Genomic DNA, 144,179 nt, shown 5'->3' on the forward strand with positions numbered 1-144,179 from the left:
TTCAATAAACCTTCCTTTATCAAGCTAAATTGAGTTAATTGCTGTTGCTTGCAACCAAATTAACTCTACTTCTACCAAGAACTCAAAATAGTCACTACTTACTGAGCACTTATGGGTACCAGGCATTGTGCTAAGAGCTAGACTTAATTATATCTAGTTTCCATTATCATCCTAGGAAATAGGTGTTATTACCACCAGTCCACACATGGTGAAGCTGAGATTCAGAGAAGATTTGGTACATTTTTACCTAACCACAAGGCCTGTGTTTCTAACTATACGTTTGCTAAACAGCTTCCAAATTACATTCTGGTAATTTTAATCTTTAAGAAAGGAAGGAGTGTCAAGACCAACTGGTGCTACAAAACATGCCATGTTTATTCTGCAACCTCACATGCCTCTTGGGCACAGCACCATATACTTCTGAAGATGTACATGTACCAGTTGAAAACACAGAAAACTGAACAGGCCCATCAAGATTTACTCATTAAGGGCTATTCTGACATGTTATCAGAAATCATTTTGGATAGCCTGCTGGAATTGCCAGCTCCCCCAGCTGGTGACTGGGGCACCTACTCCATCTCAGCAGCTCACACCTGGCTGTGGCAATGTGACTGCGCTCTGCAGAGCAACCTCCTGGCTTTGAGTCCTCTACTCCTGCCTTCTTTCTTGGAAAGCCTCCCATCTTGCAAAGAGGCAACCAAAAGTATTCCATATGCTTATTTATTTGGGGACAACTTAGAATTGGTAATGCTTAATTCCTTCTTCTGTTTTTTAATGAAGATTTTGATTCTAGGGGCACCTGGGTGGCTCAGTGGTTGAGCATCTGCCTATGGCTCAGATCATGATCCCAGGGTCCTGGGATTGAGTCCTGCATCAGGCTCCCTGCAGGGAGCCTTCTTCTCCCTCTGCCTATGTCTCTACCTCTCTCTGTGTCTCTCATGAATAAATAAATACAATCTTTAAAAAAAAAAAGAGTTTGACTCTAAGACATCAAGTTGAGCAATAATAATGTGCCCAAGAGTGGAGAAATAGTATGCTATTAACAAGTGCCTTCAAATTAATCTGAGGATATTTCCAACATGGAAATGCACCTCTTAACACCCTTATCTTTTTGGACCCATGCACCTGGCTGTGGAAGAGATTTACACTTGCAAATTTTAAGCTCTAACAGAGTGGTATTTCTGCTTCGACCCAAGCTTCAAGCTGTTCTTTAAAAGAAGAAAAGAAAGAAAAAGAAAAGACTTTGTTGTGTATGGCATTGAGATTTGTTCAGGGCAAGAAAGTGGCATTTGCAGGGATGAAGGAAGAAAGAATATTTAAAGACTAGCCTAAGAAACTGGAAGAGTTTATCATTCATGGGACTTCAGAATAGACGCAGTAGGAAGAAAGACTTTTCTATTTCTGCAAATTTAGTTTGTTGTTATTGTTTTATTTGGTAGGGCTGAGTTTAGACTTGATCAAAAAAGTCTGCAAGTTCCCTCCAGGTGAGAGTAGGGAAGCATAAGAACTACAGGAATAATTACAGCTGTTTATTAAAGATGTACCATATGCCGGGCACTGTGTTAAACTCTCTACTTTGTATTATTTCATTTAGCTTTAATCTCCCCAGCAACCCAGGAGGGAAGTCCTATTATTGTGGTAATTTTGTTTTACAAATGATGAAAATGAGAGGCAGACATACTCAAAGAGTTGCCCAAAGTCACACGGGTAGTAAGTGTCAGAGCTAGGGCATTCTGAGTCCAAAGGCTCCCCTACCAGCCCCTTTGCCATGCTACCACTTCAGAAAAGGCCCCAGATCCCAGAAGTTAGTCCTGACCAATGTCAGGTGACCAGCACTAGAAAGGTGATCCTGGTCTCCACGGTGAAGTACTTCTGTTCTATATTATTCTCTATTCGTCCAAGGACCCCACAGAGTTGGAGTCTTTTACAGCTCAAAAAGACCTGAAAATCAACTCCTTTTCCCCACTCCATTTTACTATGAGGCCATTAAGATGCAGAAAGTCAAACATAACCTGTCCATGGTCAGAAGCAAAAGCATTGTCTCCAAAATCATCCTTTCCTCATTTCCATATTTCTGCTGCTTAGTCCAACACCCTTTACCACTTGGAACTACCTATCACAGCACAGCTACATCCAATGGTACTGTTCTTACGCCCACTCCCTCAGCAAAACTCATCCACCAGCACCCTAACACTATAGGTTTCTGCTAGTTGACCTCTGTTATGTTAAGAAACTGAAAAGAATCTTAGAATGTCAGAGTAGGAAAGTCTTAAACATAATCTCCCCTCTCCCCATTTTAAAGATAGGAAACAGTATCCCAAAGGAAAAAAAGGGATTGATAGTGACCATGAACCTCAAGGAGCATACAGGATAGGAGTACAGGAAGAAAAGATATCAAGACCTCTCATATTAATTTTTGAAATTGAGAAAGAAATTAAGCTTTCCTACTACATAATATACAGGCCAGCACTGGTTCCCTCAGTCTCAGGTGAGGACTCCAATGGGCTCTGAAAGGAGTTACACAGCTCAGAGGAGTCAGAAGTGGGTCTTCTCTCACTTCCTTGGGTTTAGAGTATTACAATGTACTGAAATTTATATAATCCACCATGTCACTAAGGTTGTTCACTGATAATTAAGACTGCTGAATACTGGAATGTTTATACTCCTCTATAATAAGGTAGGAAGTGATCATGAAAATCTTTAGTGCCCCACTGAGATTAGCTGATTATTTTACAGGAAAATACTGAACAGTTGTTGAAATTAAAGTAAAAAAATTTAAATGAAGCTACTCATTTTTATTTGGTTTAAAAAAAATAACTTGTGCTATGGAGAGAGCATTTTGAAAACATGCTGGAAATGCCCCATTTCATATTGCCTCAGTTGTATGCTGAATAAAAACTATTTCTTAACCTGTTTAAAAGTCCTCCAAATTAGTGATTTCAGTGGTTTTAAACCAGTTTTTAAAACAAATCAACTAACTAGAACTTAAGAAGACAGAAATTTACCAACTAATTTCAACCAAAACCTTTATGTAAAGTAGTGGATAGAATTGTAGAATGAACATCATGATTTACAAAGTACATCCAATTACACCTATTGGTGGATCAACACATCTCTGTGCAGTATATTTTTTATTTGGGTAGTAAAAATAGACTTAATTTGGTCGAGAGTTCATAAATATCAAAGTCTTAAGTTTTTTTTAAAGCATAGTGAAGTATTAGTTCAACCACATTGACCTCTCTAAAATATTAATTAATAATTAATAACTATTTTACAGGCTATATTAATAATATTTAACTGAGCGAAAAGATTTTGCTTTTATTTTAAAATATCTCACTTCTTGGGATGCCTGGGTGGCTCAGCAGTTGAGCGTCTGCTTTTGGTTCAGGGTGTGATCCCAGGATCCAGGATCGAGGCCCACATCAGGCTCCCTGCATGGAGCCTGCTTCTCCCTCTGCCTATGTTTCTGCTTCTCTCTGTGTGTGTCTCTCATCAATAAACAAATAAAATCTTTTAAAAAATAAATAAATAAAATATCTCACTTCCATTCTCATGCTTTTAAATTTTCTATTTGCTTTAGATTTTATAATGTGCCAAAAATCTAGTACAGTAGTAGTTGAATGTAATTTTAGAATAAACGTGCATATATTTGAAGTGGGTGCACAACAATATTTTACTGAGAGAGCAACTGGTCAAGTAAGTTTGGGAGCTTCTGGTCTAAAGTATCATGGCGGGGGATGTGAAAACCCAGGGCCCAGAAGCATTCCTGGCCTCCAGTCATCTTTGCCAGAGTCACTGCAGTTCAGCTTCAGATGCCAGGTTCCTGCCATGGCAGCGGGCAGATAAGAATAACTAAGCCATTTGAGTTTCTGAATCCAGAGAAAACCCCAAGGGTCACCCTCCAGCCCTATCTCAAGCCTAACAGGCTACGAGCTCTTAGAAAAGCCTCACAGAGTTTAAAATTTTGTGCTGAGCGTGTTAATCTTTTCCTTGAAAAATCCTCAAAATTTTCCTCCTGCCTGAAGTTCATGGTTCATGGATCTTTTCCCATTTTCCACTGGTTTTCTCTTAGCAAATATAGAATAATCCTTCTGGAAGGCAGTTGGTTAAAGACTTTAAGAGTACATCAGCCCAATGGAATATAGACAGCCATTAAAATAATGAGGAAGGTATATTATTATTGATATGATTAATTATGTCCATGATGTATTATGAAGCAAAAAAAGCATATGTAAGAATATGTACAAAATATATGTGCCTAATAGCTTCCCTCAAAATACACACACATACACACACTTCTAACTATAGTTTTCTCTGAGTGTTGAGTTAAGGGATGATTTATTTTTCTTATTCATCTATATTTTTTGTTACAAATTTGCATCACTTGTGTTAAGGAGGGGGGCTTTATTAACTGCACTGATCCAAATAAACATGCCACTAAGCAGCTCCTAGTAAGGATTTTACTTGCAACAGTAAGAATGACAACTACTACTTACCACAGGATGGTGGTTTTGTTTTAGAAACCCTGTTTAATCCATTATATCCTTCAATCTTTACAATGATAATCCCAAAGCAGCATCTGAAATTATTTCTCTCCTACTTAAAACCCTTTCTAAGCCTATCTACTATTAGAAAAAAAAAGGTCCAATTTGTACCACATTCACATATTATATAATCTGGCCTCATCCTACCACTTCAGCTTCATTTCCTTCTGCTCCTCACCACCATATGTATTCCAACTATCCAGTTTCTGAATTCATCGTATATTTTCCTGACTCTTTTTATGCTTTTCTCTCTAGAATGTCCTTTCTGTATGTTCTGCATTATAAACTCTTGTCAGCTCTTTAAAACTGTGCTCTCTACTGATAAACAGTTATTCAGGCATTCTATTATCTCTATCCCATAGCCCTTTCTTTCATTTTTCTTTTGTAGCCTACTTTTGTGAGGGAACAGCAAACCCAGAATAAGAACCCAGTTTATTCAATTCTGAATTTTTAACAACAAGCACAATTCTTGGCACATAGGAGGTACTCAATGACTAGAAGCTGCCCTGAGGAAAAGAAAAATAACTCTGCACAAAACATAGAGAAGAAAAAGTTAGTTTAAGGTAGTATTCCCAAGAGACCTGGCCAGCTTTGATAAGGGAAATCTTAGTCATGACAAGACAGACCCAAGCTGGAGGGGAAACATCTGGCAGATGCCGTTTGAGCCATCCCAACCAATCAAGACACCTAAAGGTCTCAACCTCTCAGAGAATCTCTGCCCTCTAATTACAAGTCAGAAAACGGATCCATTTCTCCAAAAGTTTGGGAAGCCTAAAGACTTGTTTGGAGCTTTCCGTGGTGCTGAAGCAGTTCAACCATCATTCACCCATTTCCCTTAACTCATTCAATAAGGAATTATTGGTGTCCTTCTGTAAAAGGATTGTTCTAGGCTCTAGATTAGAAGTGCAGTGAGTGGCCAACAAGATAAATAATAGTTCTACATTCCTGGAACTTGCATTCAAGTAGTAGACAAAGATACTAAACACAAAGAAAAAATATATACACCCAGTTCTGGTAAAGGCAATGCAGAGAATTAGAATGAGGTGGCATGATAGATAAGAAGTGGCAACTCCAGACTGGATGGTAAGGAAAGCCTCTCTGAAAAAGTAATATTTATGATAGGGTCTGGAGACAAGAATCTGCCAGCCAAATTAAGTCATTCCAGGAAAACAACCTCGAGGAGAATGAGCTTGGTATATTCAAAGAACAGAAACAAAGCCTGTGTAGCTGCAGCTTAGTGAGTGAGGGAAATAAGACTGAGGAGAAAGGCAGAGTCATAATCAAATATGGTTTTTTATGCTAGGTTAAGAGAGTTCAATTATTTCCATATGTGATTAATCTTGCTAATGAAGACTCTCCAGACAAAGCTTACAAATGGATGAAGGGTTTCAATCTTCCTCTGGACTAATCTTGGACCTTAATCCTTGGAATTAACCAAACTTGTGATTTCTCTAGCTGTGGTTTTGATCCCTAAGATCATACTATCTAAAACTGAGTTTAGCACTGATCAAGCCAAAATTAATACGGGTAAAGAGTACACAGAAATGAGAGAGTAGATAGCTCCCCTAGACTCTCCTGCCTCCCTCCACACTTTTTCTCTAAGTTGTTTTCCCTAATGAAATCCTTGGACATTTAATCCCATCTTAGCTTCTGTTTCTTGGAAGACCTAAACTAATGCAAAAGATTTAGGGTACTGCCAACCAAGCTAGATATTAACAGAATCTCTTGCTCCTGTGAGATTATCTACTTATGGACTTCCTTTCAAGGCAGTAATTTAGCAACCTTGGAGCCATAGGGGAGGACAGCAAAACAGCTGCTCCTAAATGGAAAGAGAAATTGAGAGTGAGAAGTTGAAGAAAGATTCTAACAAATCTTCCATCTATTTCCTCCTATTGCTTACTGTATAAGAGGTACTTTATATTCCTTGTTTAAAACCTTAGTAAGTTCTATTTTAATGTCTTTAAAAATTAGCTCTTCTATAGCTATATTTTCCATAACTCAAAGTGTTTGAACAGAAAGTACTTTCTCATCTAGTCTCTTGAATTGCAATTGGTTGATAAAGGAACTAGTGATTGTGGATTATAAAATATTTGTGCTATAGTTTAAGATATGCACATCTTTTATACATCCTTGATCAAAAGTTATTCTCCCAACAGCCATGTAAATTAAGTGGAACAAGGAATATTGTCCCCACTCCACAAGTGACATTTAAGGATGAAAAATAGCTTCTTAGTAATTTATAGAATATAGAGTACCCAGACTTAGTCTTTTGGCTTGGAGCTCAGGGCTCTTTCTCCAAATCATGCTACCTGTCATACCTGTCATAGATAGCTCATGATGTGAATGCCATTATTCCTTCCTTCCTTCTCTCCTTCTTTCCTTCCTTCCTATCTTATTTTATTTTTTGTTTGGCTTTTTGTTTATTTGCTTCCCCAGCAACCACTCTACTTTCTTCTCATGGAAGCACCTCTCCTCCTTTTTCAGATCATGTCTTCATTATGGGACTAATTCCACCACAGGTGCAAAAGTAAATGTGTAACCCATGATAAGCTAATCATAACACTGAATCCCCTGTGGATAGGTACAGCCACTGAAAGCCACCAGAAATCCTTGCTGACTCCAATGGTGAAAAAGGAATTTTCACATGGGTTGCTAAGCTGGCAGACTGTAAACCATATTACCATGACATGGAAAAAGCCCTAAGTGAAGCAATACAGTAAAAATCAGAGCTGAGAGATAGAGAAACATAAATTCCCAGTGATTTCATTTGATTACCTAGATCCAGCTATGCCTGAAGCCATGTACTCTAGACTTTACAGTTGGGAGTCAATAATTGTCCTTTTAAATATTTAATTGCTTGAACTGTGTTCCAGTCATTTGTCAAAAGTTTGACAAATTGGAACAATATTATATAAGTAAATAGGAGCAAAGTCATCTCATAAAGGAAAAAATAGTAACAGTAAATAGTTTTCATGATTTAGATATACAACGTCTTGTGTCTTCATGCAAACACCCTCACCAATCATTTTTATCTCCCATTGCTATCAGTGAGCTGAGATAGAACTAAAATCAAAAAATTTCAAAAGTATTTTTCCTTGAGCTTCAAAATATCAGTTGGATAATTCTCCCTGGACATATTAACATCTGTACCAGAAAGAATAAAATACAGTGTCTTTAATTCTGTAGGCTCTAGATTTTGGGAGGAAGGGATAGAGGGTCACTGAAGTAAAGAGATGAAAAGTGGGCACAAGGGTATCACTCTCTAAGGTCCTCAGAGGAAAAAGAAGAAAGACTTTAAGTCACTACTGGATAATGTTAGAATTTACAAGTAAAGTCTCCCTCAACACTCTAGTCCCTTTCCTGTTTTTCTCCATAGCATTTATATAATCAACACACAATATGTTTATTTGTTTAATTATTGCCTGTATCCTCACTCAAGAATGTGGACTCCATATGGACAATGACCATGCCTGTCTTGTTCATTACTTTATCCCTAGCTCCTAGAACAATGCTGGTACATACTAACAGGAAATAGTTGAGTATTTGTTTTAAAGTATTGCATTTCTACAACTCTTACTCTATGTACTATAATAACATAAAAAATATTATAGCAATACCAATTGGTGGGTATGTTCAACTATTTAAATAGAGTCCTACATTCATGTAAAAAGTGGAAATGTATAAGCCACATCTCCATTCACCATATAAATTGGAACTATAGCTGGCTAAATCATGAATCATGCAAGCATCACTTTTGCAGCCAAAGAAACTCAAAAGAGGCAAACAAACAGAACTGTGCTATTACATTAACCAGCAGTGACGTGTGGCTATTGAGCACTTGAAACATGGTGAGTCTGAAATGAGGTGTTCTAGAAGTTTTTACTTATAAAACTTAAACAAAACAAAACAAAAAAAACCTGCAGAATTTTAAAGTGTGAGTACAAAAAATAAAGAATGTAAAATATTTCTTTAATAATTTTTACTTTAATCACATGTTGTCATATATTTTATTTCATATATTTGGGTTAAATAAAATATATTTTAAATTAATTTCTCCTGTTTCCTTTTCCTTTATTTAATGTGGCTATCAGAAAACTAAAAATGTGTGTCTCGTATTTCTGGCTCTAACTTATATACCAGAAAATTGAAAGCCTGTGGCTTAAATTTGTGCCTTACCTCCTACTTCTGTTGGACAGATTCCCTATGGGGTGAAAACCCTGCAAATTCAAGCCTGGAAAGTTAAATGATGGACACTGATGTCCCTTTCTGTCTCTGGCTTGACCATTGCAGGAAGCGTTAAAAAACACTGTTATCATAAAAACTTTCTCTTGGCTACATTCTTTTTTCCTTGAGCCAACTGTTTAATGTCTTCACAAGGTGATGCATTTTTCATGCCAAGGATTTCCAGGAGTGGAATCCCTGACAAAGCCAATGCCACAGAGGGTAGCCACAAAGAGCCCTGGGTACATGACAGTTTAGACTCCTTCATTTTGATGTCACTGAGTTTGATATCTATGAAAAATCTCCCACATCAAATTAGCAACATTGAAAAAAAATTGGCTTCTCTCAATCCTTAATACTTTGCCACAATGCAGTTCATAATGTTCTTTCTTCTTGGGAAGCCTGTTTCATTCTTCATTAATTTTAAATGTTTTCTCATCTAGTCATATTAACAAGGAGTCTTTAATGGTGGCTCAACTACTTTTGGTGTCTTTTCATTTCGTCTCTCATCACCCAGAAGGGGATTACATTTGGGTTCACATTGGTCTTCTTTCTAATTCATCAACACTCCCAGAAACAAAGCCTTCTAGTACTGTTTCAATCCTGGTTCTCTAGAGACAACAGTTGGAATGATAGAATGAATCCATCTAAGCTCCCAGGAATACTATCTATATTGTTCAGCTCATTTCTCAAAACCAAAAGAAGCCCAGAGGAACTGCTCTGATTTCCCACAATCCAAGGTTCAGATGCCATCCATGACCCCTTCCCTGCTTTCTCAGGCTATGTCCACTGGCTGGACTTGTTTATAAAAGGCAGAGAGATCAGGTAGTGTGGTTAGTGTGGTTTTCAGACCAAGCATTTCAAAAATCACTGGGGAGCTTGTTAAAACCACAAATCAGCCTACAGTTGGAGAACCAGATGAAAGTATAACCAAATGTCTGGAAAGGAAAACATAGGAAGAAGATTAAGGAAGAAGCAGACAAAAAGAGCAGGCATGAGCTTTCCCAATGGGTGGTATCATTATAACATAAGAGCTGGAGCTCCATTTCCATACCACTTTGTAAATTTTCCCACCTCAAATGTTATTCTTGAGAACACATTGCCCATTGCACAACTCTCATGAGCATATTGTCTCCCAATGTGTCTTTACCAAAGACAGCTGAAGCTTTATGCCAGTGTTTGTGGAAAACACATAAGAGCAGGCTATGTCTATAGATAAGGAGCTATGGGTTCTTGTTCAAAGGAAAGAAAGAAAATAATAAAAGGGGAATAATAAGGACCAAGAATCATAGTCTTGGGTATAAAGACACCTGGGAATAGCAGCCAAGATGAAAATCATAAATATACATATGAATTCAAAGTAAAGAAATAAAAGAAAATAAAAAAGAAACAAGCTTTAGGGAAGAGTATAAAGACACATAGTAAAGGAAAAGAAAAAATATTCATCTCGTAAGAAACTGATATGTTCTTTGGAGTCTAGAGTGGGAATAATAGCTCTGGATGAAAATTTAGAGTCATGAACAGATCTCATCTGAAGCACTGATGCTCCTGTGGACAGGTTCACTCTAAACCCAAGAAAGACAATACCATACCTCATGTAGGGTTGTCCCTCTCAGTGCCTAACGCAAGAGGTTTAGTTTGAGGACCATTAGTCAGGGTTATCCAAGGAAATTTACCTTGAGAGAGAGAGAGATACTTACTAAAAGGAATTGGCTCACATGATTATGGAGGCTGAAATGTCCCAAGATCTGCAGGGAGTGGACAAGCTAGAGACCCAGGAGAGCCAATGGCATAAGTTCCAGTCTGAAGTCCAACAGGCTCAAGAACCGGGAAGGGCTTATGTTTCAGTTTAAATCTGAAGGCAGGATAAAACTGTTGTCTTGACTCAAGGCAGTCAGGCCAAAAAAAGGGCCAGACTTTTGTTCTATTCAGCTCTTTAAATGATTGGATGAGACCCACTCCCAATTCAATGTTAATCTCATCCAGAAACACTCCCAAACACCTTCAAAGATGTGTACAGAATGTTTAACATGTACCTGGGCATCCCATGACCCAGCCAAGTTGACACATAAAATTAAACATCACCAGTACTCTCCCAACCTGTTACAAACACACCTCATAGCAACCTCTACTGCAGCTCCAACTATATATATAGGCCCCAGGATTTAACTTCAGAATAACAGTATCATCAACTTCTACCCAGTAAAAGCTGGTTTTTCTAGAAATACATCCCATGAATTAAATAAGAGGCTTTGAACATCTCATTTAAGTAAATCACAGCTCAATAAAAAAGAAGAAGAAGAAAAGAAGAAGAAGAAGAGGAGGAAGAGGAGGAGGAGGAGGAGGAGGAATGAGGACAATGTTGCTGCCACACTATCTGCAATGCAACTCCCTTGTTTCTACAGCTGTTAGAGCAACTGCAGTCTATGGATAAATGCTCAATTGTAGAGTCTAGAGTCCTGAGCTGAAGAACCACTATGTTAGAAAGGTTTCCCCAAGACCACTCCTAGTTTTGATCATTCACTAGAATGACAAGACTCAGCACATAGCTAATACTTATTACAATAAAAGTTATCATAGGATACAAGGCAAAATGAACAAAGGAAAAAGGCACATGGGGCAAAGTCTAGAGGAAACTAGGAGCAAGCTTCCAATAGTCCTCTCCCAGTGGAGTCACATAGGATTGTGCTTAATTCTTCCAGCATCAAATTATGACATTTATGAAGTGCTATCAGGAAGTTCATTAGGGACTCATAACCCAAAGTTTTTACTGGGGGCTACTCATGTAGACACCCTTTGCCTAACACATTCTGAAATTCCAGATTCCCAGAACAAAAGCAAATGTGTAGCATAAACCACATAATTTGTACAAACAGTTTAGGCACAGGGAGGGAATCATTTATGGAATTATGGAAACCTCTCAAAATCCAATTTTTCAGACACCAGCCAAGGGTCAATTGTGTAAACAGGCCTCTCTAAGGACAGCATTCTTTATTAACCTTTTCCTGCACAGACAGTAAAGAATTGCTGCACTTATCCACGAGGTCCATGATGAGAATGATAATGGAGAAAAGGTAGTTGCTTTGGAAGAGGATATAGGGAAAATGAAACAACCACAGAAGGTTAGATAAAGAGTCAGACTTACTTCTACTATAATATAAGGAGAATGGAGATATGGTGCCCCCAGCACAGAAGCCTGTAGGGGGCTGGAGTGGTACCAATTATTTCAGTGGTTACACAGGAAGATGACGGAACTTCTCAGAGACGGTGGCTACTCTGTCATAACACATGGCCAAAGATCACAAGGTCCTCACTGAGTGACTGAGTATATCCAAAGGTCCTATCGACACCAGTGACCTGCTCCAGCAAAAACATCAAGTCTGAATGTTCAGAATGTTCACTTGTACTACCTGCACTGGGTTGAGCACAAGTGAACCTCACAGCAGGACTAAGGGAGATAGACAAAGTTTGCAGGGTTGTAGCAAGGAGAAGGAATGCAATTACCAAATACTAGCAATTGAATGAACAGATCTTCAGGATGCTACTACTTAATTATTTATTGCACACAAGTTCTATTGATGTTAAATAGGGTAGAATTTGTTATTAGTAGAATTTCTTTGGTTGTAATAAAGTATATTTTGTTATTCAGAAAATAAAATGTAAAACTCACCTCTAATTCAGGAACATTGCAAATATATTTTTGCTTTGTTTGGTCATGAGGTTAGAACTGCAAATATGTATCATATTAGAAGAAAACTCCCCTTAAACCAACAAAATATAAGGGCACTATGGACCAGAGATCTTTCAGCAAGGGGTTGGGGGCAGGGGGCAGATCTCTGGTAATATATCATGGCTCTTGCTTTAGGATTGGGGTTTAGGGTATTTCAACTTTTGATTGTTTTTATCTCTTAAAGTGAGAGCCTGAAAATTCTTGGTATCATCTAAAAATAACTGCAAGGACAAAAGAAAAATCTAAATGCAAAAATGCCTTGGATGGTGCTGATAGCTCTCCATCTCAGAATGAAGAGATTTTCTATGCTTATGCCCAAGTGGTTTTTGCATTTTAGCTAAAGGGACAGTCCCTTTAAACATGTAAATATCTTTCATAATCCAAAAAAGACTTCAGATACCAACCCCAGGGGAAGATTGAAAAGCAAGATGGGCCCATCTGTTAGCTTAATAGCAAAGTGCTGGCGGGGGGGGGTGCATAAACAGTGCCTTCCAAAGAGTCTTATTTCTTCTCTCTGATTCTATTATAGTGATCATTATCTATTAAGAATTTGTTTTCTAAAGTCTAAAAAGTTGAAATCTGAAATTAAGGAGAGCTACCATCTTTGTTAGGTTAGACGGGATCTAGGGAATTGCGAAGAAAAAATGAAATTTCTGCCTCAGTCTATGAATGATAAAAGAGTCTGTCCAGAGATGTAATCATCCAATAAATAGTGCTGTGTCCCACACTCATGGGAAGGATACTCTAAAAGCTTTCATCATTGCAGGCGTCTTGTGTCTTCTTCCATCTTCCTTATCACTAACAAGTGGTAGAAATAGCTGTATTGGGTATTTACCTTTGGGGGAAAATCTTGTTATGTTAAAATGCACTTGATGATCCTATCTATCATAGATCTGAGTGTAGAAACACAAAACACAGAGGAAGGAAACTAGATTGTGTTCCTGCTGAAAAGCAGTGGGTGGGTGCAGAGATACTGATCATGTTATCTTCATCCTTCAGCTTGGCTGGGGGATGACAGTTTTTCCCATCACCCTTTTTGGTTCCCAAACTGTATTAGACATCTTCCTGGCTGTCTGTAATTTCTCCCCCGCACCAGATTTCTGTTCTGCATTAGAGACAAAATGGAGCAAGCCTAGCATATTCTCACACGTTAGAATGATTATGGCTAAAAATCTATTTGATTTCTTACAAAAAATTTTTCAGGGTCAAAATTAGGAAAAATATGGGATACTGTAGTGGTTATATAAGCAGACTCTCCCACACCCCATGATTCTTTGGGGGGTGCTCCAAAGGGATGTGAAAGGAAAACTGGTCCCTACTTTACTCAGGGCAGTTCCACGTATGTGTGTGCATGCATCTGTATGTGTATATGTATTTGTGTGTGTACATATGTATCCCTCATACAATTTTTTAAGACTTGCTTAAAAATACTCCAAAAATTTTGTAAGCCATTTATGGAGACGATGAAGTAGTGGACTAGGAATCAAAAGATGAATTTCCTATGTGGCCTCACACAAGTAACTTCACCTCTCTAAACCGTTTACCCTGATCAGTTAAATAAAAGGGGTAGCCTTTCTGATGTCCAAGGTTTCCTTGAGCTTGGGAAGTTTATACTGCTTTGATAAAGGAGGGAGCACTCAGAGGGAAGGAGTCAAACTGTCATGAGTATAGAGAACTCTCCTCAGAAATAAGAGCAGTCATCAACACCTTCAGAAAAAGTGAATTGCCTTTTCCTATATTATATGAAATGTAATACTCACTGAAATGCTACTCCAAGTTGTGTCTGAATCCCCAGACACTTTCTAAGACTGCTGCAGGGTTAGAGAAAACAGTAGTCCACCCCTTGCATTAAATGTAATGGTTTCCCTGAAGACTCTGCTTCACTTCTGTGCCCCTCCCCCAACATTGCTTTGCCCAACACTTAGTCTACCTATGTGCAAAAAAGTTCCATATCATTCAGGAATATTTCATAGAGACTACGCACTGACATGTAAGATTGATTAGTAACCAAACCTCTAGAAAGATTCAGCCTATTAGGAAATCACAAATGAAGCCAAAGTATTTCAATCCATCAGCCACACTTCCCAGAACCTTTCCCTCTCGAACTCTTTGAGCACATTTGACAATTGTGTGAGATGTTATGCTAGAAATCAAAGTTGAGACATGAGGAGCCCCTAGCCTGCAATTAGGCAGAGAGCACGCACTCATATATAGCACTGAGAATTCTGATAGGTGAGGGCGGGGACATCTTAGACATCACCTCCTTCTTATGGCTAGCAAAATGCCTGGTAAATAAATAGTAGGTACTCGATAAAGACTTGTAGATTGACCAAATAAACCTATGGGAATGTAGAAGGGAGAGAAATCCGTTTTGACTGGGTTGTGTGTAGAGGAGAAAGCAATTGGAGCTATACTACTTATTCATCAGAAGACTCTGATAAGGTATGAAATGCCTAATAGGGTTGGGGTTAGGATCTCCAGATAAAATGCTGGACATCCAGTTAAATGATAATTTCAAACAAACAATGAATAATTTTTTAGCATAAGTATGTCCTAAATACTTCATGGGACATACATAACCAGTTAAATCTAGCAACCTTACTTGGAGGGAGAATAATGAAGGTAAACAGTAGAGAGCTGTGTCCTTAATAAAAGGTACCACTAATCCCAAAGCTCATGTGTTAACATTGTTCCACTTTCCCATACAGTCCCATTTCTGCAGTGTTCCATTAGTACTACAATTATTTTTCCCCTCTTCTGAATATTCTTGTGAAATCCTTGACCAAAATGGATTGAATCCAGATAGGCTATTCCAAGGAAGAAAGCTCAATAGAGTTTGGCTGACAAAGATAGCCTGTTCCATCCAGCCTAAGACTTGGATATAAGACCCCTTCACAGTATCTGCAAAGCTCCCCAGCATCCCCTTAACTACTCCTCAGGCCATGGGCCCCTAAAAGCCATGCTTGTACAATATGACTCTGTCCCCAAGTTACAGATGTTTGACTCTTTTCTTTTGGAAATAGAATTGAGAGATTCTAGAGTAGGCAAGTCTCTTGAATAAAGGAGATACAGATTTAGGAGGTAGGACATGGCTATAAACTAGCATTCCTATGGTCCAAGAAAAAAGAGGAAATTGTTCTTCAGTGTTAATTATAAACTATAGAGAAGAGCAGACAACAAGAAAGGAAAGTAAGTCCAAAGACCTAAAGTCTCATTGTCTTCATTTGAGCTCCTTCCTAGGATCCAGCTGCATCTCTGCCTGTGAGTTCCATGAAAATAACTCACAGTCTTACAGTAAGTTCCCCCTTTTACTTGATTTAGTTCAAGTTCTATTACTGACAGAGTCCTGGCTAACACTGCAATTAATTCATTTTTTAACCTATCTCTTTTCACAAGGGATTTCAGGCATTCATGAATAAAGAATGGATGGTCCTTGTGTTGCTTTTAGCCTTTCTGACAGGTGTGAGGTGCTGTCTCATTGTAGTTTTGATTTTTATTTCTCTAATGATGAGTGATGGTGAGCATCTTTTCATGTGACTACTGGCCATCCGTACGTCTTCTTTGGAAAAATGTCTATTCATGTTTTCTCCCATTTTCAATTGGATCGTTCACTTTTTGTATGTTGAGTTTTATAAGTTCTTTATACATTTTGGATACTAACACTTTATCAGATATGTCACTTGCATAAATCAACAATACAAGATACAACAGGTATTGGCAAGGATGTGGAAAAATTGGAAACCCTTTTCCACTGTTGGTAGAAATGCCAACTGGTGCAGTCACTCTAAAAAACAGTATGAAGTTTACTCAAACACTTCAAAATGTAATTACTCTGGGGCACCTGGGTGGCTCAGCTGATTAAGCATCCAACTCTTGATTTCAGCTCAGGTCATGATTTCAGGTTCATGAGATGGAGCCTTGCATCAGGCTCCCTGCTCAAGGGGGCATCTGCTTTTCTCCCTCTTCATCTTCCTCTACCCCTCCTTCACCCACGTGCATGTGTGCTCTATCTCTCCCTCTCAAAATAAATTTTTAAAAATCTTTAAAAAAAATAGAACTACCCTACAATTCAGCAATTGCACTACTAGGTATTTACCCAAAGAACACAAAAATACTAATTCAAAGGGATACATTCACCCTGATGTTTATAACAGCATTATCTACAATAGCCAAATTATGGAAACAATCCATGCCCATCAACTGATGAATGGATAAAGAAGATGTGATACACACACACATGGACACATAGTGGAATATTACTCAACTACAAAAAAAAGAATGGAATCTTGTCATTTGCAATGATGTGGATGCAGCTAGAGTATAATGCTAAGCGAAATAAGTCAGTCAGAGAAAGACAAATACCATGATTTCATTCCTATGTGGAATTTAAGAAACAAAATAGATGAGCAAAGGGTAAAAAGAGAGAGAGCAAGTCAAGCCAAGAAACGAACTCCACCATAGAGAACCTCTAGTGGTTACCAGAGGGGAAGTGAGTGGAGAGATAGGTGAAATAGGTGATATGGATGAAGGAGTGCACTTGTTATGATGAGAACCAGGTATTGATTGGAGGCGTTGGATCACTATATGATATACCTGAAACTAATATTACACTGTATATTAACTAACTGAAATTTAAATTAAAACTTTAAGAAAAAAAAAAGAATGGATGATCAGATCGGTAGACGGTAGACAGACTGATTTCTTCCTGAGAGGCAGTCTCTGATGGGCAAAGCAGCTGAACCACCCACCCTTTGCTACTAATCCATCTGTTCATTTTAAATTGTATCAGTTGAGCACCTATTCAGTTTCAGGGTCTGTTCTGGGGGCTAGGATAAAATAGTAAGATACCAGAAAGTCTGACCTCCTGGAGCTGTATGTGGGCACACATACACACACAAGGCGGTAGTAATCCAGATTTAGAGGATATGAGGGAGGAAAGGAAGTTCAAACCCGAGATGTATTTCAAAGGAAGAAATGGAAGAAGTTGAACCACTGAATGTATGAAATGAAACAGAAATGAAAAGATGATTTCCATGTCCAAGAGAATGGAGCTGCCACTTTAAATAACAACAACTAAACATTAGGAAAGAGTCAAACTAATCTTCCATTATGCTCCAGTACAACACAATTGTTTCTATCACTATCTCTAAATTATCAGCCTTCCTCTACCTCTCAACAGAGCCATGTTCTTCCCAGATATCAAAAAAGTAATTCAAAAGCTACCTCCTCAGATCTAATTAGAAAATCAGAAAGAGGGCAGCCCCAGTGGCTTAGCGGTTTAGTGCCGCCTTCGGCCCAGGGTGTGATCCTGGAGACCCGGGATCGATTCCATGTCGGGTTCCCTGCATGGAGCCTGCTTCTCCCTCTGCCTGTGTCTCTGCCTCTCTCTCTCTCTCTCTCTCTCTCTCTCTCTCTCTCTCTCTCCATCATGAATAAATAATAAAATAAAATATTTTAAAAAAAGAAAATCAGAAAGAAGAGATTTCTAGGGTTAAAAATTAATAGAATTGATGGTAAAAAAAAATATATGGAGTTCATAGAAAAAGATAAATATCTCAGTATAAATATCCCAGAAGAAAACTGGACCACACATGGACGAGGAAATATATAATAGTCAGTTGGTAAACTAAGTCTCTTGATCCCTGTAAACACCCCTAAATACATACATATATACATACATACATATGGTTATTTTTCACCTATCAGTTGGCAAAAAAAAAAAAACAGTAATATTCAGCATTAGTGATACAGTGAGAAATACACTATGGTGGACAGAAGGGGGAATTCTTAACACTTAATAGAGAACAGATAGGGATCCCTGGGTGGCTCAGCGGTTTAGCGCCTACCTTTGGCCCAGGTCGTGATCCTGGAGTCCCGGGATCGAATCCCGCTCTGTCTGTCTGTCTCTCTCTCTCTCTCTCTCTCTCTTCCCTATCATAAATAAATAAATCTTTAAAAAAAAATAGAGAGGGCAGCCCCCGTGGCGCAGCGGTTTAGCACCGCCTGATGCCTAGGGCATGATCCTGGAGACCCGGGATCGAGTCCCACATCAGGCTGTCTGCATGGTGCCTGATTCTCCCTCTGCCTGTGTGTGTGTGTGTGTGTGTGTGTGTGTGTGTGTGTGTGTCTATGAATAAATAAATAAATAATCTTTAAAAATAAATTTTAAAAATTAAAAAAATAGAGAACAGTTAGACAATACATATCAAAATGTTAAATATGTTCACTCTGTGACCCAGCAATCCCATTTACAATTATTCCTCAGGAAATAGGACAGTGGCACTTAGTTATAACTACAATATATTCATTGTAGCTATGTTTACAATAGGAAAAAAGAGAAACTTTTCAATATATAAGTTACAGATTGGTCAAATATACAAGGTATGTATCTATGCAATGAAATACTGCCCAAATAGTAATGGTGACAAGTCTATATTCCATTTACTAGCATAGGAAAGAAGTCTATAACTTGCTATATAAAACAAAGCCATTACAAAGTAATATCAAAATTGTGGCCCCATTTTTCACATTTTTGACATATGTCCCTATTTATATGCATATATATGATCAGGAGAAAAAAAAGGATGTTTACCACACTGTCAACAGTACTAATCCCTGGATTGGTCAGATTATAATTGACATTTACTATATTCTTTGAATATGTATTTTCATTTTCTGATTTCTTTCAAAGAGAAACATTTTTAACAGAAAAAATAGCTATTAAAAATGATCACTATGGGGATCCCTGGGTGGCGCAGTGGTTTAGTGCCTGCCTTTGGCCCAGGGTGTGATCCTGGAGACCCGGGATCGAATCCCACGTCGGGCTCCCGGTGCATGGAGCCTGCTTCTCCCTCTGCCTGTGTCTCTGCCTCTCTCTCTCTGTGTGACTATCATAAATAAATAAAAATTTAAAAAAATTTAAAAAAAATGATCACTATGTAAAGAGTTCATTCAATACTAAAAAAAACACCATAACTTCAATAGAAATAATTGGCCAAAGGATGTTAGTAAGCAATTTTAAAAAGACGCTTAAATAACATACAAACATATGGAAAATATTCAGCTTTATAAGTTATCAAAGAGATGAAACTTAAAATATTTATACCTTCCAAGTTAGCAAAGTTTTTTTTTTAATTTAGAGTATGCAGTGTAGGCAAGAGGTATTTAAACAAACATGATCAAGCACTGTTAACAGACATGTAAAGTTGTACCACTCTTTTGGAAAGCAATTTTGCAATATTTTCCGAAAATCTTTAATTCTTTAATTTATTCATTCACTTTGATGTAATATTTCTACCTTGGGATATTTTAAACAAATAAATCTAAGTACATATATGGATATATATATATATATATATCCCCACATAAAATGTTTCCCAAATTGTATTTATTATAAATAGAAATTTTAAAGCAAAATAAAAATCTACAAATGAGGGAATGCTTTGGTCTATCTCATCTAATGTCGTGAGACATTAGATACTATATTTATAAAGAGTTATATACAAATTATATATATACATGCAAAAACTATGTAAAAGGAAATAAAGGAAAAGCAAAATTATAACAAATCATCTGGAAATAATAGTAGGACTAATTTTTTTCTTCTTATACTTTTCTGTATTTTCCACATGTTAAACCGTTTCCCACCCCACACACACACACCAGTTTTCTTCTCTAGGTTTGGTAGATTTTCTACTCAGCACTTAAATATTGTTTGCCATTTATAGTCATGCCAGTTTTGTCATATTCTCTTGTCAAAAACCTTCCTTGGTTCCTTACTGGAAGGATATCTGGCTCAGGGGATCCCTGGGTGGCGCAGCGGTTTGGTGCCTGCCTTTGGCCCAGGGCGCGATCCTGGAGACCCGGGATCGAATCCCACGTTGGGCTCCCGGTGCATGGAGCCTGCTTCTCCCTCTGCCTGTATCTCTGCCTCTCTCTCTCTCTCTCTCTCTCTCTCTGTGACTATCGTAAATAAATAAAAATTTAAAAAAATATTAAAAAAAGGATATCTGGCTCAAATGATACATTAGTGTGACTCCCACAGATTCAATAAGCCCCCCTCAATCCTCTGTTCTGCCTCATTTCTTACTCCTCTCCTAAATGATGCCCACATGTTCATTTCTGACCATTGGTCCAGGCTGTCTCCCTGACTGAAAGGCCTCTCACCCATCATCCCTGCTTCTCTAAGAGCTAGCAGTCCTTGTATGGCTTAGAGAAGTCCTACTCCTTCAGAAAGCTTGCCTTGATTGCTCCGGCAGTCCTGATCCCATCCTTCTCTATTTTAGTCTATACTGCTTATATTCACTTTGGCCTTTACCTTGCAGGACTCTCTAGCTAATCAGAACAGCATTTTTCGAGTAGGCTGTTTATTGGCTGGAAGAGCCCACACACTGACAACATATTGAAAATTTCTGAATACTTTCTAAAATAAGTCAGAAATTTAAGCCAAAGAAAAGTGGCCATACAGTGCAGCATCTTCCAGATGACCCCAAATCCCCTAAAGGGGGACCCTGATGTACCCATGTCTTTCTCCACCAAAGCCAGATTCTTCCCTGATCTGAAAAACCTATCTTAGCTATATTAGAACCTTCTTGTAATGGTCTCATATCACCATTCAGAAAGAATTTACTCAAATAATCTGCATAGGAGGGAATGTTTCTAGATGTTAGGCTCTCTGGGTCTTTGAAACAATCTCAGCATCAGTGGGGTCCTATCTTCACCTGCGAGGGAGAAAAGTAAAATCTGTGCTCAAGCCTTCCTGAGAAGTACCCCATGTATTGGGTAATTCACAAGCACAGGGCCTCACCCCCACTGAGACCATAAAGGTAAAGGAACAAGAACTGACGCTTATTGATCACCAGTCACAATCATTGTGATCATCATCCTACTAAGACCCACAAGTTGTAAGCCTTTCATGTGGGCCAAGAACATAGCATATATTTTCCAGCCCTCCCAACAATACTGTGAGGTGGGTACAACACCTCCACTTCTTCAGGTAGAGATGCGGGATCTCAAGGTCAATATCTTACCCAAGTTTCCATACACCAGACACAGAAGCTCTGCCTTCAAAGCCTATGATCTTTCCACAAATCCATGGGCCTCTCTGTAAATCCTTCGTCTCTACTCCTGTGTGTTCAAGACCATCTGAATAGAAAAATCCTTCCATATGTTTAACCTAATTTTCATGCTGCAGCTTCAGGTCCTTTCCTCTTGTTCTGTTCTTGGAGGAACTTGGTCCTGGGCTTTGAAATAATTGCTCTTCTGCAAAGATTGTTAAATCACCCCCTTGACCTCTTGTTTAGGTTGTATCATTCTAGATACAACCTTCCCAGGCCTGATTTTTGGGGGCCATTAATCACTTCCATCCTCTTATCCCTAACTAACATTCTTTGATTCTCTGCAGCCCCCTGACATGTACTCTCCATTTTGAAAGGTACTTAAGAATTCTCTGGGTGGTTTTTTTTTGGGGGGGGAGGGGGAGAGGCATGATGACTGGGGATAGGAAACTTCTCATCTGTTCAAATAGAATGCCTTGTTTCTGCAGTAAAAGAGCTCAGAGGAAAGCTCAGAGAGCTGGGGCCGGGGAAACAATGTATAGAGTGAAAACAGGAGTTCCAATGAAGATGAATCAGATACATGGGATTAAATTTCTCTGAGGCCTTTAATCTTACAGGAAATGTGCTGGATAAGATATATTTGGATTTGATTTATCACATGCAAAATGTTTTCTTCCTTTCAAGAAAATAGGCAAGATGCTGAGTACCCTCTCAGGCCACTCACTGTGAGAATTAGGGGTAATATGGCTTTGGTGGGACCGAAGCAGGAGTTAGGTCAAGACTCAGTGCCTGAGTGAGGCTCCCTGGAGCCAGCATTTTCCAGCCAGATCCCTCCCATAACATCAGGCTGAGAATCAGGATCCCTGGCTCTTTCACTGACAACCCTGGCAAGTCCCTTCATTGCTCTGGGCCTCAGTTTCCTAAATTTAGATCCAACAGCTTCAGAGTATATAACTTTAAGAATCCTATCCAGGTCTCACATTTCATAATTCTCCACTGAATATGAGCAGTGTGCAAAAGGGAGTCCACCAAACACTAACCCTACAGGATGCTGGGTGAAAGGACAGTTCAGTGGCTCCTGGCCCCATAGGTTTGGGAAATGCTGCATATGTGAACTCCTCATTCAAGCCTAACTCAGCTTAACCCAACATTTCCCTCATCTGACACCACAGAACTCTGCTCTATGTACTACCAATGATTCCAGGAGTTGTGTTTTGGGAAACATGTAAAATTCTCTACCTCATCCTCCTCCTCACCATTGGGGTTTTAGCATCACAAGTGCCTCTCCTGCCCAGTCATGTTAGGGCTTGAAGTGTATCACCTAGGAGCTGGAGAATGACTCTTTCCTTGGCTTCTATTTTGGAAAAGCCTAACCTCCCTGAGGTGATGTATTAGTCTGGAGGGCTGCCACAACAAACACCACAGACTGGCCAGTTTAACACAAACTTATTTTCTCAGAGTTCTGGAGCCTCAGAGTTCAAGACCAAGATGCTGTTGGGGCTGGTGAGACCACACCTCGGGACTTGCCGGCAGCCACCCCTTTGCCATGTCCTCTCACGACCTCTTCTCTATGCATACACATCCCTGGTGTTTCCAAAGACACCAGGTCCTATCAGATTAAGACCCCATCCTTGGGACACCTGAGTGGCTCAGCAGTTGAGTGCCTCCCTTCAGCCCAGGGGGTGATCCTGGAGTATCAGGATCCAGTCCCACTTCGGGCTTCCTGCCTGGAGTCTGCTTCTCTCTCTATGTCTCTGCCTCTCTGTGTGTCTCTTATGAATAAATAAATAAAATCTTTAAAAAAAAAGAGAGAGACTCCACCCTTATGATCCATTTAACTTTAATTACCTCCTTAAAGGCCCACCCCCAGATACAGTCACACTGGGGTTTCAACCAGCATATTTATGGAGGGACACAATTCAGTCCATAACAGGAGGATTCCTCTGGATTATTACAGAGTTGAGAGGCGGGTGAGTCTCACAGTTTAAAAAGTAGGAAAGAAAGAGCAAATGTTCTCCAAGGCTGAGTGGATGAAGGACAGAGGTCTATGGGTGCCTCCAGCTCCTTGCTGGGGAATCAAAGGGGCACATCTTAAGAGGCTGTGCACTGTTATTCTGTGTGACTTTCATGGGTCAGCTTGGGACAGAAGGTGCAGAGCCATCTGCCTGCATGGTCACATAGACTTGAACAAGGAAGGTGCCTACCATGACTGTGTAGACACAAGTTTTGAGCCACCCAGCAAGTACACGAGACCTCAAACACTTCCCCATGCTCAGGGACAAGGAAAAGCCCCAGAGATGACTGAAATCGAATTCCTCACCACCCAGAAAAATGAAATCCTGCAGCAGATTCAACTTCTTCTAGAGAAATAAAATAACTATGGCGTGTACCTGTGTTTGGAATCAATTTCCCCCCTGAAGCTCTGATGTTACTAGCTATGGGCAGGTGTATAATCAGGTGGAGCAGAATGGGAGGCAAGGCCATGAAGGGCCAGCCTAGGCCCTAGCGAAAAAGATTCAGGGGGCAGTTCCCAACAAGGAAACTCATTATGTGGGATTTGTACTGATAAGCAATGTAGTTGATTCTGACCCCCTCAGGACAGCCAGCCCCCAGTAATTTACTCTGGTAGCTCTCTCCTTGACTCGGTTGGAGGTTACATTGCTTTCCAGCAATAACAAATTACCACAAACTTGGTGGATGAAAAAAAACAGAAATTTATTCTTTCACAGCTCTGGAGGCCAGAAATCCAAAGTCAAGGTATTGACAGAGCCACACTCCTGCCAGAGGCTCTAGGGGTGGACCTGTTCTTTGTCCTTCAGGCTTGTGGTGGCTGCCAGCTGACCTGCTTGAGACCTCCATCTCCACATCCCCTTCTGTGTGTCTGTCTCAAAACTTCCTGTGCCCCCCTCTTATAACCTTGAAAGGATATGTGTGATTTCATTTAGGAGCCACTGAATAACCCAGGAAAAAATGGATATCTTTTGGGAGGCATTTCAATCTACCACTGGCAGGTCAAGGCCTTGGGAAGCTTGGCCAAGTGTGACCCCATCCCACCAGCGGCCAGCCTCACCACATGGTCCCAATAAGAGGCTTGATGCAGAGTGAGCTCTTGATATTTGTCAAATAAAGAGTTTGTTGGACAAAACCGAATATAATGATAAGTAAAACCATGGGCTAGGGTCACTCTTGAGAGAACTTACCCAGTAGACCCTAAATTTTTTTATTTTTATTGACTTAAGTCACACACAAACACAGAAGGAGGGGCATGCATGGGAAGTATTCCATGGAATAGAACTTCCAGCTTTTTAAATTGCTAAGTGAGGAGAGTGAAAGAGAATGCCATTTACTTTCATTATCATTTCATAAAAGAAAGAACATTTTAACACCAAAAGGAAGGTCACTGCCTCAGAAGAAAGGAGAGTCCTTAAATTAAATAAATCTAGCCTCATTAAAAATTCACTTCACAGTCTTTTTTTTTCCTTTCTCAGTTTGCCACAGACAAATGAACATTCCATCATAGACCTACACAGTTTGCAAATGGACATTTAGAAGAAACTGCAGGAAAAAATTTAGGAAGGGAAAAAGTCATCTAATTCTAAGGATGAAGGAATGAGGATCTGTTGTGTAGAGAGCCTCCCCTCTCCCCCAAATGCCCCAGACAGTGACCTTGCCCTGCTGTGAAATGGGCACTGCGGCCTCCTGCCAGGACCCCTGGAAGTAAACATGGGGAGTCCCTGGGGCTGCCACCTGTGACATTAGACCTGCTGCTATCAGACAGCCTGGACCCCTTCATCCAGCCTTTGCCTGTCAGGCTTTTTCTCTCTTGAGACCAACTCAACCTCTGCCCACTTCTTCCTCTTGCAAATACTGTCCCTTCCACAAGGTCTGTTGCACTCCAATGATGTCCCAAAGACCTCTGCCATGTGAATGCCTGTCACTCATCCTCTGCCAGCCTCACCAGAGGCAAGTCTTGTGCTGTACGTGTACACAGGCTCCTATGCATATGTGTGCCCCTTCAAGAGCCTCTCCTCTCACTAGGGGAACCAGCCCAGAGCAAGGCCAGCAGCATCCACTTCCTAGGGAGGTGCTGTTCAGTAGCTCATAAAGTTTCAGTTCTGCAAGATGAATAGTTCCAGAGACCTGCTCTACAACATTTCACTGATAGTTAACAATACAGTGTGTACTCTTAAAAATTTGTTGAGAGTAGATTTCATGCTATCTGATCTTACCACACTGAAAAAATTAATAATATATATATTTTTTAAATATTTTATTTATTTAGAGAGAGAGCATGAGCAGGGTGAGGGGGAGAGGGAGATGGAGAGAAAGACTCTCAAGCAGACTTCCCACTGAACACAGAGCCAGACCTGGGGCTCAATCTGATGACCCTGAGATCATGACATGAGCCAAAATCAGAGTCAGGTGCTTAACTGACTAATCCACCCAATACATATATTTTTAAAGCTAGACCCTCTGACCCAATAATACCCCTCTAGGAATTCTGAGAAAACATCAGAGATTCATCTGTATTTTGGGTATAAGAATGCACATTCGGGTTAAATGCCACAAGAAAGCCTAGAGAAAACCAAATATCTACATAGTAGGATCTCTTGCAACTATTAAAGACTAGCCTGTAAAAGAATTCTTACTGATATTAAGAAAATAGTCACAGTGGAATAAGTTGAGATATTCATTGGTATTTGTTGTCACTGCATAGAAGAATTGGGGAGAACAGAGACTGTTTTATTTTCCACCCCCATACAAGCCCAGGCTGTGCTCACTGGCCTCAGGGGAGATTTGTGTGGCAAAGCAACCTCCCTTCTGAGTTTTGGTCCTAAATTCTCAATTCACTAGGGTAATTTTCAGGGAAAAGGGAGAAGCTAAAAAAAGGGGGGGGGGAGAAGCTATGAATGGGGAGGGAAAGACGTGAGGGAAGAGAGAGGCATAAAGAAAGTCTGTGGGAATGGTTTGCCCCTCGTCCCTTCCCAGCCTCCACCCCTACCGCACCTCAGGCAGATGGTGGTCCTCAGGGAACCGGTGGCAGCCTACCCCCAAGAGTTCTACCCAAGTTTCAGCCCCTATCTGCCCCATCCTGACAAAGATTACCTTGCCAAACCCAGCACAGAACCTGCAGACGGCCTGCCATCAAGGGACTCCGCATGAGTGGCAGTGAGTCTACATAATGGCACATGCAAAGGCCCTGAGACTAGGCTGTCACTACTTCCAGGCCAGTTCTTTTTTTTTTTTTTTTTTATGATAGCCACACAGAGAGAGAGCTAGAGAGAGAGGCAGAGACATAGGCAGAGGGAGAAGCAGGCTCCATGCACCGGGAGCCCGATGTGGGATTCGATCCCGAGTCTCCAGGATCGCGCCCTGAGCCAAAGGCAGGCGCTAAACCGCTGCGCCACCCAGGGATCCCTTCCAGGCCAGTTCTAGTGAGACCCAAGGGCTGACATGGGGAGCCCATGAGTGAGGCAGAGTGGATGCACAGAGTAAGGAAATAGCTGATTTCTACAGAGCTAATCTGCTTCTTCTTCTATGCCAGATTTGTGGAATAAAACCCATAATGACTGAAGGAACAATGTGAAAGAAAGAGGTCACAACATGGTGTGGTTTATATCACCCCATAAGGAATGCAAAGCCATTCTCATTTTCCAGGTCAGGAAACTGAGGCACAAAGTAGCGGAGTAGCTCCCTGAAGGCCACACCACTAACAAGCAACAGAATGGGGTTTTGAATCTGAGTCATCCAAGTCCAGAGTCCAGAGTGTCCCTCATCTTCCACCATCCCCATTGTCCACGTCCTACCGTGCAAGTGCCCCTTTGTAGAGAAGACACCCAGAAGCAGATGTACTAAAAGCTTCATAGCAGAACCTCGGTAGTAATCACTTTTCTCTACATTCTTGTCCATATTTTCTGCAATTAACACTCATTTCTTTCATAATTAGAAAAAATTAAATTGTATTTAAAACAGAATAGAAAGGCCTCTGTGTTCCCTGAGGTCCTGAGAATCTCCCAACGCTCAGAAGGTTCCCCCAAGAGACAGCAAGTCCTCCTGCAGCACAGCCCCTAGGGGCTAAGGACCCTGCTTCTCCCCCAGCAGGACTGAGTCCAGCTGCCTCTTTGGGGCCCAGGGGAGGGAGCCACGTAGACATAGGGCTTAGCTGAGTAGCCTTCTCCCCACTACCAGAGTCCAAAAGGGAGCCTGGAGGGCAGCTCCTCAGTGCTGTGTTCCCCTCCCCCGCCCCCTGCAGTCTCCTGAGACCCCGACCCCTGAATCCGGTGGCTGGCTGGGTGGACAGCCTCCTGGGTCTGTCAGGCTGCAGAAGAGCCGGCTGTGTGCAGGATCTGCCGTTCCAGACCCAAGGTTAGAAAGCATCCTAGCCCAGAAGAAACCCCCATCCTCCCCCCACTCTGAGTCCAGATTAGAACTGGTGAAGGAGGCTCACACACTACTGACTGAGGACGGTTTATTGAGAGCTCCCTCAAGAGAGAGTACAGAAACTCCCTCTAGGGTCAGAAACAGGTGTAGGTAATGCCCAGTAATTTCAATCATCCCTGGGGACCAGGTCAGCCTCACACCAGAGATGCCTTGGGAGCTCTTGGCTACCCAACCACTCACCCTCTGAGATCTCTATCCTCTGTTGCCTATCCACAGTGGGCTACTTATTCTTGGTTGTCCCAGCTGGGATATCTTTCCAGCTGGTTCCAAAATATTCTCTTTCCCCTTCCCAATGGGTAGTCTGCCTTGAGCACTCCATTCCACAGTTCCAAGAGCACAGGAGCCCTTTCTTGCCTCGGGGCCTTTGCACTTGCTATACCCTCTGCCTGGAGCACTCTTCATAGGACAGGCTGAGCCTTCAGGTCTCAGGATGGAGTCACTACCTCCAGAGCCTTCTGACCACCCTAAGGAACGAGCTAGATCTTGAGTACAGCATTCCTAGGGCAAAGGTCACAAATTCACAAAAACAGAATGAAACTTGCACTGTGTAGGTGGGTGAAAAGCTATGGTGCTGGCTTTGTGGTCTGGATAACCCTATTATGCCAGGCCAGAAAGTGGGTGTGCATCCAAAGGGGGCAGCTGCTGTGCAGCCCCAGTGAGGGTGCTGCCTTTCAGAAATGGAGCCTGTGCTACTGAACTTCTAGTTCTCCAAGAAAAGCCAGAAAACTGAATTTCTACCCAAACTCTTTAGATTGTTTATATCAACTTCCATGTGCTGCCATGGGCACCAACAGATGGCCCAGGTCTCTGCTCTAAGTCCTCGTGGTTGAGCTCCATGCCCTGCAGCCTGAATCCCCCTCCTTGGGCTCATGCCCCTTGCCCAGCTCCTGGTTCCCTACCCCACACCCAAGGTCAGGCCTTACTATTCTCATGCCTGTCCTCAGCTCCACTAGGATACTACTACTCCCTAGGATATGCCTGGTGTCCTGGCTCCGGCCTTGCTGACCCTCTGCCAGAGGGCAATGCTGGAGGCCCCACCCTTGACCCCACAGAAGGAAAGGGTTTGGGCCCTGGCAGGGTTTTTCCAAGGCCGCCACCCCCATGCGAGTGCCCAGCAGCCTCTGTTGCCAAATCACCAGGGAACACAGACAAATGCCACCCCCGCCCCTAGAGTCGGAGAGCTATTTCCCACCACATCCTGTCCTCCCACCCACAATCTGCAAACCAGCATGTGTGCCTCCATTTCACTAATTGCAGGCTGACTGATGGCACCGGGATTATGTTCTGGCTCCCGGGTATCAGCAAGCAGAACCGACACTGGAGCCTCAGACCCATGGGGGTTGGGACTGGGAGCTGACCCCTATTCCAGTTCCTTTACCCTTGTCATCTGGGGCTGATCCTAGCATTTTTCCCCAGCCCTGGAGCTCAGTTCCTAAACTCTCTAGGAAGGGACTTCTGGCCAGAAAAAGGCTGTCAATCTTTGGACCTCATCAGGCCTTTCTTCCACTAATCCAGAGAGAGCTGGCAGAGACTCCAGCTGGGGAGGAGACAGCAGGGAGACAGAGTGACCTTCTCCAGCTGGTCAGTCAAGTGTGGAGATGCCCCATCCTTGGATGCCAGCTTCCAGGATGAAATTGATGTGCAAAAGCAGGGGTTTGTTCGTTAATCAACAGCTGCCAGCGAACATGCTGGCACTGACTGAGCGGTGCCCAGGGGCCAGCTGCTCTGTACATATTAGCTCATTTAATCCTCTCAGCCCCCTGATGAGGTCAACACTACCATTTCCTTTTTCCAAACAAGGAAACTGAAGCACACGGTGATTAAGTAAATTTCCCAAAGTCACATGGCTGATAAGTGGCAGAACTGGTATTGACGTCCAGCCAATGAGACCCCAAAGTTGTAAATGCTGTGCTGTACCTGTCAAGAATCTGCTGTGGCCATCATTGATGTATACTGATTCTGTGGAAACATGCTCACAGTCCATTATTAAGTGAAAAAGAGAGTGGCATGAGAAGCCATAGAGTACAACCCCTTTGGGAATAAAAACACGCTTATGATATGTGGTTGCAGAGGCCAGGACATGAAAAGCCACATCACAATGACGAGGTGGTAAAGGATGGTGGGAACCTCCACTGAAGCCAGGCTACTCCACTCATTGCCCAGGTGACTACTTTCAGCAAGTCACCTATCCCCACAAATACTCAGTTTCCTCACCTGGAAAGGAAACTGAGTATAGTGAGCTTCCTCACTAACCTCACTGATGTGTGAATCAAACACAAAAGATCACCTAGTGTATTGTGTCAGGAAAAGGCAAAACTGTGCAGATGGCAAATAGATTGGGGGTTGCCTGGAGCTGGAGATTAACTATAAATGGGCCCAAGGGATTTTACATGGGCAATGGAAATATTCTAAAAGTGGACTATACCGATCATTGCACAACCCGGTAAATTTAGTAAAAATCTTTGCATTAAAATGATTCATTAATCATTAAAACAAAGGGAGTTTATGGTGTGTAAATTATACCTCAATAAGGTTCTAAAAACCTTAGGTAGAACTGTTGGTACCTGGAGGTGGTTATTGCCATTATCATTGTTAATGGGATTGTTGACAGGCTTATGAAGTGGTGTTTCCAGTGAATTAAAGTGTTTTTGCTTCTCTGTATTTTTTATACTTGTACGATAAATACGTATTTCTTGCATAATAAAAAGAGAAAGGGAAAAACTCAATGCCATTAAATATCATTGAAGAAAAGAATGCTATTATCATGGGGGTGATTTTAATTTTCTTCCTTTGGCTTATTTTCTATTTTGCAACAATGATTACGTAGCGCTTGGATAAAACAGGAGACTGTTGTTTTCATATAGAGCTTATTTTATATTCAACCTTGTAATAAACACCATGAAGCATGCACAGGAACATAAGACGCTGGCCCCTAGGGTCTTTCCATCTGGAGTGGAGGCAGGACAGATAAAGGACCAATCTGGAAAGCTGAAGAACAAGGAGAAAGTCTGAGCTAAGAAGCCAAGTGTTTGCCCCCAGCAGGGCTAGAGGACCCCAAGGATATGGGATGCCTGCTGGCTGAACAACCAGAGAAGAGAGCTTAAGAAGACAAAAAGGAAGAATGGACATTTCCTCCATGAATATTCATTGGGCACCGACTCTATGCCAGACCATGCTAGGAGCTGGGGACTCATGTGTGACAGGACCGCCAGGGTCCCTGCCCCACAGAGCCATTCTCCCTACCACACTAGCCTGCTCTGAGCACAGCACCCACCAACTACCCCGTCCCTGGAGAGGGGAAGGGAAGAGTCCTCCCCCAAAGACTTCCTGCTGCCCAGGCCATCATCCACAGCTGCTCAAGGGCAAGAGTTAGGGCAGGGCCCGAGTTCTGAGAAGATGGATCCTTGTCCCAGAACTGTCACCGATTCCCAACCGTCAATGCCTCTCTTCCAGGCATCAGTTTCTCCACGTATATAAATGAGAGAGTAGTGGTTACACAGTTATATAAATAAGATGATAATAGTCTGTGCACAGCTCTACAGCCAGAAACTTCCAGATTCAAGCGCCTTAGCCTCATAGAACTCCAATTTCCTCTGCTGAGCCAGCAGGTGGAATGATAGCACCTAAGTGGGAGAGGGTTTGGGGTAATGCATAGGAAGCACCTAAGGGACTGCAAGCCTGTACCTTCGCAAATGTACACTGGAGCTGCTGCCCCTGGCTGCCCGCCTACCCCCAGACGATGGTGCTGGGAGATTCTGGATCCCTGGGCGTCCCAGCCTGGGCGATCAGAACCGAAGTAGCAAACAGAACCAGCTCCGCAACTGGAAATCTCACAGCCTAGGATGGCTAGAAGGTGGGAGGGAAAGAGCCTCTAACACGGGCTGAGGGATAGGAAAGATCAGATCGCAGTCCTCTGATAGCTTCCACAGCCCCTTAACCGCAAATACTCAGTCCAGCACCGCCACCTCTTGGTGAGAAAGGAGGTTTTCATGAAAAGGCTGCTTTCTGCCTGGCTGGAGGATCTTGAATCCCAGCTGGCAAAAATGGAGCAGAAGCCTTGGGCGGGGAGGCATGGGGCTGATTTCATTAGAAATATTTGGGTGGAGAGGATTTGAGCTCTGGAACTATGACAGTTGAGTTCAAGTCCCAGCTTTGAGACTTCAGATAAACTGTGTAACCTCCCCTGGCCTCCATTTTCCCTTCTATGTGATGGGAATTATAATATCTCCTTCTAGGGTGATAATACAGGTAAAGGAGACAGCGAGAAATCCATAAAGGTTATTGTTCCCTCTGACCTCTACTCCCACCACACCACACCTCTGGGATTTAGAAAGGGAGGTGAAGTGTAGTGGTTCTAGAACTCTGGTGTGTATCATCATTCCTGAAGGATTGTCAAAAATACAGATGCTCAGGCCCCTCTGATGTTGCTCTGAATCTGCTGTCTGGGACTGTTGGCCTAGAAATCCACATTTTAGCAAACTCTCACATGATCCTTAGGCCACTCTAGATTTTAGAGTCACCAGCATGGTACAAAGAACACAGGTGCAGGGGCTCTGAGTCTGCCAGAGGGTGTGTCCTTTAGCCTCTCTCAGCCTCCAATTCCCCACCCATGAAATGTGGCCTGGAGTCCTGCCTGCAAAGCCTCCTAGGGTAAGAGGGTATGCTTTGGAAACTGATGCCACTGCTGACATGAGAAGCAGGAACAAGCAAAATGGCAGGGAACAGTCCCCTTTGTAGGCTCTGCCCTGGAGAATGAGAGGCCTGGGCAGGGATGAGGCCATGGATTCAGGATGAGAATGGAAACAGGTGACAGGGGAAGAGGAGGAGCAGGGATGACTCCCTCAGGCCCCTCCTTCCAGGAATGGCCAGGCTGCCTGGGGCCTGGGTGTGCAGGGCAGATGAGCCCAACACTCAACCAGAGTGGGATCTCATCTCATCTCAATAACTCACCTCAGTAAGAGAAAGGGCAGAGAGAGAACCCAGCTTTGGGACCCACAGCAGCCACCATACCAGGCTGGTCCTTTCTAAGGAGCCAGTAGGGAGGGGGGGCGAGAGTCCTCGTTATGCCTTAGAGCAGCAGCTCCTGCACTTCCCCAAGGACCTCCCAAGCCACCTCGCTCTCCCCTCCTGGACACCGGTATCCTGCCTAAACTCACAGCCTCCCTGCACTGGGGACAGATGGGATTTCCATTCCACAGATAGTAGAATCAAGGCCCATAGAGAAGAGAGCCCCTTGTCCAGCATCTCTTAGTAAATCCTCACCCGAAGGCTCATTATATCCTCATGACAACTATAGAGTAGTGTAGGGGAGGAAAACTTTTCCCTACCTCCCTTCTCAGTGCTTCGGCTGCTCTAATAATTAAACTGACATAAGACAGATTAACAGCAGAAAAACAAATTTAATTCCATAGGCACAAGAACCCACTGAAAATATAAGACTCAAAGAAGTGACCAAAGTAGGCAGCTTTTATACCTTTTAGATAAAGGAACAATATATTTGTGAAGAATTGGCAAAACTTGGGGCCCCTGGGTGGCTTAATAAGTTAAGCATCCAACTCTTAGTTTGGGCTCAGGTCATGATCTCAGGGTCGTGAGATTAAGTCTCACATTAGGCTCTCCACCTGGCAGGGAGTCTACTTGGGATTCTCTGCCTCTGCCTCTCTATCAAATAAATAAATAAATAAATAAATAAATAAAATCTTAAAAAAAAAAGAACTGGCAAAACAAAGAAGATTGGGCTTGAAGTAGCAAATTAGTGAGAAATTAATGAGGTTTGTTTATACAGCCTTCTCAGCCCTGAATTCCCTATCTCTGGAGGTAAGGATGTCTCTCCTCCTCCTGGTTCAGGGGAGATTTTACTTCGGAGATTTATTTCCTGTTATCAGGGGGACACAGAAAGGTCAAAGTATCCTTCTTGTACTGGCTGTTTCTCAAATAACTTTAATTCAAGATAATCCATATGCAACAGGGGCATGTTTGGGGGTGGTATATTCTGCTCCCCTTCAGTAGGCAGGGCAAGAATTAGTATTTCCCTGACACAGAAGAGTAATCCAGATCAGAGATGACATGTCATTTACTCAAGAACACACAGCAGAATTGAGCCTCAGACCAGGCTCTCCTTATCACCAAGTCACACATCTATATTCCCACTATAGGTAAGAGATTGGGCCAAGTGACCCCTGTGACCCCCTAACTCTACCTTTTATGATTCTTGCAGGTTTATCTCCCTCTGGTTTCCTCAACAAACCAACAACAAAGGCCAGGATGGCCTCCTCTCTGTCTCTAGAACAAATCTTGAGACTTGCCACTTGTCTTCCTCTGGCTCCAACTTCCCTGTACCCTCATCCAATCTCATGGCCACTCCTGCATATTTGTGAAAAGCCCAGCCCAATTCTCATCAGGTCCAGGAAGTCTTCTCTAATCCCTGCCGTGAGAAATAGTATCCATTGGATGTGGAACAGGGCCATGGGGTCAGAAACACTAGCCATTTACGGAGCATGTACGCCAAGCACACATTCTCTTGTTTATCCTGGGCCTCCCAATGGGGCACAGGCTGATGGTATGGCCACCCCACAGACATGGAAGCCAAGTCTCAGACTGCTGGACACAATACACATGAGGGTGTCTGAAAGGCCGTCCGTCATATGGAAGAGAAAGCCTCCAGGGGAAATATGAAAACCTAGTGTGAGGAGGGGGAGCGTTACAGGGAAGCAGGTTTCAGAGCAACATAAAAAAGAATGAGGAATCAAGCAGGGACCAAAAACCCATGAGAACCCATAGTCCAAGACCTTGGGTCCAGAAAACCAGGGAGTGGTCATTTTGCTTGTGGGACAGCAGCTGGCTAACTAATACAGGGCTTCAACAAGCCTCACCTCATGGAATGCAACAATCCCTTGCGACAAACGATGCCACCATTCTATGGGGAAGGAACCAGTGGCTCTAAATCCTAGGGAAACTCACACAGTCCACAGTGGGGCTGGGACCTGAAGCAAGCTGGACTGCAGATTTTGTGTGCCAATACACAGCTGATGGAATATTTACCATATTGCTTAGAAATATTGACATTGAAGTCTCCTTTGGCTTCTGGTCTGGCCCTGCGTCATGGTACCGGACCTGCCACCTTTCTGGATACCACCTGCCTCTCTCAGCTGACTCTGATGTTGCAGGACCCAGTTCTACAAAAATTCATTTGTGATCTTTCAAGTCTCTTTGTTTTTTCAAGAGTTCCATATGACAATAAAACTGCTTCTAGGGCAGCCCGGGTAGCTCAGCGGTTTAGCACCTGCCTTCAGCCCAGGGCGTGATCCTGGAGACCCAGGATGGAGTCCCACGTCAGGCTCCCTGCGTGGAGCCTGCTTCTCCCTCTGCCTGTGTCTCTGCCTCTCTCTCACTCTCTCTCTCTGTGTCTCTCATGAATAAATAAATAAAACCTTAAAAAAATTTTAATAAAAAATAAAATAAAACAAAACTGCTTCTAGAGTGGCTCACTCTTCAGTGGATTCATGATCAGGTGCCAGAACAAGGTCCTGGATAAACAGCAGAGCGGGAAGATGAGGGCTCAGAGAAGGACATGAAGGTCTGTGGGTCCCACCACAGATGTGAGGGGTACAGTGAGCACATGACAAACACAACCCCTGCCCCCTGGACTCCCAAACACAAATGCTTCTCCCTCACAAGTTTGCAGAGGGTTGGCCACAGAGAGGGAAGGCACAGGAGGGCACCTGCCAGCCAGGGTCAGAGGAACCCCAGTGCAGCCATTGCTGCAGGCTCTACCACTCTCCACAGACAGAGAACAGTTGGTGAGGGGTCAGGGCACCTGTCAGGGGCTGATCTGCAGCTGCTGCCCCAAGAGTTCTGCTCACTCTCAGCCATAAGTGCCACCCACCACCTCTTGTCACCCTTCTAAGCCTAGCTCTGGGTGGACCTTCCCCAGGTTGCCTCCCAGCACCCCATCTCACTCCACCCCCAGCTGAAAGTAAGCTGTCCCTCCTCTGCAATCCCACCACCCACTGTCCTATTCCCTTCCCTGTACCCACATGATCTACCCAAACAGACCCCAGACAAGGCAGATTCTGATTCCTAGGACCCCTCCAGGGCCTAGCACCTTGGAGATGCTAGAAACAGTTTCTAAAAGGATGAGTGAGTGAGGCAAGTGAGTGAGGTCAAGCAAGGACCTAGGGTGAAAAGAGCCGGCTGTTCCATGCCCCTGACCCCATAAATGCAGCTCCTTAGTGACAGGGTACCCTAAAGTCCTGGGGGAAGGAGGTGGGTCATGTGGGTCAGCCTATCTTGCCCACCTGAGAAACCACCTGCAGGCAAGGCCACCAAATGCAAATGAAGGGCAGCCAGTTATGTGTCCACAGGAAGCAGTGAAAACACAGCTCTTTGTATCAGTGGTGACACGGTTATCCAGTGGGTTTAGGCAGCATTTCTCAAGTGTCCATGGAAGCCTGATTTGAGAGGCGATTGGTAAGAATAGAATCTGTGGTCAAGGGACACCTGGGTGGCCCAGCAGCTGAGCACCTGCCTTTGGCTCAAGTCGTGATCCTGGGGTCCTGGGATCAGGTCCCGCATAGGGTTTCCCTAAGGGAGCCTGCTTCTCCCTCTGCCTGTGTCTCTGCCTCTCTGTCTGTGTCTCTCATGAATAAATAAAATCTTTTTTTTAAAAAATCTGTGGTCAAATTTGTCTAGTTAATACCTTACATTCTTCTCCTTTGTCTAGACCCACAGTGCACCCCAGCAGGTTGAGGATCTGAGATATCATGCTGCACAGACAACTGTTTAACCTAGTGCTTCCCACACTTGACTTTTTTTTTTTTTTTTAACAAATCCTACTTAGTATCCCAAGGAATTAGCATTCCATAGGATGCACTTAGAAAATGGGATGGTGCCGGTCATGCAGACGCTCTGGCTCAAGGAGGTCGCTTAGGCTGGTCTGAGAGGCCTTCCTTCATTTTTCCTCAGCTCTCCTTCTGCCAAAAAATACCTGGATTTTATAGGTTCACAGCCTTTAGGTAATAGGACAAGATTCCAATGGTGGATGGTTAGGCATTGGCCAGTCCAGGGGGATGGGAAAGAATCTGCCACAAAGTCTCTTTTGCCCTCTGTCTTTGATCAATAGACATGACCTCCAGTAAGTGACAACTTCCCTGTACCCAGGTTCTGTATGTGGCCACGAGGACCAAATGAGCTGCTAGATAATGAGTGCTTAGAATAGTACCTGGAAGACTCGCAAAATCCAAACAGCATTCTATATCACGAAGAGCTCCTGTTATCTGAAGCCATATGATTTCCTTTTCCTCTCACATGGCAAGTTTGTCGGACTTATAATTTAGTATAATAGCCCCTTATGTGACATAATTATGGAGCCATATACACGGAAGGGCAAGAGAGAGACAGTAGGTACTAAGAAAGTTTAGAAAGGAAAGGATCTGTGTGCTGCAGGGTCACTCATTAGGACGGCTTCCCGGAGGAGTGAAACCATGAGCAGGGCTTGGCCTGGGCAGAAGACAGCAGGGACAGTCGCAAGGAGGGAAGAGCATCAAGTGAACACAGGCCTGGAGGTGCCAGGGGCACAGCCAGGGCCTCATTAACTCAGCTCCAGGTGAGCAGGGAGTCCGCTCCGCCGGCCAGAGACCAGCCAACCACTGGGAGCTGGCATCTCTGTTGACATTTGCTGAGGAACAGAGTCATCTCCAGGTCCTGGAGGTAACTAGAAGTGACAGATGGTCTGTTGAGTGGAATGGAGCGTTTGCTTCCCCAGCTTGCAACATGTGCTTCTCAGGCAGGTCTGCGGGCGCCCTCCCCCCTCCCCAAAGCCTCCTCGAGGCTTGGTTGGGAATCAGCACTTGCAAGAAGCAGAGACCCACTGAAGCTCGCTCAAGTGTAAAGGCGGCTGGGGGAAGATTCAGCGGTATCTCAGGGAACAAAGGCAGGGAGGTCAACTGGACCTTGAGAAAAACTGGGCTAATACCCTGTGCCGGGGCAGGGCTGCTGTCTCTGTTTCTCTGACTTTTTCTCTTTGATGATCTCTGTCTCTCTAAATCTAAACATCTCTCTCTCCCTAATCTCTATCCTACTCTCTCCCTCTGTGTCTGTGTGTCTCTGCGTTTATATCCCTCCGTCTCTTTCCATCTCTTTGTGTGTGTTGTGTGTGTGTGTGTGTGTGTGTGTGTGCGCGTGTGTGTTTCCTCTGGCATCTGTGTATGTCTCTCTGTCCTTTGCTCCAATCTCTGAGTCTCTCCTTCCCGCTCCTGACTGCACGACCTCCCACGTCTGGCCTGTTTCTCTCTGTAGGTCATCTTCTCTGCCTGCTCCCCAGCATGCATGGCACACACATCGCCACCCCAACTCTAGAATCAACGTCTTCACCCCAGTGCTTAATAGCATCAGTGAACCTCAGCAACAACTTTCTTTCAAGAGAAAAGTCAACAGGGCCAACTCAAAGGTTAGGTGACTGTTCCTGTCCCATCAGTTCTGGCCAGGGAGTCATGTGATGACACTACAGTGACTTCATCTAAGAATGGGTCTGGGTGGCATTCAGGCTACAATGCAGCTTTTACAGCAGGACAGAGTGACCCGGTGAGAAGAGCACTCAGTAGGCACCATGGGATTGTGCCTCCTACCAGGTCTCATGGAACAGCTGTGTGACCTGCCGCAGGATGCTCCCATCTCCGGGTCTCAAATACCACATCTATAAAATGGATAACGCATTCTGTTCAGAACACTTCTACCCCCTGAATCCTATGGTGTTCTACTTCTAAAACAGGCATAGGACTGCTGGGAATTTACCCCAAAGACACAGATGCAATGAAACGCCGGGACACCTGCACCCCGATGTTTCTAGCAGCCATGTCCACAATAGCCAAACTGTGGAAGGAGCCTCAGTGTCCATCGAAAGATGAATGGATAAAGAAGATGTGGTCTATGTATACAATGGAATATTCCTCAGCCATTAGAAACGACAAATACCCACCATTTGCTTCAACGTGGATGGAACTGGAGGGTATTATGCTGAGTGAAATAAGTCAATCAGAGAACATTTTATGGTCTCATTTATCTGGGGAATATAAAAAATAGTGAAAGGGAATAAAGGGGAAAGGAGAAAAAATGAGTGGGAAATATCAGAAAGGGAGACAGAACGTGAGAGACTCCTAACTCTGGGAAACGAGCTAGGGGTGGTTGAAGGGGAGGTGGGCGGGGGGTGGGGGTGACTGGGTGGCAGGCACTGAGGGGGGCTCTTGATGGGATGAGCACTGGGTGTTATTCTATGTGTTGGCAAATTGAACACCAATAAAAAATAAATTTATAAAAATATAAAACAGGCATAGAGATTGGGAATGAGAGGGAAGAATGTGGGAAGTGTCAAAGGAGCAGATTATGTTTTTAAAGATTTATTTATTTATTCATGATAGACACAGAGAGAGAGAGAGAGAGAGGCAGAGACACAGGAGGAGGGAGAAGCAGGCTCCACGCCGGGAGCCCAACGTGGGACTTGATCCTGGGACTCCAGAATCGCGCCCTGGGCCAGAGGCAGGCACTAAACCGCTGAGCCACCCTGGGATCCCCAAAGGAGATTATTAAGAGAAAATCACATACTTTAAGAAATAATTGCTGGCGGTCACCTGACTGGCTCAGCTGGTTAAACATCTGCCTCCAGCTCAGGCCATGATCCCTTGGTCCTGGGATGCAGCCCAACATGGGGCTTCCTCTCTCAGCAGGGAGTCTGCTTCTCCCTCTCCCTCTGCCCCTCCCCCTGCTTGTGCTTGCTCTCACTCTCTCTCTCAAATAAATAAATAAAACCTTAAAAAAAAAAAAAGAAAGAAAGAAAAAAAGAAACAGTTGGTGGAACTGCCTCCAGGGCAGGGGGTGAGAATGGGGGCTGTCAATCCCAACATAGCAGAAGGGAACCAATAGTTCCTGAAGCTTGCAGAGCCTGCTCTAGATACAGATTCCCAGGCCCACCTCACAGAGTCTGATGCAGCAACTCACCCCAGGTCACTCTGATGCACGTGGTCTCAGAACCACCCCTGCTGCCTTAGGAGGAACATGGCTTTCTAGGAAAGGCAGTGACCCTAAACCTTTGGGCTCATGCAGGAAAGGCCAGCCAAGCTGCTCTGGATGATCCCAACCTTCCTGTCTCACCTCCTGTGTCTCCAATGCTCAGAAATTCAAGCAAAATCAAAACTGCCCTGGGAGCTCAAGCCCAAGCAGGGATGGGTTGCAGCCTCTTCAAGCTGCTTCCCTGGGCCTCATTCATTTACACTAGAGGCCGTAAATCTGATGTCCAAACAAGGGAAGAGAAGATACAAGGGCAAACTGATCCTCCTTTGCCTCCATTTCATCTCCTGGGCATTTAAAGGCTGGATTCTGGGTCAGCAGGAGGGCCTCCATGATATTCTCTCAGACTTGTACTCACTCATTTTCCAGAAATTAGTGGGATGGGCAAGAGGGGGACAGTTCACCTTTAGACTTTGCCAAGAGGCTCCAGATTCCAGAACCAAAAGATTAGAAGAATTGGCCACCCTGGGTCCTCCCCAGGCCAGACTGGCCTCCACATCGACAACTGTCAAATTTCTCCAGATCTCTATGTATCTCCCTCTGTGAGCTGCCTGGATTCCAATCAATATGTGGGAACCTACGTGGCTTGAGGAGGACCCAGACACATCTGGGCTCAAGAATTCACAATGCAGGGATGCCTGGGTGGCTCAGCAGTTGAGCGTCCACCTTCAGCTCAGGGCATGAGTCCCACATCAGTCTCCCCGCATGCAACCTGCTTCTCCCTCTGCCTACATCTCTGCCTCTCTCTGTGTCTCTCATGAATTAATAAATAAAATCTTTAAAAAGGGACATCCCTGGGGATCCCTGGGTGGCTCAACGGTTTGGTGCCTGCCTTTGGCCCAAGGTGCGATCCTGGAGACCAGGGTTCGAGTCCCATGTCGGGCTCCCTGCATGGAGCCTGCTTCTCCCTCTGCCTGTGTCTCTGCCTCTCTCTCTCATAAATAATTTTTTTTTAAATCTTAAAAAAAAAAAAAAAAGGACATCCCCCCGCCGAGTCGGGGCTGGAGTTCAGACCAGGACAGTGTAGGCCATTGTGGCAGCAGATGGACAGCACAGGGTACTTATTAAGCAGATGGCCCTGTCTCAGAAGGAAGGGGAGAAGTGACCAGGTGAGACGGATATGTCGGTGAGAGGGGAGCAGCTGGACAGAGGGAGGCCAGGGAACCTATGTGTGTGGCCTGCAGTGGGTCCTTGCTTCTCCCTAGGCCTACTTTCCCTGTCTGTACTTTGGTGGGGTAAGAGTGTCTCTAATGTCCCGTTGTACTCTGGCATCTGGGGCTTCACCCCCACGGGCTGCCTCCTTGAGTGTCCAGCCAGCCACTAGCAGCAGAAGGCCGACGCAGCCCAGAGACCAGAGCAATTCCTTGGACTTTCAGGTCAGCTCTGGCTGTGCCCCCACCCTGCCCTCAGCCCCCAGAGTGACCAGAAGTTTCCAAGAAGCCTCAAAATTACCCGCTGTCCACAGTGGATAGGAACACTGCAAAAAACCGCAGTGATAAGAACTGACCAGGAGATGGAGCCAAATGCCCGGAAAACCAAAGCAGTTCTATTTCGTGAGTTTTTATTTATTTTATCCTGGGCTACAGGTGCGGAAACTGAACCACAGAGGCGGTAAGAGACGTGCCCAACGTCTCCCATCTGCTCAATGTCAAGGCTGGAAATCAACCCCCCTCTCCTGCCCCTGGGGCCAGCAAGCATCCTTCTATCCCTGCTTATGCCTCGGAATGCCCGTCGAACCAAGTTCATGCTGAGGCCCTAACCTAGTTATAGCTCACCCGGGCGGCGGACCGGGCCGGGGAGCGCCCTGAGGGGGATGCGGGGAACCTTTGAGTGGATGAGGTGGGGGCCTTCATGCGTTTCACGTGTGGATGGATAAACAATATTGTCAAAGACTCCTATCTGAAGCTCTCCTCCCGCCCCATCCACCTCACAGCGAGGCCCACTCTGGGCAAATTCTCAAATTCTCTAGGCCTGGGTCCTCATCAGTGGCTTAGAATGATGGTACTACAGACCCGTTGGGTTGTTGGGAGGATTACAGTAAGTAACTGAGGGCAGCCCGGGGGGGGGGGGGGGGGGCTCAGCGGTTTAGCGCCGCCTTCAGCCCAGGGTGTGGTCCTGGAGTCCTGGGATCGAGTCCCACGTCGGGCTCCTTGCATGGAGCCTGCTTCTCCCTCTGTGTCTCTCATGAATAAATAAATAAAATCTTTTTAAAAAAAAATAATTGAGAAGAACACTGAGCATCATGACTCTGGTATGGTAGGAGCTCAGGAAATATCCAGGTTTCATTCCTGTAAGGACAGTTCTGTCCAAAATGATCTAAACAAAATGACAAAGATGAACATGAAAGGCTTTACTGGTCTAAGTGGACCATTTCTCCTTGTGAGAAATTGTGAGAAATTCCTCCTTCACTCACCTTCTTCCCATCCTTCCAGGGCTCCGGCTCCTGGCTCCCCAGTCAGCCAGTTCCTGCCATTAACTGATGCATTTTTTTCTTTTTCATGCCGATCTTCTCCTTGGTTCTGTGTGACAGGAGAAGAAAAGTCAGACCTTGCTAAGGAGACGCCACAGAAGGGGAGGGCTGTGTGGCCAGAGCAAGGAGGAATGCCCAGGCGGGCCATGGGGGTCCCAAGCCCTGACCTCAGACCCTACTTCACACCTTCTCCAGAATTCAATTGCTACTCCGGGTTTCCACTTCCCTCTCCACTCCAGGTGAAACACCTGTATCCCCCCACACCTGTGACCCTCTCGCACAGATTTTTCAGGACTCCGCAAGCCCACGCTAATCTCTGCCTTCTTGCACAGGATTCTAGGCTTCTGCTTCAGAGAGAGACCTGAAGCTTCCTTCTGGAGACAGTGAGGGCACTTTCTTTCCTTGTCTCCTCCATAACATGGGTAGCTCAAGGCCAGGAACCACGGGCTGCTTAGGGCAGTAGAAGGAGCACTGTGCTGGGAGTCAAGAGACCTTGCCAGAGGCCTGGCCTTCTCTGACACCTGTCTGAGATGGGGCGGCACTCTGGGGTGACATCAGCCCTCAGTCAGAGCCTCCCTGGTGAGTTCATTTCTGCCCTGGGATTTAGCAGCCCTGAGGACCAATCCTGCTCTCTTTGACTCTTGGTGTGACCTCTGGCAAGTCCTTTCCCCTTCAGGACTCAGTTTCCCTGATGCTTTCGGTGCTTGAGTCCAAGACAGTGTAGTTGGTGCCTCTTGCAGGCATTTTGAGTGGGGTCCTTCTCGTTGTTTCTGCCGTCACTCTCACTGCTTTCATCCTCCTGCCAGGGAGACACAAAGTCAATGTGGGGGTCCTGGGGCTGGGCCAGGTTCTCCCACGGTGTCTGGAGCCCTCACTGCCCTCAGAGGATGCCCCCTCCTCCAGACCCTTAGCAAGATGTAGAATATGCTCAGGGTGTCAAAAGGGATGAGTTGGGCAGCCCCGGGTGGCTCAGCGGTTTAGCATCGCCTTCGGCCCAGGGCATAATCCTGGAGACCCGGGATCGAGTCCCATGTCGGGCTCCCTGCATGGAGCCTGCTTCTCCCTCTGCCTGGGTCTCTGCCTCTGTGTGTGTGTGTGTGTGTGTGTGTGTGTGTGTGTCTCATGAATAAGTAAATAAAATCTTAAAAAAAAAAAAAGGGATGAGTCATGAGGTGTGCTAGGGAAGTGAACAGATTCAACCTGGTGCAGCAAAGACCAGGGAAGAGGATATCAGAAGAGGGAGACATAGGTTTTCATCCATATTCTGACACTAACTTCTAGAAGTCTCTGAACTTTAAATGGTCGCTATCAGACGCTTTCTAGCAAGTGTGGGAAAGGAAAGGGAAACAGAAAGATCCCCAGGCACTGAGAGGCTATGAAGGGAGGGGAGAGAAGAGGCAAGCAGAGAAATGATGCTTTAGCATCTGACTTCTACTTTATGACTTCTCCAAGAGTTGCCCAAGGCAGAAGGCAGCTACCGTAATTTCTCTCTTCACAAACTTCAAAGAGAAGTTTGTTCAGAAGGTAAATTTCCAGAGGGAAAAGGAGGATATTAAATGGAAATGCTACTGCTCGGACACAAGATTTAGATGCAGGACTTAGACAAATGACTTTGTTTCCCTGACCAGCTAAAGTGAGGTGGACTGGGATTGGCAGCAGAGTGGCTCAGTCTAGGGACAGGAATACTGTCCTCGTAAGCACCCTCACCCTAGGAAGCCCACAGTCCCTTTCCCCAGGCCTCTCGGCCCTACTCAGTAATTTGCATAGGTGGGTTTTGAATCCACGCACACAGCCACCTAATGTTGATTGGTCCATTCACAAAGCACAGAAGTCACTTCACAGTTGGCCAACAGCTTCATCCCTGCATCCTCCTATTCCTGAGCAGAGACGGCTTCTCCTCATCCCAAGCCCTGACATCTGCCTGTCAGAAGCAGCTTAAATCTGGGCAGCATAGTCACCCCAGAGAGAGTCTCCACAGAATCTGGTGGCTGTGATCTGGGCAAGCTCACGTCCAGACTGCTCTGACCCAGTGAGGGTACCAGGCCCTCACCATCCTGCTCCACTTTCTGTTGCTCATCCTCATACGGCTTACTCTTCAGAGTCCCCTTCTCCCACTATTGCTCCTTCTCTTTCTCAGCCTCTTTGCCAACTCTGGAGGGGATGGTGGAGAGGAAACAGGCTCATCGGGGAGGCTAGCTTGATTGTGTGACCTGAAATTCTCAGTCTGCTCCTCCCCATGTCCTCCTCCCCGGGCACCCTTCTCCTTCCTGCATATGTGGTTTTTTCAGCTTTCTCAAAGCACATTCATATCTATTCTTCCACTTGAATCCTACTGCCATTTGCAGTACTGGGTAGGGAAGGGGTTGTGGACCCATTTTACAGAGAAGGAAACTGAGATCCAGCGAAGGAAAGAGTATCTCTAAGAATATATGAGGAAGTTGGTCCCATCATGGGTGGACAATCATCTCAAATTGCTTCCTCCTGGTCCAGCGTCCCTCCCCAGCCAAGTAGGGCATGATTACCAATGAAGGAATGATCCCAGCTCACCCATCAACATTGGATGGTGGCCCTATACTTAAGCACTTCCCCAGGAAAGACCTGGAGCCTCCAATGAGCACTGCATAGGCTGGGGTCAGCCTTTGGGGCTCACTTGGACTGTGGGAGGGTATGCACAGCGCCTGGTGTGCTTAAGGACGAGTGGTCTCCATGTATGGTGTATCTGCATGCAGCATGAATGAGCGTGTGCATTCTACAAGCCCCACATGTAAGCTCCCCAGTGGCTGTCTCTGCTCATAACTGGTGTGGCCTCACATCCCAGGGCTACTGCTCTGTACCTCCAGGTTTCCTGAGAGATGTTTTCTTTCTCTGTAAATACTTATCAGACCTTGGCAGCTCTGAAGAGTTTCCTGCCGAGCTGGCCCCCTTTCCTGTCACACCTCCAGTCACTGCCTCCTTAACCAAGTGACCAGGATACAGAGAAAAAAAAATCCCAAGTAAGCAAGAGCCCAGGAACTCACACTTTAGGACAGACGCCACCTTGATGGGGATCTCTTGCTTCTGTCACACCAAGCTGAGAACAAACAGGGTAACAGCAGCCAGCCTCTTCCTGGCATGTTACAGTTTACAGAGGATGATAAGGGGCATTGTCTTCTCTGATGAGCACATCAGCTCTGTGCAGTCAGAGCACCGTTAGCTCATTGGACAGATGAGGAAACGGAAGCCCAGGAAAGTGAGAGCAATGTCCCAAGAACCCACAGGGGCAGTGCTCACATGCATAGAACTCTCTTTGCTTCAACCCTCAGGTCTCTCCCAACTGAAGAAGGAAGTGGGGTGTGGTGGAGACCCAGGGAGGGTGCAGAAGATATGATATCCATAGACTTTCCTTGTTTTCCTATTGTCTCCCTCAGCATGGCCCACACACAGGCTCCAGGGACCCACAGACCCTATACCTATACAGAGCAGGGACAACAGTCGCTGAGGCCTCCATGCTTCATGCCCCCGGCCCTGCCCTATGCTGTCAAGAGCCACTCTGCTGCATGAGCCAGATGTGTCCTTTCTTAGCCTTGGTCTTGTGATTCTCTCCTAAGAACACTAGCCGCTCTTCTGCTGCTGTCCCCGCCAGAAAACTGGCCAGGGTAGCAAAGAGGAGGCCAGATCAGAGCCAGCCAGGCTTTGAAAATGGGACCTCAGAATGTAAAGACTGGAAAAGGTGGTTGTGTAGATGTGAAATCTGTGCCTGCCCCCGGGGAGTGGGGGGCAAGGACTTGTTCAGAATCTGCAAAGGGGCAGAAGCCGGGTCCTGGAAATGGAAGCACCACATCCAACCAGGCCTCTGCTCAGCCTCTGCCACCCCAACCACAGGAATTGGTCTCACAGCCCCTTGACTGGCCCAACTATGCCCTTTCTCCCTGCCAGGGGATCTGCTCTCTGATTTGAGAGCTGTGTCTGGACTTGGAAGGAGGCATCCACCTCAGCAAGAAGGAGACAATGAGTTTCTCAAAGCCCAGCCAACTCAGAGACATGGGTACTTGCTGCCAAGACAACCTTGACTCAGACTCTCATGGTCGCAGAATTATCACGTCTGCCCGCCCATCGAAGGCTAGAGGGATTGGACTTTCTCTGCATGCCCCTGGTGTGTGGTCCAGTGACCAAGGCAGCTGTTAATCCTCCCTTGCTCCTCTACCCAGTGCTGACCTGAAGTGACAGCCTAATATCACAAACCTCGTTATTTTAGACTCAATGGTCCCATCCAATTTCATCTCAACTCTCTTGCATCCAAGGCCCAAATTCCATAGTCGTAGCAGGAACCAAGGGAGAGAAGGTGAAAAAATATCCACTTAATGTTCTGGAGCTAGAGGCAAACTTTTATGTCTATGCTGGGCTAGCAGAGTCCTTCTGGGTCCTTCCGGATGGGTTTATATTCCCAACATCTTCCTGTTTTCAGCCCTGAAGTGGGCAGATGGTTGTCTAAATGTCCTCGGGCACACAGTCTGGAAACAGACAAATGTTTCCAATCAAAGCCTGGGACTCAATCCTACCACCCCCTGCGCCCCCTTGGTCTCCCTGCCGGCTGCAGGGCACACCCTCCATAAATCATGGACGCATTCTATGCCAGCCTGGAACATTCTCCCCTCAGACTCAGTAATGCAACTTCTAGGAAATGATCACTTACATGCTCAAAGATGTGTGTAAAATGGTATCAACTCTAGCATTATCAAAGTAATAAAGCTAACAGAATAACATTATGAACACATGCATAGTACTTGTTTCATTTCTTAAATGCTATTCCTGTATTTATTTAATCTTCACAATGGCCCATGAGCCATGTACGATGATTGTCCCCAGTTTAGAGCTTCATACATCGCCTCTCAGTAATTGACAAAGAATTAGGAACAACCTGAGTGTTTAATAATTGGGGATTGGTCAAATAAATTATGGAGCTTCCCTAAAATGAAATATTACGGAGCTAGTATAAATAAGGTTTAAAATATTTAATAAGCCAGAAACATGTTCGTAATGTTTGGTAATATTAAAAGCACAGGAAAATAAACTACATTCCATACAATCGGATTTTGAGTGAATGAACACATGCAAGAAAAAGTCCTCTAGGGAGGTCCTTGGCAGGGGAGGCTTTCTGGAAGAGACTGGTATTGAGCAGATTCAGAAAGCTACATAAGGAAGCGAGGCAGGGGCTGCGTCCCCAGCAGGAGCTGCGGGAGCTATCGCTGCTCACAATGCCCAGGTAATGTAAGGAGGCCCAGAGTGGATATTGAACTGGAGATGACCAGCACTGGCTCAGAGTCCAGAGATTACCACTCACTCGCTTCTGACTCTGAAACTAATGAGGGTGAGCATTGCCAAGTCCTCTCTCTCTGGGCCTCAGTTTCCCCATTTCTACAAAGGTGATCATAACCCCTTCCCTGACTCTCCCATAAGCCAGGTTGCAGATGCAAAACTCCAGGGAAGGCTTGAGTTGTGGGATTCCTGAGGGGACAGGGGAGCAGAGCTGTGGCTTTTTCTACTGACCGACTGCCGGGTCCTTACTACAGGATGCAGGCTGTGCTAAATGCTTACAGACATGTTCAGCGCCAGCTTCCGGGGCATGGCACCAATACAGTCACGTAAGGCCCACACCCAGAAGGGCCTACATTTGGGGGTTTAGTGCTCTGTGGGCACCATGTTGAAATGCCCAATAATTTTATCTTGAATTTAGCTTTAGTAAGTAAAGCGGGACAGTGAAATGTGTGCTGGGGGCTTGGGGGCTGGAGCCTTGGCTTACACACTGTCCAGGGCACTTAAGTCTCGAGGGTGGAACCCCAGGCACCTGTGAGGATCTACGCTCACCAAGAAGGTACCCCCTGTGCTTGAGGAAGCACAACATACACTAGCAAATAAAGAACACCAAGACAGCCAAGAGAGGGACGGTGGAAGAAGGGGGAAAAGCTTTACTTTTGCTGTTTGAACAAGGAGCCCTGTGTTTTCATTTTGCAAATTAAGTAGCCAGCCCTGGGTAAACCCAAAACACCTCTATGAGGAATGTGCTTATTTTATTCCTTTTTACAGGCAAGGAAGTTGGGCTTAGAAGGTACATTGCCCCGGGTAAGACAGCTGGAAATAGCTTAGGCAGGATTTGAACCCAGACCAGTTTAAACACACACACACCCCACTCACCGTGTCTGTGGCCTCATCACTGTGCTATAGGAAGCCAGGTGATGCACAAGTCAGGCAAACCTCAGAGCAGCAACCCATGATGCCCTCTACTAACCACAATCAGCCATCACGACTCACATGGGGGTCACCCCCTCCCCTGGATGGAGAAGGGGGAGCCTAGCTAGGTCTTAGAAGGGCATTAGGAGAGCCCTCACACCTCACATATCTTTTCTGTCGGCTGAGAGGCGCCTGCTTGATCCAGGAGGATGGGGGTTTCACCTGGCTGCGTGAGATTCCACTCTCTCAAGGAAACTGAGCGGGCTGCAGAGAAGAGCCAAAAGGAGGATACTCCTCCTGACTCCCTCAGACCTCAAATGCCCCATCTTAAAATGGGAGTGAAAATACTTAGGTGGAAGTTCTCTACAAATGCAAGGTGGTACAGCTATCAGCAGCCCCATCTGACATCGCCTGCACTGACTGGCAAGGACTGGCCAGAAGTTGGCTACTTCTACTGTATAGACGCTTGTACCTTGTACTCGTGTGTGTGTGTGTGTGCATTTAAAACTCCATACACTTTATCACACGAGTAGGTCCATGTGTCCATCACAAGTAAGGCACCCCCATCACAAGGATCCCTCCCGTTGCCCTTTTAAAGCCACACTTACCCATCTCCTCCTCCACCCCCATTCCTAACCCCTGACAACTATTAATTGGTCTCCATGTCAGGGTGCCTGGGTGGCTCAACCGTTGAGCGTCTGCCTTCAGCTCAGGGCGTGTTCCCAGGGTCCTGGGATTGAGATCCACATCCGGCTCCCTGCATGGAGCCTGCTTCTCCCTCTGCCTGTGTCTCTGCCTCTGTCTCTCATAAATAAATAAAATCTTAAAAAAAAAATGAGTCTCCATTTCTATAAATCTGTCATTTCAGTGTTATATGAATGGAATATATAGTATGTAACCTCTGGGGATGTTTTTACTCAGCATAATTCCCTGAGATTCACCCAAGTTCTTGCATGGATCAACAGTTTATTCCTTTTAATTTCTGAGTAATGATCCATGGTGTGGATGCAGTTTAAGCACTCACCCACTGAAGGCTATCTGCAGTTTCCTGTTTGGGGCTGTTACAGATAAGGCTGTTATGAACACTGGTGTACTCCTCTCTCCTTTTTGATCACTAATTGATACAGATGCTCTTACTTCACAGAGATTTTTGTTCCGGCTGTGGCAAACATTATTTGTCACCACATCATCTTTTACATGCCAACTCCAACTAGCTTTGGATAACGGGCCCAGATGCTCCCCTACAGGTATTTACCACTAGACAGGAACCTCCAACCCTTTTCCCTTAAAATAATAAAATAGAACTGGAGTTTGGGAGCCAACCTGAGCTCACACTGCAGGAGCTGTCATTTACAGCTGTGAAATCCTGGGGAAGTCACTGAAACCTCTGTTTTTCATAACCATCATAATGAAGTAGCTAATAGTTGTTAAAGGTTTCTATTCTGACAGGTTATGGTGGCAGTGTGATGTCATAGTTGAAAAGAGAACTTAGGTGCTCAGCTGCCTGGGTTTGCATCCTGACTCTACCACTTGGTGACTGTGTGATCTCAGGCAAGTTATTTAACCTCTATGCCTGTTTTCTCTTCTGTAAATGGGCATGCTAATAGTGACTATATCATGGAGTTGTTTTGAGGACTAAATTGGTCCACGTAAAATGCTCGAAACAGGTGTCTGGCTAGTAAGCATTATGCACATATTGCTGTGTGGCAGGTGCTCTTCTAAGTACTTCATACCGATCGTTTTATTTAGTCCTATCAGTGACTTTATAATACAAGTGCTATTCGAGATGGATTTCACAGATAACAAAACTGCAATCTAAGGGGCTAATCACCTGCTCTTGATCACAAGGCTGGAAAATAAGGGTGCTGAGGTCAATTTTGAGTCTGTGCTCACTCCCAACTTTTACACCATCCTGCAGGCCCCATACACATGGGCATCATTGCCCTGCCCCCATACAGCAGTCGTGAGGATTACAAAGAAAAGTGTATTCGGTGGTGTCTGATACTCAAGTTGCTCCATACTCGTGAGTTTCCTCTTTTTAACTACTGGTAGTGGATGAACAGGAGATCATGCTGTAGTTTTATATAAATGGCAGAAATCGGCCTCTTAAGACACAAGCCACCAGAAGTACAGTTGAGAGTTTTGATGGATACATCTGGCACACATGTGCAAAGCTGAACTGGCCCAACAATCACAATTAGATTTGAGACATATCCATCTAACTCAACCACAATTCATTACAACAGGGCATCTGCCCCTTGGAGAGCTCTGCAGCTAACAGGCAGAGATTGCTCAGACAGTGGCACCAGCGTAAGCTTGCAGGACAAATGAGTTCAGAGAATATTTCAATTGTTAAAAAAAAAAAAAAATTCCTAAAGAGTTGATTGGGGAAGCAATAGTTAGAAACGAAGGGACTTTGGGGTTTGGCCAGATGATGTAATCACAAGTAACAGAGGCTGCAAGTTAAACAGAGAAATGAGTGCATGCAGCTTGTGGGAGTATCAGGGTGCAGCTGAGAAGTGATATTACTGGGCAAGTTCTCAAAATTCTCCTCATATATTAGCCAGAGACCTTGATGACACATTAATTAAGGCTTGTTATTTTTAGAACTTCCTCATTTCCCAAATGCTTCATTTTAAGTCTTTTATGAAAATGAACATCACCTTTATTGGTGAGACAGAAGAGATTTCAATCTTTGACATTTCTGAAATACCATGCTTGTTGAGGGGCCCCTGTGGGTACAGTTTTAATCTGGGTTTTCCCAGTGTGAAAAATATTCCCACCTTTAAAACTCAGAATACATCTAGAAATAAAGATAATCTATTTCTCAAATGATGACATCAACAGCAACTACTTATAAAACATCTCTCCTTCAAATAGGTCTTTAGATAAAAATAAGTATGAAAGAGAGGGTCTTCATTCAGGGTAGGACTGACAACGTCTTGTTTTCTAATTGTAGGCCTAGAAAATCCACATTTGTGCATCACACTGATTTCAGATTCCTATGAATGCCAGCCACGTGGATTACAGATTTACTCTTCACAAGCCTGTCAATGTTGGTATCTATGCCTTTATTTTTTTTTAAAGTTTATTTATTTATTCATGAGACACACACAGGGAGGGAGGGAGGGAGGGAGGAAGGGAGGGAGAGAGGGAGAGAGAGAGAGAGAGAGAGAGAGAGAGAGAGAGAGAGAGAGGCAGAGACAGGCAGAGGGAGAAAGGCTCCATGTAGGGAGCCCAACGTGGGACTCGATCCCGGGTCTCCAGGATCACACCCTGGGCGGAAGGCAGGCAGCCACCTGGGCTGCCCAGTATCTATGCCTTTAAAAAAAAACCTATCAAAAGCAAGTAAGGTAAAGCTTGTCCTCAACACATCTGCATGCATTATATAAAGAAAAAACAAGAATTACTTTGTACATGTTTCTATTTCTTTTAGGCCAAATTAATGAAGTTTCTTTTAATCACAGCCTTTAAAGATCCCAATAGTAGGAAGAGAAGCATCTTACCCCAATTGTAACTGAACATTTTACCAATAAGGTGTTAATTGGGAAGGAGTGCAGTATACTTCAGGATGTAGCTGTAAATCTCAGACACGAGAAAATTTAAAAGAATAGCACCAAAAGACTAGGTATCATCAAGAAACTACATCCTGTAGCCACCCCAAATGGAATGAAGCACGCACCATTCAAAAATCATCACCATAATTCAATAGGTTCCAAAGCATCCCCTGAATTTACCTTTTCACCTGCCAACAAATTTTTATGCTTACTTTTCTCTCTCTACTCCATCAAGGAACTTTCATTCTTTTTTTTTTTTTTTAAAGATTTTATTTTTATTTATTCATGAGAGACACAGAGAGAGAGGCAGAGACACAGGCAGAGGGAGAAGCAGGCTCCATGCAGGGAGCCCGATGTGGGACTTGATCCCGGGGCCCTAGGATCACATCCCGGGCCAAAGGTGGCGCTAAACCGCTGAGCCACCCGGGCAGCCCGGAACTTTCATTCTTTTTCACCATATTTTAGGTGAAAGGTAAGCAACTGTTACTCAAAATTAGCTGGTGTTTTCATTGTTGCTTCACGAATGGTCTCCTAAATACACTGAAAAACATCTGGGTAGATAGGGGAGGCTGACAAGGGCGAATAAGAAAAAAGTGGCAGTGAGTCACATTTGCCTTTTTTAAGGTCTAATCTAAAACCAGTCTGGGGAGGTGCCTAAAAGAGTCACTGTTCTGTTCCCCATATCTAAATCCCTCTTCTTGAAAGAAAAAACGTAGCTATGTTTCTAGACTGAAAAGTAAAAACTGCAAACCGCCATTATACAGGCATCTGAACAGACAGACAGCAGTGTGAGCAGTTCCTAAACCTTGCTCAGGGGATCCAGGTTCACACACAGCAACTGCACTTGAGACAGCAAACCAGGACTGGGGACACCAGCTTTCATAACCATAGGCAACTGTTTTTTCTCTGAAATTTCAGAATTACATTAGGAAGGGTGAAATTTACCTAAAAAGAGAAATGTTCACAAAGTTTTCTGATCATATTAAAACAGAATATAAGCAGAGTAACATTTTAGTGCTACTGGTATACCTTTTTAGCCCAAATCTATTTTCTCCCTGCTTATAAACCACCCATGCCCCAAATAAGGGTATGGAAATGGTGCTGAGATCAGTCAATGTTACATCTTTGTTCTGCTATTTCTTTGGTCTGAAAAAGATATTGGGGCTCATGTTTGGAAAAGTAAGTGAAAGGATCAAGTGACACAATTATTACTTTTTATTTAAATGTTTTAGAAGATGAGTGGTAGAGCTCACAAAAGTTACCTCCAACAACAAAGTTGGATATTTTTTTTTAAAAAGAGTGGATACCAAATAACTTTTAGGAAGATAACACCTTATTAGCCTCTTACATTGAAGAGAGCAAAAGAAGGCTTAAGATCTAAAGGATAAAAGTTGTATTTATAAACATGCTAAGGAATACATTAAAACAAACAAAAAACAAAAATAAGGAAAAACATATTGTATCTTACAGGTTAAATCCTGTTATAAATGATTTCTATGGGACTCTACAGTCCCCTTCAACAGCATTTAAATAACAAAAACTCCATTACTGAAAGAGCTTGAATACTCCTTTGGAGCTGGCTATTACAGAATTTATCCTGCACATAAGGTATGCATGAAAAACATCCTGGAGAGACTTGGAATACCTGCAAACATGAAATTGTTTCTATAAGTTGCACTTATTGGTCTGGAACCCCCTTGACTGGGGTTCAATTACAACTTGAAGCTTGTCACCTTAGGGTAGGAGAACAATTTAAAGCCAAAGGGCACTTTGCTGTAGTTAATTCATGTGGCTTCAAATACATTTCAGAAGTTTCTCCTCCATGCCAAAGACCTATTGAGAATTAAAGAGCACATGAAACTTTCTAACCAAGTCCTAAGAATCTAGGTAATCATTACAGTTTCTATATACTGTTTTCTTAAAGCCACAGATTTTATTATAGAAAGGAGAAAGGTCATGGCATCGACAGATCAAGCACAGGACTTCTGGAATACTAAATTGTTTCTCTCTTGCTTCACAACCAATTATATCAGTGGGCTGCAAAATCATACAGAACCATAACAAAACTGTTAGTGTTTTTGCATCATGTCCAATAAAGAGCAATATTTTTGCCTGAGTCTCCCATTAACCTTTATCTAGAGCTATTATTCTTGAACTTTCCATAAAAATTTCTTCTCAAATAATTTAATAATTCTAACAACTTAGAAGGGCAGTGTGAAGACCTGAATGTTTCACCCAAGCAGTGAAGGCAACAAAACTCCTTTAAACCTGCTCTCCTGCCCAAATTTTATACACTAAAAGAATCCTTTCTCCTTCCCTTCTGCAGGGGTACCCAAAAGAGAGTGGCATTTCTTGGCCACCACAAGTTTTGGGTTGAATCCTCTCTGTTCTTCAACGTTCTGACAAAGACCCTGGGCCTGTATATAGCTCATGCCTCTGGTAATTCAGTTTTGTTCTCAATGAGAGAGATCTCCAGCACAGGTAAGAGCAGCTGAAAGGCATCCTGAATATAGGAAGCACTGTTTGATGCCTGTCAAGATTGAAAAAAAGAAAATATCACAGTTACTTAAAAGGGAAAATATATTAAAAGACAACAACAACAACAACAAAAAAAAAAACAGATTAATTTGTACAATCTAACTGAATCTCTGGGCTGGCAAACAAAAGCACAAACTAACCATGTTAGTAAAACTTACAGAGGCAAGAATGAAATAGCTCTTAAGAGATGACAGTACCAAAAACAAATGTCAGCATTTTTTGTCCAACTTGTCCATCAGAAATGGTAGCTATTCTTTCACCTTCTGCTCAAATTCGGCATTTGAAGCTTATTTAATCCTTTACTAAATGCTAGAGTCTGTCACAACATTCTAGTCACTTACTCAAAGGACTCTGGAAGGCTATGAATCTTACACCAATAGGATTTTCAGTCCATTATGATAGCTCTTCTTCCATGAACCCAATACAATTAGTGAATACAAGACAGGTACTACAAATATGAACAAGGAAAACTCCTTTCAAAGATGATACAGTATAGATATATTTCTATCTGGCACAACAGACATAATTATGAGAAGCATCGTGGAATCACCATGCTCAGAGTTTGCCGACTTCATATATCTGACAAGTTCTGATCTTCCAGAAGAATAATAGAGAGTTCATTACATTAAGATAAAAACATATAATTTCAAGGGCAAGGATGTTTCAAATATGTAATCAAGAACAATCAACTCCAAACAGCAATAAGGAAAGCCCATTAAATGAGTTTACCTTTTTCGGATTTATCAATAGCATGTACTCCTATTTAAACTTTAATGTGACATTTGCTGCCAAATTTTCAACCAAAAGAGACCTCAGAGATCATCTAGTTAAATCTATTATATTGCACATAATGATAATGAGATTGTCAAGAAGGTAAATGCCTGGTCCAGAGTCATAAAGCAAATCAGGGGAGATCCAGGACAGGACTAGACTCCCGGTTTGCAAACTTCTCACCTATACCACTCTGCCATCTACTAAATCACTTTTAAAAACATTGTTTAAGTGTTAATTATCAGAATAATTACCCTGATATTCAAGAAAACTGTGCAGCTAAGGAATTAAAGGCATTTCCTTGATAATTTTAAAAGAATTTAAAACTAAAGAAGTAACAGTCTAATAGTTAATTTTTTTCAATTCATATTTAAAACCTAACCAATTATCTCCCCTGACTTACATAAACACATTTTATTTTATTTTATTTTATTTATTTATTTTTTTTTATACATAAACACATTTTAAACAGATCATCAAAAGTTCAAATAGTTTACACAATTCATTTACAAGACAGAGTTTTTAAAACATGGCAGGCAGAAAGTGTCACACAAGGAGACAAATAATTGATCATATGACCTTACATCCCCCTTTTCCATGGACTTAAACCACCCACCTCCTTAAATCTAATGAACTGATGAGGATTTTATAAACACAGTACCTTTGATAAAACAAAGCAAATCTCTTGGCAAGGAAATGGCACAACAAAATGTTTTGTCTTGTTTTGTAACAAATCTCCCCTATATAAACTTTAGTCTTTTTGGAAGCAGTATTTGCCTGTTTGTCATTTTCAGCTCTTCAAGTCTATACCTGGTCTCCAGAAGGTGTTTCATTACTAAAGATTGTCCATCAGCTGCCAGTGGGTAGTACTAACTACTGAAAGCCTACTGCTGCTTTGCAGTTCATGCAAGAGCTTCATCATTATGCTTTGTAATAATGAAAAGGGAATATGCATCAACTACACACCATTTTGGTCATACCTGCATCAGTATGGCTAAACTACCAATCTGGTGAAAAAACAAAAAACAAACAAACAAAAAAAAAAAAAGACTGAAGAAGAGCTGATTAATAAAACATTATACCCTAAAAGTTAGAGACTTATAATTAACTACTAACCTCCAGAAATACTGCAGTGATTAGGGGATTAAGGATGTCTGCCTTTTCTTTGACCTAGAATAAAAAAAAATATATGGTTAAGTGAGCACTGCAAATTAAAAAAACACAACAGTAGACGCAGTGTGATCCCACTTTGAAACATAAACACACACACACACACCCATACATAATATAAGTATAGAAAAAGTCTGGACTGAGAAAGAGCAAAATATAATCTCTGGAAGTGCTTTAAGTTTCCTTTTATATTTTCCTATGCTGCCCAACTGACAGTGTATTCCTTTATAGTTTTGTTTTTGTTTTTTAAAATTTTATTTATTTATTCATGAGAGACAGAGCGAGAGAGGCTGAGACATAGGCAGAGGGAAAAGCAGGCTCCCCTTAGGGAGCCCAATGTGGGACTCAATCCCAGGATCCGGGGATCACACCCTGAGCTGAAGGCAGATGCTCAACCACTGAGCCATCCAGGCATCCCCAGTTGTAGGTGTTTTGTTTTGTTTTGTTTACTTTAAAAAGTATTCATTTTGGAAGAGGGGGTAGAAATGATACACATGACCAGAAACTTCAGAACAATTTTAAAATGGAACATGCAAATAAAGAACATGTGCTCAAAATATTCAATGGTTTTTAAGATGGGTTATGTGGAAAACATGGAAATAAATAATGGAAATTTAACACCGCCATGTGTTAGCACCTTATAGTTGATTTGCTGGGTTAAAGTATCTTTATGAAACACATGGAAAGATTTGGCCTCAGAAGATTAACTTCAGGAATCCCAGAAGCTCTTTTAAAGACAATATTATGGAATAAAGAGATAATCCCAGGATTATCCCTTATAGGAATAATATAAACTCATAAAGTAAGAAAAATTAATTTGGGCTATGCTCTTGATAAGTTTAAGAGCCTAGAATTTGCTGCCACACTGGCACTTAAATACTTATTACAAAGTGATTTTTTTTGATTGAGGTATAAGTGACATACAACACCATACTAGTTTCAGGTGTACAACATGATTTGATATCTACATATATAAAATGATCACAATAAGTCTAGTTAACATGTGTCACCATAGTTAGAAAAAGATTTTTCCTGTGATGAGAAGTTTTAAGTTCTACTCTTAGCAACTTTCAAGTATACACTACATAATTATTAACTATAAATCTATTATGCTGTACTTTACATCCCCATGACCTATTTAAAACTGGAGTTTTATACCTTTACATCCCCTTTACCCATTCTGGCCTCCCTTCACTCCCCCACCTCTGGCAACCACCAATCTGTTCTCTGTATCTATAACTTGGTTTTACTACAAGGTGATTTTATTTACTCATTTAAAATGCCTTGATTTGATCCTAATCCACGGTTACTGATTTCTGATCGCATTCTACAGTTTACACACCTTCAGTAAATTTTTACAATTCCTTTAAAAAGGAAAAAAAATACTTTAGCTGTTTTAATTACAACTCTCCTCTTGGTTGGCAACTGTAGAGTATAAGGATTGCCACAGTCTAAGTAAGGCACTACTCCCTAAAACTACAGCCAAACTTTGGGGGCTTTATTTTAGTAAAGTCTACATTTCCAGTACAGATATCAAAGAGTAGCAGAAAATATACTGCAGATTTCATAAAAAGAGAAAACAAAAATAGATTGCAAAAATCTGCTAGACACAGAAAAGATGATCCAAAAACTCACACGAAAATGCGTAACGACCCAAAAAGATAAAAGATCTTGTAAAAGAAGAACCAAGATGAAGATTTCCACATCTTGATTACAAAGCTACAGTAATCAAGACAATATGGCACTGGTATATGGATACACACACATAAAATCAACAAACAGAAATGAGAGTTTGAACCAGTTTATCTATGGTTAAATGATTTTATCATTCAACAGGGAAATGCTTTTCAACAAATGGTGTGCTAAGACAACTGGATATCCACATGCAAAAGAAGGAAGGTGAAACCCCACTTCACAATGGATCATTGACATAAATGAGCTACAATAAAACTCTCAGAGGAAAACATAGAGGAGTAGATAGATCTTCATGATCTTGGATTAGGCAACGATTATTACTGAACGGTGATAAAAGACAATGATGACAAACTGGACTTTGTCAATATTAAAAACTTCTGTGCAGAGACACTACCAAGAAAGTGAAAAGACAACCCACGGCCTGGAAGAAAAGACATGCGTATCATGTTATCTGATAAAAGAACTTGTACCCAGAACATATAAGGCATTCCTAAAACTCAGTTATAAATAGTAAGTAATAAAAAGGCAAATAATTAAAATAATAAATGACAAAAAGTAATGAAATAATCCAATTTATAAAATAATTTTTAAAAATAACTCTATTTGAAAGTAGGAAAAACTAGAAGACATTTCTCTAAAGAAGACATACATACGGCCAACAGTACATGAAAAGAAGTTCAACATCATTAGCCATCAGGGAAATGCAAATAAAAGCTGCAATGAAATACCACTCATACACTGTTCAAACAATGAACAATAGCAAGTGTTGAAGAGATTGTGGAGAAATTGGAACTTTCATACACTACTACCAAGAACGTAAAATGATACAGTTACTTTGTAAAACAGTCTGCGAATTCTTCAATGGTCCATAACACCCATATGACCCAGCAATTTTACTCCTACCTATACACCTAAGAGAAATGAAAACACACATGCATGTTTGTAGCAATATAATTCATTATAGCTGAAAAATGGAAATAATCCAAATGTCTATGAATTAATAAACAGAAAAATAAAATGTATATGTCAGGGTGCCTGGGTGGTTCAGCGGTTGAGCATCTGCCTTCAGCTCAGGTCATGATCCTGGAGTCCCAGGATCGAGTCTCACATTGGGCTCCCTGCAGGGAGCCTGCTTCTCCCTCTTCTATGTCTCTGCCTCTCTCTCTCTCTCTCTGTTTCTCATGAATAAATAAATAAAACCTTAAAAAAATGCGTATATCCATAAAATAGATTATTTGGTAATAAAAATAAATACGGATACATGCTACGATGTGGATGAACCTCAAATACATTAGGCTAACTGAAAGAAATCAGACGCAAAATATCACATGATGTATGACCCCATACATATGAAATGTCCAGAATAGGTAAATCTAGAGATGGAAAGCATGTTATTGTTGCTTAGCGCTAGTAGAAAGTGGAGGGGAAGAGAATGCAAGTGGCTGCTGAAGGCATGAGGTTTTCTGAAGGATGAGGAAACCATCTAAAATTACATTAAGGTCACAGTTGCACAACTCTGTAAATATATTAAAATCAATCTACTAAATGGTACACTTGAAATGGGAAAATTTTATGGTATGAAAAATCTTAATAGAACTGTTTTTAAAAAGCCCAAAGAACAGACATTAGCCCAATAAGAGGCAAGAATTCTTACCCCAGCAGTTGTTAGGCAAGTGGTGAACTCTTTAGACAGAGAAGACAACTCTTTACACAACACAATTGTCATCCTAGGAAAGAAGTGAGCAAAGTCAGGAGGGTTCCTTGTTTTGTTTTTTTTTTTAAAATAAGCATATTTAACAACTATAAGAAAACAAATCATTCCTGGGAGTAAATGTGAAAGAGGAAAGCTTTTTTTAAAGGGAAACACGCCTTCATCAGTTACCTAATTTGGGGACCCATTTGAGCAAGCATTCATGCTACAGAAAGAGGTTTAGTCCTTGGAAAAACATTTTTCTGCCAAATCCTCTAGGAAGTACTAGATTTTCAAGTTATATCAAAGGAAATAACTAAAATACATTTTAAGGAAATAAGGTAGTACTTAAAAGATACTACATTCTGTTCACGAATGTAGTTAAAGTAAATATGCATTCATTCATTCAACAAATATTTATTGAAAGTCTTCTATTTACCAGGTACTGTCCCTTTTTTTTTTTTTTTTTTAACCAGGTACTGTCCTAAGCATTGCGGATATATCAGTAAACAAGTGAAAGCCCAGTTTCCATGGATTCTAATTTACTTGATAATTAGTAGGGAGACTATACATATGTGTGTTTATACACACATATACCTACTGTACACATACGCATATACGTATATGTATACATGTAAAACCAGATATATAAGTAGAAAAGTGGAAGTAGCCACTTTTCCAAAGAACAGGCTACTCTGGGAGTGTGAGTCCCTCATCTTAAGGATGTTAAGACAAAACCAACCCCCTGTTGTGGGATGTTGCAGAGCAGTGAAGCTGTAGGTGAAGAAGGGGTCTGGAAAACATCAAGGGCCTTTCCCAATCCTAACAAACTAGACACTACTACACATTTTTTTTCTAATGAAAATTCTCATTATTTAATTAGATTTATTTAGAAAGCAGTCCTTTTTTGTCTCTTGTGACTATCTACTTAATATTATTTCTGAAATTTTTATTCCAAATCAGCAATATGGTGGAAAAGGGGCTTAGGGATTTAGCCTGGCCTGGGACTAAATCCCAATCTGCACAAGCTGGGTAGATTATTTCATTTCTTTTGAGTGTTTCCTCATTTATTATTTTATTTTATTTTATTTTATTTTATTTTATTTTATTTTATTTTATTTTATTTTATTTTATTTTATTTTATTTTATGTGTGTGTTTCCTCATTTTTTTAAAGCTGGACTAATACTTACCTTTAGAGTTGTTATAAAAATTAGAAATGATAAACGTAAGCCCCTTAGCAGTCCCTTAGAGCCTAGGACATAATCAACATTCAATAATGGGTATAACCATTATTAAGAATTGAGGTTTTAGAACTATTCTGTTTTTACTTTTGTAAAATTTTATTTTTATTAAAACTAATAACATGAGACCTAGTTTTCAGATTATCAATAATAAAAATTAATTAATAAAACAACCAGTTAATAAAAACATTTATAATGCAGAGTTATGGCTCAGTGAAAAGAACCCCTCTGGCTACTTAATAACTAAAACCCAAAATGAACAAACCTCTAACCTGTGGATGGTACAATGTGAATAGCACCTTTTTGAGAGGAAAGTTTCTTAAACTTTGGAAAGAAGCTGAGAAAACTCTGAGCAACTGTATCTTTTATAGGGATACTCTTTATACTTACTGGGAAAGAGTTCTGCTTCTTTCTATGGCTGTTACTTCCTGCTTCTGGCCATGCAGAACCAGAGCCGCTGTTTTGTGAAACAGTTCAATTGAGTAGGCAGTCAGCTCTGCTAGGCTCCGGATTGCAAATGCATGTATATCCTGAACGGAAAAACAAGACAAAGCACTGTTTTTTTATTTTTTTGGTTTTTTTTAGCCCAGAAGAAATGACATCACTTTGCTTCTCTCATCCTGTAGGATTTGGTATCTTGAAAGCAGCAGAGACCAATGGCTGCCCTTCAATAAACCTCTTCTACCACAGCAGTGAGGTCTTTTAACAACTGGACTCAAAATTACAAAAACAGTAGCTTCCCTGAAGTCAGGTGTGACCATGTAACTATGTTTTGGCCAAAAGATTTAGATCAAAAGTGTCTTGTTGCAGCTTCTGGGAACTTTCCCCATGATATAACACACAAACACACCCTTAGTCTCTTTTCCTTCACTCCTTCTTTCATTCCATAGTCTGGAACGAGGTTGCTGCTATACTCTTGGATTACAAGGGTGAAATGACGAGTAGTGGTGCAACAAAGAGAAGGTGCCTGCATCCCTGGTTGTGATACCCACATCTCCACACCTTTAAAAGAGAAAAAAAGGTTTAACTGCTCTGATACCTCTATTGAATTTTTACTGATTTGCTCAATTTTTTCTGTTTCCAACTGTTTCTCTCCATCTTCCTTCTCTTCTGATGGCTTGGCCAGAGATGTACTGATCCATTCGTAGGCAGTATTCCTTGCCTAAATAAGAAAAAGATTACTGCCCATCAACAGTTCAATTCAGCTCACCAAGAGGTAACAGTATGCATTGTGCACCTACCAGGAACATGTTAGCATCATGGCTAGCATCATGTAAGTCAATGCTCTGTTCTCACCCAAACATACATTTATCATACATGTATCTACTTACCTTACCACTTCTCTTAGAACACCTAACACTACTGTTCACTCACTCCTCGTTGAAATTCTCTAATCCTTTGGCCTTTTTGAAAACTGGGGTAAAATTTACATAAAGTGCACAAATTTTCAGCACACAATTCAAGAAATGTTTACATGCGTATGTGCCTTTGTAACTGTGACCCAGATCAAGATACAGAACCTTCCCATCACCCCACAACAGAAGGTCCCCTCATGCCCATCCCTAAACCCTTGCCCAAAGGTAATCACTCTTCTGTCTCACTGTAAATTGATTTTACCCATCCTTAAATGCATACAAATGAAATCTTAAGTCCATTCTAATTTGTGTCTGACTTGCTATGCCTAACATACTGTCTGTTAGATCCATCCATGCTGTTGCAAGCACCAGCAGCTCATTCTTATTTCTTGCTGTGTGGTAGTTCATTTTATACATATATCATAATTTACCATTGTCCTGATAATGGGCCTTTGAGTTGCTTCTTGTTTTGACTTTTATAATACCATCTTCCAGTTCTGCCTCCCCCCTTATAAGCATTCCTCCTCAGACTCTTGTATGTATAGATCCTTATTTTTCAGCCCCTTAAATACCAGCATCACCTGGAGTTCTAGCCTGGCTCTCTACTTGCCTAACCCAACTCCCTCTTCCCTTTGCCCATTCTTTTTCTATAATTTTAAATATTCCCTACCTGCTGCTGACTCCTAAATCCTTATTTCCAGCACTGACTTCTCAGGAAAACAACACATTCCAGCTGCTTACTGGACATATGTATCAGGATATTTCATAGACTGATCATTCCTCTTCTCTTCAATGGCTCCCCATCAACTAGACCATGTTCTTTCATGATTGAAGAAGTACCCATGACCTAGACCTCCAGCTTTATCTCTGACCACTTTCATTTTAAGATCTAATAATAATGACCTATAAATATGCCTGTTCTTCACTCATGCTATTCCCTTAGGTTAAAATGCCCTTCCCCACCCTCTTCTTTTCTCCAAATAAAGGTAGCTCTTAGTTTTCTTTCAATCCTCCACCCAGACAGTGTTTCTTCCAGGTAACTTTCAAAAACGTTCCAGGAGACTGGGCACCCAAACAACTCTTTTCTGCGTGTCCACAGTCCCCTGAGAACCCATTCATCTTAGTACTTACCAAAATTAAATGTGTCTATCTCCTATACAAACATTGCTATAGGATAGTTACAGACTGTCTTACTTGGATTTGCACACCCACTATCCAGCACACTACAAAGGACACCTACTGTTTTTATCTAGCCAGCATCCATATCTCCTTTCTCTTGGTAGTAGGTTCCAGATTTTTCTCAGTTCCTGTGGTTCGGGTAGGGTTGCTTCCATCCTCTGGTTCCAAGGGTTGGCAAACAATTCAGGTTTTTACCAAGAATATTAACCCCCCTGTCCATACAGTGATTACTTCATGGATGGAAAAGTGACCCCAACCCAGGTCAATGGGCATTAGCCTCAGGACAACTGATAAAATTATTGGGGAAGGGAAGCCTTCCTTCTGTTGGGAGTTACTCAACTGGAAAAAAGTTACCCTTAAGTTGTCAGTAGTCATCCTACCACCATGTGGAAAAGATTCTCTAAGAATAAAGCCAAACTAAAAGAACACAGAGTCAAGAGACTGGTGTGGGGACTGGGGTGGGGATAGGTGGGTAGAGAGCCATGCCTGAAGTCAGTCTTGCCCCTTGATATTCTGGTTTCTTGAGCTAATGAGTGCCCCTTTTTTCTTAAGCCAGTCTGACTGGAGTTTCTGTCATTTGCAACTGTGTGTGTCCTGGCATCTAAGAAAAGGTTTATTGTCATTAAATGAAGGCATCCACTTGAGGACCTCTATATGGACAGAATGTGCTCAGAGCTGTAACCAGGCAATAGGAATCCACGTAAGATTAGGAGAGTCATTCCAGCTGAGAACTGAGAGTCCCATGCAGGCTACATCATGAACGAGCTAGAGCAGAATCTATGTACCCAGATAATTCATTTCAAGGTTCTTTCTCCTATGACACAGGAACTCCCATAGAGTTCATCTATGAACACCTTCAAGAACAATCTGGCTCTGATCTATAACTCCCCTATGCATTAACTCCTCAAATTAGGGGGATCCTTGGGTGGCTCAGTGGTTCAGCACCTGCCTGTGGCCCAGGGCGTGATCCTGGAGACCCGGGATCAAGTCCCATGTCGGGCTCCCTGCATGGAGCCTGCTTCTCTCTCTGCCTGTGTCTCTGCCTTTCTCTCTATGTCTATCATGAATGAATAAATAAGTTAAATCTTAAAAAAAAAAAAAAAAAAAAAACAACTCCTCAAGTTAAATAATAATAATTGTATAAAAGATTGGAAACAAGAAAACCCGAAGTGTGCTAAGAAAACTGTGAAGCAACTAGTAAAACCAGAGCAGGCAGTGCATTTATTCAGTTCATCCATTACAAATATTTACCACACATTGTCCTAAGTGCTGGGAACAGTAGCGACTAATATAAACCATGGTCCTACTCTTCTTACTCTAGTGCAGAAACATAGCAAGAAACAAATAAGTGAAGAAAATAAAATGGAGAGATGGAGAGAGAGTGTGGACTGGATGAGAAGGCAAACTAGGTTTGGATAGTCAGGAGGGATCTTGAGACGTGATTCCTGAGCTGAAATCTGAAGTTTAAAAGTTTAAAATGCAAATATTTAGAAAATGAGTGTTGTAAGCAGAGGGAAATCAGGTGGGTGTACTCAAGGAACAGAAGGAAGACCAATACGGGAAAAGCATGGTAGAAGATGAGGTTGGAGTGGTGAGATTTTTAGAGAAAAGGACAGTGAGAGATGAGGCTGGAAAGAATCCTAAGAGATGACTAATACTCTAAATAAGTATGGGAAATGTTCTGCAATTCCTTTCAAGAAATAAAACGAGAGCAAAACCAGGGATTGATTTATCTTGGATTAAAAGAAGGAAGAAGGGGATCCCTGGGTGGCTCAACGGTTTAGCGTCTGGCTTTGGCCCAGGGTGTGATCTTGGAGACCCCAGATCGAGTCCCACATCAGCCTCCCTGCATGGAGCCTGCTTCTCCCTCTGCCTGTGTCTCTGCCTCTCTCTCTCTCTCTCTCATGAATAAATTAATAAAATCTTTTAAAAAATAAATAAAAGAAGGAAGAAAAACAGGGAGACATAAGAGCACACAAAAGAAGAAAATTGGTATCATAAATGTAGTATACTTGAAGGAGCTATTTTAGCAGGCATAGTACATACTCAAAATGACCACTCTTGTAATAAATACATTAAGTGAAGTCATTATGAACTACTGTGCCAATTCAAAGTAATTTATCAGACCTTTCAAAAATCAGCAATGCTACCCAGACCTCACACCCACAATTCAGTCTGGAACTTCCCACTGGTGAGACCCGGAAACTTAGGAATTAAAAGCCACCTTTTAAGAGGTTAGCTTCTCCAACCACTTATTCTATCACTTGGGGTGGGGGAGGCCTAGAAAAGAAACAAGATTTGCCAACATCACATGTGTCAGAATAAGAATCAGACCTATGTTCTCAGACTCCTGCTTCATTGCTTTTCCCCTATATCACACAGTCTCCCATATAAATCCTTGAAGAAAATCAGGCCCTCGTCTTTAACTATTCTATCTCTTATGACTCAACACCCAAAATGTAAACAATGTGAAGATTGCTTTCAGAGAATGACCAGAACTACTAAACATCTAAGGGGTTACTTGCCTTTTTAAAATGATTATATGATCTCCTTGTACAGAAATTATGTCTTTTCCATTACAGTTTCCCTAGTACCTAGCAAAATAAGTTACATACGTATATTTATCAAATACCAAAATGTATACTACATAGGAATAGCTTCTATAGATAGGACCATCAATGGTGAGCATGTACTATGAGACAGGGACTCCATAAAAGCTTTGTGTGTATTATCACATTAATTCTTCACAAGAACCCTATATCATCCCTATCTCACAGATAGAAGAACTGAGGCAGAGAGGTTAAACAACTTGCTCAACACCACAAAGTAAGAAATAGTAAGTCTGGGATTTTAAGGATCAATAAAGCAAAGATCCAGCCTTGAAGAAATTTGAGATTTAGGAACGTGGAGCACCTAGGGGACTTAGCTGGTTAAGCATCTGACTTGATTTGGGTTTGGGTCATGATCTCAACATCTTGGGATCAGGCCTGTGTCAGGCTCCACATTCAGCAGGGAGTCTGCCTGAGATTCTCTCTCTCCTTCTGCCCCTCCCTCTATGCACATTCTCTTTCCCCCTCTCTCAAATAAATAAGTCTTTAAAAAAAAGATTTAGGATGGAAGAGAAGATATACACATTTAAAAAAACAAATGAAAAAAACCTATGATAAATGTATAAAGATATATATGCATAAGGTTAAGTGAAAAAAAGCAAAGTGCTAAAGAACATACAGAATATGTTAACTTTTGTATAAGAAGATAATGAATATATCTGCTTATCTTTAATATACATCTACTTACCTAAAAAAGAAACACAAGAAGGACATGCCAGAAAGCAAGAAAGTTTAATATCTAAAAGGAGGGCAGCCCCAGTGGCACAGCAGTTTAGCGCCGCCTGCAGCCCAGGACGTGATCCTAAAAACCCTGGATCAAGTCCCACGTCAGGCTCTCTGTATGATGCCTGCTTCTCCCTCTGCCTGTGTCTCTGCCTCTCTCTCTCTCTCTGTCTCTATGAATAAATAAATAAAATTCTTTAAAAAATAAAAAATAATAATAATTTAAAAAATAATAATAATAATATCTAAAAGGAGAAGGGAAAATGGAGCGGATGGGAATTACACAGTTTTGACTTTTCAGAAACATGACAATACTCTATATATTTGAAAATTAACATGGGGGAAAGCAAATAAATCATACATTCTTTCCAGAGGCTGGTTTTATGGTAGCATGGGCAAAGAAATGAAACTAATTCAGATGCATAAAGAACTGAGGAAATAAGGACGTGTGCTAATGTTGGAAAATTGGATTTCTCACTGTGTTAAAAGAGAGATACAAATGTGTCGTGAGGAAAGGCAAAGCAGGAAGAACCATGTAGAGATGGACTGAAATTGGAGTTACCAGGGTGAACTCAGATCTCTAATGTATGTACAATATACAAATATAGGGGTGTGTGTATCTGAATACATTTCCTAGCTCTGCCCACAGGGCCTGGAAGCAAAGACACCCCAGCAGTGATGAGCTCCCACATGTTAGCCTGTAATACTAAAAAGAAACCATGGTTCCTTGAAAAAATGGCTAATTCCAGGGCTGGCATATGGAAGGTACAAAGTGAGTCCAAGATATCCTGTTATGCCAGAAAATAAGGAAATACTCCAAACAATGGTAAGTGCATGTCACACAGGAGTCCATTTGAAGGACAACTTGAATACCAAAATAATTTAAAACCGTAATGAATTACAAACCAAAGGAAAGAAACAGAAACCCATGAGATCATATTAAGTAACAGATAATAAATAAATAAGAGAAGGGAGAACTCTTAAACTCTTAACTAGAGTAGAATGCCAAGAGCCAACTGATAAATGTGGGGCAAGTGCTGGGGTTAAAACAAATCATCATTTTGCAACCATCACTGGAAACACTGGTGCAGCAAGAATCACAGATGCTAAATCTAGAAGGGAAATTATGATGAGGATCAGGGTATCTGTCTTATGTCTCTGCACAGAAAGTTTATTAGTAACAGAGGGAGTCAATCATAACCACACAGTGAGAAATCAGGCAACAAGGCACAATGAGGGGAAGATGTGCCTTGGGTCCTGTGCATTGGGTGTGACAACATGGGAAAGATACATCATCACTTAGGAAGTAGCTTGCTTGGAAGTGCATAACCTGATGTTAATCGTGAGAGAACATCAGACAAACCCAAATGAGGAATACTCTATTTTTATACACAGGGGAAGAGAAATTTGTATTTCTCATAATAAAAAATAAGGAAAAGTGGGGAACTACTCCAGATGAAAAGAGGCTGAAAGTACATGACAATTAAACACAATCTGTGATCATGTACTACCTTCAATGTTAGAGGAAAAAGTTTAATAAAAAGGTTATTGTTGGGCCAGTTGCCAAAACCAGAATGTGGTCAAGTGGACAACAGATTAAGTAAAAATATGGTATCAGAGGCGCCTGCGGGCTCAGTCAGTTAAGCATCTGCTTTCAGCTCAGGTCATGATCCCAGGATCCCAGGATCAAGCCCCACATTGGGTTCCCTACTCAGAGGTGAGTCTGCTTCTCCCTCTCCCTCTGCTGCTCCCCCTGCTCCTACTCTCACTCTCTCTCTAATAAATAAAATCTTTTTAAAAATATAGTATCAATGTTAAGTTTACTGTGGTGATAACTACCGTGGTGACATAAGGGAATATCCATATTCTTAGCAGGTACATACTAACATATTTATGACTAAAGTGCTATCGTATATACAATTAATTTCCCAAAATAGTCCCAATAATAGCAATGTGCATGCATGAGCGTGTGTGTATGTTTGTGTAGTGCTGTATGGGGGGAAGGGGAAGAAGGGGGGATGAAGGGGAAGGGATAGGAAAGGGAATGAGAGAACAAAGGCTCAGACATAACTGATGAAATGTATGAAGTAAAATATTACTAATAGGCGTACCTGCATAAAAGATACATGAATGTTATTTCCTTTATCTGTGCAATCTTTCTCTAAGTTTGACATTATTTCCAATTCAAAAAACACTATGATGATACATGTCAGAAAGTGCTGTAGTCAAGTACTACAGTTGAGATAAAGAAGATGAGTGCCTAGGGGATGATCTAAAAAGTTCCTTGGGGAATGCAGCATTTTAAATGGAGATGGGAGAGTGGGATAACAAATCTAGCATCACATTCCTTACCCTGCAGTATCCAGATAACTGTAATGGCTGTCCTGGCCAGGCAGCAGTGTGTACCTGCTGCTAACTAATCCGGAAATGTATCTGGAGATTTTGAGAGGAGGGTACAGAGGCAGCAAGCAGCCCAAGACCCAGCGGAGAGTGACCCATGAGTTGGCAGTAGCATATATGCTATATGTGTACTTCTCTGGAAACAGACCCTCCCTACCCACTTTAACTAAAGCCCTTCCGTGTTCCAAGTGTGTGAAGGTAAGTCAGACATCGCCATCAAAGACCAAGGCCTAAAAGCTGTGGGATTTTCATTCTCACATGCTAAAAGGTCACTGGGCTCTGGGAAATGGTAACCTCCATTCAGGCCATAAGGGCAGGGGCCACATCCCATTATCTCTGAATCACTCAGAGACCTAAGAACACGAAGACCCCAATAGAGGCTAGCCACTGGGAAAACGAAGGCTGGGGAGCACCGCCAACGCTATGGTCTCATGTGAGCTTTCAGATAAGCAAGCATTCCAAATGAAAACAGCTGAGGATGGCAGATGTGTGGGGCAGGCTCCACTGGGGAGGGCAGATGTGAGATGAGGGTAGATGTGAGATCTGCATGTTAACCTGGGAATCCAGGAGGCAGGCAGAAGATAGAGAACTCAGGATATATACCCAATTTCGTGACATCCTTGCCAGGAAGCTAGAATTCTTCATCCGGTAAATTGACAGAAGTAAAAAAAAAAAAAAAAAAAAAAAAAAAAACGAAAATCACCAAGAAGTAATAACTTACCTTGGTAAGTTTCTCAGGTTTGGAGGAGACATGCAGCTGGGAAAATAGCTCTGTTATTTCTTTGGTAAAGTCTTCGTCATCTAAAAACAAAACAAAAACCAAGTCCCATGTAAGATGCAGCAGAAAGACTGATGGGGTGGGTAGGTGCTGAGGAGGAAGAGGAAAGGCACGGCAGGAACAGCAGCAGCAATTTAAATGAGCAACGTGCTTCAGTGCTTACAGAATCTTCTATAGATACCAATGAATTCTTTCGATGGGCTTATAAAAAGTGTCATTATCCCATTTTAGAGATAAAGAAACTAGGCCTTTAAGTGGTTAATTTACTTCCCCCAAATCTCATAGCATAGATTAGGAGGCAAACATTGGCCTTCCCACCCCAGTCCAAATCCCGTGCTCTTTATATTATATTCCAGATGTATGAATGAGAACTGGTGAAAGCAGTACTATGCCTGTGTTTTGAAGAAAGTGGAGTCAGGACATAAAACATGAATACAACTTAGCCAAGAGACAAGGAAGTCTCAGTGAAAAAAGTAATACAGGCAGAGGTGAAAGAAAGCATGGCAATAAGTTTAACATATTTGGGAGTGCTATGTAAGGGAGAGGTAAGAATAAAGCTAGAAAGTTAAGGAGAATCCAGGTAAGAGGGCCTTAAAAACAACAGTGAGGAATTCAAACTTTTTATTGAGGGAGTGAGGAGATGCTGAATGATTTTTAAGAGAGACAGATATGTCCAATTTAAATTTTAGAAAGATCCACTGGTGCATGGTGAAGGATGAACTGAAATGGGAACAAGAGGGGGGCCGGGGGAGTGGGCAGGGAGGCTGAGGCAATGATCAGGGATACAGGTGGAAATAATGATGGGTAAGAAGAAAGGAAGAGGAAAAGGGATCCCAGAATGTTGGAAGGAGGAAAGAAAGCTGTTGGTAAAGAAGCCTGAGAGATGATGGGAAACATAGAATATTTGTATTTGAGAAACATACAGGCAAACAGGTAAAGTCAATATAAACAAAAACACACACACACACAAACAGCAAGAAATGCTGTTTTCCTTTCCACTCATCTAAATCTTACTGAATTTTCTCAGATCAAGGAAGGCTTCTCTCAACTGTACAATGTAGGGAGAACTCTTGCATGCAGTAGAAATCTTCTAGCACTTACAATCTCTAAGTGTATTTCTGAGTCACCAGTTCATGGTTTACCAGGGCAAATTATTACTGCTTTATACCTGTTTTTTCCCCCCAAAACCCTTAGAAAAAAAATTCCATCTTCATTCTTCTCTCTCCATCTGCTATCCTTTTACCTTTCTCTCTTGGTGTTCAAGACAAAATTCAAATGGTTTGGTGATCCCAGGTGTAATATGGCCTGGGAAAAGCTGATCTCCTTAATACTACAGCTGTCACTACATAAATCCTCTTAGCAGCTCCTAATCAAATCCCACTGTCTAAAAACCTAAAATCTGACAGGCGTTTTGCTTTTCCAGCAAAGCTTCTAAATTATATGGGAGCAAGGGAGTATCTGAATCTATACTGGGATGCACATACCCCAAGGAGTTCACAAAATAACCCAATAGAGTACCGGGGGGCGGGGGGGTGGGGAATAACTTTTATTTTTGGGCAGCAGTGTGTACCTGCTGCTAACTAAACCATCCTTTAAAAACATCTATTTTAGAGTATACTTTAGAATGTAAGTAATATATTATCATAGTAATACATGTATATAAACATCAAATGTACATACATTAGGTCTAAGTACTCAAAATCTTTTACTGCTAAAGATTGATCCAAAAATGTTTGGAGATCGTGTCATGTAATTCCTCCAGACCTAAGTATAAAATGTAGTTGTTGCATTAGGATAAAAGTGCGAGGATGGAAATGAGGTAAGGCTAGTGTTTTGGAGGGATTCCGGAAAGGCTAGAGTCTCCCTCTGAGGCAAAGGGATCAGATGCATAAGATAGAGGGGCAAGAGCTACGGCTGTTGATGTAAAGATGATCAGCATCACCAGAACCAGATTCTATGGTTTTCTCTCCCCTCTGCTACCACTGCCTTTTTTTTTTTTTTAATATTTTCATTGAGATATAATACCAAGATCAGTGTTGCGTTTTTATCCAAAAATCCCTGGAGAAAACTGTTGGGGAGCGTAATGTGCAGCACTTGGGTGCTTTCTTTTCAGAGTCCTGATCTCTAGCAAACAGGTAGGGGAGAAAAATGTCATAGACACAAATCCCATCTGTTCAGAAATGCCATTAGAGTCCTCAGAATGGTATTTAAAGATCAGGATTTCTGATTACTATGCAAAGCCAGATGTTGACTAAATTGAGCAAATACTGTTAATGGTATTATGTACAAATAAATAAAGTTTATAAATAACTGGGGATTGCCACATTAGGGTTTAGTTAGGAACAATAGAGCAACTTACGCAAAACAAAATTAATTTATGGATTTCCTGGGATCCCTGGGTGGCGCAGCGGTTTAGCGCCTGCCTTTGACCCAGGGCGCAATCCTGGAGACCCGGGATCGAATCCCACGTCCGGCTCCCAGTGCATGGAGCCTGCTTCTCCCTCTGTCTATGTCTCTGCCTCTCTCTCTCTCTCTGTGTGACTATCATAAATAAAAAAAAAAAAAATTAAAAAAAAAAATTTATGGATTTCCTGCTAAGCATAGATCTTTATTTACTTATCCCACCCTAATAATGAAAATAGCAGTCACCATCTGTTGAGTGCTTACCATGTGTCACACCTTAAATATTTCATTTAGTCCTTATAACAACCTGAGAGGAATTAGCATCCTTTTCTTACAACTGAGAAAACAGAAGTTGAGTGTTAAGGAATTTTCCAAGGTCACATGGCTTAGGAAACAGCAGATCTTGATTTTGAACCCAGGTCTAACTCCAAAACCCATCCTTCTATCCATCATGCTATACTGTCTTCTCAGTACTTCAGGGAAGCTTTAAAAACTTATACTCAAGAGCCATTTCATACCAGGACCAGGATTTTTACATAGAATATATAGCAAAATGTTATATAACCAGCCAAGGTGACTTCTTAGAATGCAGTGCAAAACAAAAATGGGAACAAAAAAGAGGAAGTTTTTCTTAGTATAGAATCCATACATTCTACTTTACTTCCCTCTCTCATAAGAAAAGCCCTAAGACTCACTCAAAGTGCCCTTTTAATACACAACTTGAATAAGACTGGTTTCCGGGACACCTGGGTGAGTGGCTAAGGTCTGCCTTTGGCTCAGGGCATGGTCCTGGAGTCCCAGGATCAAGTACCACATCGGGCTCCTTGCATGGGGTCTGCTTCTCCCCTCTGCCTATGTCTCTGCCTCTCTCTCTCTCTCTGCTTCTCTGTCTCTTATGAATAAATAAATAAAATCTTTAAAACAAACAAAAAAAAGACTGGTTTCCAACCAAAGCTGATTAAAGATAGATAGTAAGATTCAGAGGGTATTATAAGCAAGCTCACTGATAAAGAAGAGAATTAAAAGATGGGCAGATTAATGCACAAAAGAACACAAACATGCACAATTCTGAAAAGCAATAGAGACATTTCTAAAAGACTAGCATTTTAGGATAATGTAATATAGTAGTTCTCAAAAACACTTTGGTCTCAGGACCCCTTTATATTCCTAAAACTTTTTGAGAACCCCATAGAGTTTTTTAAATATAAGTTATATACCTGTCAACACTTATTATATTAAAAATTAAAACTGAAATGTTTGAAGTATTTATTAATTCTTTAAACACACTTGTTGACATAAAATTTTTAAGAAAAACAAATATATTTTCCAAAAAAGAAAAACTTTAGTGAGATCAATGCCACTGTTTTATATCTTTGCAAATCTCTTTAATGCCTAGCTTAAAGACAGCTGGATTCTTGTATCTGCTTATACATTCAATGTGTTGTGATATATTATTTTAAGCACATGAAGAAAATTCAAGCTCACATAGTTGGAAAGATGAGAATGATTTTAATGGCCTTTGCACGTAATTGTGGATATTCTTTAATACTACACCAAAGTTCAACAAATAGTTATTTCTTAAAGGTTACAATGTACAACCTGAAACCATATCATAAAATTTTGAATTCAGTTACATTAAATCAAAATTTACTGGTCTCTCTTGCCCAAGTATGACTTTGTAACATCACCCGTAAGTCATCCAGAAAATACTGGTTCTCTGAATTATGCAGATCTAAACGCTGACACATTTGAATACCCCTAGGAGATCAAATTTGTTACTATCACCACCAATTTCATCAAAAAAATCTGTAAGCAATGGGAAGCTGTCAAGCTCACTACTATAACAAACAGAAGTTTTACAAAATTCTAAATTTTGCATAATTTAAATTTTACTAGTCACAAATATTTCTTTCCTTAAGGTGTCCTGAAGGCTTATTTCATTCATTTTTAAGAAAATATTTACCAAATATCTAACTCTGAACAGTCTGTGTGACTGCAATCTTTTTATATAAAAACTGTGTTCCAGGGATCACTGGGTGGCACAGCGGTTTGGCGCCTGCCTTTGGCCCAGGGCGCGATCCTGGAGAACCGGGATCGAATCCCACGTCGGGCTCCCGGTGCATGGAGCCTGCTTCTCCCTCTGCCTGTATCTCTGCCTCTCTCTCTGTGTGTGACTATCATAAATAAATAAAAATTTAAAAAAAAAAAAAAAAACTGTGTTCCATGAAAAAAAACAGGTACTCTAGCTTACAACCCAAACAATAACAGTACTTCTCCATGAGACAACTTCCATACAATTCACACAAAATATGAAAAATAAGTGTATTCAAGGGTCAAGCCTTAGTAAGATTAATCATTGTTACTGCTTCATGAGACAAGATTAAATGAACTAGCACTTTAAAAAATTTTATCTATTTTTTTTCTTACTATGAATGCATGGCAGTTGTAAACAGCATTAGTACAGTTTGATACCACTGTCTTGATCTGTTAAGACACCAGTAATTTAATCACCACTGCTCTTGCACCATCAGTACAAATATCAAAATAATAAATTAAAAAAAAAATCTTGGTATTATGATGCAAAGAGTTTTGACGTATGGATTCCCTGAAGAAATCCTAAGGACCAAGAATCTGTAGACCCCACTTTTCAAACCACTGACTTAATCTACCATATGAGTGATTGGCCCATGTGTCTTGATGGACACTGAGGGAATTCTTCTAGTCACTTTTAATGTTTACAACTCATTTCATTTATTAAAAAAGGCAAAAAAAAAAAAAAACTGTATTAAGTCTAGTAAAAAAAAATGGTCAATATGTAAAACATATTAAAAATATTTCCAGCTAAACTTTAAAATAAAACAATTCTTAAAAGCTTAAGATTCAGCTGGCTAGAAATTACACTTTATGTAAACTACCTTGTTTCCTGATAATTTTGCAAAAATGAGTAGTTACTAATATTTTCTGGAGTATGCAGACACTAGGAATATGGCATAAAAAAAACTATCAAAAACAAAAAATACAAATTATCACCTACATTTGGGATAACTGCCACCTTGCACGCCTGAATTCAAGATGAAGACAGGGATCACAGAATTTAGAGAGGCACAGGAGCAGTATCTAAGGATATAAAAGAAGCTCACAGGGATGACCAGCCTGACTGAGGCAGGAATCTAACAAGGGTGACTCTCTAACCAAAAAAGCAGGCAGATCTGTGAGTCCAAGATGAGACCTTGGTGAAGTCGCAAACAGTTTGGGGGGCAGGAGCAGGGAGTGGGGCAAAGATATGCACATAAGGCCAACTGCTCACATCAATACCTAGTCAGGGGCAAGGCAGCAAAAAGTAAAATCAGATTAGCGTAACTGGAGAAAAAATAATTTATTTCGAGGGCAAAACACTGCATATAAACATGCTACATCCCTTCCACTCAAATGTTGGATTTTCATATTACCTTTTTTCTCTTCTTCCTCTTCCTCACAGAACTCTGCTAGAGAAAATGCTTCCTTGAGTTGCTCCAATTCAAGTTTTAGAGTCTGTAGTTCTTCTCCACTTAAAGAATTAAGAACAGATTTCACCTGAATAGATACAAAATAATAAGCTGTGAGAGTACAAAACAAAGAGAAAAACATTTTAAATGGAAAAGAGGCTATAGACCAAATTAAAATAAAAATTATGAGTTCATCAGCCAATACAAACTATTCCTTAAGAACCTTAATACAGAGGCAAGCCATTACAGAAAGGTAGGGAGAAATTATATTTTAAAAAAAGAAAAAAAAGAAAAAAAAATAGAAGCTAGAAACATCCAGAAATTATTAGTGCTTAATAATTGCTAAGAAATTAGGGGGAAATTAAACAGTTTTGAATCAATTAAAAACTAGCAGGTAATTGTATCCAAATTGGCAGCATAAGCCAGAGAGACTACAAAAAAAAAAAAAAAAGACTAACACAAAGGCACAATACAGATGTGCTATTAAGACCTCTTGGGAAAAAAAAAAAAAAGACCTCTTGGTGAACCTGTCCTTTTCTGTTTAAATTAAAAACAGTAACACCTGACTCATTTTCTAGCAATTAGTTCAAACATTAGTTTGTTTTGCTATAGTATTTTTTTTTTTATTTGCTATAGTATTTTTTTTTTAAATATTTTTATTTTATTTATGATAGTCACAGAGAGAGAGAGAGAGAGAGAGGCAGAGACACAGGCAGAGGGAGAAGCAGGCTCCATGCACCGGGAGCCCGACGTGGGATTCGATCCCGGGTCTCCAGGATCACGCCCTGGGCCAAAGGCAGGCGCCAAACCGCTGCGCCACCCAGGGATCCCTGCTATAGTATTTTTAAAGAGTCTCCAGCCTCCATGTGAAATACATTTCACCTTCCAATTGTACAGAGAGGAAACTATGCAGCACTCCTTTGCCTGGAGACCATCCATCTGAAATCATTGGTTTGGAATTACCTTTATTTCACTTTCTCGCGAAAGCATCTCCAGAGCTTCCAGATGCGAAAGGCCTTGAAATTCATCAAAGAGGAGCCCATAATGAGTTTTCTTGTCCGTTTCCAAGGTAACCTCATTGGAGGTCCATAGCTCTTCTTTCTCCTTTGCCTCTCGTAAAACCTGAAAAAAAGGTGGAGGAGTACCCTGCAGTCAGTAATGAGAGCTCAAGGGTGAGTTCTGAGAGCTGAGGGAAGCAAAGCTGAGATGGTAACAGGACAGAGTGCTACCCTTTCATTCCCGGCACTGCAATTCAAATCTGATAGGCTAAGGAGCTGCTGGGAAAAAATGGTCACACATAATTTGATCCTGGACAGGGTAAATAACACCCAAGGAACCAGGTGTTTCTCTGAAAATGCTTTAAACATTAATGTACTCAACAGCTCTGAAAGGGCTTGTCACCTTCTACTACACTGAGAGGAGGCTCCTGCAAAAAAGAAAGAGGGGGAGAAAAAAAAAGGGGGGCATTTCTCTAAGCATTAGAGCTCTCACCAGCCACCTCCCACCCAAAAAAGCCTTACTGAAAATTCTTCAAAAGGAAATACTAACAAGGTCTACCATAGGCAAAAATACAGATGAAAACAGAAACATGAAGTAAACAGGTGAATACAACAGTACCTGAGACAATGTAGAATTCCGGTTCATCAGACCCTTGGTTCTTTTAAATCCAGGATCCCCTTCTGCTATTACATCCATTGTCTTTTTCCCAATGAATTCTAAGGCATCCAAACCCCCACTGATCACGCTCTTTCCCTAGGAAACACATTCAACTCCATTACAGTAATACTGAAAAAAGACATCTGCATGTTTTGATTATATAAAATAGTGGCTCCAATACCAAGCACTGGCAAGAATGTGGAGCAAATAAAACAATCATCCACTGCTTGTGGAATGTAAACAGGTTTAAACAGTTTGGACAACTGTATGTCAGTATCTACTACAGGGGACCATATGAAAATCCTATGACCCAGCAATTTTACACATGGTTGCATACTCAACAGAAATGTGTACAGAGGCTCATCAAAAGACATATAAAATGGAGCAGCCCAGGTGACTCAGCGGCTTAGCACTGCCTTCAGTCCTGGGTGTGATCGAGTCCCACATCGGGCTCCCTACATGGAGCCTGCTTCTCCCTCTGCCTGTGTCTCTGCCTCTCTCTCTTTGTGGCTCTCATGAATAAATAAAATCTTTAAAAAAAAAATTAAAAAAAAAGACATATAAAATGTTCATGGACATAAAGACTTCTAACTCTGGGAAATGAACTAGGGGTGGTGGAAGGGGAGGAGGGCGGGGGGTGGGGGTGAATGGGTGACGGGCACGGAGGGGGACACTTGACGGGATGAGCACTGGGTGTTATTCTGTATGTTGGTAAATTGAACACCAATAAAAATTAATTTATAAAAAAAAAAAAAAAAAAAAAAAAAAAAAAAATGTTCATGGCAGTACTATTTGTAAAAGCTAAAAACTAGAAATCCAGTACTCACCAACCATGGAATGAATGCCACATAGTCACATAATGGAATATAGCAAAAAAAAAAAAAAAAAGGAATACACCACACACCACACAGGCTACACAATGCACAATGGAGAAATCATACAAACATAATATTGGGTGAAAGAAGCCAAATACAATAGAGTACATACTGTATGATTCCATTTATGTAAGTTTAAAAAGTTTAAAAATAGGCAAAATTAATCTATGATGGTATAAGTCAGGATTGTGGCTATCTTGGTGGGCAAACAGAAGAATCACAGACTGTTAGGAGACAATGCAGGTGGAAAACCTATGATGTACCATCAGGTTGTTTGTTCACATCATGAAAATTCAAACTGAATACTTATGACTTTTCTGTATATACATTTTACTTCAAGAAGTTAAAACTAAAAAGTACTAGTTATCTATCCTCATATAAGAAAGATACTAAGTTGCCTATAAAATCCTCTTAAGGGAACCCTGGGTGGCGCAGCGGTTTGGCGCCTGCCTTTGGCCCAGGGTGCGATCCTGGAGACCCGGGATCGAATCCCACGTCAGGCTCCTGGTGCATGGAGCCTGCTTCTCCCTCTGCCTGTGTCTCTGCCTCTCTCTCTGCCTGTGTCTCTGCCTCTCTCTCTCTCTGTGTGTGACTATCATAAATAAAAATTAAAAAAAATAAAAATAAAAATAATTTTAAAAAAATAAATAAATAAAATCCTCTTAAAAATGTTTCTAATCATCTATAGTTCTGCAATTAAGAGAAAAATATTTCTGTGGAGACGTTTTCTAGGGCCATCAAACTCAGAATTCACAGTCCATAAAATAGTATATATATTGCCCGTTACTCTTCATCTTCTGCTCTCTACTTCTTTAAAGAAAGTTTTCAAGCAGCTCTCACTCTACTCCTAAGATCAAAGTGACTGATCTTCAGTGATTCGGACTCTATAACAGTAATTAGTCTTCATGACTTTTCAAGAAAAAGAGGGAGAAAGAGATTTAAAAACCCACTATAGAGGATACCTGGGTGGCTCAGTGGTTTAGCGCCTGCCTTCGGCCCAGGGCATGATCCTGGAGTCCCGGGATCGAGGCCCACCTCGGGCTCCCTGCATGGAGCCGCCTTCTCTCTCTGCCCTGTGTCTCTGCCTCTCATGAATAAATAAATAAATAAATCTTTAAAAAAAAAAAAAAAACCCACTATATTCACAGAGTACAGTCCACCATCCATTTTACTCACTGTGGTTTGAACAGCAGTAGAGATGGTTGAAAATACACCAAATGGCCCAATCAATGAGGAAGAGTTTGTATTCTCATTGGCATTTGTCTCTCCTATAAAAGAGGATGTTTCAACATGAGGGATGATCCAAAATAGTTTTGGCTTATTAGCATCTATGTGAAATTTTAAAAGTTTGACCTTGCTTCCTATACACAGGGTAGCCTGAGCCTTTTTTGTTTTATTATTTTAGACTATTTACCTATTTTAAAATGAAAACTAACATAGTTTTTTTTCATTTTCCTTTCATTTCCAAAATAAAATCCAGTCTTTTGAACTACTGATATATGTAACAATACATTACACACTACATGATTCCATATACATGATCTTCTGGACAAGATCAAACTTTAGGCAAAAAATAGATTAGCAAGTGCCAAAATTTGAGAGTGATAGGAAGGACCACAAAGGGGCATGAATAGTCTTTTGGGGGGGATGAAAATATTCTTATATTTTGATTACACAAACACATAGAGGAAATATTCTATACTGTATAATCACAATGGACTGTGATTATACTGTATAAACAGGATGTTATGTTCGTTGAAACATGTAAACTATATATCTAAAAAGAGTAAGCTTTACTGTATATAAATTATACATTTACATGTAATTTTTATATAATTAATTATAAATTATAAATCAATAAATCTGACTTTTAAAAATATGGCCTATTTTAAATTTTATCCTAGAAAATTATGCTTATTGGAGAAAAAAAAGTGAGACCATCAAAGAGAGACAAGAGTGAAAGACAATAAAGCCCCGAGAGATGGAGAAAGCAAAACCAGGGCCTGAAAAACTTCCTGTTTTCTGGTCCCAGGCCATCTTGATCCCTGGTTATAATTTTGTCTTTTGTGGCTTAAGTGAGAATACACTGATCAAAGCAGGTATCCAAAATTAAATTTCACCCTCATAAAAATTCAAACACACAAAAAAATAACCTTCTAAAACTAAACACGTTAACATATTTTTCATATCACAACAGAGTCAAATTCAGCTAACCCTTCTTGGGCTCTTACTCATTTGTGCCAAACACAATGCTAGGCAATTCTTGTATTCTATATTCATGGCCTTCTTTAATGTTTGTAACAGTCCTCTGACATACATCATCCCACTTCATAGATGACTAAAGTGGCTAAAGGACACAGAACTCTGTTAGAGGAAGATTCCAAACCCCATTCTCACCAGTACCATGATGCCCCAAACATCAGACACTCAATAAATATGTACTGAAAAATTGGCTCAACTGTTCCATTTGACCCATAATTCTAGGTCTTCAGTTTCCATATACTGACCTGCTGCATACTGGACTTCAGTTGAAATTTCACTGGGACTAGGAATTCCAAGAGAAGTCTCTGCCTTCTCAATGACATTTGAAATACCTTGTCCTAATGAGAAAAATGGTAACATTTTTCAAAAATCATAAACTGAAGAAACAAACCAAAAACAATCCTGCAGATTTTTTTTTTAAAGATTTTATTTATTCACAGAGATGCAGAAAGAGAGAGGCAGAGACACAGGCAGAGGGAGAAGCAGGCTCCATGCAGAGAGACCGACGTGGGACTCGATCCAGGGTCTCCAGGATCACGCCCTGGGCTGCAGGCAGCGCTAAACCGCTGCGCAACCGGGGCTGCCCAATCCTGCAGATTTTTAAAGTCACTATGGCCACAAACACGTTATACTGACCATACACAACTGATGTTCATTTCCGTAATATTAACAAAAAAAACAAAAAAAACAAAAAAAACAAACTTGATTTACCACCACACAATAGTTTTAAATTAACAATGTCTGGTTAATGAGAAAACAAGAAACTCTAATAAGAAATGCTAATGAGAAAATGCTGCAAATTCCAGGTATACTACAAATCAGCCTATCATTCCTAACAAATTCTCAAACTACAAAGCCCTTAAGTAAACATGGAAGAGGAATTATTAGGTCATTTTCAATACAGATCTGTAAGCAACATATACCCAAAAACTGATAAAATGGTGGATGATCTTACCTACTGTAGCTACTGTAGCTGAGGCTGAAGAGAGTAAGGACTTGCCCCAGCTGCCCCAATATCCCCATCCAGTCTGAGGTACATCTTTGGAAACAGTCTCCTGTTCTTCCCAGTAGGCAGAAAAACAAAAGGCAAAAGAAAAGGGGAAAAAAATAAAGAATAAGAGAGAATACAGAGAAGGTATCTAATTAGCCCTAAGTTAAAAAAAAAAAAAAAAATAGCCCAGGTGAAAAAATAGGTATTATTAAGCTAAAGAATTGTACTGCTTGCCTGACAGATGCTACATCACTTGCATTTAGGCACCATGTAGCACAGGCATTTATACTCATGCCTTACTCATAAAGGCATTTATAAAACTGAAAAGATTGTGTTTTACGGCTTTTAAAGAAAAGAAATAGATACAATATCCAAATTCCTTTTAGCTCTAACTTTTAATCCCAGTGTTTTAAAAGATACTCTACTTTGCCTACAGCCTGTGATGCCTCAACAGGGAGAACTTCTGAAGTCTCAAGGTCACTGGAAGGTTTGGACTCTGGTCTTTTCCTAGTGATAGCTGCAAGCTCTGATTTATTCTCTGGCTTGGTACTTTGGTCAACGAACTCAGAATTCTCGGCCAGCTCACAGTTCCCATCTTCAAGGGTGGAGGTTGCTTCAGTTACCACTGGTGTCTCAGTATCATCTTTATCTGACATGATTAGATCATTGCCTGGTAAAATAAAAGTCAAAGAAAAAAATTAACCTTATAGGCTTTTTTGATTTGTTTAAGCTTTTCATTTTGAGATTATCATAGAGTTACATGCAGGTTTAAGAAATACAGACAGATCTGTATATCCTCCATCCGGTTTCTTCCAATGGCAACAACTTGCGTGACCACAGTCTAATATGACAACCAGAAAATTAATACAACCATCTTCAGATTTCATCAGTTTTACAGGCACTCATGTACATGTATTTAGTTCTAAGACATTTTATCAGACATATAGATGTGTGTGACCATCTACACACTCAGGCTACAGAACAGTTCAATCCCAAGGATCCCTTGTGTTGTCTTTTTTCAGTCACATCCCCCCAGACCCCACCCCCACCCACCCAGAGCAACCCCTAATCTGTTCTCCATCTCAATACAAGACACTATATAAATGGATTCATACAGTATGTGACCTTTTGAGATTAACTATTTTCACTCAGCCTAAGTCCTTCAAGAACCATCCAAATTGTTTTATCAATAGTTTCTTTTTTTTTTTTTGCTGAGTAGTATTCCTTGGTATGGATGTATTTTAGTTTTACCATTTACCCATTGAAGGATATCTGGGCTGTTCCTGGTTTGGGGCTATTTCAAACAAAACAGCTAAAAATATTAACATACGGGTTTTTGTGGGAACATAGCTTTTATTTATCTGAAATAAATGACCAAGAGTATAACTTCTAGATCATGTTAAGTACTTGTTCAGTTTTATAAAAACTGCCACTCTTTCCCAGAGTAGCTGTACCATTTTATATTACCACAAGTGATGTATGAGTGATCAAGTTTCTCAGCATTCTCAGCAGCATCTGGTGATGATTTTTTTTTTTCCTTTTTTGAGCCATTCTGATTAGGTGTGTAATAATTTCACTGTGGCTTTAAGCTGTATTTCTCTAATGGCTAATGATACAGAACATCTTTTTTCATGTGCTTATTTGCCATCTGTATATCTACTTCAGTGAAATACCTATTTGTATCTTTTACTCATATTCTAGTTGGATTTATTTTGTTGGGGTTTTTTTTTTGTTTTTTTTGTTTTGTTTTGTTTTTTTTCTGTTTTGAGAGCTCTTTATATATTCTGGATTCAAGTCCTTAGTCAGATATGTGGTTTGGAAATATTTTATCCCAGCCTGTAGTTTATCTTTTCATCTTCACAGGGCCTTTCACAGAGCAAAAGTTTTTCATTTCAATGAGGTAAAATTTATCAGTTTTTCCATTTGTTGATTGTCATTAAAAAAAATCTTAGTCATTATTTCTACCTCAATTTGTAAATTAAATTATAAAATTTAAGCCATGAGATAGAATCTAAATCTACCAGCTTTTGAATAGCAATGTTAACCAATTTAATCCCTTTCATAAGTACGGCTCTTTGGCAATTAAAGCCAAGATACTACTGGTGTTTTTTTACAAGAAGCAGATGGTTTCCAAGACAACCTAGTATTACCAAAAGAGAAATAAATGTATCTCACACATACACACTTATACCAAAGCCTTAGGTGTATATATAAGCATTTATTTTATACCAATATTTACCAAGTGCAGAATTAGACCCAATCCAAACCATCAATATGTTTCCAATGTAGTAGAAGAGACAGACATTAAGAACTAAGACAGCTTGGCAGGGGCACCAGGGTGGCTCAGTCAGTTAAGTGTCCAACTCTTGATTTTGGCTCAGGTCATGATCCCAGGGTTGTGAGAGTGAGCCCCACGACAAACTCCATGGTGGGCATGGAGTTGCTTAGGATTCCTCTCTCCTGCTCCCACCTCCGCCTGCATGTCTGTCTGTCTGTCTCTTTCACCAAAAAAAAAAAAATAAGAGAGAGAGAGAGAGATCTAGGACAGCTTGGAAACAGCACTTTAAGTAAGGTATATATAAAATGTTAAAAGAAAAAAGTCTGCTGGAATCAGAGAATATGATTCACACACAAAGTATCTGAAATAAGCATAGAATAGTGACCACAAACTGAGAATGTGACTGCTAACTCCAGCCTTTAAATGTTTCTATTTGGCCTGCATACTGTTTAAACTTTTATATTAACTGCTAACATTTAAAAATCAGACTTCGGCCGGGTGGCTCATCGGTTTAGCGCCACCTTCAGCCCAGGGCATGATCCCCACATCAGGTTCTCTGCATGGAGCCTGCTTCTCCCTCTGCTTGTGTCTCTGCCCTCCCCCACACACACACCCCATGAATAAATAAAATCTTTAAAAAAATAAAAATCAAACTTCATATACGAATACAGATTTTCTACTTCTCTTGTAAAGTTGAAACATCTGGTAACATGGCACCACTATTAACTTGGTAATAATTAGCTCATGCCAAAGAGTTGCTGGACCTTTTTAGACAGAAAAATGTTCTCCAGTTCCCTACAATCTCCACCTAAATCCATTTGACTTGTTTGTTACCAAGCCCCTGTATACATCTGAACTTGCAACACGTGCCTAAAAGGGCACTTGGGATTTTGACAGATAAAAGTGCCAATGAGAAAATTCAAAGGTGGGAAAACAACACATAGGAAGTATAAATGGAATAGACAGACTATAGATAGACATGGACTATCGACAAATAACTATTTAATATAGCAGAGAGAATGATGAAAAAGCATAAGGCTGGAAAGTTAGATGTACACACCATGGAGCCTAGATCATATATGATATACATACATTATACACTCCCAAAACACAAAGAAAAAAAAACCCAGATGCAATTACCCACACACATACAAACCAACTCTGAAATATCCATTCATTTGCAAACATTTTTTTCAGTCCCTACTACATACCAAGTTTTGGAGACCGAGAATTAATTTATGTCACAATTTCTGCCCTATTGCTCCAAGAACCTAACAGGGAAGACTACACACGCCTTGCACAAAGTGCAATCACTGTTTTGTGTGGCTAAATATGTACTTTTTTTTACATTATCATTCCCTTTCCTTATATGCTCTTTACAAATTACAACACATTATAATATATATTTTATAAATAGTATGCTATATACAGCAGTCTCTCTTCTCTGGGGTTTCAGCTACCTACGATCAACCGCAGCCTGCAAGCAGATGATCCTCTTTCCAAGGTGTTGTCAGAAGGTCAGTAGCGGCCTAAGGTAATGCTCTATCACAGCGCCTACATCATTCACCTCATCTCACCTCACTGCGTAGGCATTTTATCATCACACCTCTTGGGATAAATCACCTGCAGTGAAGGGGCAACTACTGTACAGTTTATGTGACATCCACATTACATAAACAATTTGTATCTTACAGAAGACCCGAAGAGCATATTCGAAAATACTAAACACTAGGTCTATTCCTTCACTTGTGCAACAAAGATCTATTTTTTTTCTAAAGATTTATTTATTTATTTATGTGTGTGTGTGTGTGAGAGAGAGAGAGAGAGAGAGAGAGAGAGAGAGGGAGGGAGGGAGGCAGAGACACAGGAGGAGGGAGAAGCAGGCTCCATGCCGGGAGCCCGACGTGGGACTCGATCCCGGGACTCCAGGATCAGGCCCTGGGCGGAAGGCAGGCACCAAACCGCTGAGCCACCCTGGGATCCCCGCAACAGAGGTTTAACGAGCCCCTAGAATGTGCTCATTAGACATCTGGCTAGGTGGAAAAGCTGCTTATATTATAATGACCAAAAAAATATATATATATTATAATGACCATCACTTTATTATCATAATGGCTGTGCTATCCCTGTTCTCAGTGGATTCACTCTCTATCAGAAAAAGGAAAAAGAAGGAAGGAAGGAAGGAAGGAAGGAAGGAAGGAAGGAAGGAAGGAAGGAAGGAAGGAAGGAAGGGAGGAAGGAAGGGAAAGAAAGAAAAGGAAGAAAGAAATTAAGGAAAAGAAAGAGAAAGAAGAAAGAAAGAAAGAAAGAAAGAAAGAAAGAAAGAAAGAAAGAGAAAAGGAAGAAAGAAATTAAGGAAAAGAAAGAGAAAGAAAGAAAGAAAGAAAGAAAGAAAGAAAGAGAAAGAAAGAAAGAAAAGGAAAGAATTAAGGAAAAGAAAGAGAAACAAAGAAAGAAAGAAAGAGAGAGAGAGAGAGAGAGAGAGAGAGAAAGTTCAGGTGTATGGAATCGCACTATTAATGTTTTTGTGAGTTTTCCAAGTCTCCTGTAGTGAGGGTATGTCATTTTCATAAGAACCCCAAGAACGGAAATATCACAAAATTAAGCGGCCGAGTGCTACCCCTTGGAAACAAACGCGCGCCCGTTTGGACGCACACATAGGCCCCCCCTCCCCCCCCCACCCCACGTTCCTCGGGCACGTCGGGCCACGCAGCGGCCGAGGAGCGAACGCGCTGGGTTTAGGGTTTAGCAGGCGGGACTCGTCTCGGCTAGCCCGGGGCCGACGCCCGCCCGGCAGGGTTCCCACGGGGCCTCGACTCCACGCGCACGCGCACGCGAGGGGCTCAGGGCAGACCCCGCGCGCCGCCGCTGGACGAGGACAGGCGGGCGGAGGCTGGCGGGGCCGCGACGGTCGTTAATACATACACGGCGGCCTCCGGGCGGACACACGCGTGGGCTCACCCTCCCCACGGCCAGGTCGGGTCCAAGCCGGTCGCGCCCCGCCGCCCGCCGCCGCCCCGCGCTCCCAACTTCCACGCCCACGACGAGCGTTCCTCACGCAAGCGCAGCGCTTCCACAACCCAAAGCGCTTTACAGCCTCCGCGTCCAGCCGCGAAGTGCTGGCCGCCCGGGCCCGGGCCCGGGCCGCTCCTCCCCCTCCCCAGCCGCCGCACGGCCTGGCCGCGAGTCCCCAGCCGGCCCGCACCCCGCCGGCCTCCTCCCCGGGAGCCCCGCACCCAGCCCACCGCCACCGCCACCCTCACCGCCGCCGCCGCCGCCGCCGCCGCCGCCGAGGAGCCGCTCCTACTGCCCCGGAAGTACTCGTCTTCCGTGCGGAGGCGGCCCCGCCTGCTCTCCTGCCCAAGAGCACTTCCGGGTCAAGCCGCGGCTCCGGCCAGCGCTAACTGAGCTGCAGGTCGGTCCGGTAAGTGAGGCTTCCGTCGGGGTCGTGCCGGGAGGCGCTGGGGGTGCTGAGGCAGGAGTTTGAACCGGTGGGTCGGGGTCCGGCGTGGGGGAGACGAGGATGTCCCCGCCCTTTTGAAGGCGAGGCTTGAGCTGCAGGAGTTCAGCCGTCGTCGCTGTACGGAGCATCAGCTACCCGCCGGGCGCTACCCTGGGCGTCGGGGACAACACTGGGTTACGAGCCACCCCCGGCCCTGCGCCCAGTTTGTTGACGGTGAACAAGTCAGCAAGCAAACACTGTGGTCTAAAACGGCGGTGGAGGGAAAATGATGATTCTGAGCACTTTACGGAAAAATTAAGCAGCATCATGTGATACGGAACAGGGAGAGGGATCCTTAGGAAGCTGTTGAGAGCATTGGAGGCGGAAGAAATAGCAAATGCAAAGAAAGGCCTGATGGTCGTAACAAACTTAGCAGGGTCAAGGAAAAGATTTTTAAAAAAAAAAAAAAAAAAAAAGGCCGCTGTTACTTGCCCAAAAAAGAGGAAGGAAGATGAGGCCAGAGACTTCAGTGGCCCGAATCTTGTAGTGTCTGTGAGCCAGGACGAGGAGTTTGACTTTTATTTGGAAACAACGGGGGAACGATTGAAGGGTTCTCTGCAGAAGCTTCATATGCTCTGATTTGTGACTTTTAAGATTAAAATTGACCTTCCTCAGGAAGGTGGATCTCTTCAGTGGTCTTTGAGCGGTGAGAATGCATGCAACCGGGACTGAGAGCCAGAAAGAGGCACCAGACACCCCTTTAGTGTACAGATGTGAAAAGTGAAGTTCCAGGGAAGTGAAGGGATTTGATCTTTTAAGAACCCAAGTCTCCCCACCCCCTCTGTTGCCTGCAGAATTATCATCTCAATGTCCGTATATAATAATTGTCACTTCCTAAAACAGCTAGGGCCTTTGCTTTTCATGGTGGTTCTCTTAAACTTAAGGGCATCACTGTCACCTGGTAGCTGGTTAAAAATCCCTATTCAGGGGATCCCTGGGTGGCTCAGTGGTTTAGCGCCTGCCTTTGGCCCAGGGCGGTCGTGGAGTCCCAGGATCGACTCGCATGTCCGGCTCCCTGCATGGAGCCTGCTTCTCCCTCCTCCGGTGTCTCTGCTGCGCGCGCTCTCTCTCTCTCTCTATGTCTATCATGAATAAATAAATAAATAAATAAATAAATAAATAAATAAATAAATAAATAAATCTTTTTTAAAAAAATAAAAATCCCTATTCAAAAGAAAAAAAAAGATAACAAATTTGTAAAAGCATAAAATAGGTAGTCTTCTCTGATTCTCTGTGGTAATGGAAATTGCATAGAATTTGGGGTTCAAAAATGGAATCTCTGTAAGTCACTTAATTGTGCCTTGCATTTAAAATAGCGCTAATAATAATTATAGCAGCAGTTTTCAAAGGTTTTGGTCTCAGGATCCCTTTACACTTTTTAAAACGTACTGAGAACACCAAAGAGTTTGTGCATGCGACTTATATCTATCAGTGTTTACCATTCTAGGTATCAAAACAACTTTCAGTTATTTATTTGAGATAATAAATTCATTACGTGTTAACATACACAGCATTTCTATGAAAAAATATTTTCCAAAACAAAAAATCATTGCAAGTCTTTTTAATATTTGGTTTAATAGAAGATAGCTAGATTCTCGTTATCTCCTGAATTCATTCTCTTATGTTAGCACTCATCATGTAGCTTCTGGAAAATTACACCATATTGTGTGAGAATGAGAATGTAAAGGCAAATAAGATCCTAGTATTATTATGAAAATCATTTTGAAAAAGTCTCAGGGACCCCAGGAGCCCCTGTACCACTACACTTTGAGAATCACTGGATTGCAATATTGTCATGACAATCAAAGGAAATATGGGCTTGATTTGTAAGTCATTAAAACTACGCACATGAAAAAGCAGATGCTCGGCCTTACACTTAGAGATACCAAATGAGCAAGTCTGAGTGGGACCAAGAAATACTCATCTTTAACAAGCAGCACGGATTAATTTGATATAAGTTCTCAAAAATTGCAATTTAAGAAAACCAGGTACAGATCAAATTCACTCTATTTTCCCCACTAAAAATTTTAAAGCTATGCTTCCATATCTTCAAAAATCTCCATTAACACTTTCCAGAGCCTGAGATTCTGGAAAGCCAGTAAGAAGTTGGTAGCAAGTACCTTTCTAACTGCCAAGTTGAGCATCTGAATTCAAAATGTTGAATCCAGTCTTATGCTAAAGAATTAAAAAGTTTTTAGATGCTGATCTGTAAGCTTACGGTCTTTTGGACAAATAACTGATAAAAGAAGGAACCCAGTAAGTCTTAACAATTGAGTACTTTCAATGTGCTAGGTGACTGACCGAATAAAAGAAATTCATCCAAAATGAAGAGGGTAAAGGTTGAGCAGGCTTCTAGAATAAGGTGAAATTTGAGTTGGATACAGTACAGAGGGTGGAATTTCCACAGGAAGATACTAGTGGGGAGGAGCAGGAAGTTTCAAGTAAAAGGGACAACTAGAACCTAACTTTAAAGTATAAAGTTATTTGGAGAGATTAGAGAGGGAAACAAGTGTAGTTAAGGCTTTGAGCCATGACTGGAGGAAGCTGGGAAGACTAGGATTTAAGCAAAGAAAGGAATGATAATGATAATTAGCCTCTAGCTGAGGAAAGAGGCCCCTGCAAGAGCATAGCTAATTGGTGACGGAGGTGTAACTGAAGACCAGATTTCTAGACCCATTCATTCCTTCAGCAAGCAATTACTCTGCACGCAGGTACCACTGGGCTTCATCTGGCTATTTCTGTTCTACCACCTGAATATGGATATCTGACCAAAATTTGAAGCTTCTCTCTTGAGCAGTAGAAAATCAATGGATTTTTAAATCACCATGACTTTATTGAATTTATGTTTAGGACCAGTTCTAAGAGGAGCAGTGTTTGGAGTATAGTTGGAGTTAATGAGACCCATTTAGAAATTAAAAGAATAGTATGGTGCCCGGGTAAGGTAAAAGGACTGTGACCTAGGGTGGGAAAACATCTAGGAAGTGGAATAATATTAACAATAGCATGTATTTTTAATATACCCACATTAGTTCATCTAATGCTCACAACTATCCTATGAGGTCATTACTGTTAATAATCTTATTCAGTATATATGAAAACTAAGGCCTCGCAAACCCACAGCTTCATCCAGGTATGGGATCAGGCCCTTCAGTCCAAGCTACTAACCAAGAAGCCATGATGATCTTGTAACTTTGATCTTGCAAAACAAAGAATTATATTGTGTGGCCATGATCTAAGATATGTATATATTGGACAAGTAGATGTGAGGGTGAGAATGAGAAGTTCTGTTTTAGTTATACCAAGCTTAATTTTTTAGACTATAGAGAAAAAAAAGTAGGTAAGATGATCGTAAATCTAGGCCTGTTACATCCTACATCCATATCTTTCTCATTTGCATTCAGTAATTTCAGCAAATGCTAATGGCAAAAGAATATAAGTCACAGGTGTTTTTCAGGGGGCCAGAAAATACATTGAAGTTTGAGCTGAGTGTCCAAACCAGTTATGAGGTGTGTGATAGTCCCAAGTTACTACTGGCAGCATAAGGGCTATTTTAATTAGGAACTTTTCAGAAAATGATTCTAAAAATTATGATTTCTGTTGGAATATTACTAACCTTTTTATGGTTCAGACCTCTATAATAATGGTTGAGTATAAGCAGGAGAGTTTTATGTTTGCTCTTTGCAACGGATGGAAGAGTACTAACAATCTGCTTTTCATTTGCTTTTTTTCCCCCTTGCCAATTCAGAATGCCACTTTGACCATTTGTGTGCCTGGCGTGGGGGAACTTCATTTTTCAAGTGTAGCAGTGCCAGTAGAGAAGAGTAGATAAGCTGTAAATACAATCTAGAACATATCTAATTATGGAGAATAAAGCACTAATATCCCAGTATACTTGAGACCAATACCATCTGGGCATCAGTGTTTTTCCCAACTTTGTGTTATCCCAGAACTATTTCTGCAAACAGCAGTTTCCTCAGCCAACTTAATATTGAGCCACAAGAATGGAAATCAGCCACATTACTTCCTTATTTACTTCTGTTGAGAATTGAAGCAGAATGGAAATATTTCTTCTCTCTGAAGTTGGCAGGAACAGCAACAAAGCAATCTGTTAGGGATGACAGCTTAGGGGCTTTTCTTTGTTTCTTTGTTTCTTTTTTTTTGTGATACAGCCAATATTTAGAATGGTTCTGTCAGGTAGAGTCATCTATGTTTCTGATTATTCATGATCCTAGAAAAGCTTATATTTTACTGTACCTAAAAGATGAAAAAGGAGTTGGATTAAATTTGAGTAACACTTTTCTGTTATTGTTTTTAATGCTGAAGAAAGCTAATGAAACATTCTACCAAGTAACTTCACCCACAAACATAGCATAGCCCTTTATAACTGTTTGTAAGAAGGTGGCACTTTGATTTTCCTTTTTGAACTCTTTCCTCTTCTCCTCTAAATGTCAGCTGCAGCATTAAGAAATAGCAGGCAAGGGTACCTGGCTGGTTCAGTTGGTAGAGCATGCAGCTGTTGATCTCAGGGTTGTGAATTCAAGCCACATTTTGAGCATGGAGTCTACTTAAAAATAATAATAACAGGCATGACATTGTCACGATAAGTCCCAAAACTAGTGTGTAAGGCATGATATTGTCACGATAAGTCCCAAAACTAGTGTGTAGATTCCTCAGGGACAGTATCCTAATACCCCGGGCATCCCTTTAGCACCCAGTACCTCATCTTGAGCGTGATGGGCCCCTGATTTACCTGAGCTGTTTGAAAATTATTACACCAGCATAAGTAGAATGGTTATAGTCAGTGTAATTTTTGTTGAAATTAGCAGACTGATTCTGACACAAGGAAATTTAGTATGAAGAGCTGTCCTGATCCCAAAGGTGATTTGTTCCTTCACTCTGTTTTCTGTCACTGCAACCTTCTTGGACCCATACCTTCACTGCTTTCTCTCCCAGCTGCTCAACAGCAACAGCCTCTTATCTGCAAATAGACTGTGTCTTGGTAGCTCAGACTAGAAGTCCTTTGTGTTTGGGATGCCCATGGTATGATTATGAAGTGCTCAGGCTGCGCCTGCCTTTATTGACCAGACATATAAGGAGAGTATAGGACCTATTGCTCTTCTGGCAACAGAAAGAAATCAACAGATAAAATCAATAGATCAGGCTACATCTGCCACCTTTGACCTAAGAGCAGTTTAAGAGTGTTCATAGTATTTTTCTAGACCTGTCTTGTAGGTTTCTCTAAACTTCTAATAGAGGCAAATGGTTGTTTCTATACAGAATAGGCACCACAAGTCTTGACCGCATGGGCAGTTTGTGTACCACATTCCAGTGGATAAGGAGGAGAGGGGGTTGATATCCATGATGAGTATTGCCTGGTAGCCACAGCCACAATTTAGTCACTTGCTGAACTGAATCTTTCTTCTCCTACCTAACCATTTGTCCATTTCCTTTTTTTTTTTTTAAGATTTTTTATTTATTTATTCATAGAGACACAGAGAGAGAATGAGAGGCAGAGACACAGGCAGAGGGAGAAGCAGGCTCCATGCAGAGAGCCCGACGTGGGACTCGACCCAGAGTCACCAGGATCACGCCCTGTGCTGCAGGCGGCGCTAAACCGCTGCGCCACCGGGGCTGCCCCATTTGTCCATTTCCTTTCTTGTTTTTACATTTAGTCTTAATTTTTGTGGTTCTTTTTTCATTATTATTTTATTTATTCATTCTGAGAGAGAGGCAGAGACACAGGCAGAGGAAGAAGCAGGCTCCCTGGAGGGAACCTGATGTGGGACTTGATCCCAGGACCCCGGAATCACGACCTGAGCTAAAGGCTGATGCTCGACCATTGAGCCACCCAGGTGCCCCAATTTTTGTGGTTCTAATTTTGAATGAAATTGTATATGGATGTTTATTTCTTTAAAAAATAATAATGTCAGAGGGAGGAAGTAGAATTCTGTCAGGAGGCAGCACTTTAGTGTGTCTCTTTCTCTTCCCCTCTGTTCCCCTCGCTTCTTTTCACCACTCTCTCTCCCTTCTGCATCCGTGTGATACTGTCTCTCTGCTTCTGTTTCATGTGGCTCAGACCTGACTGCCTCAACACCTTCTCTTTCTCAAATGGCCCTAACCCACCATGTCTCAAATCCAAATTCCAAGATCAAAGCTTCTGATTAGTTTAGTCGTCCAAAGGGTTGACTTCCTCCTGGGCCCTGGAACATAAAGGCAGGTCTTAAAAAAGGGAAAGGTAAGCCAGGCACATCATAACAGAGATTATTTACTGCAAACTCAGAATTCACAAAAACAATGTAACATCATGGTTGGACTCCCAAGTTCAGTTTAAAATGCCTGGTTGATCCACATTATTACTTATTTGCAGTAAGCGAAAGAAAAACGTGAAATTTAAAATTACAGATTGAAATTACGTAATAGTGTTTCCCCCTCTCCCCACCAAGATTTTTAAATGGTTGCATAGTATTCTGAGTAAAAATGTTCCATTTATCTTAAATAATGGTTTTATTATCAGATGTAGGTTTTAGCACACTATCTAAAAAGATAATAATAATTACTAGAGGTTACTCAGTGATTACTATTGCCAGACCCTTTGTTTTATACAGATAATTTCCTCAAACCTCACAACAGTCCTATAGAACAGGCACTATTATTTTCTCCATTTTAAAGATGAGGGTACCGAGACAGGCAGATTAAGTCATTTACAAAAGTTGCAAGGCTGATTAGAGTCTGTCAGGATTCAAATCCAGGAAATCTGGCTCTGGAGACTGTACTCTGAATCTCCCTGCTACTCCTCCTTTTTCAGAGGCCTGTAGTTCCACTGATCCAGGGTAATCAAAGTCCAGAATGGAACATGAGTGATAGTTCTCTCTTCTTGGAAGTGTTCAGTCTGTACCACCATTGGACAGTGCTGTGGTAGAGGAAATGAGGAAATATAGTCATAGCCTCAGGACGCCAATCCATGGGCCCTCTGCCTCAGAATCATCCAGGGAGCTAATTAAACACCATAAATTCCAAAGTCCAAGTCCAGAGGTTCTTATTCACTAGGGCTAGGGTGGAACCCAGGAATCAGTATTTTTAACAAGCTCTCTGGTGATCTTAGTAGTCAACCTGGGCTTGGTAATCCTTTATCCCTACTATTTTCTTCTAGGACAACATGGTGAATGAAGACTTTGGGAGTTGGGGTTGACCCAAGGACTGCCTTTAGGCACTATGCCTCTTAAGTTCTCTCGATTGTTAACATTGGCTGTCTCAGTATAGTAAGTGCTAGTAAATGCATGTCAGTTTGCATAATTATGATCCCTATTATGTAACATTCTTCAGTTTACAAAGATATATCACATACTTTTTCAAATTTATTTTTAAAGACTTTTTTATTTACTTTATCAAATTTAAATGAATTTCCATGAGTAAACATTTATTGAATATGTGCTAGTTTTGAAGTATAGCAATAAAAAATACAGTCCCTGTGCTTAAGGGACTCCTAAGTGAGAGGGGATGGACTGCCAATGAGTAGTATAATGTGAGAGCTACAGGGGTTGGGGGAAAAGCCAGCCTGCATCCAGGTATACTCTGGACCACGTGGGAGGGAGAGCCAGGACTTGAGACTCAGGGAAGGTACATGAAGGAATTCCACACGGCAGTAACACTGCCAGGACACTGCTTGCCCCACAGCCCTCTCATATAGAGGCTGTTTATTCTTCTAAAGCTCCTGCATCTCAGCAGAGAGAGAGTCCTTTTTTTTCTATTTCCGGTGTCTTCTACTCTAGCTGCCTTGAACCTGGGGGGACATTCCCTTTCCTACAAGTAATCTACCCTACTCTTGAGCCTCCACATTCTTTGACTTCTTCTTTTTTTTTTTTTTTAATTTTTTTTTTTTTTTTTTTTTTTTTTTTTTTATGATAGTCACACACACAGAGAGAGAGAGGCAGAGACACAGGCAGAGGGAGAAGCAGGCTCCATGCACCGGGAGCCCGACGTGGGATTCGTTCCCGGGTCTCCAGTCTCCAGGATCGCGCCCTGGGCCAAAGGCAGGCGCTAAACCGCTGCGCCACCCAGGGATCCCTCCCTGACTTCTTCTTCTTATTGGACAGTTATCTCCTTCACTCACTTCAGCCTCCCACTCCAAAAGTCCACCTCCAGATTTGCCATTGGCCCAGACTGCTCCCCTCCAGAATCAGGAGTCAGACCCAGCACGCTCAGGCCACCCCTTCTCATTACCACAACTTGTAGCTTTTCTTCCTGAGCACCTCCTAACCAGTGATCCCTCTGCTTTTTCCTCTGTCCGTTTACTAAAACACTTCTCTTCCATTTTCTTTTTTTTTTTTAAGATTTTATTTGTTTATTCATGAGAGACAGAGAGAGAAAGAGAGAGAGAGAGGCAGAGACACAGGCAGAGGGAGAAGCAGGCTCCGCGCAGGGAGCTCGATGTGGGACTTGATCCCGAGTCTCCAGGATCATGCCGTGGGCTGAAGGTGGCACTAAACCGCTGAGCCACCTAGGTTGCCCTTCTCTTCCATTTTCAATTCTTATTTATCCTTCAGGTATTGTTGCACACCTCGCTTTCAAGGGGGCTTTCTGTGACAAGTTTAGTTCCTTTCATTGAGTACTACTGTAGCATCCTGTACTTTACCTTGGGCAGCATTTACTATATTGCATGTGTTTAGTTAGTGTCTGTATTCTCTGCCAGACTGAGCTCCATGAAGGCAGAGGAGGTTCTCTAGTACAAAAGGTTGGCACATAGAGCTCAGTAGATACAGGTGAATAGATGAAAATGTATACCTCTAGTCTAAAATTGTGGTTCTCCCACCCTCATTACCATGTTGATGGGGGCAGAGCAAAGCCATTCTCTTAACATCACAGAAAAGAGGCTTTACAGCCACAAAATGGAACTTTATTTAGTCACAAACACTGACCCTCCATTCAAGAACCCCAGAGGCAAGGGCCTGGGGCCCAGGGCTCCATACCCAGAGCTCGTCCTTGGAGTTGGGCAGGGTAGGACACTGGCTGAGGGCCAGAGCTGTCTCTTGCTTACAGCCTTAGGCCTAGGGTAGCAGCAGCTGTGGCTTGGCCTCTCCCAATGCTGGGGGCTTGGCTTTGTGCCCCAATCCCCTTCCTGACTGAGCTCTATAAAGGACTATTTAGAAAAAATAAATAAATAAATAAAATAAAATTGTGGTTCCCTGGCACGTGGGTGGCTCAGTCAGTTAAGCATCCAACTCTTGATTTCAGTTCGGGTTATGATCTCAGGGTTATGAGATTGAGCCCCACCCCAGGCTCCTGGCTGAGCATGGAGCCTGCTTGAGGTTCCCTCACTCCCTCTCCCTCTGCCCCTTCCCTGCTCACACACTCTATAAAATTAAATTAAATTAAAAATTGTGTTTCTGAACTCAGTGTGGAATAGGTAGGAAAGAAGAGGATGATGGCAGGATAAGAAATGAGGTGGTATTAGAATAAGGTAGAGTTGTGGGTGGTTTATCTGTTTTGTTTATTTTTGTTTTCCCGACAGAGAGGACGCCTCTGGCTCAGAGCCCTTAGCAAACAGCAGTTAATAACATTGTTTTCACCATATTTATGTGTATGGTTAATGTTTATTTACAAAGGTGATATAGACTTTCCTTTTAAAATAAATGTGTGAAAGTAAAATAATGAGTTGACTTTAAAAAAATGCTAATAGAAGAAATGAATGAAATTGGGAAAACATTGACTTGGATACAGCCACAGGAACTCGTCATCAAAGTTCTGGGGAAGACTTAGAACACTTTTTCAGCACAGTCATTTCCTCTCACAATTGGAAGCAGTAGTTTAGAATAAAGGACAAAAGTCTTATCCATCAACTGTATATATTGTACTGAAAAAGAACTTGAGAAATTACACATGTCACGCCCTGAGCACAGAGCCTGGCTTATGGCAGTCATTTACTACTTAGTGTTCTTTCCATTGTTCCACTCACCACTCTCCCTCAATAGAGAATCCTGGTCTCTATCTATACATACAGTATAATTTAAAGGAGCGAGTCACTGTATAGTAAATGGGTTGGACCATTTCTGAAATCCCCTCCAATGCCCAAGATCTTTATTTCCTGTAGTGTCATTTTAGCTGGGTTTGGGGAAGAAATAGAAATAAACACATGTATTCAAGCTACTATGTATAACAAAGTTTGAAGTCTTATGTTTTACTCTAAAAAGTCCATTCTTATATTTTAAAGATATAGCAAGGTATAGAAAATTATTATTATCATTCAATCATCATTTCACGGGCTAATGAAAATTAAATGACATTTACAGCTTGCTGTGATTCAGACTTTGAGGAGTTTAATGGCTAAATACAATGATCCAGTGCTTTTTATGTTCTGTGATCTAGCAATCTTTACAAAAGTACAAAAGGGAGTCATTTACAAAACTAATTATTTTGGGCTTTTATAGGAAATAAAGCGAGGCATTTCATCTTTTTCTATATCTTTTATAGAAATAAGTTGAAATTTTTCTTTGAGAGTCATTGAGTTAAAAGGGGAATCAAATTACCAGAAAGGTAATCGTAGCTGGGATATTTTGCTCTTTGTTCATGATATTTTATTGTCTGGCACGCTTCTCTATAGTTGTATTTCTACCAACTAGACATTGAAGATGTCAGCTCCTCCCTGAGCTAATTTTGCAGACTTTGAGCTAAAATTTGGTATTCTCACAAACTGTTAAATATACTGTACTTTGTCTCTGGATACTGAAGGAAGTGTTAAAGGAAAATTCTTTAGTCTAACATTGTTGCCCAAGAGGGAGGTTCTAAAAGCTTCAGAAGTCAATAACTACTTACATATATGTAATAGTACAATTTCCTTTCTAGTATTAAAACAAACAGAAGACTACCTTCTACATTATCTCTGCATTATTTAAAGCTAATATATTATGTATTTGGATTGCTCAAATTTTGAACTCCATCGTTACTATTATGATGTATCAGTTAATTTACATTATTGATACAACAACAGATGGTGATGGTGCAGGTTGAAATAAAAGATCATTAAGCTAGATATTTTAGCCTTTTTGGCTCCCTGTTGCATAAGATTTGTCAGAGTAAAATAGAATCATAGCCTTTCAGAACTAGAAGAGTCTTTAGAGAGGTCTCATCTAGTCTCATTTGATGGATAAGAAAACGGCCAAGGGAGAATGCTACTTGCCAAGGTCTTAACAACTTGTTAGTAGCACAGTGGGGACCAGAATCTAGGTCTGCCTACCATTTTCTAATTCAGTGCTCTTTCTATGGTCTCGGTGTGAAATTTTTAGGTAGTGTTCTTTCTATTTTGCTCCCTGATGTCAGAGCTAATTATTCTAATCAATTTCACATCTATTCATTTCTAAAACATAAAAGTTTCACCCCATTATGAGTCTTTGTTGGTTAAATTTTATATCTGGCTTTCTTTTAGGTTGGTATCCACTCACATCTTTTAATCTTGAAGATTTCAAAATACGCCTGAATCTCCCACTTGTTTGGAAAACCCCCAATACCAAGCAATAAATTACCCACCGTGCTCTTGTTATAGAATAGAAGCTTTTGAGTTCTCCAAATCTAAACAAGACTTCCTCCCATTTTTCCATGAAGCCACATTGTTGTCTCTTCACTTTAGTGGTGAGTGTTACTGTGCCAGCAGCTTTTGTTTTGGAAGATGTCGGCTTCAATGAAATGGCCCCACTGGGAACAAATAATGGTTCCTTCAATTCATCATTTCCTCCGAGCTTTGAGCACTCAGCAGGTTCCCACTCAGGGGACGATGTCATCATAGCCAAAGAAGGAACTAGTGTTTCACTCGAGTGTCTTCTCACAGTCGACCACTATGAAGATGTCCGTTGGTACAACTCAAAAGGCCAGCAACTGGATGGCAGAGGCAGAGGTAACTATGCCAGGGTATAATTAATCAAGGTTACTCATTTCCTGTTAGTTTTGTCTCCTTGAAATAGTCAACAAAGAATCTTAACGATGAGGTGCTAGGGGGAACAGTTAAAACTTTGAAAGGCCTGCAGTATTCTAGCTATGAGAAAAAGCAAACCAATTTTAATTACTTAACCAGAAGAAGAAAGAAAGAATATAGTTATAAATTTAAAAGATGTTCACTTGATGACAGGGAGCTAACGTCTCTCCTGTTGGTGAGCTAGTTTTCTTCTTTTGAAGGTAGACTACATCAGGGCTGCTACAGACAGCCGTGTGGGCTGTGCACTGCACAACCCCTTTCACCTAAACTGTAATGTGAATGATAGTGTGATGGCCTGTGTGAATACAGCAGGAAGGATTATGGCTAGACTTAGATAAATTTGTCATAAATTTTAAAATCTTGTATGGAAATGAGTCACTAAAAATTTTAGAGGAAATCCAGGATGTTTTTTTTTTAAAGTGTAGCTCTGTGCATAAAACTTTTAAGTCCCTCTGAGAATTAGAATGGCACTGACAAGGAGCTCTATACGCTCTTCCACCTCAACTGTTTTCCGTGGTATACTTTAATTTACTTGAAAATGGGAAAGCTTCTCTTGTGCCTTTGCGTCTCAGTCTTAAAAATTATCCAGACATAATATTACAACTACGTCTCTTTTTTGATAGGTTTTTATTTTATTTGTTTTTGCTGTTTGTGACCCTGTGAACACATCTTAATCAGAATATTATTTCCTAGCTAATATTCTGCTAGAAAGAGCTTTTTGAAGACTGCTTGTGTTAAAGTACCTCAAAAAAGAAATCATGAAAAATCAATTGGATAAAGATTAAATTAGAGGATGCTTATAACCTACACTTTCAGAAAAGGCCTTTCTTATCTTTTTCGCTAGAAAGATAATCTAACCTCTTGGAATATAAAGGATATTTGATTATTCATATTAGAATGGAAAACAGAAAAAGAGACCAATGGTATTTTCTTCTAAAATATACACTAAACATTCTAACTTTCTGTAAACTGGGTAACTGCCCGCCAGGGAATTAAAGAGTTTGAATTGTTAGAACAGAATATTTTTAATCAGCTTCTTAAAAGTATACATCTATTGACTCAGGATCTCTAGAGTAATGCCCAGAATGTATATTTTGACGTGATTTGGGGTTTCACATTTGGACACAATGATCTAGACTCCTACTCCCTTTGGGCACTAGGATCCTCACCAAACACTTCTGAGATTTGAATTTTTCAATCAGTGTGATCATTACAGACTGACCACATCAACAAAGCTTAGGTTAGGATGAGACCAACCAAGTGGAATGGCAGTTTCATTTTCCTTTTTGCCTTTACTTTGAAAACCACTAACATCTATCATTGATGCTTTCAGTAGCAGCTCTGGAAAATTCTATTAAATTTTATGAATCTCCAGTGAAAGGAGTTTAAAGAGCATGTCAGTCTAGTATAAGGTTCATAAATCTTGAGCTATTATCAGCAAGTAAGCTAGAGAGTTTACATTGTGGTTGTAGTACAGTGGTTGATGAATGGAGTGATGTACTTCCATCATACTTTGGATTCATAGGATAGCCTTTTTGTAGCTCCAAATTCATAGAACAGAAGCATATAACTATAGAATTTAAATAAATGTTGATGACAATAAAAATGGGCACAATCCAGAGTGCTTACTAATTGATGTACCACTAAAATAATTCAGAACCATGGAATCTCAGGGATGAAAAATCTTGAAGATCTCTTAACTGCAATATCTTAAGGTTGGGCACTCAGGTGGTTCTTAACAAGCAATCCCCCAGCCTTCTCCAGGACACTTCCTCTAGTCATGGGGACTCATGTCTACACTCCCAGTTGGCCCATCCATCCCACTTTGAATGAATGGCTTGTATAGCTAAAGTACAGGATACACTGAGAATTTACCACAAACAGAATTGTGGGGCAGAGCCAAGTTCCAAATGGGTATTGAATCAAGGTAGGTAGGCCATCAGCTTTGCTTTTTATACTCTTAGGTATTTTGTGTACATGATCCCTGAATGAAGATGCCTTCGTGTATAGAAGACAGCCAGCATGTCTTAGGTTTAAAACAGAACCCAAAGATCCTTTTGGCATCTTAAGGGCAACTTTATTCTCTTTGCCAAGCAGTTCATTTACCCTGACTTGTGACACGTATCTTTTGGTTTGTCCTTCAGTTATTCTTGCCAGAAAATCAAGACATTATCAACAAACCTTTTCTAACAAAATAAATTAACATGTGCAAGCCATGCCATATTTACTAGTTAGTAGTTAGACAATGCACTAAACTGGTAGGATTGTATTTTTTTTTTTAATTTTTGTCTCGTTATGAAAAGGAAGAAAATGTAATCACTCAACTCATTACCCCAGAAATAACCATTATTTTGCATTTCTGAGGCATTTTCTTCTATTATATGAAAATGTATTGGTACATACATATAAACTTTTTTTTTTAAGATTATTCATTTAGCATTATAGGACATAACTATCTCCCTGAAAGGCTTGCTATGTCTAGCCTCGAAATGTAGCTATGGTAATCATTTGTGTCAGGAAGGAAGATCTTGATTCTCTTTTTAACTTCAGGCTGTTTAAATTTCTACTCTGTACACAAGTAGCAGAACCTAATAGATGAGGTAAAGCACTCTCGTGAAGAGGTGGCATATTTATGGTAAGGCAGTTGGCTTTTTCAGTAATAATATTCTTTATGCTGTAATTTTTTTTATTTCTGTTGGGTCATCAGGTGGAAAATGGTTGATTTCTGATAACTTCCTGAATATCACCAGTGTAGTCTTTGATGACCGAGGGCTCTATACATGCTTTGTCACCTCTCCAACCCATGCCTCCTACTCTGTCACCCTTCGTGTTATCTTCACCTCGGGAGACATGAGTGTCTACTACATGATTGTTTGCCTGATTGCCTTTACAATCACACTCATCTTGAACGTTACACGGTTGTGCATGATGAGCAGCCATCTTCGTAAGACTGAGAAGGCTATCAATGAATTCTTCAGAACTGAAGGGGCTGAGAAACTTCAAAAGGCCTTTGAGATTGCAAAGCGCATCCCCATCATCACTTCAGCCAAGACTCTAGAACTCGCCAAAGTCACACAATTTAAGACGATGGAGTTTGCTCGTTATATTGAAGAACTGGCAAGAAGTGTCCCTCTTCCACCCCTTATTCTAAACTGTCGGGCCTTTGTTGAGGAGATGTTTGAGGCTGTGCGAGTGGACGACCCTGATGACATGGGAGAAAGAATTAAAGAGAGACCTGCCTTGAATGCTCAAGGTGGCATTTATGTCATTAACCCAGAGATGGGCCGGAGTAATTCACCAGAAGGAGATTCAGATGATGGTTCTCTGAATGAACAAGGCCAGGAGATAGCAGTTCAAGTTTCTGTCCACCTCCAGTCAGAAACCAAAAGTATTGATACAGATTCCCAAGACAGCAGTCATTTCAGCCCACCTGATGATCTAGGATCTGCTGAATCAAACTCTTACTCCAAAGATGGGACGTATGAAAGCCGTCAGCTGTGAGCTATCCCAGTACCTGCAAAAACAGCTCTCACAAAAGGAACGTATTTCATGCAGGAAATAACATTTTTACCAAAATATAACTGGGGGTTCCCCCTTGTTAATATTAAGCACATCAGAATGTGACTTATTGCCAAAATCTTTGTAAAAATTCAGTGTTTTTCATATCTGATATTTCTCAGTCATTTTCCTCAAGCTTGATGAAATGACACAAGCTAAGATTTAAAGGAACCCGAGAGATAAGCATAATGGACAAAGTGCCACACTAAGAGTTCCATGCCTCCTCTTCTGGTCATGGTTCTTCAAATGGTTAGGGTTGATGCTTATCCTGAGGCCTCACTTTTCCCGCCAGTTAAGTTGAAGGATTTGCATTAGGTGATATCTCAAGTCATTTCTAGCCCTGTAACTTCTTACCTGTCCCTGTTAAAACCACCAGATTTCATCAGCACATCTCCAAATAAACCCTTCCCTAGACTTTTAAGTACCTTTTTATGGAAAGGATCAAGCTGAGACTTTATTTTGTGATTTAAATTCCCACACCAGTGCCATAGTGCATAGACATGTGGGTGTTTTTCAGATGTTTTGCCATATGGAGTGTGCAATTGTATGTGCTAGATCGAGTCTCTTTAGTGTAGCCAATGTCTGTATTGTTATACAGATATCAGGGAGCTAACTGCTCATTAATAAACTACTTTCCATGAGTAAATTGGTCCTTTTGGGGGATATATCATGTGTTTTTAACTTACTGAAGCATCATTTAGTTCATTGAGCTGGCAGTGATTTCCCAACTGATCTCCAAAAGTGAGCAATTTGTTCTTAAGGAATAATGTCTTCAGTGCTTTTAGAATAAGAAACAATGTCAGATCATCTATCTCTGGTAAATCATGGATTTTTGACATTTCTGTTAATAGAATTTCTCAGGCTTTCCCTTTTTGAAAGTACTGGACTCCGTAGAGGGTTCTGTGTTTGGGATCTCATCCCAGGAGGAAACTCAGAGCTGGGTTCATCTTTAGACTTCTGTCAACACTCTTGCCCTCCATGATGGTTAATATGGTGCTAAAGGCTGCATGCCTCCTTATCTTGTTTGTTTTCTTTATACTTATAAATGTTATTGAGGTTTTTATTTTTGTGTACTTCAGATAGAGAATTCTGAGCTCAGGCTGCTTTTGTGGTCTTTCTGAGAAGCACTAACCTGAAATAAGATTAGATACTGGTATGTGGTATATGTGAATATATTAAATATGTAGGCATAGATATAGGTACCAGTATATAGATATATATACACACAAAAATGATCTAGATATAAAGAGGGAGAAAAATTATGGATGAGGCCATCTGATTCAACTGTGTATAATGAATACTTGAGACAGTATTTCTTGCCTGGTTGAGGCCTAATATAATAGAATTGTAAATACTCTTCAGAATAATTTCTTCAGCTACAGGAAGCTTGGTGTCATATGATTTTTAAGAACTTGGCAGTGGAGCTCCATTTGGTGCTTCATGTTTCTTCATTTGGTTTCTGATTATTGAACCATTACTTGAACTAGAGGCTCCTGAGGGAAATGTTCAGAGGAGGTTTTATCAGGATTTTAATTTAAGGTTTCAAATGGAGGAAGGCAAGGAAATAGAGAGTGTAACCAGATAAACTCACACCTCCCTTTGTCCAGGCTTATCACAAATAATACATCTCTTCCGGATAGCATGAATGAATCAGTGTGCAGTTGTATCAGATGGCATTATGGATAAAGATGATAATGCTGCCGTTTCTGTCTCAGGCTGTTTCCATGGAAACCTCCAGAGCCAAACAAAAGCTACCACCAATCATTTAGCCAAAGCTTGCCTTGGCTTGTAGACTTGCATGTCTTTAAGAAATACTGTTTTCATACATTTGGCTTTGAGAGCAAGGGCTCTTCACCATTCCCTAGACCCTAGATTATAGAACACTTTTTCCTTCCTAGGCTTTTTTTTCTTAAAAAATTAAAAATGCTAAAAATCTCTTGTCCGAGGTTTGTTCCCTATCCTTCAGATCATCAGATAGTACCTCCAATGGATCTATCCCTCAAGTTCTCACAATGGATGTGAGTGTTTGGAACCTTAAGGTAGATATATTTAATGGTCAAAGTCCTGAGAAATGGGACTTTGGAAAAATACGAGAACTAATGAAAAAAATCTGTAAGTTTACACAATACTCTATCACTATTGGCTACTCCAGTATGTCCTGGTTAAATTAACTTTAGAAATGTAATGGTGACTTTATTTGGTAACTGGGTTACTTTGAATATTCCAAATTATGGTGCCAGTGATAAGGAATTACAGTAGTCAAAATTTAACTGGAGTTGATGTTACTTTTTTTTTTTTTTGGTGTTACTTTCTAAAGCTAGTTTCCAAGAGGAAGAAAACCACACATTAATATGTTCTGTATCTAATCAAATACTCTTCATATGTAATGAATAGTCTCATGTTATGTTTTTGTAAAATCCTTAACCTTTTGAACTTAAACTACAGTCTAAAAGTCTTTTGACAATAACTGTGGTATAATTAATCTTTTGTTTCAGTGGATTTTATAGTTAGTGAAAATGCCTTTACTCAGAAAATGTGTTTAAATAGTCCTGTCATCTCATTTATAAATTTTGTATTGTGACTTAATGAACCTTATTGTCCTTATGAAATGAAATGATGGCTTTGTGAAATGAATTTACCAAAAATGGATATGTAAACATTTTTATAGATTCCTAGACAGCTGAAATGATGCCAGATGGACAGGCATCTTTTGAGCTCATACTCAACTTGAGTTTTAGGTAGTTCAATAAGCATATCCTCACGTTGCATCTGTTCTGATAGTTAAATTCTTGATTTGGGACCAGCAAGCATTTGTATTTCTCCCAACTACCCTTACGTGAGTACCTTGGGAGTTGCCAATCTGAAATGTTTGTGAAAAGATTTCTGGCTTCTTCACCTCACTTAGCATGCATTTTGAAGTTAAAGCACGTGGCTTTCTGTGTGGTCCTCCAGCTTCAGTGAACCCCTTGATGTATTCCTCTCCACATCCTGCATGTTGCTTCACCCCAGATCAGACTCTGTCTCCCATGTCCCAGAGTGGCATGGGGAGCATGGCATGCTTGTTTTCTAGAGCACAGCCGGCCATGGGTGCTAGCCTTGTCTCAACACACCAGCACTTATAACACAAGTAAATCATATTTCCTGAGTCACCAATAAGAGAAGACAATCTTTTCTCATCCAGGCCGGGAATTTTGAAAATGCTCAGCTTTATACATAAACTCTTACATCTCAACACATTTCATAAGCGTAAGCGTTATTTTAGTGTGGTTCAGATGATGTTTAAATGGTCACCATTTTAATGAATACTTACATTATGATTTTGTCCTTTCTTTAAAAAAAAAAGTCATGCTTGAATATATTTATTAAATGTTCAATGGACTATTTCATTTGTCTGAAATCCTCTATTGAGTATATATTCATTTTTACGTGTGATGGAATTTGATGTTAATGATTTTACACAGTAAATTTTAATCCAACTTGAATTCTACTATGGTTATGCATTTTAATCTTAAAAATATTTAATAAGCATTTATATGTTTTTGGTGCTCTGGGCCATACTGAGATGGATGTGTTGCCTACAGTGTCCATGAGGATGCAGTTAGCAGACACGTGTGCAACAGTTTTTCACTTCTGAGGTAAAGCATTCCTGGCAAAGACCTAAAGAGGATTTAGCACATGTTTTGGAAAACACAATTAGTATATAAAGTCTGATGAGATTTGGCACATAGGACATGTGCCTCTGGTACAAGCAAATGCCTGTAGTCCCATGGGAGTGAAGGGTGACGATGGAAAAGCACAGGATCTCAGGAGGAGACAGGCAAAGGAAACGTAACAGCACAGCTCATTACCTCAATACCACAGAGCTTTCATTCTTAGAATGAAAACCTAGTTTCTATCTCCCAATGGCAAAGATCGCTGGACTTGGATCCACCACTAGCCACTTAACAATGTACTTGGCCTCTCTGGACTTCAGAATGGAATTGATGTTACTTACCTCACAAAATTTAACATGAGCATTAAATAAACATATAAGCTAGCTGTAACATGCCATAGAGTGTAAGGGGACAATAATTGTGCAGAGTGTGAGCTTTGTTAGAAGCCATAACTGGTGGTGTTTGGAGTCAACTAAAAATTCCTCCAAGTCTCTCAGTTACAGTTGCATTTGGCTGCATGCCATAGAAAACCAATTGCGGTGGCTTACCCAAATAAGACGTTTATATTTCTCAAATAACAAGAGGTCCAGAGGAAGTCAGTCCCAGGCTGGTGCAGGGCTCAAGTCTAACATCAAGGACTCTGGCTGCTTCTAGATTCCCCTCCACCTTTAGGATGCGGCTTTCATCTACATGGTCACAAAATGTCCTAGATTGGGTTCCCCCAAGAAGTGAGACAGGGAAAAGGAAGCCGAATCCAGGGTCCATTAATAAGTGGGTTACTGCTTTGGGCCACTGCTGTTCAGTCCCACTGAGGACCTCGGGGAGCTCTCTCTGCCCGCAGTATATGTAACTGAAGGCCAAGGAGCTCAGATGTTTATGCACCAACTCCCATCTGTCATTGAGGGCTACTCCCAAGTTCACTAACTGGCACTTGCAACCTGGCACACATAGGGTAGCATGATCATATAATCAGCAAAACCCCTCAGAGTCACAAAACTTTTGGGAAGGAAGCCTGTGTTGAATATAGGAATGGTGAGTGCCAGGGGGTGGGAGCGGTTATGGGCAGAGCACTGAGAACACATGCTACAAAGGACAACTTCACCTTCAGCATTATGTCTACATTCCAGGCAGGGAAAAGGATATAAAGTCAAAGGGCAAAGACACATAGCAGCTGAGTCTATCTTTTTTATCTAGAAAAAGATAGCTTTCCTGAAGCCTCACCTGACTTCTGTCACTCAGCCTCAAGAGCTGGATTACATGCCCACTTGCTGTAGCTGTAAGAAACCCTGGGGAGATGAGTATGTGTATTTTTTAACTGGACACATTGCCTTAAAGGATTCTATTATGAAGGAAGGAGGGATAGAATGGAAGTTGTAGATGACTGGTAATGTGCAACAAAATCATCTTCACATGAATTAACAGGAACAAAATAGGTTTCTGTGGTGGATAAAGTTGCAAGCCATGTTCCTTGAAGACACATGCATCAACAAAGCAAAAATCAGAAGCAATAAATCTTAGACTAGATCTTCAAGCCATCACTTATATTGTCTCCAATACACATGGCTCAAATAGCAGATAGACAAGTTATAGGATTCTGCAGGGGCATGATTGTCTTATCTTAATCTAGTTCTCCATTAACAGATGTTGACTGACCACCTGCTATATGCCAGGTGGTTCCAGGGACGAGGGACTTCTCAGTGGTAGTGACTGGCAGGTAGTATCTTTAATCAGCGTTATTGAACCCTCTCCAAAGAAGGCATTGGGTTGAGACCCAACTGATGAGGATCCAGACGTTCAAAGGTTAGGGGAAGAGGCATTCCAGGCAAAAGAACAAGCAATGGCAAAGCTCCTAGGGGACAAGTTTGGCCTGTTAGAGAAAGAAGAAATAGGCCTTGTAGCTGGTGAAGGGAGAGAAGCAGGCAGGGGCCAGAAATATGGTTAAAAGATTTCCAAGCTTGTTTTGGCTGGCCCCAGAAATGTATTGTTTAATGAAGAAATGCGAGAAGTACCTAATTTGGAAGATGAGATTTACATATTTAGGGAGGAAAGTTTGATCATTCAATAGCACTATTTTGTCCCAAAGTCATCTGTCAGCTAAAGAAACAATTGTACTAATTTTCTTTAAGGAATTAAACTCCTTCAGAGTTCCTTAAATTCCGATCATGTTCTTGAGTTTTCATGTTTTTGCTGGAACCTATTGATTAGGAAATATATATGTAAATATACATATGTTGCTCCATCTGCCTGGAAGATCCGCGGCTACTGCCAGCGTGCTTATTCTTCCTGACAGTTGGGAACTCTGCTTTGCCTCCTGCTCAGCTGTGCAAAAAGGAGGACTCGAGTGCCCTAAGTGATGATAAATCAGCCTTTGAGGGGCCTCCTTCCGATAGAAAAGCCACCCCCTGGGAAATAGTTTGTCCCTAAGCAAACGGGAAGTTCATCAGTAGATACTCCCTCTGTGCGGTAGTTTTGCCGTGTGGATTTCATTGCTCTTTCAGAAACTGCCAGCAGACAGGTGGACCATGCCTGAGGCTACTCCACTAGAACCCCCTGGCCCCTTGAGCACCAAAGGCCATGCCTATTCAATTTCTCAACAAATGTTTGTTACACACAAACTCGGGATGCTACCACAAGCAAAATCAGGGGTGATCTCTGCTCTTTGGAATGTACAGCCTATTCCAATAGTTGCACAGAGGGTATATAATTAAAAACTGCAAAGTGTACTAGAAAATGATTCAATGAAAGCCTAGAACAAAGAAACCTCATCTAATCGGAGGTCAGGGAAGAATTTCCTAAAGTGACACTTGAAGCAAGAGGCATTGCTTGAGGACTTATCACGTTCCTATCCTTGAGCAAGAAACTATTGGATTTAATACATGGATTGTAGGATCCCTGGGTGGCTCAGTGGTTTGACGCCTGCCTTCGGCCCAGGGCACGATCCTGAAGTCCTGGGATCGAGTTCCACTTCGGGCTCCCTACATGGAGCCTGCTTGTCTCTCTGCCTCTCTCTCTGTGTCTCTCATAAATAAATAAATAACATCTTTAAAAAATAATAATAATGCATGGATCCCATTTAGAAGGAATTTATAGAACTGTGGAAAAGGTAAGATGTTTCTACAGTAAACCACCTGAAAGAGACAGTGTATCATGTAGTGCTAAATGGCTTAGCACTAGATAACAAATGCAGAAGAGCTAAAGATGAAAAGTCACTGATCTCAGGATGGGCAATATTTTGTGGTTGGGGTGAGATTTGAGCTAGACACAAAAGGGTGAAGAAGTCATGCATAGGAAGCATGTGGATTAATCTGATCATGGAACTCAGGAATCTTCAATGGTGTCCTATTGTCTACGCAGAAAACAAATCCAATTTCTAAGCCTTCCAGGATCTGTTCCCAATCTGTCTCCCCAAGTTTATCATTTGAGGATCTTTCTATTCCCTTAGAAATACACTAACATATCCTTCCCTTTATATTATATTCTTTCCTTGCCAGGTAGTGAGCAGATTGAGAGACGGCATCATGTATTAGTCACCTATCTTTGTAGCCCCTGGGGTAACACCTTTCATATAGAAGAGACAGTAAATGTTTATTTTAATGCAATAGGAGGAATGAAAGTCTTGTGTTACAGGATATGACCATGACCATTGGTCAGGTTGGGGCTTAGGGATGAGGGCTTGGGAAATATACCTGCCCCTTCCCCAACAGCACTCTCTTCTTTGGCAGCATCACCCACTTTCAAAGTATTAAATGCCATTCTCATACTGATGACTCCCAAATGGCTATTTTCAGCTCTAAATGCTCTCTTCCAGACTTATGGATCGAACACCTCCCTACTTGACATCTCCACTTGGCCAGGCATCTTTAAAAGGCATCTCAAAATTAATACACCCAAAACAGAAGTTTTGATCCCTTGCCCTGATAACAAAAGAATATATTAGTTTCTACCCCCACCATCTTCTCTCAGCACATGGCACCACCATCTACTCATTTGCTCAAGCCAAAAACCTGTGTCATCCTTGACTCAATTTGCCTTACTCTTCACATCCAATAGATCAGCAAATTCTGTCTCAGTTCAAAAAATAATGTATCTAATCCACTCACTACTCTCTACTTCCATTGACACTGTCCTAGTCCAAGACCCTATCACCTCTTGCCTTTGCCCTCTGAGACCCCTTCGAGCTCCCTGCTTCCACTCTTCTCCCCAGGTCATCCAGAATGAACTTTCAAAAGAATAAATCACATCATGTCATCCTCTGCTTATATTCTACAGTGTTTCCCATCATTGGAAGAAAACTGTAGAAGAAAATCCAAACTCCTCTCCATGGCCTCCAGGTCCTGTAGAAGTTAGGTCCTTCCTGTGTGTTTCAGCCCATCACCTACTACTACAACTCACTCATTACACCTTTTCATCCTGACTTCCTTGCTGTTCCTCAAACACATCAAGCTTGCTCCCACCTCAAAACCTCTGGTCTTGTTCCCTCTCCCCACAGTTATCTTCCCCCACATGGTCCCTTCACTGTCTTCTGCTTGACGAGCAGATCTCAGCTCATTTGTTCCTGTTTCAGAGAGACATCTCTGACCACGACACAGTATGTTCACCCAGGGCTGGGGTTAGAGTTGAGGTTACATAACTCTTTTATTATCATCACAGCATTTGTCACTATCTGCCTTAGTCCATTTGGGCTGTAGAATGGAATACCATGGACTGGGTGGATTAAACAATACACATTAATTTCTCACAGTTCTGGAGGCTGGGAAGTCCGAGATCAAGGTGCCAACAGATTAGGTGTCCGGCAAGAACCCGCTTCCTAACTCACAGATGGTCATCTTCTTGCAGTGTCCTTACAAGGTAGAAAGGGGTGAGAGAGCTCTCTGGGGCTCTTATAAGGTACTAATTCCATTCATGTGGGCTTCACATTCATGATCTAATCACCTCCCAAAAGCTACGCCTTCTAATACCACCACACCTAGGGGGTACATTTTAACATATGAATTTGAGGGGATACAAACATTCAGTCTACCGCACTATTTGATATTAATTTTGTATGTCTTTGCTTACTTGTCAATCAGCTATTTCTCTCAGGTAGAGTATCAGTTACATGAAAACAGGGACCTTATCTATTTCCTGTTATATTTCCAGCAACTAAAACAGAGCTTGGCACCAAGTTAGCAGCCACTAAATATTTGTTGCTTCATTGATAAAGATGGATGGGTAAATACCAAATAATTGTGTGAACTTAAATCACTTATCATCTTTGCCTCAACTTCCCTCCTTCCCTGATATAGATTGAAGGTATTACTTGTCTCTCCTGAAACACAAAAGCAGGTGGTTAAAATAAATGAGAAGGCTGAAGGCTTTACCACTTATGAGAAAAATATTAGAGTGTATGGGCAAGGAGCCATTTGAAAGTGGCAATGGTAGCCTAATGGAGAAAGAAATTCATTTGTTTTATTACCCGTGAATCTCCTGGGGACTGCATAAGATGGGGGAAAATGAAATGTACCCATTCGTAATATAAAAGTTCATAAACAGAGCTTACATTAATTCAAAGTAGAGTAATACTTTATCTTGCATCAATAGGTATTTTGTTAAGTGTTTTGTTTTTTTAGATAATGTTCCCATTATATGTAGATTTTTTTCAATTTGACTATTTTAATGGAAATAGTTTTTTATGAATTTCAGTGCCACTTCCTCTTATATAGCACACTAAAGAGAGCCTTTTTTGTCACCAACTTGGAGACATCATTATAAGCTTATTAATATAAGCTATATTAATATAATTAATATTATATTTGGGTATAAAATAGTGCTATATTCTGAAATCACAGAAATACAGAACTCTTCTGCTTTCTGAGGTCTTTGAAGTGTATTGCAAGAGTTTATCTCTCTTCTCTCATTGATTTAATCAACAAGTAGGGTAATTAGCACTAGCAAGCTGGTTGCTGAGGAATACACCCAGAGTGCTAAGCAAGAGAACTGTGGGCACTGCCTTCCTGCAGTCTACCCCTTTGCTAGGGAAGATCACGGTGAATAAGTAAGTACAAGTGTGACAAGAATCTCGAAGGCCTCCCCTGGTGCTTGGGAAAGGGCTTCCCCCAAAGAAATGGCCTTTAAGCTGATTCTTACCAACAAGTTGCTCAGGGAAAGAGTGTTCAGAGAAGATGGAAAAGCCTGTGTAGGGGCTGTGAACCGTGAGGGCCAAGGTGCATCCGAGCAGACAAAAGAAGACCAGCATGGCTCCTGATAGTCCTGCAGAGTCAGAGGCCAGATTATAGACCCCCTCCTCCCCTGGGCCTAGGCCAGGAATCTGAGTCTTCATTCTAAAAATGCATTAAGTGCTTTTAAAAGGAGGAGTAACATGGTCAGCATTATACCTCAAAATGTGTGTTATAAGAAAATGTAGTACCCACTAAACCTATTTGTGCTTTCACACATATTTTTAGTTCAAGCCAAGTTAAAACAGGTGTGCCACAGTAATCTATTGTCCACAAACTATGGAACTGACAAGTGGTGTTCAGGGTCACAGATATAGTACAAATATTGAGATGTGGATATTCAGGTTTGGAAAGTGCAGGTTTCAGAAAGGAACCTTATTATTGGAAGCCTGTTACAACACTGTCCATGGAAGAGCCCAGTTTGATTCAGTTCGACATTGTCTGAAGCATCTGCTGTATAGCCAAGACCTAAGAAGAAGGTTGTTAAGGTAGATGAACATGCATTAGGAACAAAGGCCTGCCTCGCCTTGGGAAAGTCTTTCCCCCTCTGGACCTCAATTTTACCCTCCTCCAGAATAAGATGATGCCTAAGGGACTCTCCACTTGCACCAACGCTGAGACGCACCTAGCTTAGCAGGCGGGAGGCTGTAAGGGGTCTCCCCCACCTACTCACCAAGTAACCTTAAGTTTACTTCTCTGAACCCCACTTTACCTATTTGTGAAAACCCTACCTCACTGGGTAGTTGTAAGGGCTAAAACAGCTGGCATAGAGAAAGTAGTCAGTAAATATTAAGATCACTCTTAGTCCTGTAGCTTAATATCTGATGCCTAACATACTAGCCCAATAAAACAGGAGAAAAAATTGGAAGTGAATGTTCCCTTCAGGAAAAAAAAAAAAGAGACCCCTCATGAATTAAGAACTCAGGCTACAAGTTCTATTTTTCTGTATTCTTTTGAGACTTAGTAACATTTTGGAAAGCATCTTGCACCATCCATCTGTCCAACATTTGTGCTCTGGAATATCTTTCCTCTAACAGCTTTGCCAACTCTGTTTTGCATGTGTTCAGGGCTGCTATCCCCAGTCTATCTATTCTGAGCATGTTATTAACCTGAGCTTGCATGTATCAATATAAATTCTGCTAAGAGCCAATGTTGTCTTAATTTCTGAGCATCCATGCAGAAATATGCCCGCATGATTTCTTTCTGCTCTCTTTACAGCCCCCAAGGGTGTTAATAGCAAGTCATGTACCCTCTATTTTTCTTATTATTTTTAAATAACTGGGTTTTAAATGATAAATTTAATACATGCCTATTATTTTAAAATATGAACAGTATAGAAGGTTTTTAGATTTAAAAAAATATTTTGTTTCCCACACCCCACTTCCTGGTTATCCTCCCTATCTATTAGCAGTATTTTATACATTCTTCCAGAAATGTTCCTCCTTTGTCCCTTCTTGTTTTTTTTGTCCCTTCTTTTCTATGTATATTCTACATAATTGTCTTCAGTTTACACAAATAAGATTATACTCTTTTTTCTACCTTACTTCCTATATGTATCTTATATCATTGTATTTATTTTATCCAAAGGGAACCATACACAAATGCAACTATTTAGACCCTATATCTTGGACATTTTCCCATAGGAATATCGATAGATCTGCCTCATTCTTTTGAGTGGCTTTCTGGCATTCTATTAATGGAATGTACCCTTTAACCAACTCTTGTTGATGGGCATTTTAGATGTTTCCAATCTTTTCCTCTTACAAACATTTCTGTAACAAATATCTCTGGACATATATCTTTGCACACTTGAGGGACTCTACCTGTAAAATAAGTTCTTAAAAGTTTTAAAACCCAGCATAGCATCCTCCTACATGTTCACAAAGGCATAAGCTTGTCACTGCTAATGTCAGATCTCCAAAAAGACCTCCTTCCATGGAGTGGCTATCTTACTGGACAACATAGGTACAATCAATACCTTGAAAGGTATCATTAATCTTTATTGTGAAGATAGGTGATAACATAGCAAAATCCTTAACAATTCTCTGAAACCCCATAGTTACCTGATAGATGGTGGCTATCAATCATATTGCCTTTATCCTTGCGAACAACCACTCAAGAATTTATCCCCAAGACCTGAGGCTAAATGTAACTAAAGTCAATGGGTTGACACAATATTAGTACACTTTAGGTGGCGTTGTTTTCAGGATACTCAGCCCTTTGTTTAAAAGGAATGTCTGGTGGGACAGGAAAGTCCTTTTAAGGTAGTAAAGGAAAAAAATACAAAGCATTATGCCTCAATATTAGAAATTTTCTCTGGCTAGTTCTCCAAGAAGCCTTGACATTTTCAATGGCAAAAATCAATCCATCACTGGTAGGTGTTAATCTGAACACTGGGAGAAAAGGAATTGCCAATTTAGAAAAAGCAGTGTTGGTTTCAAATTTGGCAAGTCATGAAACAGGATTTGAAGGAACCCTGAGCCAGGGATTCATTCATTCATTCAACAAATAAACATCTGCATCCTGTTAGGTACAAGGCGGGGTTCCGGGTTGCAGGGGGTACAATGTGAACCAAACAGATATGAGGCCATGTGATCTTGGACAAACCTCTTGCCCTTCTTGGACTTTACCTTTAACATCTTTAAAGTAAGCTGCCTAACCTACATTACCTCACAAGTGTACTACCACGTTCTGACCAGGGGGTACTGTATTAGTTTTCTTGGGCTGCCAGAACAAATTACCCCAAATGTGGTGGTTTAAGATAATAGGAATTTATTCCCTCACGGTTCTGGAAGTTAGAAGTCTGAAATCAAGCTGTCAGCAGGGCCATACTCTTGAGGCTCTACAGACAATCCTCCTTCACCTGTTCTAGACTTCTGGTCTTGCCAGAAATCCTTGGTGCTCCTGGACTTGTAGCTGTATCACTCCAATCTCTGACTCCATAGTCACATGGCCTTCTCCCTGAGGGTCTGTCCGTATCTCTGTTTTCTTTTATAAGGACAACAGTCATTGGAGTAGGGCCACCCCTCGCCCCTCAATCCAGTATGACTTATCTATAACTTTGCCATTATACCTGCAAAGGCCTATTTCCAAATAAGGTCACATTCTAAAAGTCCAGGTGGACATGAAGTTTGCAGGGGGTGGGGAGGGACTCTTCAGCTATTTCCTTTTGCTTCTACCAAGGATATAGACTGTTATAGCAGTGCCCATTAGCAGACACTGAGCTGGTTACGCAGCCTGCAGAGATCATGCAGAGAGGGGCCCTCCCCGAAGAAGAGGCAGGGAGTAGAGCTGAATATCAAGGCTGCTAGCAAAACAAGGGAGCATGTTTAATAGAATCAAGGAGACTGTGCCTTGTAGATAGGTACAACAGGATGAGCACAGCTACATTGAACACCCAGGATGTTCCAGGCAGTAAACAGTTCTGTACAACAGCAACACTGTGCTGGGGTGACAGAGTAAAGAATAAGATATCCAGAAGCTTCTCTCAGTTATAACTGGGAAATCTTATAATAGTGCTGTCATCGTGATGACTTTTAATAGACAGTTGGTTTCTTTGGGACAGTTTTGAGTCATTTCATTTCTTCTAGATGAGCACCAAAACCCCAAGCATTTAAAAGGGTGTCCCACATGCAGGGAGCCTGACAGCTAGGCTTCAGAGCAGGGGCCAAAGGCTCTAGCTCTGAAGGTGACTCCAGGATGGAACCTCTGCTCTCCCATCACACTGGCTGTGTCTTTGGGAACATTAGTTCATTTCTCAGCACTCAAGCTCTGTTGTCTATAAATTGGGGATAATAATAGAACCTCCTCTAGAATTGTGGAGAGGAGGAAATGTTGAAAGGAAAATAATTCATGTACAACATTAAACACAGTGCCAGGAGCATAAAAATGTGCTTAATAAATGTTTGTTATTATTAAAATATCTATTAATTTCTCCCTGTGCTGGAAGATCTTTCCTAACAAAGTTAGAAATATGTTGTTATTTCTCATATTAAAAAGGGGGTGGGGGCGTCTGGGTGGTTCAGTGGTTGAGCATCTGCCTTCAGGTCAGGGGGTGACCTCAGGGTCCTAGGATCAAGTCCCACATCGGGTTCCCTGCAGGGAGCCTGCTTCTCCCTCTGCCTATGTCTCTGCCTCTGTCTCTGTGTCTCTCATGAATAAACAAATAAAATCTTTAAAAAAGGGTTGGGGGAGGGCCTTTCTTGACCCTGTTCTCCTCCAACACCCTCCCTTTACAGCAAAATCCTGGAAAAGACTTATTTATCCTCTATGTCTCCAGCTGCTCTTCTCCTATTCTGCAGATAGGCTTTGACCCTATCCCAGCCCCTCCACTGACATTGTTCCCAGTCACTGTGGTCCCCATGACCTAGATGCTACTAAGTCTGGCAGCCAATTCTCAGTCTTCATGCTGTGTGATGGGTCAGCAGCTTATGATCATTGACCATTCTCTCTTTCTTGAAATACAATCTCACTTGGGTTCCTGGGACACCACTGGCTCTTGGTTCTCTTCCTACTTCTTTTCTTCCTACATTGAAGTGCCCCTACGGCTTCCTCAGCCTTCTCTTTTTTTTAATCTACACTCCCTCCCTAAATATCCCACCGTTTGGCTTTTCAACATCATCTATCACTGACAGCTCACAACTTGGATGTCCAGGCTGGCCCTCTCCCTGGAGCCTATTCAGCATCTCCATTTGGCTCTCGAACAGATTTCTCAAACTTAACACGTTCAAAATCAAACTCCTGATTCCCCTGCTTAAGGAGACCTGTCCCTACAGTCTTCCCCACTGTATCAAATGGAAACCACATCATTCCAACAACTTTCTCTTACACCCTGCATCGAACCCATCAAAAATCCTGGTAGGACTACCTTCAGAGTACATCCAGGATCTGACCACTTTTCATCACCTCCGCTGCTGTCATTCCAATCCAAGCCGTCATCATGCCTTACAGCAGTAGCCTCCCAACTGAGCTCCCTGTTTCCTCCCTTGGCCCCCTTCAGCCTATTCTCAAGCCAGAAGCCAGGGACCTCACGCTTGGCTGCACCTTTGAATTACCTAGAGAGTTTTTAGAAATTTCATTGCCCAGCCCATAGCTCAGATTAATTAAATCGGAATCTCTGGGGGGTAGGGCTAGGGCACAAGCACATTTTTATTAAAATCATATCATGGCACTCCTCTGCCCCAAACTACCAATAGCTTCTCATAAGAAAAATGAAAGTTTTTGACTCTGACAAAACAGTGGGGCCTCTCAGGCCCTGAAGCAGTGGTTTTCTGACTGTAGCGGCAACTGACTCAGCAGGAGGGCTTGTGAAGACCCGCGCTGCTGGAGCCCACTCACACAGTTCCCCACTCAGTGGGTCTGGGGTAGAGCCTGGCGATTTGCATGTGAAACAAGCTCACAGGTGACACTGAAGCTAGGCTGGGGACCCATTGCCTTCCGCCATTTGACCCCAAAGCTTCTCAGCATCTCCTGCTGCTCTTCTCTCAACTGGCCTCCTTGTCCCTGAAACAAATGCGGGTACCCCCCCCCCCAAGGACTTTCATTTCTGCCCTTTTACCTAGCTGGATGCTCCTCCCCATCTCTCTCAATTCCTTCTTAGAGATCACCTCATTAGTGAGGCTTTTCTGACCACCTGATTGAAAAGTGTTGCCCTTCTTCCCCTCATGACCCAACAACCCCTCTTCCCTGCTGAATTCTTCTACAGTTCTGAGCATCCAGCATCTATGTGCACATACATGAATGTATATTTTCTGCCTCCCCAGCAGGTGCATTAAAGTGTAATAAGTGAAAGGGTTTTGTTTTGTCTGCTTGTGTGTTCACGGTGTCTAGAACCATGGCTGGCACACAGTAGGTCTCAATAAATACAAACAGAAAGACTTAAAAAAAAAAAAAAACCCAGAAACTTAGTGGGAAATCAGACAAAAGTGCCTGTAGTTCTGTTGATGGGCACAAGGGGCCGCCGTTGGGTCGTAGAAAGGACAGGAAGGCTCGCTGCTGTCCTACCTCCTGCTGCCGGCCCTCCTAATACAGTCCTGAGTGGAAACAGCAGACAGGCACCAGGGTGGCCAAGCAGGCCCAGCTGGGTGGGAACAACGTTATTATCTCCTAAAGCCACGTGGCCAACACCAAGCCAAACAGCTCCCGGAGATCAGCTGCAACCCATACTCAGGAAGCTTTTGGAAGGGAACATATCAGGGTGGGTGCATTTCCACAAGTCCCCAATGAGGGTTGATAGTCACCAGCTCCTAGTGAAGTACTGAGGGGTAGGAGTTGGCCTGGTGCAAGTAGACACAGCCCAGGGTAGGAATTAGTCTGGTAGGATTAGTCATAACCACTCTGAGTTTAAGTCCAAAAACCACATTTCCAAGAGTTCCCGTGGGGCTAGATGAAGTGCTTAGCTTGAATACATCCCTTTCTCAGTCTGGCATGTTCCAAGGCCCACTCTCTCCCCTTTCCTCAGTAATGTAGCCGTCTATCTGTCCACATGCACATACAGACACCCAAAGGCTCCAAAGAGAAGCCATTTTAATTCTCTATGACACCGTAGATTAAAGCTCTGGGCTTGGGAATTCAAAACAAAACAAAATCAAAAACACCTTCAACCGTGAGGACTTCTCTTAGTTGCAGGGAGTGGTCAGCACGTACCTCACAGGTGAGTCATGCTGATGAAATCCTGTGAAAGCTCCTCGTGAACCAGCCACACGTCAGTGGGGTTTTCTGATGATGGTGGGAGCAACTTCTTAGCTTTCACAAAGGGCACTTAACACCAGCGGGGATTTATCAGAAGACCCCCCCCACCCAGCTGTAGAAGTCAGGGAAGCCACAGTTTGATTTGCATACTATTTAAGAATAACATGAATTATAATAATGCCTAAAAAGGATGGAGCCTTCGCTATGGGCCTATGAGCCCATTTCATACTTGAAAGTTCATTTCATCCTCACAACACATCTCTGAGATTAGGGCTATTCTAATACCTCCTGGCACAGGTAAAGAAGCTAAGACTCAGAGAAGTTAAGCAACTTGCCCTAAGTAACAGGCTAATAAATGAGATTGGGACCCAGGCATCCTCTCCCCTTCCCCCTCTTCCTGCACCAAAACCTGTTGAGTAAGCTAGAGGGATAGTGATATCTGACTCCTTTATAAAATGGTAGCACAATGTAGGGGCCCAGCCTTGGACTGTAGGGTCACACAGACCTGGTATGCATCCCAGCTCTTCTACCTCTGAGCTGTATAAACTTGGGCAAATGATTTCTCCTCTTTAAACTATTGTAAAATGAAGATACTATTTCCCTGGGAGTGTTGTTGTGAGCACTAAATGAGCACTTTAAATACATAAAGCACCGAGCCAGATCCTGTCAGAGGAGATGTCCATTTAATATTAATAGTCCACCTGATTCCTCATTAAAGATGACAAAAACCTAAAGCATCAGGAAGCTAAATCTTAGTTGACATTACCCAATGTGTCCTCTTAGACGTTGTGGTCAGTCCCTGGGCCATCTCTAGATAAGATTTTGTCTTTGCTGCAGTTGGTAGTCAGTGATCTCATCTATTTTCCTCAGTTCTCTCTTAGGCAATTCCTGATCTCCTCAAGGTGGGGCCCTGGAAGGTGGAACCCACCAGAAGCCTTTGCCCACCCTGCTCTTGCTGGCCCTTCTTTCCTGCCCTCTCTCCAGAGATCAAAAAGAAGAGATGGGACTAGGAGAGATGAGAAGCCGCCTTGGTCACCAGGAGAATGAAGGTGAAAAGGGACATTGTGGAGGGGAGGCCACACCTGTACTCCAGTCAAGAGCCTTTTAGCTCTAAGCCACCGACTTGGGCACAGCAAGATTCACTTAGTGACACAGCCTAGAACCTCATCTGGGATGAAAGCTGAAAAAAAACCTCAGAGATTATTTCATTTTCAGCAGAGCTTCATGCTTGGTAGATGAGGCATCACAAGGCGATTAACTTGCCTGGAGTCTCACTTTAGCAGAGCTGCCTCAGCACTCCAGGGTCCTGGCTCCCCAGCCTCTTTGCCTTGTACCACTTTGACTCCCATGACCCCACCATTCTCTGCAGCGTGGTTGCCCTGGAACTTAGCATGGCCAATGCAGGAGAGGTGGCCTTTACCCTCCTGGTGCTGTCTTCTCAGCCCTTAGACCCCCAAAGCCTTTTTCACTGCCTCTTGGCTGCCAGGAACTCCACGCTAAACCCATGTCCTGAAGCTTCCCCTCTGCCCATTTCTCCGTCACAACTTACCTTTCCTCCATTCCAGGCAGCTGTCAAATTCAGAAGGAAATCTGAGGTGTAGTAAGTTCCGCTGCGTTTATAACTGATAACGAACTCAAATAGTTCTGTGGTTGTTCATTTTTAAAACTGGTGTCCAGAGGAATGAAACCTTTACCCAAAGTGATAAGGCCCTTATGGTTAGAATTTTGGGAATTCTGAGGCAGATAATACTCCCCGGCTTTGCCCCCACATAATAGCCTTGAGTTAGAGGTACATGTGGTTTCAAGTAATAGCCTGATAATGCTCTGTTCTCTTTTCTGGATCTAAGAAATTCCGTGGTCTTCTTATCATACCGAATCTGAAGTCATTTATCTCCATTTCCTTGGACTGCTCTTTTAATCCATCTCTCCTTCTCATCCAGTGCCTGGAGTCAGAATGTGAAGGACAGTGGGGGGTTGGTGCCAGCTGCGCATTGACTACTTCTTTTTGTGACTCCAGAGGCAACTGAACTCACCCCTTCCTAAAAAATCTCAAGTACCCAATCCCAAATGCCTCACTTCCACAGGACTTTGCCCCTTCCCTAAAATGCTTCCTAAGATCAATATAAGCATTAATTGTTAATAAAAATGATGGTGCTGCCAGCTGCAGTAGATTCTTCATGTCATGATGATTCATGGTGGTCCTGAGAGATGGCGAGAATCCAAGTGTCAAGAGCTGGGATGACCACACATCCCTGTTTCTGTCTCTGTCCTGGCATTACCTGTAACTTTAATTCTCAAAATGTTCTGGGCCAGGGGCACCTGGGTGGCTCAGTCCGTTAAACACCAGACTCTTGATCTCAGCTCTGGTCTTGATCTTAGGGTTGTGAATTCAAACCCCGTGTTGGACTCCATGCTGTTTGTGGGGACTACTTTAAAAAAAAAAAAGCGTTCTGGGCTAAACAATAAACTCTATTAAGAGCATGGGCTTGGGAGTGAGTTTGACCTGGATTCAAACCACAGCCTGTTTCTTAGTAGCTGAGTGACTTTGGACAAGTTACTTAAGGTCTATGAGCATCAGTTTCCAAATGTGCTGAAAGAGGATACCATTAGCCCCCCATTCATAGGGTTCTTTGGAAGGAATGGTCTTGCTCTGTGCCAAGTGCATAGACAGTATAATGTGGGTTAGCTCTGTTTCTAGGATTATAGAACATCCATGTGCATACTCCTCATTTATGGACTCCTTCAAGGAGCATGTTGCAATGAAAAAATTTGCAACCAGACAGAGGAGCATTCAAATCCCAGCAGCGTGACTCCTAGCTCTGTGACCCTGGGCAATTCAAATGAGCTTTTTGAGCCTCATGTAACTCATCAGTGCCACAGGAATAAAAATCTCAGGGTTGTTGTAAGGAGAAAATGAGATGAAGATATTAGAAAACACTGTGCCCTGTGTCTGAACTCAATAAATGCTGCTTCTTATTACACTGGGGCACAGAAAGGTGGGAAGGCACAGAGAGGTGGGAAGCCCTGCCCAGGTACACGGCGAGGGTTCACCAGTGAAAGACAGAGCAGGTCAGCCCTGGGCACTTCCCACCTTCTCTTGCAGTCTTGAAGGACCAGGCTCTCCTTCCTCCTTGGGTCTCAAGTGTCCCAAGCCATCAGCCTCACACCTAACTCAATATCAATCCTTCTCATGCCTTCCCCTCCTTTACCTTGGAGATTAGAAGATGTCAGGATGACCCATGGCTGGCCCTGGGGTTCCTAGATTAGAACCACATTTCAAGTCTGTGGAACTGATGTCCATTGGTTGGCTGCGTGATACTGGGCAAATTACTCCACCCCGCTGAGCCGCAATGTCAAGTGGAGAAAGAAAATGATCGCCTTGCAGGGTGATTGGCAAACCCAAGTCATTCTGACTCCCAAGCCCAGGGCTTTTAACTTTGGCTCCACTTCCGGTTCAAGAACTGCTCAATCCCATGGCCATTTGGGGAATGTTTAAGACAATGGTAGGCAATAAATATAGAACCTAAATATGAGGTGTGTAAGAGTGACTTCCACAGTTTGGGATTTGGGCTAAGAAATGAGATGTGATGCTACCTCACATGGGTACATATTCTATTCAAAATAGTCCACAAACCATTTGGCCTGTTTTTGCTTCCCATACCTGTAAGCCTCTAGCACAGGCTAAAGCCTGCAGGCCAAATCTGGTCTGGTCTCCTGCTTATTTTTGTACGCAGAGTTTTATGCACAGCCGTGCCCATTTGTTTATGTGCTGCCTATGGCCACTGTCTCGATAGTAGGGCAAAGATGAATGGTTGCAGAGGCCACAGAGACCACAAAAGCTAAAATATTTTCTTTGTGATCCTTCAAATAAAGTTTACAATCCTGCTTTAAATACCATTTCAGTTATACTGGTATAAATTACATTAATACCTGATACTGGGATCCATGGGTGGGTCAGCAGTTGAGCATCTGCCTTCGTCTCAGGGCATGATCCTGAAGTCCTAGGATCAAGTCCCACATCGGGGTCATGCAGGGAGCCTGCTTCTCCCTCTGCCTGTGTCTCTGCGCCACCCCCTGCCCCCCCCCGTGTCTCTAATAAATAAATAAAATCTTTTTTTTTTCTTTATCTACAGGTAATTTTATTGACCCTCCTTTGCCGAATACCCATACCCCTGCTCCTTCCATTGCTTTTTTTTTCATTATTTTTTATTTTTTTACATATTTTTTTAATTGGAGTTCAATTACCTCCCATAGCTTTTTAAAGATTTTTTTTAATAAATTAATTTTTATTGGTGTTCAATTTACCAACATACAGAATAACACCCAGTGCTCATCCCATCAAGTGTCCCCCTAAATAAATAAAATCTTAAAAAAAAAACCCTGATACTATTGTGCACTTGCCCTATGCCCTGTTCTAAGGACCTTGTACATATTATCTAATTTAATGCTTACAACAATCCCACAGTCCACACACACTATTATTCCCATTTCATGAGTGAGCAAACTGAGGTAGAAGGAGGTTAAGTAACTTGCATGAGCTGCATAGCTGGTAATGGCACAGGTAGGACTCGAACCCAGCAGGGTATCAGCCCTCTTTAGAAACTTTCACACCTATTTTTCTTTCCCGATCAACTGAGGCACTCATGATATGAGAGACAATGTTACATGGCCCACAAGCACATTTTAAAACACTCTCTCCTATGGTAAGAAAGCTATTCCCTTTTAAATTCTCATTTTTAAATTCTCATTAACATTATGAATCTCCCTTTTAACAGAAAGAATGGGTGGTCTCTTCACATACCTTGCTAAAATTTAACTGTATTGCTTCATTTCATAGCATGTATTTTTATGGTTGCCTTCTATTTGTGGCCAACGATCCTCACTCTCCCTTTATAGCAGTTTCCTTTCAAAATAAATTTGTTTAGAAATAAAAAATAGTCAATTCAGTTATTAAAGAAACCATGTTAATAAAGGTGCAGATGGTTTGTAAATATGACAAAAATCATGACAACGGCACAGAAATGAATGACAGAGCCCAGAGCACTGGCCCGGGACCCAGGTAGCCTTGCTCGGGGTTCCAGCCAGCAGCAGCTTGCTATGTGGCTGTGGACACCTCAGGACCCCCTCCTCTCCACCCTGGGGCCTTCAGTTCCTTATCTACTCAGTGAGGGAGTTGAATTAAATTATCCCTAACGTTCTATGGCATCCCAGTTTATCCTTCCTGGCTTGGAATTTACTGTACTTTCACACAGCCAAGATTAAATTAGACTTAAATTAGATCCATCCTTTCAAACCCTGTAAACACGAAGGCCTCGATGGCACTCCTGCATCTTTTGCTCTTAGAGTGAGCCTATTAATCCCCATCTAGATTCCTGCAGGAAAGGGTGAGGAGACAAGTGCATGTGGCACAGGATTCAATTTGTGCTTCTGGCCCAGAAACTGAACAGGTTCGGGTTGGTCCAGATCATTTACCAGGAGAAAGAGAAGGTCCTAGACATTTCCTCGTCCATTGTTATTCCTCTCCCCCACCCTGGGCCCAGGAGGCTGGGCCTGAGGGGGTTTCTCTCCCTCCAGAGGGACACAAGTCTGTTTATCCAGAGACATTTGTGATCATAAGCTCCCCAGGACCTGAAGGAAAAGAGAAGGGTTTTTATTAGAAAACACACACTATAGCACTTCAAATGGGCTTCAAGCCTGAATGAAAAATCACCTGACCAGTAGTGGCACTAGTGGAAAGACCATTCTTAACTCTAAGAAGACTTGAAGGATGCAGGGCAGCCAGGACCGGCCCAGCACCGCAGCCTGTTTACAGTCCACTGTAACCCCCACACCAATCCTGAGAGGCAGGCATCATCAGCATCAGCATCTCGTATCATTCATTCTATTATAATCCAGTGTGTGGACAAAGAAATTAGGACCCAAAAAGATTACGGTCCCCTCCAGCTTCACTGTGATCCTAGTCAGTATAGGTGTTGTTCCCTATTTTATATGTAAGGAACCTGAGCTTCTTGGAGGTTCATTTACTCAGCTAGTGGGTTACAGAGTCAGGATTTGAACCCAGGTCCAACCCTGCAAGTCTTATTCCTGGGCCTCCTGTCATGCAGTCCTCAGGAAGACTCTGCCTTTTTGCCATCTAGCACTTAGCAGGGGAATGGGAGAGAGAAAGAGAGAAGCAGGCAGACTGGGTTCCAGAGAGATGATGGCAAAAGAAATCAAGAGGAACTTCCCCTCATGTCAATCTGTGTAAGGGCACCAAACCCACTCAACATTCCTCACCTTGTCCATTCTTCACCTTGTGTCCTACACAGTCAATATGATGCACATTTCCCCCAGCCATCCCTATAGATTTGAAACCATCCGCCAGTCCTTCCCAATGACAGCCAAAGGAGGCATCTTCAAAAACCACCTGGGTCCCTCCTCCTAGTGCCAGCAGGGAGCGGGTGAAGAGCCATGTTGTCTGTATACAGTCTGGGAAGCCCAAGTTGTCTGACAGACCAGAACCTCCATCTTCAGGGAGCTGCCAGCCGTAATAGCAAGCACAGTCCACCCAAGGCCCCTCACATCCCTTTTACCATTTCTGTGATCCCCAGACCAGTTGCAATGGCTCGCACCCGTGACTTTCTCCAGGGGCCTACCCTTGGGCTGCCGGATGTGCTCTGCTGGCTTTCAGAGCTCTGGAAGTGCCTGAAAGCCAATGAATGACCAGAGCTTATTAAAGTAATACGTGCCCCTTGTGGAAATTTTTAGCAAATTTAGAAAAGCAGAGTAATCCAAGCACCCTAACATCAGCAAGTTTTTTTCAGGAAGTTTCTACCCAATCACTTTTTTCTATGCAGAGTTTCTTTTTTTTTAATGCTTTTTTTTATTTTTTATTTAAATCCAGTTTAATTAATATATACTGAGTTATTAGTTTCAGAGGTAGAATTTAGTGCTTCATCAGTTGCATATAACACCTAACGCTCATTATATCAAGTGCCCTCCTTAATACCCATCATCCAATTACCCATCCCACCACCCACCTCCCCTCCAGCAACCCTCAGTTTGTTTCCTAGAGCTACTATGAGCCTGGGTGGCACAATCAGTTAAGCATCCAACTCTTGGCTTCAGCTCAGGTCCTGATCTCAGGGTCCTGGCATTGAGCCCTGAATTGGACTCCACACTCAGCATGGAGTCGGCTTAAGATTCTTTCTCCCAGGCAGCCCCAGTGGCACAGCAGTTTAGCGCCGCCTACAGCCCAGGGCCTGATCCTGGAGACCTAGGAATGAGTCCCACGTCAGGCTCCTGCATGGAGCCTGCTTCTCCCTCCTCCTGTGTCTCTGCCTCTCTCTCTCTCTATGTCTATCATAAATAAATAAATAAATAAATAAATAAATAAATAAATAAATAAATCTTAACAAAAAAAGATATTTAAAAAGATTCTTTCTCCCTCTCTGCCCCTCCTGCTCGTGCTGTCTCTCTCTCTCTCTAAAATAAATAAAATCTTTTTTAAAAAAAGAGACTCTTATGATTTGCCTCTCTGTTTTTGTCTTTTTTCATATTTATTTACCTTCCCCTTTGTTCACCTGTTTTGTTTCTTAAATTCCACATATGAGTGAAATCATATGGTATTTGTCTTTCTCTGACTTATTTCGCTTGGCATAATAGCCTCTTGTTCCATCCATGTCATTATAAAAGGCAATATTTCATTCTTTTTGATAACTGAGTAATACTCCATCGTATATTTAGACACCACATCTTTTTTTTGTTGTTAATTTTTTTTTTAATTTTTATTTATTTATGATAGTCACAGAGAGAGAGAGAGGCAGAGACAGAGGCAGAGGGAGAAGCAGGCTCCATGCACCGGGAGCCCGACGTGGGATTCGATCCCGGATCTCCAGGATCGCGCCCTGGGCCAAAGGCAGGCGCGAAACCGCTGCGCCACCCAGGGATCCCCCCACATCTTCTTTATCCATTCATCTGTTGGACATCTGATCTGGGCCCTGTCTGTATTTTGACTATTGGGGATGTTGCCTTTCTGTGCAGATTTTCTTAAATAATTGTGATAGACATGACTGTGCCCATCATCTAGCTCTCTTCCCTTCCCAGGTTCACAGTACAATTAGACTTCCCTTCCCCCTCAATGTTATGCAGAGTCATATGACTTGATTGGAAATGTGAGCAGTGTATTTAGGGGCTGGCATGCCATTCTCTATGTCCTCTTCCCCTGCTAGGTGAGCCCTGAAGCTTCAGGTTGAGATGGTGGCCACTCCATCTGCCTAGGTACCTGAAAGTTTATGAGAGCAGAGCCTCTTGCCAATCCAAAATGGTCATGCAGCCTATGCAAGACATAACTTGTTGTTTTAAGCCATCAGAATTCCATGCATGTATTCATTCATTAGGGCTGCTGTAATCAACTATGCAAAATGGGCGGCTTATACCAAAAATGTATTGTTTCATGGCTCTGGAGGTTAGAGTCCAAGATCAAGATGTCAGGATGTTAGCATGACTTGGTTCCTTCTTGAATGCTGTGGAGAAGAATCTGTTCCATGCTTCTTTGCTAGATTCTGGTGATTTGCTACCAATCTTTGGCATTCCTCAGCTTGAAGAAGCATCACCCTGGTCTCTGCCCTCATCTTCTTCACCTGGCATCTTTCAAGTGTGCATGTCTGTGTCCAAATTTACCCCCTTTTAATTTGGACACCCATCATATTTGATTAGGACCTACTCTAAGGACCTCATCTTAACTATATATGTAATGTTCCTACTTCCAAATAAGGTTACATTCCGAGGTATTGAGGGTTAGGACTTAAACATATGAATTCTGGAGGACATGATTGAACTCATCACAGTGGATGTATATTGTAACACCATATCTTAGCATAAACTGACAGAGGGATTGTCCTGCTGCTTTTTAACTTATTTTCACTGTATGAGGTTAAATAATTTGTCCATGCTCACAAAACCAAGAAGAAGAATTAGATTCTTTTTTTTAAAGAGGTTCAGGGGAGCACATGGAAGAGAGGCAGAAGGAGAGGGTGAGAGAGAATCTCAAGCTCCACACCCAGCATAGAGCCCAAGGTAGGGCTCAATCTCATAAACTCTGAGATCATGACCTGACCCAAAATCAAGAGTCAGACGTTCAACAAACTGAGCCATGCAGGCACCCCAGAGAAACTGGAATTCTAATCCAAGTTTTTCCTGATTTAAAAGACTGTGCTTTGAACTACTCTCTAGAGGTTGATCCCTGATAGCCTGATTGCTTTGCAGTTCACCACAATCCCAGCCACTTCCTATTAATCCTAGACACTAAGAGTAAATACTGTTTGTCTTCGGGCTTCTCCTGTTGACTTTCCTACACACAGACCAATTTACTTACATTGCTCATTCTCCCCGGCGAGCATTGCATATGCAATCTTGCACTATGCTGTAGTTCCTAGATAATGAAGATTAAAAGGTATTTCATGCCCTTTTAATCCACCTTCCAAGTCACCAAAGCCCCTGTAGTCATTAGGACAATCTGTGCCCTCTTACCCTAACCCACACGTGTTCCTCATGTTCAGCTCTCAGTTTTGGAGCACCAGACTCATGGATTAGGTCTCCATCGCCCATCTTGTACCTGTTTTCTGCCAAGCAAATTTTTCCTCAAAGGAATGAATCAGGAATAAAAATATTTGATCAATTAAAGCAAGTGGATTGTCAGGAAATGGCAGTTCTTCCTGTGTACGTCTTTTATAAAAGATCTCCGTATTACAAAGGACTCAATCAAAGGGCAACTTTCTCTCCTTCCTGATGTTTGCATCCCCCAATGTAGAGAAAAGAAGAAGCCCTGCTTTGTAAAGCTTGTGCCAGGCGGTGAATCACAGGAGCTCTTCAATCACTTATTGCTTTTCCTCTCTTGCCATTCCTATTGAGCAAGATGGCTTTTTTATCCCACACCGAGGGGCTTTATTGTGTGTGCTACTCCTCATTAGTTTGATCACAGAGGGCAGATCTAAGACGTGATTCAAGTAAATGAAAGGTTCTCCAGAAGCTATCCAGGTATAGGCATTCTTTTCTAAGCCCTCATTCGTGCCTTTGAATTCATTAGCTCAGAGCACACAGCATCTCCAAATAGGCACACACACTCAGTACATACGCCCCGGAGAGCCCGACTCTGCAGACTAGCACCCAGTCACCTTCTTCCAACTTCAGCTGACAAAATACACATTGTGTTTACTCCAATTTTCTCATTAATTTTTCTGGCTGCCTGACAGCCTCTGCCTCCCCAGATTTGATTTCTGGAATTAGACTGACCTGAATGCTATAAGAGAGCAGCAGACCCAAACCCTTCCTCCCAGGCAAAAATCCCCATCCCCATTTTGCAGATTAAGGCAACTAAAAGCTCTACTGGAAAAGACCTCTCTGAACTGGTAAATTCTGGGAAGATTTGCCTTCATGTGTAGGCAAAGTGCTTTGCCTAATTAGGAAAAATACCTCACCAAAATGCCTCTCAGCCTGCCTGCCACTGTGCTGCCATGTACAGCATTCACCCAGGATTTAGATGGGGTATTTTAGAATGCAGCACTTACCTGGAAGGATTGCTATAATAAGCCATTAATGCTTTAGTGCAAATGAGTATGATCAAATTGACTTTAGCCACCTGACAGGGGCAGGAGGGACACAGAGAAATAAATTCTAGTGAGAGAAGGGGATTCAAAAAAGGAAGCCAGGGCTGGATATTAAGGGGCCCAAGACCCCATGACATCAAAAGGACATTGGGCACCAGGTGGGAGAATGAAATGGAGAAAGTCCTAGAGAGCACAGGGAGATGGAGCACACAACTCTTAGTCACACATCCGTCTTAGGGGGACTTGAGATGATGTAAACACATTCCTGAACATCCAAGCTCTGTGACCTTGAAGGAGCCCCCTTAAAAGTCACTGACCCCACTGCAACTATCAAAAGCAGACAATAAATGACTTACCTACCCAAAGGATCTCTTTCCCTATAGATCCCTTACTCCAGGAAGTTTCTGTGAATCAGAGTGAACTCCAGCCTCTGAAGAAATCCTCAGAGCCATAGCAGTCTGATTAGATGATGCTAATCATCTTTAGAGTCAGACTTTGTCTCTGTTTTGAGCTCTGCTACCACACAACTTCATAGGCAATCTCGGAGGAGTCCCTTGGTTGAGACTCTTTGTGCCTTAGTTTCTCACCTACAAATAAATCCCAAAGACAACCTCTCTGTATTGTTGGGAGGTTGTCAATAGAACAATGTGTGTAAACCACTTAAGTATAGTGCTGAGCACAAAATCAATTCTCAGTACTAACCGTTTAGCTACTATATATCATCACCATCATTGCTGTGCAGGATACACTAGTGAGTTTGTGCCTCCCCGTGGGTGGTAGTTTAGCACCATCACGGTGAAGGGAGTAGGTTTTGGAGTCAGACCAATCCTGATCTCAAATATGGGCTCTAGTGGGAATCCAGGTATCCGACCTGGGGCTAGTCATGTATTCTCAGCTCCAGTTCTCTCACCTGTGAATGGGAATAATGAAAACACTTACCTCAAAGGTGAGGATTAAGCAAGACAATGCATGTAATTTGCCAAGTACAGTGCCTGGCATGAGGTAAGAGTCCAATAAATGGAAGATGTGAACCCCAAAACTCCCTTTCTTATCCTCTGCCTTTCTCTCACTCTTGCTCTCTTTTTGTGACAGATGTAGTTGAGCAGAGAGAATGAAATCCAGTTCTGTGGATGATCAGAGTAGATAGATGCAGAAGCCTTGCTTTTCAACTAGAGAAACAAAGAAAACCCCTATGAAAGCCAGCTCAAGGAGCCAAATCTGGTTTCATCCAGCTCTTATAGTAGTATTCTGGCTTTTGGGCATCAGTACAGAAAATTAGTTCCCCTGAAGTCCTCCCCTTCAGATTGAGGCTGTGGAAGATAAAGAGTGGCTAAAGAGCTCTGAACGATGGCTAATCTTCTAATTAGCACTTCAGAGAGAAGCGATAACAGGAATCTACTTGCAGCAATAGGCTCCAGGGAATGGCAGGGGCTGATCAATGTTTTCCTGGAATCATACTCAGAGCCACTGAGCTCCTTCTAAGTTGGTGACTCCTTCCTGCAGCGTTACCTTCCACCTCTCTCTCTCTCTCTTCCAGTCTGCTCCTCTTTTGTGTTCCCTTTTCTATGGCCCTCTTTCCTTCTGGCCTCCACCTGACCCCTGATACTTCTTTTTCTCTCATAACTGCTGCTCTAATATGGAATACACATAATCATTGGTGTTTGTTCCTTAGCTCACAGCACATTTACTAAGTGCTTCTGAGGTCCTGAGGATACAGAAAAGAGTAAGACAGTTTCTTTAAGGGATGCCTGGGTGGCTCAGCGGTTGAGCATCTGCCTTTAGCTCAGGGCATGATCCTTAGGTGCCGGGATCGTGTCCCATATCGGGTTCCCTGTGAGAAGCCTGCTTCTCCCTCTGCCTGTGTCTCTGCCTTTGTGTATGTGTGTGCGTGTGTGTGAGTGTGTGATAAATAAGTAAAGAAAATCTTAAAAAAAGAAAGATAGTCTCTTTGAAAACAAAAAGATGGACTAAATAACTACAATTGTTTCAGAAGTACACATGGGGTACTTTTCCAGAAGTATGCATGGGGTTGGTGTGGGCAGGAAATGCCAAATTCTGGCTGAGTGGGACAGAGAAAGCTGTTCCAGACAAGTAGGTCCTGGGTCTGAGACATGAGGAATAAATCTAGTTTTTTAAATCAACTGTAGTTCTTGGTCTCATTCACACAGCTGTGACCTAGATATGTATTTGTCAACCAGGAACCAATATTCCTAAACTGACCGAGCTGTTCTGACATATATGTAACCTGCAGTTTTCCCTGATGTATGTCAGTGACCAGGTAAGGAAAGCAGCTTCCCCTCCTTTGGGGCTCCTTAATGCCAGTGGGTGAATAAGGTGGAGATGAGAAGGGAACAGAACCAGTGATGTGATTAGGGAAGTTATTAATATGGTTCCTCATCTGTAATATCTATAGAATGTGAGCCCTGGGCTTTGCAATCTCTAAGGTTTATTCCTTGTGATTAAGTTAAGGGTCTCAGAATAAACCAATGCCCTCTCTTCCCCCATCCCTCTCCAAGGCCAGAGCTAGTGAGTAAGACAAGCATGAACTTGAAAGCCAAATCTCTCACTACTGCACCATTGATCTGTCCTTACTCTTGCTCGATCAATAGTTGGAGAAATTTCTGAGTGACAGCTCATACAAACAGCATGATACATTTAAGCCATTTGGGTTTTGAAGCCTTTTAAGTTTGTCAAAACAATGCCACCCCCTGTTGTGTCTCTGGCATAATAAGGGGCTTGAGAAGGGTAAATCTTGACTCAACTTCCATGTGACCATGAGAACATGTGGGGATTTTTTTTTTAATTCTTAAGAAATATGGCGAGTTTTGGTACAGTTTTCCCTCTGATTCAATGTCATGCACCAGTAAATCTGGAGAGCCCAATTTATTTCAAAATATTAAGGATTTCGTGAAGCAAAGGAAATTCATTCCTAGAGTTTAGAGGAAATTAAAGAATATCCAGTTCCCTCTATCAGGATGGGGCTCTAAATGCCTTATTCACTGGTCAATTCAAAGGCTTTGCTCAGGGCCTGATGTGTAGTAGGTGCTCAAGAGTATATGTTGAAGGAATCAATGAGTTTTTTAAATGTTTATTTATCTTATTTTAAGATTTTTCCATTTATTTGACTGAGAGAGAGAGAACACAAGCAGAGGGAGCGGTAGACAGAGGAAGAGGAGGATTCAGGCTCACCACTGAGCAGGCAGCCCCATGCAGGGCTCAACCCCAGGATTTCAGGACCATGATCCAAGTCAAAGGCAGACATCCAATTGACTGAGCCACCGATGTGCCCCAGGAATCAGTGTTTTTAACACCGTCTCTACCACCTCCACCCCATATCATAAAAGGCTTCTCCTCCATTAGTCCCTTCCCGGTACTGTGGCCTTCTGTGCAATCTCCTCGGGTTTCTAGGGATCTACTTTCATGATCTATCCTCATTTCACCTCTAAGTAGACTTCCATCTTGCAGCTGAGTCTGCAATTTGTTCTTTTGTAAATCCTATGTTGTATGAAGGGCCTATTTGAGCCAAGCTTCCAAATAGTGAGAGGAATGCAAAGATAAGAGACATATAGAAGATATTCTTAAAGAGATGCTGGTCTAGTAGAGGAGGCAGGAATGTAGACCTCTAATATCAAGGGTCTGAGCCTGGGCCGAGATGAGCAAAGATAGAAACAGGAAAAAGAGGACAAATTCTCAAAGCAGCCCCATCAAAGAGTTCAGAGAAATGAGAGATAACTAGTTTGTGGGGTTTGGGGGTTAGAACAGGTGGAAGAACTATAAAAGGAGTGGCATTGGAGTTGCATATGTGGCTGCCTGGTAACAATCTAGCTAGGACCAGGATCTCTCTCAAGTGACCCAGTCAGAGGGACTGTACCCAAACTTACCTTTCCATAGGACTGATGGATTCCTTTATCCAAAAAGGAAGACTCTAACTTTCTATGCACCTCACACTCAAGTATAGGGCAGCTGTAAGTGGTTGGCACTCTAAATCTAGACTAATGACTCCAGGTAACCTGTGTGTTCCGCTATCAGGGTTGTTTTGTCACTTTTGCCCCATAAATGGGAGCAGTTCAGTGGCCAGTGAGGTCAGACCTTCAGTGTAAGGTTAGCAGGCTCCTTTCTGTGGTGTATGGAAGCCCCAGCTTCATGAGTTCTCCCTTTCCCTAAGGGAGCCTATTCCCTAACCCATGTATAATCCAACCCAAACCCTGATACACAGCAGGCAGAGACCAGGAATAGATCAACCTTGCATGATGTGAGCATGAGAACATGTAGAAATAGGCAGAAAGAGCATCCCAGAGTGAGCAGGGCATAAACTAGAAGAAATGGGGAATATGGTGACGCAGAAAGACAGTTTGTGTTGGGAGTCATAGGGAATGGGTCAGCAGGGGTGGCTGGAACCTCTTCAGGCAGGGCTTTTGTGATGGATAACTACTGCTTCCACCTACCTGCTGTCTTCCTTTCTTCGGGGATGAGGGTAGGGGGTGGGTAGCAGTACATCAATATTTCTTTCTTTTCTAAATCTGCTTCCCCATAGCACATCGTCTGGTGGACAACACAGTGGCCAGGAGATAGCTAATCCAAACCATCAGAATCTTTCAGCCTTTTGAATCCTGAGCAGAATGACACAGAAGCTGAAAACCATGGCACCAACTCCCCAGATGGAGTCCCCAAGTAGTGAGCCTGTCTCTGTCCTGGATCCTGGAGCTAATTCTGCTGGCCCTGTCCTAGGTTCAGCCTTTCTTTTGCTTCTGTCTGCCCCATAGCCTTGCACTAGGCCCCCTTTCGGCCTGAGTTAGCCTGAGTCAGTCTAGTGACTTGCTAACAAAAATCATAACAGAGAACCTTGAGTACCAGGCTGAGGCAAATAATGCCAGCCCAAGGCACGAGGAACATCTGACTCCATGCCTTCTGTTTGTACACTGCTGGGCAGTTCCTTATATATTCTTGGAAAGTTGCAGAGCTGGAGCATTTTACTCACCCTAGAAATCCTGAAAAGTTGCAATCCAGAGAACTGGGGACCCCCCAGCCCACCACAGTCACCTCAGTCTCCTGTTGGATATGTTTAGTTAGAGAGAGAGATGCTGGTAAGGAGAGATGGCTTTTTATCTTCCTAGCTCCAAGCTGCTTCTGAAGCTTAATAAAGAAATCAAAGTTCTGTAGGCATGTGAGTGTGTATGAATGCCAAGTGTCCTCGGATGATATTCCAAGAAGTTCCAAGAAATGCAACTTATATGTCATTGTGATTTGCAAGCATTGCTCTTGTTGATAAACTGCATCCTCCAGATCCTGGTGACAACCACACATCCCTGGAACTCTGCCTGGCTCAGGCTTGCCCTGATTCTATTCTGGGCTTTTCTAAGTAGAGTCCTGCGGGGTGGAGAAGTACCCAGCATGGCCCTGGGAGGAGGCCCTCCAGAGCAAAAGCCTTTAATCTTCAGGCTCACCAACCTAGAAGCCATGAACCCGTATACACCCATCCCCTCCCCATATTTTACTCCCCCTAGGTAGACAGAAGGAAGAAACCACAGTGTGGAATCTTCAGGAGCTCCAGAGGTGTTAATCTCAAAGTTCTGAGTAGGACTTTAATTCCTTAATGTTGTGCAGAGTCAGCAACAGGAAGCCTTATTCCTTACCACAGTGGTTTCAGACATCCCGCATAGTTGTCTTGGAGCCTGTTGTCACCTTACCAAACATGCATTCCGTATGATTCATACTGGGTAAGGGAATTAAATCCAAGCAAGGGAAGACAACTCAGGTATCCTGCTATTAAATATATGGTCTGATTAATCAGGAATCTTTTATCATCTTAGAATCTCAGAGCCAAAAGCAATTTTAAAGGTCATCTATTTCAAACCTTCATCTAATCCCTTCAAATTAAAAAACATACATACATGGATACGTGCATACCGAATGATTCTAGGCACTGTGCTAAGTATTTTCTACGGATTCTCTCATTAACAGACCAAATCTTTCCAAAAACCTTCTGCAGGACCCACCATTATTCTCTCTGCCATACAGACCAGGAATCTGAAGCCCAGAAGTTTCCATCATTCACCCCAGGTCATGCAGCAAGTAGGTGCTTCAGAGATGGTGGCCTGGCAACTCTTGGCCAAACCTTACTTGTGTACGTGTGTGCTTTTAAATTTTCCAATGTGTTGTTAGTAACTTAAAATCAGGAGTTTGACATTTAAAATAACCCGACTTCCATTTTTTCCCTGAGAAGTCAGGAGACCTGGCCACACCAGGCCTTGTGCGTATTTCCACATGGCAAGTATAAACTGGAGCTGAATAGCAGGTGTTCCTTCAGACACAAATCAGAACATGTCAGGAACATGATTCAGCTTTCCAATGGCTGCTAATAACACACAGGGTAAACTCCAAAGTCCTCATCACAGCCCACAGGGCCCACACACCTGACCTTCCATCTCCTGCACCCCATTTTGTCTGTCCCCTGTGCTCCACCACACTGGGGTTCCCTCCAGGGCTTAGGCTTGAAAGGTTCTCTCCCTCTAAAGCTTTTTGCCTTTGCTGCTTCCCCTACTGAGAAAGCCCATTCTCCTTTCCTCATGTCTGACTTGTGCTGAGTCTTTAGCTTAAATATTACTTCCTTAGACAGGCCAAATAATATCTACTCCCACCCACCCAAAGATGTCTACATCCCAATCCCTGGAGCCCCTGAATATGGTGCCTCACATAGCAAAAGGTACTTTGCAGCTGTTATTAAGGATCTGGAGATAGACTATCCTGGTGGGCCTAATGTAATTGCAGTGGTCCTTATGAGAAGGAGGTGGTAGTGCCGGAGTCAGAGAGGAGATGTGACAACAGACACAGAGATTAGTGTGATTCAAGGAGGGGGCCATGAAGCTAAGGAATGTGGGTGATCTTTAGAAGCTGGCAAAGGCAAGAAAACTGGTTATTTCCCAGAACCTCCAGAAGGAAAGTTGCCCTAAAACATCTCGACCTTAGCTCAGCAAGACTGATTTTGAGCTTCTTGACCATAAGAGAAACATTTGTGTTGTTTGCATCCACTAAGTTTGTACTGATTTATTACAGCAGCAGTAGGAAAATAACACACCCATTTATTCTAAAATACTCCCTCTCCCCTGGTTAGTCTCCAGCTTAACCCTTTTTGAATATCCTTCCATGCACTTAACACAACTTAAGATCATTTTGATTGTTTGCTTAGTTTTGGTTCTTTCAGCTGCTAGACTGGGAGTCCCAAGAGAACAGTGTCTGCCACACGGTAGGAGCTCAGCAGATATTTATTGAAAGACGAAATTGGTTATTGAATAATTGGCCTCATTTTCCATCCCAGGTGCCTTCATCTGAGCACATTGCAGGTTGAAAATGTCCCTATTTAGTGGTAGAATTTAGAATTGAACTCAGCCAGGTGCAAGTATTTCTTTGAAACATAAAAAACAATCAGAGCTTTTAAGGAAATTAGGCAGCAAGCCCAATGATAAAACAGGCAATGCACCCAAGATAAATTCATTTCCTGTTTCCTACATCCTTGTTGCTATCAGCATTCTACCTTGATAGAAGTGCAGAATATTAGGCCTCACCCCGGTCCTACTGAATTAGAATCTGCACTTTAACAAGATGCCCAGGAAATCCATATGCATATTAAAGTTTCAGAAATGCTGCACTACCTCTTTGGTTGAGGGGAGACACTCTACAGGGTTGTTTGCCAAAGGCAGATGCACTAAGCATGGGCTGCCTTATTGCAGCCCAAGTGAGGCTCTGACCCAACAGCCCTTTGCTACCTCAGCCCACCCATCACCTGCTTCCTCTGTTGAATTCTGTGACTATTGACGATGCTTCTCAGTCCCACCTCTCCACATCCAGCCACCTGCCAAATCTGTGGATCCAGACAAACAGATGAAGAGTCTTTAGGCCCTCATAAGCCCAATAAGAACCAGGCTGAAATCAGTGGAAGAAGCTTCTTCCTACCAATGGTGGTGCTAGTGGGGTCCGACTTTGTTGAATCCTGCCCTGCATTATTCTTCCAAGGAGTGGAATAAGCCAGAAACTACTTGAGGGTCTGTAGACAGTTGGGTCTAAAGTTGGAGACAGTAGAGAGATCAAAAGTTGGTGGAGGGGAGGAATAGGTGGAGCACAGGAGATTTTTCAGGCATTGAAACATCCTGTTTGATACTCTAGTAGTGGAAACATGTCACTATACATCTGTGAAAACCCAGAGAACATACAACACCAAGAGTGGACCCTAATGTCCACCCTACAGTGGACTGTAGTTAATATCATTGTATCAATACTGGCTCATCAAATGTGTCACACTAATACAGGATGTTAGTAATAGAAGAAACTTGTTGGGGAAGGGGTGGAGATAGGAGGATATATGGGAACTCTATACTTTTCATTCAGTTTTTCTGTAAACCTAAAAATACTCTTCAAAATAAAGTTTATTCATAGTAATAATAAAAGAAACAACAAATGCAGATCATTTTGGTTTAAATCTGGGTCAGGCACTTAAAATTTCAGAGCTTTTGGCCAAGTTAATTTCTCAGCCTCAGTTTACTCAGCAGTAATATGAGGCTATTAATACCCACCTCAGAGGGCTCTTGCGAAAAATAAATTAATACATATAGTGCCTAGTGTTGTTCCTGGCATCATGTAGCAAGCATTCAATAAGTGTTAAGCTTGGGTGTCCAGGGGGTAGAGGTGTTGTTTAGTTTCTGTAATTACTTAAGAAATCATTGAAATGTATGCTGGGAAGCTGCTGCTCAGAATTCCCCTTCAATAGTCTTCAAATAGCAGTCATGGGGGTGCCTGGGGTGGCTCAGTTGGTTAAGGGTCTGCCTTCAGCTCGGGTCATGATCCCAAGGTCCTGGGATCCAGCCCCACATTGGGCTCCCTGCTCAGTGGGGAGCTGTTTCTCCCTCTCCCTCTGCAGCTCCCCCTTCTTGTACTTGTGGACTCTCTCTCATGTTCTCTCTCTCTGTCAAATAAATAAATAAAAATCTTACATTAAAAAAAACAAATAGCAGCTATGTTCAGAACATATTGTCATACAAAGAAGTTAGAGGCAGGAAGGTAAGTTGGGACATTGTTCCAATAGAACATGGCAGAGATGGAGGAGAGGCAATGACAGAGCAGGAGTAGATCAATGGGGAATATATAGAGGGGCCTTGGGAGGGGAACTGGGTGCCTGTTTGAAAAACTGCAAATGTGAGGATGAGGGAGTCAGCACTGGAATCTTAAACTGTTCAGAGAACTGGGGGATTACTGAGATTTTTACCTCTTCCTCTCTGACTAGGGCAGTCTTCATGTCCAACTGCAATCAGGATCTTACATCATTTCCCAGCTCCAAAGCAGAAAGTGGATTTTAACACAGAAATTTACCTGCCAGCTGCACTGATGCCTTGACATTTTAAGTGGTACCTGCCCTTCTATGCCAGACATTTCCCACAAATAAGAAAGTGACAAGTTTCCCTGATGGGCATTCAGCATTCAATGAAGTGAGAACTTTGCTAGGGGTGGGGAAATGTGGTGCCAGAAGAAAACAAAGGGAGCATCAGCAACAAATATATTTTAAGCAATTATCTGGAGGCCCTCCCACCTGGTGTCGCTGTGCTCAGCCAAGCAAGGTCTTCAGGAGGAAGACTGAGCAGATGGGTGCCTCCTCTCCACCTCCTGCTGAGTCACCATAGCAAATTGCAGCAGGCAGCTAGAGTTGCCTTGCAATCAGAAGACCAAGCTGCAGAGAGCACAAATGTTGGCACTTTGGATTTGAAAATAGGTAAAAAAAAAAAAAAATACTGGCATCAGATTCTAATAGAAAAAAAAAAAAACTATAAAGCTACTGTGGACCTATTGCCATTCAATGAGTGAATTCCCTCTTTCGACTTGGCTGCCAGGTGCTTCCCTAGCTATGATTCAAGCTTATATCCAATGACAGGGATTTTTACCACTAAGCCAGGGCTACTTGCTCAATTGGAAACCTTAGAGCTAACCCACTAACTCAGATGGAGAACTCCAGTCCTGGATAAGAGAAGTGACATGCTCTAAGTCATCCAGTGAGCTGGAGGCTGGCCTTCCTGGGTCTTGTAGAACCCATCCTCAAGCATATTCATTAGATATAACACGGTGGTTAAATGGATGGGTTTTAGGGCCAAACCTCAGCTTTGCCATGGGTCTAGACATCTTTCTTTTAAGTTCCAGTTTTCTTAGCTAAAAGAATAAGGACAACAATAGTACCTAACTTACTGGGTTGTAAGAATTAAATGAAAACATGGCTGGCTCAGTCAGAGGAACATACGACTCTCAATCTTGCAGTTGTGAGTTAGAGCCCCACATTGAGTGTAGAGATTACCTAAAAATAAAAAACTTTTAAAAAAATATGAGGAAATGGGGATGCCTGGGTGGTTCAGTCAGTTAAGCATCTACCTTCAGCTCAGGTCATGATCCCAGAGTCCTGGGACTGAGCCTCATGTTGAGCTCCTCCTCAGGGAGTCTGCTTCTCCTTTTCCCTCTGGCCCTCCCCCTGGCTCGTGCTCTCTCTCTCTCTCAAATAAATAAATAAAATCTTTTTTAAAAATGAGAAAATGGATACCGAGTACCTTGTGCTGTGCTGGCACATAGCAACTATGGAATTTTTTGTAGCTAGTAAATATAATTAATACTGATTCTTCTTATGTTTACCTACAATGTCAGTTGAATATCAGGGAGTCATATTTACCATCCTGACTCTTGACTGCTCATCATATGGTTCTGTGTAAATTCCAGGCTCTCAAAGACAGCCAAGATGACAATGTACTTCCAAGAATACATGCTGACAGGACATGACTCAGGATGGCCAGGGACCTCCCCTTTTGCCAAACTTTGTGGCCCCCTCCCCCACTCAACCACCCATCTCTCTGATTGTCAATAGTGCAGTCTTTGAGCTGGGCCAAGATGTCTCCACTGAGATTTCCATAATAATATCATTTATCAGCACCTTGGACAGCATACAAATGATTCCTCATCTTCAACTATCAGGGAGTTATTAATTCCTTGACATAATGCCAGATGACAGCTAAGGTAAAATGAGAAGAAGGGGTTCAGAAATCTTTCTTCTGAGATCAAATCCCAAGGAAAATTCTACAGACAAGGGAATAAAGCAAGCGAACCAAGAATAAAACCTCCCAGATGTATGGCTTTCATTCTCTATTCCCACAGAAAGCCCACTGCTTATTAAAAGTTTGGGATGGAAAAAACAAAGTTGGTACCCATTCCAAAGAGAGTGATTGGAACAAAGTAGGCACATTTCATGGGACTGGCTGATTTGCCAGCTCCCTCTCGGTGGCATTGTTACAATTACAGCTATTCTTGGGAATGTAATTCATTATGGACCCATTATTCCTAAGAAGCAGAGAAGAGCAAAAATCAAAGGTTTATCATCTGTCTGTGGTGCATAGAATACAGCAGGCTGCCTGCTGGCTACATCCCGGGTGGCAATCAGAAACCAGAGCCCAGGGACAAATATACATTGCACTGAGCTTCTCCATCCCCCCGGACAAAATGATGCTATTTGCATCAAGGAAAAAAAGACTTCTTATCCCTCTTTGGCCTTCTGGACAATTTCCAGCCAGCTGGCCAACAGAAGAGGAGCTACTGCCTTGAAAGAAAGGGGGATGGCCACCCTCACTCCCAGAGTTCAGAGAAAGAAGGATTATTACCAGTTGTGGAGCTCCCAGTATGTGCCAGCACTGGGCTAGACACTTTAAATATGTGGGAGAGATTTTATTAAACCCCATTTAGCAAAAGATGAACCTGAAGCTGAGAGAGGTTGTTTAGGACTATTTCAGTGACAGAAACACAATCTGACTGGCTTAAGTTAAAAAGGGAAAATATTGGCTCAAGTGACTAAAAAGTCCAGACATAAGTTGGTCTTCCCGTTCAGCAAGATAGAAAGGCTTAAAGATAGCTACCTCTTGCCTTGGCTTTCTTTTGTATTATCATCATCACCCCTAGACAAGCTTTTTTTCTTGGTTGCAAAATGGTGGTCACAAACTCCTCCCTGCCTCATCCTTCTAGTCTAGCCATTCCAGTACAGAGAGAGCTTCTCTTCCTTAAGAGTTCCAGCAAAAGTCCCAGAACCGACACCCATTGACCTGGCATGGGTCACATGCTATTTCCAAATCAAGCACTGTAGTCAGAGTGATGGAGCACCCTAGTTGGCCAGGCCTGATTCAAGAGCCCACAGCTGGAGCTTGAGGAGATCCTGCCCCTCCAATATCACAGTACAGGGAGGATTCCTTGATGAAATTTGACCTGCAGCATCAAGAGAGGGAGGAAAGGATACTGGTAGGCAACAAAAACCTATGTCTGTTATAATCACACTGCTGACAAGTGGCCACATTTTTCCCACTATCATATATGTAAATTACTTAGCATAGTACCTGGCACACACCATGTACTTTATCAGGCTACTGCTCTGGAACCAAGCTACACTACTAGCAAAGATAATACTTCATGTTCCTATGGGGTTCCAAAAGAGAAGACCAAATAATTATTCTAGGTAACTGAGACTCTAACCTGACACTTTTTAAGATTTTATTTATCTATTCATGATAGACACAGAGAGACAGGCAGAGACATAGGCAGAGGGAGAAGCAGGCTCCATGCAAGGGGCCCAATGTGGGACTCAATCCGGGGACTCCAGGAGCACACCTGGCCGAAGGCAGGCGCTAAACTGCCGAGCCACCCAGGGATCGATCCCCTAACCTGACACTTTCTCAAAACCAGCCATTTTCCTGACTTGGACTGATTGGATGACCAGGAAGGAAATCACAATGTTGTTTAGACAAAAGGACAGATTCCTTATCATCTTGCCCAAAGAACCTATATATGTAAATATGTGCATGTACTATATTTAAAGCCTATACAATGGGATGAGGAAAGAAAGAAAAATAAGACATGACAAATAAGGTATAAAGGTCTCATTAAGCCATCGTTCTTGACATCAGGGGAGTATGGAATAATACAACATCTTTCTTTAAAAATAACAGCAATTGTTAAACATGCACCAACTGATTTATAGAGTTTCATTCACTCTTCACAATAATTCTGTGAGGTGTACAATATTAAAGTAGCCATTTGATCCAGACTTGGAGATATTAAGTGTCTTGCCTCATACCTACCATTAGCAAATAGCAAATGGCAAATCCAGGATCTGAGGACAGGTCTCTCTGATTTGAAATCAGTGTTCTTTAAAAAAAGGTGAAATTAGTGTTCTTGACGGTATGCAAAAATCTGTAGGACCCTCCATTCTTGCTGGGAGAGAAGGCAAAGTTTCTTTGAGAAGGTAGCATTTTGAGCAGTATATAGGTCAGAGACTTTTGGATGTAAGTGACAGAGATCCCATTCATACTGGCTTAAAGGGAAACAGGGCAGCGCTGGTGGCCCAGCGGTTTAGCGCCGCCTGCGGCCTGGGGCGTGATCCTGGAGACCCGGGATGGAGTCCTGCGTCTCCTGCATGGAGCCTGCTTCTCCCTCTGCCTGTTGTTGGGCTGGCTGAGAGACAGGGGCACCCAAAATGGCAGACATCTCAAATTGGGTCAAAATGGCTGATCTTCCCGCCAAAGCAGCCATGACCACCACTTCATCTCCAGTAAATTAAAGCCTAGAT

General features: G+C 42.0%; 2 protein-coding genes across 5 annotated transcripts; one reads left to right on the forward strand and one right to left on the reverse strand.

The window, feature by feature from the left end:
- Nucleotides 1-53,478: 53,478 nt before the first annotated feature.
- Nucleotides 53,479-87,733, reverse strand: FAM114A2 (family with sequence similarity 114 member A2). 4 transcript variants are annotated; one of them, XM_055325543.1, is made up of 14 exons: nt 87,656-87,733; nt 82,534-82,778; nt 82,073-82,172; nt 81,363-81,455; nt 80,032-80,123; nt 77,942-78,076; nt 77,288-77,446; nt 76,289-76,412; nt 70,380-70,459; nt 62,432-62,554; nt 61,783-61,922; nt 60,115-60,187; nt 56,712-56,765; nt 53,479-54,816 (listed from the first exon to the last, which is right to left on the reverse strand). In XM_055325543.1, exons 2-14 carry the CDS (start codon nt 82,762-82,764, stop codon nt 54,715-54,717), a joined length of 1,506 nt encoding a protein of 501 aa, XP_055181518.1. In that variant the 5' UTR covers nt 82,765-82,778; nt 87,656-87,733; the 3' UTR covers nt 53,479-54,714. The 4 variants fall into 4 exon arrangements, with proteins under 4 accessions (XP_055181518.1, XP_055181517.1, XP_055181515.1 ...); XM_055325542.1 differs by having other exon boundaries at nt 87,653-87,717; XM_055325540.1 differs by having other exon boundaries at nt 87,650-87,710.
- Nucleotides 87,734-87,744: 11 nt separating this feature from the next.
- Nucleotides 87,745-106,789, forward strand: MFAP3 (microfibril associated protein 3). The gene is made up of 3 exons (XM_055325545.1): nt 87,745-87,810; nt 99,308-99,772; nt 102,558-106,789. The coding sequence occupies exons 2-3, from the start codon at nt 99,478-99,480 to the stop codon at nt 103,349-103,351; spliced, it is 1,089 nt and encodes a 362-aa protein (XP_055181520.1). The 5' UTR covers nt 87,745-87,810; nt 99,308-99,477; the 3' UTR covers nt 103,352-106,789.
- The last annotated feature ends 37,390 nt before the right edge of the window (nt 106,790-144,179 follow it).

This window comes from Nyctereutes procyonoides, unplaced genomic scaffold, assembly GCF_905146905.1.
Source record: "Nyctereutes procyonoides isolate TBG_1078 unplaced genomic scaffold, NYPRO_anot_genome, whole genome shotgun sequence".
Taxonomy (NCBI): domain Eukaryota; kingdom Metazoa; phylum Chordata; class Mammalia; order Carnivora; family Canidae; genus Nyctereutes; species Nyctereutes procyonoides.

Coding starts and splice junctions, on each gene's coding strand:
- FAM114A2 (XM_055325543.1), bottom strand. CDS start 82,764: ATGTCAGATAAAGATGATACTGAGACACCAGTGGTAACTGAAGCAACC. Junction 70,460..76,288: donor AGAGGAAGAAGAGAAAAAAG/GTAATATGAAAA, acceptor TTTTGTTTTTAG/ATGACGAAGACTTTACCAAA. Junction 56,766..60,114: donor CTTGCCTAACAACTGCTGGG/GTAAGAATTCTT, acceptor TTTTTATTCTAG/GTCAAAGAAAAGGCAGACAT.
- MFAP3 (XM_055325545.1), top strand. CDS start 99,478: ATGAAGCCACATTGTTGTCTCTTCACTTTAGTGGTGAGTGTTACTGTG. Junction 99,773..102,557: donor ACTGGATGGCAGAGGCAGAG/GTAACTATGCCA, acceptor TTGGGTCATCAG/GTGGAAAATGGTTGATTTCT.